The 143,671-nt window shown below is 47.1% G+C and overlaps 2 protein-coding genes and 1 long non-coding RNA gene across 5 annotated transcripts; 1 reads left to right on the forward strand and 2 right to left on the reverse strand.

Moving 5' to 3' along the window:
- Window positions 1-7,218: 7,218 nt before the first annotated feature.
- PAX3 (paired box 3) lies at window positions 7,219-105,766 on the reverse strand. 3 transcript variants are annotated; one of them, XM_025441994.3, is made up of 10 exons: window positions 105,607-105,766; window positions 104,091-104,326; window positions 102,605-102,734; window positions 101,385-101,519; window positions 39,359-39,564; window positions 27,338-27,503; window positions 26,280-26,494; window positions 8,420-8,666; window positions 7,959-7,989; window positions 7,219-7,777 (listed from the first exon to the last, which is right to left on the reverse strand). In XM_025441994.3, exons 1-10 carry the CDS (start codon window positions 105,689-105,691, stop codon window positions 7,681-7,683), a joined length of 1,548 nt encoding a protein of 515 aa, XP_025297779.1. In that variant the 5' UTR covers window positions 105,692-105,766; the 3' UTR covers window positions 7,219-7,680. The 3 variants fall into 3 exon arrangements, with proteins under 3 accessions (XP_025297779.1, XP_025297778.1, XP_025297777.1); XM_025441993.3 differs by having other exon boundaries at window positions 7,219-7,989; window positions 102,605-102,731; window positions 105,607-105,761; XM_025441992.3 differs by having other exon boundaries at window positions 7,219-7,989; window positions 105,607-105,761.
- Window positions 105,767-125,939: 20,173 nt separating this feature from the next.
- On the reverse strand, window positions 125,940-126,957 carry LOC125754492 (translation initiation factor IF-2). Its single transcript, XM_049106576.1, has one exon. The coding sequence runs from the start codon at window positions 126,903-126,905 to the stop codon at window positions 125,940-125,942; it is 966 nt and encodes a 321-aa protein (XP_048962533.1). The 5' UTR covers window positions 126,906-126,957.
- A 550-nt stretch (window positions 126,958-127,507) lies between these two features.
- Window positions 127,508-130,384, forward strand: LOC112656528 (uncharacterized). Its single transcript, XR_003134380.3, has 3 exons — window positions 127,508-127,767; window positions 128,111-128,343; window positions 129,331-130,384. It is a non-coding gene; the product is annotated as an uncharacterized LOC112656528 (long non-coding RNA).
- Window positions 130,385-143,671: the final 13,287 nt, after the last annotated feature.

Raw genomic sequence — 143,671 nt, forward strand, 5'->3', positions numbered from 1 at the left:
TGCATCCCTTAGGACCACGGCGAAAGCCTGCCTTTTATGTAGAGCTGGGAACAACAGGAAATGATTGCAAAACGTAGCACTTAAACCCAGCTGCCATTTGTGGACCCTCCCAGATCCTTCTCCATCCTTCCACCCAGCTCTCAGGGCATCAGGGTGCTCTGCAGGCCCACATGCTTGGCTCCTAAGCCTTCTGCCTTCTAAGGATTTGGTCCATGGGACCCTGCCAGTAGGAGCTGAGAGAGAGGTGAAAATAAAGACAGGATATTTTTCCCTCGGGTACCTCCTCTTGTAGTTGCCTCTGGATGTCCATATCCTTTCAAAAGCTATTACTCTTAGAGCCCACTGCTCTACATGACACACCTTCCAGGTTCCAGTAAGTTCTCCCCTTCCCACCCCATAGCAGCTCTCCTCCCCAGCTTCCTACATAGACTCTTATGATTGCCCTGCACCCCTCCAACTTTGTAGGTAGTCTCCTTATTAAGAATCCTTCTCTGGGGGCGCCAGGGAGGCTCAGTTGGGAGTCTAACTCTTGATTTCAGCTCAAGTCATGACTTCAGGGTCATGGGATGGAGCCCCATGTTGGGCTCCACGCTCAGTGTTGAGTCTGCTTGAGACTCTCCCTCTGCCCCTCCACCTGCTCATGCACCCTCTCAAATAAATAAATAAAATCCTTCTCTAAACTTCCAAATTCAAGTGTAGCATCTGTTTTCTGTTGACAGATACCAAACCACGATTGCCTGAGAGCAGAGCACCCCCAGACCCAAATGCCTCCGTGAGGGCTCTCAGCCTGCCACTGTGCTTTTGGGAACAGTTTACTTCCCTCCAGCAGCCTTCTACTCTTCCAAGCCCAGAGAGAAATAAATGGTTTCCTACAAGTAAATATCATAGGCAAACCTAAGACTCCAGCTGCAAAGATAACCTTTGATATCCTTCTACAAAGCCACTTCATTTCCTAGCCTCTGTACCTACACCTAAATGGTCTTTACTCTCCATCCCAGAGAGGACATTTGCTCTCCTTTACATAACCAAAAAGACCTGTGAGAGTGTGTTTGGGAAGGTGGGATGGGTACGGTTTGTCTGAAAGGAGAATTTAAACTTGGAGCTTAAAGATAAAAGAAGAAGAAAGGCATTTCTTCCCCTCTTCAGGCTTCAAGGTTGAGCACAGAGATCTTGGGGCCCATCCCCAGGTGAGCACCCAATTACCCACGTTTGGATGATTACTAATCATGAGTCATCCCAGTCAGCCTGAAATGAAAGGCAGGGCAGCTTCCAGACCGCCAACAACAAGCTCTTCACTGATGAAAACGCAGCGAGGCCACCAAGTAGGCATCACACCCCTACCGAGCTTTGGGGGTCTGTTTAGGAAGGTGATAATTGTAGATAGATGCTCCTTCTCCTCTGAGTTTCTTATCAGGCCTCTCAGGTGGATAGTCTCTCAATCCATTTTTAAGGAAAAACATAATTGCCCCACTTAACCTAATCTCATATCTTAGACCTCTGTAAACTAGGGATTCCCAGAAAGCTCTGCCTTTGGACCAGTCTTACTGAAGAATCTGGGAGGCCCAGCCCCTGACCGACCTCCCTGGCTTCTTCCGTCTGGCAGCCCCACACCTGCCATCAAACCTACACAGAACTGACTCACCCTTTGGCCCTGCACCTGCCAGGGAACTTCCTCTTTATCCTTAGATGTTTTGCTCCAGGGTCACTTCCTGTGAAAAGTGTCCCAATGCCAGGTGGAATGAGGCGCCCTCTCCTCATATTTCCATACTAACTTTTCCTTACATATCACTTTGTCTCCTAACACATTGTTTACTAATCCAGCTCACTCAGAGGTGGGGTCTTTTGGCAACTAGAACTGCCTTACCTTCCATTAAGGTCTCACTGCCCAGCACACAGGAGTAGCTCAATAAGGATCCAACTAATGAATTAATTAGGAAATAGAAACCACTGCCTACCTCCCTGACTCTACAAGTAGTAAGAAGAGCTGGCATTTGTGGGGATTCTGTTCAAAGCTTGGGAGCTCAGCTTCGTGGAGTGGGTGAGCCGAATGAGCAGGACCAAAAGAAGGGTATGTGTTTAGTCCCATGATTGAGACTCTCCTGAATGCCACAGGATCCCAAGAGCCTGGGGCACAAGATGTCAAGGCACCACTTGGGAAAAGCCCAAGCACTACCGATTTTGGTGTAGTAAGGCTTTGTAGACGTCCAGCCAGAGCTATGACGGTCTCATAGTGCAATGCCAGTCCAACAGCAATTTCACAGATCTCACCATTGTTCGGCATCACTGAGCTGCTGCCTCTTCACATCTTTCCTTCTGGTTTGAAAACTGGTGGAAGATAAGGCTAAGGGGACTCCATATATCAAAGTGACTTCTCGCAGCTGTGCTGTGATGAAGGACCCTGACCATGACTTCGAGCCCTAGAAAACAGGTCCAGTTGCCTGGTAAACTGTGGCCCAGGATTCAATCCAGCCAAAGGCTTCTCTCTACACTCTTGCTTCATCGATCCTTTCTGTGCCATCTCTCTGGATTCTGAGTCACAGATCTGGGTGGGTCCAGACACTAGAGTTTGTTTGTTGGTTTGTTGTTGTTGTTGTTTTGTTTTCCATAATTAGGTTACCGTACAGCTAGGGCTGGGAACCAGTACTCTCAGCAATCAACCAACTGGCTCTTTCACTGCCTTGTGCATCTGCATCAGTCAGAAAACCAGAAATATGGCTCTCAAGTGACTTTTTAGGTCTCCCTGCCTCCGCTCTTTCCCAAAGGCTTTGTACTAATCTAATCTCAAGACAATCTGTGTACCTTTGGTTTTACATTAGCCACTCAGCTAGCTGGTCCCATTACCCAGGGATCACTGCAACATCAAACTTGTTCGCTCTAATCCACACACGCTTGAGGTTGAGCTCCTTCTTCAAAAGGTGTTGTTGGGACAGTACAAGAGAGGCACTTTTCATTCACTCACTTATTTATTCATTTATTCATAAACAGAAACTGAGTGCTCATTATGGATCAGACACGGTGCTAGGTTCTTGGGAGAAAATGGTCTGTGATACCAAAGAATAGATCTATGAGAGAGAGACTAGCTTATATCACCAGCATTGGACAAGAAGCCTGATTCTGGGTCTGTTTTTTCTCTTCCTTTCACATATCATCCAACACAGATTCCAGACCCATGAGTGCTTGTCTAGGGCTGATGCTGGCCTCGTGGATTGCTTTGCATAAAAACTGCCACTTGCCATTTGCTCTACTCCTCAATGTTTGACACCAGTTCTCCTGATCCATAAATGATCAAACACCAAAATTCATTTACTCAGAATGATTGAGGCCCAAGCCTTCATCCCCAAATAGATTTCCTTTCTATAGACATCTTGGTTCTGGTTCCATGTGGTAATTATGTAGTTTGAGGATGGAGTCTTCCATGCCATGTCTGCACAAAAGACATCAATCAATCCATCTCCTCCCCCCATTTAAGACTCTTTTGAAATTCACATCCATGAGCCAGTGACCCTGTCCGTTGTGCTGGTTCCACTGCCAGCACTAATGAAGATTCCTCCTAACACAGAACGTTCCCCAAATATCCAAGTGTATGTGAAAATATCTTTCCAAGTGGGGCCAAAAAACATGTTTGTGTCCATCACAGATGTGGAATATGACACCTATTCTTAGGAAAATGGCTGCCGAGGATGGAATGACTCAGCAATGGACATTAGTAATTCCATTATTTAATAATTTTAAGTTCTAATGTTTAGTTTTCCCTTTTAAGTTCTCAAACTAAATTGTATAGCTATATGGGCAAAGGCGAACCCCTCTATGTAGAGTCAGATTCAGGCTCAGTTGAAAGTTCAAAGTCCTTAGATATAGCTTGTCCCAGGGAATGAGAGCAAGGACTCTGACAGGGGGAGTTTGGATTGTGGGAACCAAGTCCTCATTCCTCTGGACATTGATTAGATACAAACCAAAAGAGAATTTTTTTAAGTCAGGGAAAAATTGATTTATAGCGATTTTCAACATAGGAAATAAGAAATGAGCAATAGGGGCAGCCCGGGTGGCTCAGCGGTTTAGCGCCGCCTTCAGCCCAGGGCCTGGAGTCCCAGGATCGAGTCCCGCATCAGGCTCCCTGCAGGGAGCCTGCTTCTCCCTCTGCCTGTGTCTCTGCCTCTGTGTGTGTGTGTGTGTGTGTGTGTGTGTCTCCCATGAATAAATAAATAAAATCTTAAAAAAAAAATACTGAGCAAGAGACCTCAGAGATATGCAGAAATAAGGGCATAAAAAAGTATATCAAAGAGATATGAGCAGAGTACCTGGGGGACTCAGTCGGTGAAGCATCTGCCTTCGGCTCAGGTCATGGTCTCAGGGTCCTGGGATCAAAGCCTGTGTCGGGCTCCCTGCTCAGCGGGGAGCCTGCTTCTCCCTCTGCCTGTGCCCCTGCCCTGCTCATTCTCTCGCTCGCTCTCTCTCTCTCGCTCTCTCGCTCTCTCTCAAATAAACTTTTTTTAAAAATTCTTTAAAAAGGGAGAGAGATGAGCCATGTGTGCCAAATTCTAGGACTGAGAGAGGAGAGGATGACACGGAAGGTGGGTTCCTGTCGCGTAGTCTCACCTCCTGGAAGCATTGCTCTCTTGTCCTGGGTGCGAATTACTTTTCGTAATACCTGCTTTCAACCTGCCTTTGACATGAGGATGCGCTGCTATGACGGAGTGCGTGTTGCCGCCAGGATCTGGAACACCAAGACGGCCCGCCCGGCGGGGCAGAGGTCAAAGGCTGCTTCTACTGTTTCTGATGACTTATGATGTCGGCCGGACTAAGGACTAGCTCGGGACCTCGGTGCACTCATCTGTCACTTGGGGCTAAGGTTGCCCACCTCACAGGATTGGGGGAGGACAAGACAACAAAAATGTTTAGTAAAGATCACCTTCCTTTCGTCTTCTTAAAATATTTTTGGAATAGACAATTGTCAGGAAAAGAGCAACATATTTGACTGGAAGGACGAGCACGTGAGCTAAGAACATCTAACACATTTAAAGAATTCGGAAATTTCACCTACTGCCCTTCAAGTCCAGGGTTGTTTGGGTTTTTGTTTGTTTATTTATTCATGAGAGACAGAGAGACAGACAGAGAGAGAGAGAGGCAGAGACACAGGCCGAGGGAGCAGCAGGCCCCATGCAGGAAACCGACACGGGACTCGATCCCGGGACCCCAGGATCACACCCCAAGCTGAAGGTGGCGCTAAACCGCTGAGCCACCCAGGCTGCCCCAAGTCTGGGGGTTTAGGAAGACATGCCTTAGATCAGCACTGAGGAGCAGAAGGTTCTGCAATGACAGCCGGGCCCTGATCCACGTGGCCCCATATGCCCACTTGAGAGGCAGCTGGTGCACCTGCGGGGTCAAGTGTTTAGCTTTGTTCACTTCTAATTATTATAAATTTGAAGAGCCACGCGTGGCTAGCCGCTGACTGAATTGGACGGAGCTCCTTTAGATCTTTCTGGATCTTTGACCATAAGGTGGGTTTTCCGTCACTGGTCTGGACTTAAGGAGGCAGAAGGGGGAGTATGGGTGCATAGGCTCTGGAATCGGTCTGCCTGGACTCAAATCCCAGCTCTGCCGCCGGTTCATCTCACATAAGCATCTTATGCCTCAGTTTCCTCCTCTGTGAAATAGGAATGTCAATGACGCCTGCCTCACAGAAGATGTCGGGAGGAGTAAATGGGTTAACGCAAGTAAGAGCCTCAGAGGGTGTTGTGATTATTTGCTCGATAAAAACAGTCTTCACGCTTTCTTGCGACTGTGCATTTCCTCCCCCGGCGCGCCACGAGGCTGTCAGCATCGCCCAACGCCAGGACCAAGCACCACGCTTGGCACGTTCAGACTCTCGGTCAACGGTTTGCAAAGTATTGAAGGGAGAGAGGGAGCAGGGGAGGGACGCAGGAAAGGAAGGGGAGCAGAAGGAGGAGGAAAGAATGAATGAAATGGGCTGCGAGGTTTGCCATGAAGGGTGAAAAAAGCTTCTAAAATAAAATGAATGACACAATATGAAAGCTTTCAATAAAAATTCCGGTGGCGATGACCACTGGGGATGAAGACGGAGAAGGCACTCTGTCTGGAAGACACGATCCCGCCGTGATAGTGAAGGGATTTGCTAGCTCCGAGGACCAGAGAGAGGGAAACGTGGACGTAAGGGCCTTTCTAATACCACGTCTACAAATGTTAAAGCTTCCATCACTTAAAAAGTGTGCTTCGCCAAGCTTCTTCCAGAGAACACGAGAGTGGGATGTGTGACCCTATCTGATCCCAAAGGGCCCCGCTGGCCTCAAAGCACGTGTTCTGGTCACTTTTCAGATGCAAGTTTTTATTGGCGCTATATTCACCGCCAGTTCCCCCAAAAAAGCAGTGCTGGGCAAATTCTCATAACTGTTTATTCATTATAAATAGTAAATATTTACTGCACTTTTTACATGAAAGACATTTTTACAACACATCGTTGTTGGTTGAGGCTGCAACACAAAGATAGCACTTCTCTCGACCCATCACCCTCTACGACCAATGTATGAACTAACCTGAAACTACGTCTAGTCTCACTAACCCACTACGTCATCGCTCCTAACTCTAAAGGGAATGTATTTGTGCCTACCTCGTTCATGGTTCCAAGAATTGAAAGAAATAAATAACACTGCCTTCCACCTTCTCGTTCCTCTTAACACCTCGAAAAACAAATTTATTGACATTCTACAATGTCACCACACAAACGTATGTAAACCTCAGTTCCTATAATCTTTTAATATTGGGTATCCTTGTATAATTTAAACAGTACATGAGAGCCACGTGGACATTTCTGCTCTTGCCCTGCCTTTCATAGAAAAAGAGAAGAATGTAAACGTCGTCATCTTAAAAGTGTTATTCTGGAACACGGTCTCTAGTCCAAAGGAGCAAGCCGGGTGTTGGATGTCCATTAAATGGCGAACGTCACGCATCCTACTGCAATGAATCATGGGCTGCGAAAATAAAGCACCTGCAAAAATAGAGTTCTGATTCTGTTTCTACGGCCCTGGCCGTGGCCAAAGCGTCCGTGAGGTACACAGTATTGCACACCGATAAGCAGCTGTGGGAATGCTCGTCACTTCTTCTCCACCGCGCCCTCCCCCACCCGGCCAGGTTGGCTTCAAAATGAAAATGAACGGGGAGAAATTGTCCCATACCTGCCCCCCCCCCCCCCCCCCCCGGGGAAGGAGACGAGCTTCTCTTCCTGCCATCCCACATCCTGGTAGCAAGGCCGTCCGCCCGGGATGTTTATTGACAACCGGGTTACCAATGAGGACGAGATCACAAATAATTTATTTGGGAGGTCCTTTACATCTAGCCTAACTTCCTAAAAAAAAAAAAAAAAAAATGGTGCCATTTCTTTTTATATCAATTTCCAGTGTGTAAAAGTCAAGGACTCCTCCATTCCTGCTTCGGTACGTGAGCAGTTTTTCAATTGTCTAAGTGTCAGCATCGAGCGTCAACCGGGTTATATTTAGAGTGCTCTCCGCCTAGGTTTTAGTACATTCTGCGTGCCTGAGCCAGTCCGGATGAGCCTCACACACACAGACACGCGCGCACGCGCACGCACACACACAAATGGAATGTTTTAGCTCCTTGATCATCGGCACTAAAGAGTCGGGGGATTTGATGTGTAGCCACGTTCAATCATTGCCTTAAAATGTTGCATTTATCTTTTGACTGTTCCAGGCCTGCCTTCCTTCCGCTGCTTCTGTCCGACATGTTCAAAAGAATTTGAAACCAACTACTGGAGGAAAAAAAAAAATCAATCACTCTTCTCCGTCTCCTTGGAGAGACTGCCCCCCACCCCACCCCACCCCAAAAAAAAGGTGATTTGCTTTTTTTTCTGAGAAGATCCTTCACGTGGAGGCTGTGGAGACCGGAAACAGGGCCAGTTTGAGCTTCCAAGTGGACAGTTCACTTAGGCGATATCTGGCTTGAGATAATGAAAGGCACCTGTAAGGAAACACACGTAGCTTTTTAGGTCACGCTAGGACAACTCACAGCACGGGGCAAAATCAGCTACAGGCTGACAATGTCATATTTAATACCGTGGTATCAAAGGATCGAGACTAATATTTTTATTCCTGAGACAAGTTTGACACAAGTCTGTGTCCTTGGGATTATACCCCAGATGATCCTTGAGCTGACCTCATTAAGAACATGTGTTTCTAATGCCAGGGGTTGTTTCATTTTGGCCAACCCTCGTGTTTTACCTAGTGGCAATCAGGTTTCACATCTCAGCAATTAATAACCGCAAGATGTTGTTGACATCGGTCAAGAAAATAATTATGCAAGGGGGCCCCGGCCGGAACCGTCGGCCGCTTCGCCACGAGGCTGCCAGGGGCCGCCGGGCCCATCCCGCCCCCGAGGGACCGAGGCTCACTTTGTCCGTACTGCCCGTACTGGTAGCCCGGCACCGGGTCCATGCTGTAGCCCGTGCTGCTGTAGGTGGGTGGACAGTAGGACTGAGACGTCGGCAGGCTGTCCAAGCTCTTCATGTGGTCTAGTCTCTGGCTGCAGCTGGCCGACACCGTGGTGGCAGGTTCCAGGCCCCCGGTGAGAGGCGACAGAGCGTAGTCGGTCTGGGGCTGGTGCGGCACGCCGCCGTGGTTGGCCAGCAGTCCCATTACCTGGAGGGGACAGGCGGTGAGCTCGCGGGGCGCCTTTGCCGACCGGCTCTTACGGCCCAGCTGTCGGCAGGGGGCTGGGTGCCACGGGGGGGGATGCTGGGTGCCGGGTGCCAGGCCGGGGGGTGCCCAGGGGAACGGCGGGTTCGAGGCGCAGGGGGGACACGCGGAGAGCGAGCCTCGCCGCGCCTCCAGGGATAAAATCGGACTAGAATTTCTAAATAAATAAATAAATAAATAAATAAATAAATAGAATATCAAAGATGGGGGGAGGAAGGGGGAACAGAAGGAAGGAGGGAGGAATTATATCTGTTCATATCAAACACAGAATAATCATATGTACATCTGGAAGTTTCACATGTGACTTTAAACAGACAGTAGCTTATATATATTTTAAAATTCGATGGATTCAAATAAAATTTTGTGTATGTTTTAAGACACCTGCGTCTGTTCTTGTAGTATCCCCTCTTTTGTTTTTTTTTTTTTTAAGAGATTTTTATTTATTTATGAGAGACACAGAGAGAGAGGCAGAGACACAGGCCGAGGGAGAAGCAGGCTCCATGCAGGGACCCGATGCGGGACCCGATCCTGGGACTCCAGGATCACGCCCTGGGCTGAAGGCGGTGCTAAACCGCTGAGCCACCCAGGCTGCCCACGTAGTATTCCCTCTTAAGAAAGTTCCTCTCCTTATCTTGGCCATCCTTAGGTCATCAGAGATAATTAGTCTCTCCCTGATGCCCCAGAGGGCTTAACTCATCCCTCGCACTGTGCAGTCATGACTTTGGTCACCTATTTTGAATTATGAGAGTTTTGAGGGCAATAACCTACTCACCTTTATATTCCTAGCACCTAACATGGTACTTGACACATATTAGGGAGGGAGGGAAGGAAAGAAGGAAGGAAGGATGATGGATGGATGGACCTGGTAATTAACTCTCCACCAGGTAAGTAACTGCCTCCGTGACTTGTCTTCTCATTTCGTATCTAAACATTTAATATACAAGAAGGTGTTAAAAGGGAAGAAAAGCTCCAAATGCAAGCACGTTGTAAAAACTCTGTTCAGTTTTGTAAATAACCCTGAAGAACGAGAACTGTTAAAAGGAAAAACAAAAACAAAACCCCACCACCACCTTGTGATCACAGAACAAGGTTCAGATCGCACAGGGATGTGTTTTGCACACTCAAGCTCGCTGACCCTTGCAGCTCCTGGCCATGGAAGTAAGTGGCTAATTAATCTGGCAGCTGGAAAGGCCACCAGAGGGTGGGAGTGACTCTTCTCCACCCCGTCCCATCTAGCGGCAGGGGTCACGAAATAACTGCAGAAGAAATCAGGTACTGGGTGAAGAGCCTCCAACAAAGGGTGACCTGTTTCCCGAGTGTGTGGGTGCAGGAGCCCTTTGCCGCACATGAGGCCGTGATATCTCTGCCATAGCTGAGGAAGCCTGAAGCACACAGGGGTTGAAGTTGCAAGAACAAGAGGGGAGGTTAGCGGGAAGCCCCGAGCCCTGACTTCGGCCTCATGGTGTCCACCAAGGTCATCCAGGACACAGAACCCGGGATGTTAGGGGTGCCAGCAAGGTGGGACAGAGGGACTAGTCTTGCATCCCAGAGAAGATGGCTTAAATTAGATTCCAAAACCAACGATGCCACAATCCCCTTTGGGAGGTGTCTGGGTGATCCTCATAGCTAAACAAAATCTGCTTGAAATTCAGCTTTAAACTGATCTATTTTCAACAGCCCCAAGAGACAAAAGGGGCAGGTCTGCTCACCACCTTCTATGGAAGACCCTTTTTGCCTCTATTTTAAACCAACCACCAATTTCCCTCACCTTTCCCTGTATGTCTCCTTGTCTGCCTTCTCATCTGAGTTGTGGGTGTGAGCGTGTGGGAAGTGGGGGCCAGCATGCGGAAAGCAACATGGCAAGACCCACTTTTTTAAAGATGGTCCAGGGGACCTAAATTTTCTTGAGTTATATGGTGAAATAGCATTTTAAAAAGCTTTAAGAACGATTTGTATTCTAAAAAATAATCCTATGTGACAGAGAGTAGTTTTATTTCACTGGGGATTTGGGGAAAGTGAGAGTCACAAAATAAAGAGCCAGTAGATTCAGAATTCCAGGACAGTCACCAGAACGTGGGGCCCTCATGGGCTCTACCCAACACTGTTTATAGTAATTACTTCATTTTCTCATTTAAAAAACCTGAACATAACCCAGAATGCATTTAAGTTATTTTCTGAATGTTCTTCCACCTACATGGCTTTGTTTTTGTTTTTGGGGTTTTGGGTTTTGGGTTTTTGTTTTGTTTTTTGTTTTTTTTGCCTCTGAGTTTGTACAGGTGATTTATGGTACATATACTTGAAAGATTCACAAAAATGCTATTGATATACTAATTTATTATTAAGCATTTTATTGCAGCCCAAATTATTCAGGCATGTCTACTAGAAGAAAAGGATCTAAAATAGAGGTTGTTCAGTGTCAAGCATGTCATGCTCCCTTTCAACTCAAAGGTACCTCTTTGGTCTGATGAGCAAGAATGGATGGGGAAGATAAAAATATAACAAGTGTGACCACGTCCATGATAATGACACAGGGTGCAAATATTTTACTGTAAATAAACTGTGCTAAGTAAAAACAAACACTTAGGGGGAAAAAAGCAATTTTGTGATTATGTTAATCCAGAGAAGAAAAAAATGGCCAATGGACCGGGATAAAATAGAGTCATGTTTAAATCAATAGCATCCTTCATGAAAATACTTACTTGAAACTTAGTTAAAATTATATCACTTTAAGGGAAAATGGAAAACTCTAAACACAATCATAGTTGAAGAGTCAGAGCAAAATGTTATTCAAAAAATGCACACTCTCCCATGAGCTATATGTACATTTGTGTGATAAACTTTTTTTAAGCCTCTGCCATATATTTCTCGTTTGCATAACTTTGAAAGCAGTAATAATTCTGTCCACGGGAGGAAACCATGAAGATTGTAAAAGAGAAGAAATGACTCCTTCCTGTAAGCAAAATTCAGCTTATGATGTTCATGGAGCAACTTTCTGCAGTTATTGATTTAGAAAATACTTTAGGACAGGTCTTTACATCTAAGACCTAGAAGTACATCTCCCGGAGGATGGATAAGACACAGAGCAACATCCCAGGGCAACAGAAAGATAGTCCCTTAAGGTTCCAGGACACGGTGTCCTTAAGACGTTGGGAGCATGACCCAATGGAACAGAAGGAATCCATGCAGGGTCTTCCTTTCAGTATCACCCATGGCACATACTGGAAAGCCAGGGACAGTTTCTGCTGGAGCAAGAGCCCTTAGCTCAGCAGCCCTGCATTTGCCATGGCTAATGTGAAAAATTAAAAGGACCAACGATCAATTATCCTTGCTCCCCTTGACTTCCCTGATAGAGTCCAAGAGACAGACATTCTACCACAAGTTCTAATTTCCCCTGCGATGGTCACAATTTGTCATCGCGATTTCTTTCTTGAGAATTGTATAAGGAAGGGAAAGAGGCACTAATACTCTCCTACCTATGGCCCAAAATGGAAATTAACAAATAATTAGAAACTAATATGGTTTATTTCTATATTTCATGTGGATAAAACATGAGAAATAGACACATCTTTTTAAGAACTTCTAATTGAAAATTGAAAAGGAAATCTGTTGGAAAATAAAAATAGTGAACATATCAATACAAAATGCATTACTTTCCCCTAACATCATTTAAAACCTCAAACCTCTATGGAAGGGTCCCATTACACTTTTATGTACATTTCTTTAAAAGCTATTTTGTATTTCATGTGGTTGGAGGGAAGCTATGGAAATTTCTTTTTCGCTGTACAAACAAGTTGGTAAATGAACTTCTTTTTTTTTTTTTTTTTTTTTGGTAAATGAACTTCTTAAAACTCCCACAAATATGGTTATGGAATGTCTTCCAGTCATATTGTCTAAGAATATCGTCACCACTTCTTTTATATATATATATATATATATATATATATATATATATATATATGCTTTTCCTACAAGCCATATGTCATTCAAAAATCTAAGATAAAATCTTCATTTGCTGCAAAGTGGGGTGTCTCTCCTCCCACTCATAGACCACTAGTAAGCTGTTTCTACTAACAGGACTGGCATATTTGCCTGATTTTTTTTTAATTTGGGGTTAAGGGACGTATATTTATTATTTTTCAAAGAAAAATAAATAAACTCAGGGCTATTCATTTCTGTCTACGGAACACTGACCACACTCTTACTAAATGGCAGGTAAGTCCAGGAGATGCAATGACCAGAAAGAATTTTCCTATAATAACATTCCCTGTTCTGCCCACTGGGAAGGGATGTAGGAAGAGAATTTCGCATTGAGTACAACTCCTAGGTAACACGTCTGGGGAAAAAAACAACAACTATTAAGTATATTTGTAAATCGTTACCTCCAAAAACACTTCTGAGACAACCTTTCTAAACGGTTTTATGGATAACCTTTTTAAAAAATCCAAAGCCTTAGAATCGTGTGCCAACACTTACTCTGATCTCTCCGTCATTTGAATTATTAGAGACATTTTCAAAAGATTCTTGAAGGTCATTTCAAGTTTCAGAATTCCAAATAGGTTGTTTATATCTTGATTGGAAGATTATATGGTTCAGGAAAAATGAGCCTTTTTACCATTGCTTCATGCCATATTTCTCTTGAATTAATTTTCCTATCGTATGATTAAATATAAAAGATAAAAATCTGTAGGCCAAATGAAGACTTACGTTCAAAACGATGTATCTGGAAAATATTTGTCTTAGCCTAAGTGTTATGGTTTTGCTGTCAGTTGCAAGGGCTCAGAGCTAATCAGAAATCTCAAATGATTTAGCAAATTATGCTGTACATCCAGGCGCGTCTTTTTTCCTTAGTAGGGATCCTGGTTCGTGTCCTTACTTTCTTTTTGATTCTTAAGTAATCAGATATCCTTGTGATTTAACATTTAATGATACACGTTTCTGTATGTTTTAGAAAATATAGCTGTGAAATACAGCTACATATGATATAAAGAGGTTTGCTTTTTAAGTTTCTACCTTCCCCCTCCAAAACTGTGTTTACTGGCTATATATATTTTTAATTTGGATACAATTTATTTTCAAAACCAAGCCAAAATGCTCACATGTCTAAATGTGTTTTGCTAGCACAGATGCTACAGGAGTCCTCTGATGGTTAAATTTCACTGACTGTATCCTTGAGCCTTGAAATGCCTAAATGTGAACAACTGAGAACCAGAATGTTGCCTTCAGATTCAAATGCCTTAGGAATTATCCTGCAGTTGATTAGAATCTAAATAATTAGATTTTTGGCCCTGTCTGCTTAAAAGCTGTAAGAGGGAAGTTGCCTGAGGGCAGAAGTTTCTTTAAGGTAAGAATGGTGACCTTCTCACCCACACCCACAGTTACGGGGAGGGCATGCCCGCCCTTTCTTTACCCAACCAGATAGAAAAACCAGTGCTTGTAAAATATCCAGCTAAACACATCCTTCATTTTTATTTCAATCCTTGGCTTCTTAGCTTCTATTTTGCAAGGAGCTATGTTTAATATACATGATTAAAGAGTATGAGCGCCAGACAAGTGTGGCTCATATGCTGCATGTAATTCTAAGTTCTATTTGTAAAGAGCATAGTAAGTCTTGTCTCAGAAAAACTCTGAGTGACAGATGTGCTCTCCTCTGCAGCCCCATGACCCATCCCAGAATAACTTTTATGTCCTCAGTGCTTTAGAGCACCTACTTCTCAATAGAGCTAAGCTGTTAAATTGATAGCAATATTCTCCAGGCACTGCTGACTAAAATATAAATCCAGGCAAAACTCGACATAGGAACAGCTTGCAACAATGACGTGTACACCCACATACACACACGCGCATATATATATTGTTTACTTCCAGCCAATGATGATCGTGTCCATCTATTATCAATAAAATAAGGCCCATTCAGAAAAAGCCTATGCCACCTAAATGAAAAAGTATGCCAGTTAATACAGTTGGTATTTGACCATGTTAGACCCACCATGGGTCGTCATAAAATTCTCATATGTTTTAATTCATTTACGCATGCCTGCATTTAATATGCTTTGTGACCATGTCTACAATTAATATGATTTATGAGAAAAGAACATGTGCAATATTGGAGGTGGGGGGGGAGTGGATAGCATGGACTTTTTTTCTTCTATGAATGAAAAATATAACAAAACGGCTCAAGGAAAATTGTTGGCTGTTAGCCTATTAAGGTGGACCGACACAGCCCTGAGTTAACTTGAGGGAGTTAATGATATCCTCTTATCTGACCCTGACACATTTGCAGCATGTAATTTACAGAAGCTCTGTCCAGGGAATCTTGACAAATGCTCCTAACGATGTCAGGGCAATGTTCCATTCTAATGTAAAACAGATGTGGGTCAGATACCCTCATTCATCACTTAACATAGAGAGTCTCAAACTCTCTCTGGGAGGAATGGCATTACCTGCTGTTAACTCTTACCACCACCACCACCACCACCACCACCACCACCACCACCACCACTGCTGTCCTCCAAAAGGTAAGCCATCAAACCCGTCACCACTTCAAAAACCTGCCTGAACACATGACTGTGGAAAATCCGACATCTATCTTGGTTTAATTTCATGACTACCTCAGGACATGTTTGCTAAATACTAATTGACCCTTTGGGACCTAGGATTCCAAATCTAGGAAGGGAAAAGCTCTACACTTGGCCAGCCCACAGGACTTGAGGGAGACAGATTAAAACTTCATCTCTAATCGCCCATAAAGTAAACCTGCATTCAAGGAACTGCGGGGCAGATTCACACTCATGACCACTCATAAATGCAAATCTTGCTGCATCTTAACTGCCCAGCTCTAAGATACACACACACGTGTGCACACACACACACATACACACAAATATTATAAACTGGAAGTCTATGTTGGCTTCTAGAAAAAGGGATCTAAACTCTGCCCCTCTGAAACAAAGAATGTTGGGCAGCACTGTATTCTCTTTCCCCTGAAATTTTCCCTTGCACTCAATACCCTAACACAGAAGACAGACATTACAGCCTATTAAGGGAGGAAAACGGTGTGGCCCATCTCAACAAGGAAATCTCTTCTTTCCTCCAAACCCAGTGTGATGTAGGCAAATAGTTCTATGGCTGCCCAAAGTCAATGTCATAGGACTCCATCTACTAAATGCCTAAGATCACTGAAGAGAAGCTTCCCTACCCTTCTTTTCCTGTGAAAGAAAGTGTGTTCTCAGAAAGAGGAAAGAGTCAGCTGAAAAGACCAAGTGATACTAATTTAATGAGTAGATGTCAAGAGGGTTATCTCTATTAACCGTGGGAAAGCAGAGGACAGCCTTGCAGAAGCCTAAGAATGAATATACCTCTTAGGAAATACGTTCTGGCCTATTCCACAGGCTTTGTGGTGAGGCGGAATAAGCATCTGTACAAGATGCATGGAACCTTGTAGTAATTCTAGATATCGGACAACATCTGAGAGTACAGTCTCCCAAGAACAGCAGCTACTACCCCACTAACCTAAAAGCCTATGTATTTCAATTCCCTCCATTACCCCAGTTCCACGAGCGCTGAACAAATAGAGATGTTGTGCTGCTTTTCTATCTGAAAATTTACTTATGTCCTTGATCATAAATTGGCCAGTGGCTATGTCTCCTCTTGCATAGTCAACTGGATGTGTATGCTGGAACCATCTAGGGCCCACGGTGAAACCACTTACATAGTTCTTTGAGCTGCAGAAACGAACTCTGCTCCTCTAGGACTTAAAAATCCTCTAGGATTTATAAGGACAAAGTCCTTATAAATTTAGCGATTTATATTATTATTAAGGAGTCCTTATAATTTAGCAATTAAAAGAACATTCCCCGCTTGATAACTCAAAATTACTTGGTAAGATCGTCCCTTACTTTCTAAGACTTTTCCATTGCATCTGTTGTTTTAACTACCTTTACTCTTTCCTGAAAGAAATAGCATAGCCTCTATCAGATTTGCTTATCTTTGAGGAATCCAGGACCACAGGAGCTGGCTATAGATCTTTAAAAATGTGTTCAGGTCAATATTACATTTCAGTAAATCAAAATAAGAATAATAAAAGGAAACCATTAGCATAACCCGGTCTTTTCCCCCACTCCTGGCCCCATCCATGGTATAAAGGACCGTTGGCTCTTATTACTGCCATCCTGAGTTCTTATGTTATTGCAAACTGAATTTCTCAAACACAACCAAGTTCTGCACATTGTATTTCTAGGGACTATCATGTCTCAAACACATTACAATTACTGGCTCCTGAACGGACACCCGTTCAAGTCCTTAGTTCTTTAAAATGTCTGAGTAGAATACCTGAGAACACTCCAGTCCACCACGAAACTGCCTTTCTTTTCAGTTTCCACATTTGCCATCTTTGGCAGGACAAACACAAAGGTTTTGTTTTGTTCTGTGTCGTCTCCCAGAGGTTCCCAGCTATTTTGGAGTAAACAGTAGTGAGAGGCCTGCTGCAATCGCATGAGTGCTTGACCAAAAAGCGTTTGAATTTCCAAAGTACCGTGTTTCTCAGCCTCACTCTGTAGGACGATTCTTTTTTCAGACCTTCCCAGTCTGACAAGATGAAACAGAGGCTCAGATAGTCTAGGCAACCTGCCCGAAGACACCCAGCTGGCGAGTGACGCCTGAGCTTAGGAATCTGTGCTTTTGACCTGGAGGCCCCTTCTTTACATCAGGGTGTTCCATCCCCACAGCAGTCGAGTCACTATACAGGAGCTCCTTCCTCTCTCTACGTCTATCTGAACATTTTTAAGCAGTTTACAGCCTCTTCCTTAAAATTACTCTTTTGCCTGCTAAGTTATCATACAGATGGGGGTACGATGGTGGAAGGGGAAGATAACATCGGACATCACATACAAAGAAGAATCACGCGTAAAAAAAACAACAAAAAAAATCAAGGCAGACGTCTTAGACGTGGACTAATCGTGAGCGGGTCTCCACCCATGTTTTGTCTCACTCAGCACTTCCTAGGAAATGTTCCTCGAAACCTGATAGTTTAATATGCAGCCAAAGGGCTCCACAGTTAAACCAGAAAACGCTGAGTGAGACAAACATGTTTCCACACTGCGAGACTTGTCAGAGCCTTAGTAGGCTAATGTGCCCTGGGACTTTGAAAGGCGGCGGGGTTGGGGGGAGCCTGGGCGGGGGGCTCTGTTGGTGAAGCACCTGCCTTGGGCTCAGGTCATGATCCTGGGTCCTGGGATCGAGCCCATGCCAAGCTCCCTGCTCAGGGGGAAGCCTGCTTCTCCCTCTGCCTCCTCCTCCCCACTCGTGCTCGGTTTCTCTCTCTCAAATAAATAAATAAAATCTTAAGAAAAAAAAAAAAAGAAGAAAGAAAGAAAGAAAGAAAGAAAGAAAGAAAGAAAGAAAGAAAGAAAGAAAGAAAAGAAAGAAAGAAGAAGGGCTATAATTTGTAACATTTAGCAAACTGTTGATTCAGAATCCATTCTCCCCAAACCGCCATTTCAGGCAGCCCACTATGGGGTCCGAGGCTTTATGATGAGGCCCTGCTTTTTTCCTGGGTGTTCCAGGATGATCGGGACCCAGTCCCACGCCTCTAGAAGCTCCTGGTGAAGGGGGCCGTGGCGCATTGTCATATAATACAGCCTGGTTGTGTTGTGTGTTTTCACAAGGTACAAAGACACCAAGGTACATCAACGGAGGCTGAAAGAAAAAATTCTACCTGCAGGGTTGCCACTGACCTACAAATTTTCTGGTGGAGTCACACAGATAGAGGCTCAGCGTTGCAGATGGTTCGTCAATCAAAAGTTTAATTAGATCCTTCTAATGCAAGCTGCCCAAAATGAGACCTCAGCTTTTGGTGAGATGAGAAGATAAGTTATTTATTTTAAATAACGCCCGCTGCCTTCAGGGGTTCAGCGCTGGGAACGGGCTGCCATCCTGTCACAGGTAGGAAAGATTCCCTTCCGGGTGGAAATCCACCCTGTGAGTCTCCAAAATTCGTGGTCTCACAACTGCCCATCTTTTTTCGTTGACCAGCAGGAATGATGCAATCACTAACCTCCGGTACTCTAGTTCACTCAACTCTAGCTAAAATGTCAAGAGTAATTTTTAAGTATTATACCGTACATTCAAAAATACACACCTCTGATGAGACCCAGACTGTTTCGCAGAAACAGATTTCTTTAGAAAAAAAAGAAAACAAAAAATAGTACACAACTAATGAGTAAGTCCAGTCCTCTGTGTCTGCAATACAAAGCATACATTCAGCCCCTAATTGAATAAATATGCAAGTATTCAGATTTCTGTAGATATTGCCATTTTGCAAATGCAGTAATAAATTAAAAGCTTTACATCGCATTCCAACCACATATAAAGGGTTGATTCAGACCCTTGGCCTCACACTAGAATCCAGCACGGCTTGCCTATGCCTTACTGGCTACAAAGACAAACTTTTTATTCTAGTAGCTTAGTTGTAGGCCTAGCTATCGCACTCCATTGTGCCTCCCTGATGGCTAAAGGAATTCAAATGGGCCCCCAAACCAGAGGGTTGCTTCATCCGATGTGTCCAACGTACGGGGGAAAGCAGCTGACGGTGTTTCTCTTTGAATCAGTTCAGCAGACACACACACACTTAATTCGGCAAGAAAGGTTTGCTTGTGGCTCATTTCAGGGAGATGATGTAAGGCTCGGTCACTGATGCTGCTGCTCCCTGCCTTCTTTAAAAAAAAAAAAAAAAAAAAAAAAGGAATTTGGGCCAAGTAGTTGTTTCTTGCAAAACTCTCTCGCAATCCGTAACAAAGTCAAGAGGCCCTGCCAGAGGTGACATAAAGCAGGGCTCGCCGCCTCTTCTGTGAGGGGAGCAAGTGCCTGGGCTCCGGCCTGCCCTGTTCCCACAAACGGATTACAGCGACGTGCCCCCAAGGAGCAGAGCCCACTGGAAACACGTGTGGTCACCGGTGATCCTGGTGGAGCCCAGGTGGGCTCATTGACGGGCATAAGCAGCCTGGAGCCTTCGCAACCCCACGTGCCTCTGCATCCCTGCCTCGAGCTCCCAGGCTGCCCCAGAGATGAAACAGAAGGAGGCTGGGGGCGGGGGCAGCCTCTTTTGCATGGAATGTCTCTCCGGCCCAGCTTTGTTTGACACCCAACCAATCTCCTTAATCAAAATCACTCCCTTTTCCTCCACAGGTGAGTTTCTGGAGAGTGTAAAGGGAAGGAAGTGCCTCTGTTGGGAAGCGGGTTGGTGGCAGGCCACCTGCCAGTCTGGCTCTGCACGGGGCTAAGGGCATCGATTCTGCAACCTGTGGGTGAGATGGACCAAACCAACGGCCTGGCCTTGAGCAGATTCTGCACGTGTCCCCCAAGATGGCCAAAGAAACAGCCGGAATGGAAGCCGGCCCCGCCAGCAGGGTCAACCTTACCACCTTCCCGTGGATCAATGGTCTAAGAAAAGGTCAAGGAGTTACCAGGCCACGGTGCAAAAGATTTCTCCTTCCATGCATGCAGCAAAAAAACATCCATCACAACTGTTCCTAATGACGATACCTCATCCACGTAACAAGCTGATCCGCGGTAAAGCCCCTATTCCTTCGCTGGACAAAGAACCATCATCTTGCCCTGCAGCTAAGGAATCTGAGATAATTGTGAACACTGTGGTGCAAGAAATGACAAGCAAAATCAAAAGGATTCTTGAGTTCTGTGTACACATATTAACACTTAAATGCTTCTCCCTAATAAGTTTCGGGATTAACAAATGTTTGTCAAAAGACACTGGGCTAAGCAATTGAAATCTGATTTGAAATGGAACCACGATGGTCTAATACATATATGCATGAAATGAAGAAGCTCCCTAACAAGCGTGGCTGCCACCAAATATGCAATTTACATACATTACACACTAATAATCTCAATTTTAATATTATTCTTTAAAGGCAACGGGATGGGTGGTTGACTTAAAGGTTTGCTTTTGTAAAATGTGAATAAGAACAAAAGTTGATCCCAGTTGTCTTCTGCCATTAACCACAGCCTCGTCCGTATGACGGTCTATCTGCTCTTTCTTGGGTCTGTCCCATCCCCACAGAGCTGTGATCGTGCGACCACACTTGACGGACGCGTGGTCCACAGGCTCGATGAGGTGTGCAGACCTATGTATGCTCCATTTCGGAAGTGTTGAGCGGCAAGCAAACATCCAAGCATTTTTAAGCCTGGTACGCAGGACTTTATGGGAATTTTTTTCTTTCCTCAGTAGATTATCCATGAAATAGGACAGGTGTACCGGTTATTCAATTACATCTTATCCAAGACCTGGATGAAAATTTGAAATGAGGCCTCCGAGCATAGCTCTTACCATACGGGTTTATTAATAACAGTTAAACGTTCCTCAAAACAAAACTTTTTTTTGGTAATCTAAGCCTATTTTCTTATTTTGTCATTGGTTTCACTCATAAACCAGAAACAAAAATCTCTGCCCATCTGCTCTAAACATAAAATGTGTTCATAATAATCCAGATTTATACCAAATGTATTTTTAAGTATTGCTGAATTGAGAGAGTGCTCAAAATTTATGGCCTCTGAGGTTGCAAAGAGGACTTCCTCTTTTTAAGGAAGAAAATGCTTAAAATGAACGGAGGAAAGGCTCAGAAAGCTTCTTGGATATCAAATGGCTCCGTAGGAAAAAAAAAAATGTCAATGATATAAGAGTAAATGAATCAAAACCATATGGATCAAATTTTCCCTAAAATACACAGTTTGAAAAATTAAGGAGGAAAAGTGCTTGGCAAAATGTGTTTTAGGTTTTACCAAACCCAAAACATTTGAAGAATCATTTGCAATGGTTGATGAACCCTAAATGCAGCCAAGTTGGCCCATTTTTGTATACAACATAACGGAAAAAAGAGAGAGAGAGAAAGAAGAAAAAAAAAAAAGAAAAACTTTCTAGAAACCATGTAACCCCAATGATACTGTATTTCACTCAAGAAATCATTAGACGCTGTCACCAAAAACTATGGCGATTAGAGCCAAGGGACGGGGGTAGGGCACAGAATGATAAAAGTTTGTTAAATTAATTGGCCTTGTTTTTGGGGTTTGGCTCTGAACGTTGTGGAGGAGGGGGCGCAGTAAGGGTAGTGTTTCTTGCGGAGGGAAAGTTAATTGGAGGAACACGGGCCAGATGTTAATTAGTCTCATGTCTTAAGCATATGGTGGGGTTTCCCTGGCACTCTGTATCCCAGACCAGCATTCCTTCTCTCCTGCATGTCCAGCAAGGTGCTGGGAACACGCCGCCTCGGCCTGCAGGGGAAAGGCATGGCCTCCCCGTGTTCTCTCCGTATTGTCCCCGCACAAGACAACACAACCTCTCCCCCGAAGGCCGCTACTGCAGGGGAGAGCCCTCGCTGCAGTGACTCCAAAGCTTTTCTTCTCAGAGGCTGTTTGTCGTCCAGTGAGAGAATCCCCCCATCTCCTCAAGGGCTGTGCGGGTCACATGAAATGCAATTCAGAGACAGTGAGAAGTGGGGAGGTCACAGCCCAGCCCCTCGGTCACCCATCGCTGAGGCTCCCGCCTCAGGTTCCCCCGACACATCCCGTCGTTGGGGGGATGTGAGGCCAAACCTTCCATTGGTAAAGCCTCTGCACCAGGCCTGCAGGAAAATAAGGCCAAATGTCAGTGCCGGGGCCTATGGAAAACTTGCTAGGCCCTTGCGCTTCTTCAGCAAGTGAATTGTGTAATTTGTGTTTACACGAGAATTAGTAACAAGTGGAAAAGAGGGAGATTTGGCTTATTTAGACGATGGTGCTGCATTGGTCTCAGCTTTTCCCTGAGAAAAATGGCCACATTCTTCAGATAGGGACAGATTCTCTCAGAACAAGATACGCTCACCAGCGATGGAGGAGTGCGCAGTCCCTTTCCGCAACTTGAGGAAGGATATGGCCAAAGTTTCTAAAAGTGTTTGTCAATAAATACATACATACATACATACATAAAAGTGTTTGTCAGTATTCTGATCTTTTGTCAAAATACATGGTGGCCTGTTGCTACTCGAATCTGACCAGCTGGATTGGTGTGACCATCCTGAGTCACTGCCTCACACCTGTCCCTCACGAAGCTGAGGCCCTCCCTGAGAAAAGCTTGGAAGGTGTTGAAGACATACCACTTGGCTGAAGGCTCTGATTCCAAGTTTTAGAGGCGTCGTTGCTCGAGGGAGCAGATTGGAGGGAGAGGTTGGAGACTTCCAGAAGAGAACCAACTAAAAGACATGCACGCACAGAGAAACAGTTGTCATCCTGGTGTCTAGTAATTCCTCGACAAGAAACTAGAAAGCCCATTCCGCCACAGTCCACACACATTCTAACTCATGAGATCCAAGTCTGAATGGCCAACACCACTAGGGAAAAAGTCAAATGCAAGGCACAAATTATTATGAACATGTCGGACAGCCTCCACTGAAAAGATCTACAAAGATCTGACCAAAACGACTCAAAAACCTTTAGATTCAATTGTAATGATAGAAAGAAAGCAACGTGCAAAACTATATACACTATCATCTCAATTATACATATATTTTTAAAAGATGTAAGACCCCAGAGAGCCAGAAGGCAATATGTAAACATATTAACAGTGGTTGCCCAGGGGAATTTCTTTTTTCTACTCTGAAGACACTTAAAAAAATTTTTTTGCCCATTTTCAATTATCTGGGGGAAGTTAAAAGATTGATAGGAAAAGTGTGTAAAGCCAAAAAGCATGCAGAGGGCATATTAGCGAAAAGAGTCAATTAACCTGCACCCAAAAGTTCAAGAAACTCATCTCCACGAAATGATTTTAAGATATGATGAAAGCCCCCTGCCTTTATTTTTCATGAAACCCATTCCCTCTCTGCCCAACCCTGTGCTACCACGGGGGCCAGCCCAGACTGAGCCCAGCATCCCGGGCTCCAGCCCCCATTCTCTCTCTGGCACCTGATGGTCTCCACAGCAGGCCTCGAGCTCGCTGAGCCTCGGTTGACTTGTCCACCTATTAGATGTCCAGGGAGAAACAGAGGAAGTGGAGGAGGAAAGGAAGGAGAGAAATGGTAAGATTAGATCCATCGTGAATACCGTGTGAGCCAACCTAGTAATAAGCACTTCTGCATAATCAGCAGGAAGGCTGAAGGGCCTTTCTTTACTCTCTTCTTTAGTTACCAGGTAAACCAGACTGTTCGAAGTGGGCTCTTGCCTTCAAATTTTCTTTAAGATATTCCTAAAAAAGCCAGACAACCAAAAGTAGGGTTGATCCCCCCGCACACACACACACACAGTTTGCTTAAGTAGAGGCAATCCTGCAAAGCTATGGATCCCAAGGTTACAGAAATCTGAGTCCTCATTTCCCAATCTCCTACTCTGTTGTTTTTTCGATATGTTTGGCGTGATTCTCATCCACTCACTCTCATTCCCTGACTCTGCTTTGAAGAAATAAGGAGGAACGTCCTTATATTATCTGTCCCTTTTCTAGCTTGTTGGGGGTGCCCCAAGCACGAAGACAACACGGATCCCTAGTGGTGGCTTCAGGAGGAAAGGTATGGTGGAAATGCAAAACACCCGGGATGTGTACAAAGAAGCAAGGACTTAACGTGGTATGTAAGAGCATAATAAAGAAATATAGGAGGAGTTGCCTGTGAATTTTCCACTGCTTGCTCTTGGAATGATTTCCATCCTACTGCCAACGCTGGGATCATAAAATCAAAGGTTAACAGTCTCAAGACGAAGTGCTAGTGACTCCAGCTACATGATACTAATAGACTACAATATAATACACGTATTATAACACACAAGCTCATACACTTCCAAGAAACTAGGAGACCCACTTCTGGAAAACAGATCCGTGTCATTATTTCTGTTCTGATTGAACACGAAAGAAATGCCAAGGGAGTCCTGGGTCCACCTTGCAGAAGCAGACAGGGTTAGTTGACTTTTTATGAAAACTTTCAACCAAATCGTGTTCAAAAAAGCTCTGCTACAGCCCCCAAACTACTGATGTTAAAAACCGCAGAGATAACCACTTCTGATGTTCCTTCTAAACTGTGGAAGAAGCCGATGTGCTATAAATCTGGGCATTTTAAAGAGGAGTCTACTAATAAAAGTCCATGATTTTCATGCAAAATCACACTCACAAATGCCAGCACTTGGAAATTACATTTATTAAAGTCCTGTAGGAAGGCACATTCATTGTTTTCATGTTGTTATTTTTCGGCCGAGGTTTAAAGCCACCTCTTATTTCTTATCCCAGGATGTGCTATAGGAATCTATGAAACTTAATTACATTGACTGTTACAAAAAAGGATTTATGAACTTTTGCCTTTAGGCAGAAATGTTTATTTCATTGCTTTTGCTATTCATTCTTTTCAACTCCGACGGCTTTGAACTTTTCAGCTGCTCAGAGTTATCACCGTTGTGCAGAGCCCGGGAACTGCACTCCCAAGACGCAAACCACAAGTTGAAGAAAACGAAGAAGGCAAAGATATAGGAGTCGTTATTTTGGCCACCCTTTGTGCCATTAAAATCTCATTTTCTGCCTATTAGAATGCCCTCTTGGTGCTTAGGCGGCGGTGATAGTCGGTGATTAGTGTGTAATTGAGTATAATTGTCTTTTCACTTTTCATTTCTGTCATTCTGAGCTTCTCTCTGTTTTTCCAACCACCAAGAGGAAAAAGGGGGTTAAGAAAAGATAAAGCTGTTAAAACTCTCACTCTCGGTCCCGAAGAGATTCTCGATCGCAATTATAGATTGCAACCCCTTTGTGACACTTCTCCAAATTTAGTGGGCAACTCTCCTCGCCACCTGGGCCAAGAGCTCTCTAATAAAATCAAGCGATCTGTATTTAAACAACCGCTAATAATGTCAACCTCAGACAGATGCCACATGGAGGAAATTTATCCAACCCTCTGACACGCAATTATCAAGGCAATTTATTAATACGATCTCTCAAGAAAGGCTCATAGTCCAATGCAAATTAGAAAAACAATTACAACATTCAAATATCTATATATTCCCAAAGTAGCAGTAATTCTCCTAATTTGCGCATTTATAGCTCATTTATCCCAGAGTTCTGGAGTCATCAGCTGGTCTCTCTCCACCCAACTTGCTTGCTTCCTCTCCAATTGTGTTATAAAAGCTTTAGTGTTTTCGGACTAGGTGCTTTTGTTCACAACCCTATCAGCCGATCAAGTACCTTTTTTTTTTTAAAGAGAAAACAAACAAACGACAACAACGACAACAACACAATGCGTGTGAGCTGCTGACCCAAAGCCCAGAACGAGGGGTGGAGCTGACTAATGCCTTGACAACTACAGATAAACACAGAGCCTCCCTGATTACATTAAAAATCACTTGGATTTTAAGTCCAAGCTACAACTTTTGATACAGCCTGTAGGAAGGGTGGAGAGAAAGGAAACCAGAAAACTGAAATCATGTGGCTTGTATAAAGAATACATTATGGTTTAAATTTGGCAATTCATTATATGACCGCCTCGGGGAATTGACTGTTTGGTTCTGGTATACAGCAAATCGTCTGTCTGGAAACACGGGACTGACCTGAGGTGAAAGGCCATTGCCAATGGCGGGGTTCATGGGGTTGGAGGGCCCAGATGGAGGCACAAAGCTGTCTGTATAGCTGGAAAATCCATGCCTGGTGCTGGGGAGGCAGTAGGCAGAGCTGCTGTCTGGGTTGGAAGGAATGGTGCTTTGGTGGACGGTGCTCGGAGGAAGCGGCTGAGGTCTGTGAACAGTGCTGCTGGGATCCGACACGGCTGCAATGAAGAAGACGGTCAGCTCTGCGGCCCGGGCAGGCCAGCAGGAGGAGCGCACCTCCCCGCGCCACCGCCACCGGCAGCCCCGTCGCTCAGACCAAGCCCTCGTTTCCAACTGCACTCCTTAACACGCACGCACGCAGCCACGTGTCCGCACACGAGCACAAGTACATGACTCACCTACACACCTCCGTGGCATGCCCCCCCCCCCCCAGCCGACGAATGCAGAAGTCACAGTACCAGTGATGACGAACCTCTGTGGGCAGCGCAGGTTATTAGTAACGAGCGTAAGGATTAACCAGTGTCGGAATGGCAAGTCTCGCAATTCATATCAAATATGCTCTGAAAGCACCTACGTGTTAGTGTGGGATGCCCGCAGTGCTATCTTTCCTAATCAAAATAACTCGGCCTTATCACTGATCCCATCCATCCGCCTCTGTGTGCCATCAAATAGTGACCCTATCAAAGCTTACCTCGGCTCTATTACTACCGCAGTTAGTGACCATCGTGGAGCTGCACTCCACTGCGGACCAGAGCACAAATACAGAAGGAGAAATTTTAACAAAGGAAAAGCAAGTGGCACACTGATGGAGGAAAGTTGTTTTGCGTCAGAATACCGAAATACTACGACATGAGAACACTTGGATCAGAGAGATCCAAATACGTCGTAGAACCAAGCATGCTTCCGAGATGTGACAGGTACATTCAGGATACCCTGATGTCATGTCATTAACACCCAAGCAGCTGCAAGGTCGGCATGGAGGATGATTTCCCTGCCCCTGTAAAATAAGCAGCAGAGAAGGCAATGGGAGTTATATGCGGACCCCTCGACTCCCTCCGTACCTTGCGGAATAGCTGTGGGCTGGTAAGATGTCTCCGACAGCTGGTATGTTGGCAGGGTCGGCATGGCTGTGGGAGGGAATCCCCCCGGAATGAGATGGTTGAAAGCCATCAGTTGATTGGCGCCAGCTTGCTTCCTCCATCTCGCACGGCGGTTGCTAAACCAAACCTATGGATTTAATTTAAAATTTGAGGATTTCACTGATGAAATAATAGTACATTCTTAATGAATTTTTCATGCTAAAACAGATTAAAGGCCCCTTACTGACAGGGCAAATGGATGCAAGAGCCCTCCCCTCCTGTGTTGTATTGTCAGGGGAGAAAGGAGAGTTAAATGTCAGGGGTCAGGAAAGGGGCTTCCTGGACCTTCCAGGGCCCTGCAGAGCTCCCACAAACGCCGCAATGGCCATGGGCAGGGATGGCTGAGCAGGGCTGGAGACCACAAGAACGCCCCACTGTCACCGTCACCAACACCTGCCCACCTCCATCTCTAACACCACTGTAGGGAGGGGGTACGAGCCTCTCTGACCTGTACATGACCTATGTCCAAATTTGGTCTTGCCTATCACACTAAATTTGCATTTGTTATTTTTATCAGGCTGTCTTTGCATTGCTATGATCACTACAGGTAGAGCTTCTGTATCATCATATAAATTGAGCAAGAGGCTAAGTGGAACCATTTTAGCATCCCTTTCCAAGTTGAGACATGGTTCTAATCTTAATGGAAATAAGATCAGACCTCTTTGGCATAAGGTAAGTGTTTCGAGAAATGAAAGCATTTTATCTAAGAAGATCCCTTAAATAATCAGTTTATGATTTCTTTCAACAACAGCTTTAAGCACCTCTAATACTCTGTGCCAAGCGCTATGATAACTAGATACAATTTGGGGAAAAAAATTGGTATAATGTAATGAAAATCTTTCAAAGAGTTCAAAACCCATATATTTTGGCAAGTAGCTGGGGAGAAATGGTGATAATAGGAGTAAGACCCATAACTGGGCGTCTGAAACTTTAAGGAACAGCGATATGAGGTTTTTAATGGGTCCCATCATCTTGCCCAGCTTTTGCATCTGCAGCTTAAATGTGGAACTTTGAATCATTTGACAGAGTGCATTTATGAGGTTTCTCCCAAAACCACAGAGCATCTCTACCAATTAAAGAATATTCTAATTTCTATACTGAAAGTTTATCGAAAACTTCATTTGGATAAAGCACTGTGCCTGCAGTCAGAGGGAGAAAGGGATGAATGAAACGGTGGGAGAAGACGGGAATCCTCCGCTCCAGCAGCTTTCAGACCTACCCTCCCTTGGGAATCCACAGAGCCCTCACGGAAACCCAAATCACTGCTCACAAGACGTAGAGGCTCCATATTTGGAAATGCAGAGAAGCAGGGAAAGTTTGGAGTGGAGGCAGAGTTTGAACTCATTTTGGAGTACGGATACGATTTCAACAAAAGGTCACTCTAGATGGAGGTGATAATGCAGGAGACCAGCGTGTCTTAGGAAAGGTAGGACTGCGTTTCCTCACAGGATAGACTAACAATTACACAACTTAACTGTGATTTTTCTTACGTTGTGGACACTTAGAAAAGTGAGGAGGCAAAAAAAGAAAGAAAAGAAAAGTGAGGAGGCAGGAATTCCTCCCTTTTGGAGCAAGAAAGCCCAGTGTAACAAAGACATCACCAAGGCATCTTCTTAAACTCTTGCTGTTGCCCAAGCATCTGTCTGGAAAGGAATCTGCTCTTCTCCAGGCTTGTGGTAAGACACTGGTCAGGAAAGCTGCTTGAACTTCCTCAAAGTACTCACAGTTAATACTCCTTAAGTATCCAACAGGAAGCGAAGGTAAGTCAATATTTTCCCATGTTGATACATAATTGAATTAGAGTTTTACTTAACTTAATAAATTGCCACCTGGGATAATAGAGCCATGAACTAGCCAGCACTCGGCTTCGGGTCTGCATCAGTGTGTTGGCTCACTGCACATCTGAGCGTCTGTCACCATGATTCGCAGAAGGCCTTGGGACAAGCTGTTTAGGCTGAGGGTAAGAAATCTGGGCCGTTTCCATGCCTGAGTGTGCTGTACTACATACCACACACCGTGGTCGTATTGTATATTGAAAACCTTGAGAGGGCAGCCCGCGTGGCTCAGCGGTTTAGCACCACCTTCAGCCCAGGGCGTGATCCTGGAGACCTGGGATCGAGCCCCACGTTGGGCTCCCTGCATGGAGCCTGCTTCTCCCTCTGCCTGTGTCTCTGCCTCTCCCTCTGTGCATCTCTCATAAATGAATAAATAAAATCTTTTTAAAAAAAGGAAAAGAAAAGAAAAGAAAGGAAAGGAAAGAAAAGGAAAAGAAAGAAAAGAAAAAAGAAAAGAAAAGAAAGAAAGAAAAGAAAAGAAAAGAAAGAAAAGAAAAGAAAAGAAAAGAAAAGAAAAGAAAAGAAAAGAAAAGAAAGAAAAGAAAGAAAAGAAAAGAAAAGAAATTTGAGAAAGGGGCGCCTGCATGGCCCAGTGGTTGAGCATCTGCTCAACCATGACCTGGCTCAGGTCATGATCCTGGGGTCCTGGGATTGAGCCCTGCATTGGGCTCTCTACTCAGGGGGGAGTTTGCTTCTCCCTCTCCCTCTGCTACTTCCCCTGTTTGTGTTCTCTCTCTCTCTCTCTCTCTCTAATAAATGAATAAAACTTTTTAAAAATAAAAACTAAAAAAATTAAAACCTTGAGATTAATAAGTCACACCTGGCTCAGGGGAAACGGCCTCGGACACCTATCTCAACCAACGTATGTGCGGTGCACCACCAGCTCTAGGCTGGGAAGAGCACTGAATTTCCAAAGTTTCGATGCGATTTCACTCATTCAGACTTACGGTCCCTCCATTCCACTGGTGAGATCCTTTAGGAAGATCTCAGAGCTCCCACTTCTGTCGGTGAAAGGACACGCTGCCAATCTCTCTGTGCCAACTTCCTTCTGTAACCTTTAGATAAGTAAACCGAGTTTGATTTACCCAGTGGGTGGCCAAGCCTGATGGCTCTGTCGATCTCAACCTACTTTTGATCCAAGATCAGTCTAACTCCTCCATCACCCAATTTTTTTTACCTCAAAAATGTCTCTGCTCAGACAACAAATACCAAGAAACAACACAACTTTCTAAAGATATCTTCAGATTATTCAAAAGACCCAGGATGTAAGGTTTAGAGGTTTTCTTTTCATTTTTCCAAAATGATACAAATACAGAAGACACTGAGTAAACCCACCAGGAGTTATATTTAAAAGATCTTACATTTACAATACAATCTCTATTATGCCTACTATAAAAGTAGTAAAGAAGCAAATCTGTACTAAAAAATCTTCTACGGGAGGTTCAGAAGTTTCCCAAGGGGAGGAATTTAAATGATGTTTAAATTTAGGCTGAATAAATCCAGAAGGCTATTTATTCCTGAGAGAACCAGAGATTACTGAGGACTGAGGACTATCCTTCCCATCTCTGGACATTTAACCAGACTTTGTTTTATCATCTTGCCATTGTCAGCCTTCTGCATCTCCTCAGACCAGCTGTGTCTGCCAAAAGAAGCATTAAATACAGATAGATAGGGCTGGGGGGGCTCAGCGGTTGAGCGTCTTCGGCTCAGGGTGTGATCCTGGGGTTCCTGGATCGAGTCCCTCATTGGGCTCCCCACAGGGAGCCTGCTTCTCCCTCTGTCTGTGTCTCTGCCTCTCTCTCTGTGTCTCTCATGAATAAATAAAAAAAAAATCTTGAAAAAAAAAGATAGATGGATACACACATACATACATATACTAAGGTTGTAAATGGGAAAGTGGTCCTTGCCTCCTTTGTACTTTGAAACTCATAGAAGACATCTCTACTATTTTTTAATAGGAAGAAGTTGCCCTTGAAATAGCTTTCATTTTAAATACCCAACACTGACCAAGCACAGTGATCCTGGGATCCTCTATGGCCCCATCCTCTACCGAAAGGCATTCCCTTTAGTGCTCAGAGGTCTCAGAGGACTCTTTCAATATTGTCTCACTAATTCCAAAGCCAATGAATAATCTGCTAAGTGGGCTGCATGACTGTCTAACACCGAATTAGTTCATCTAAAATGGGTGGAAGGCATTTGTGATTCAGTTACAATCACCAGAAACCCCTCTTTGTTTTGCAAAGCGTAACAATGGCAACAGAAACAAACTGATTTTTGGCGTTCTAGAGCCGATCAGGCGTGTTCTGCCCATTTCTTAGCCAGAAGGGCAGAAAGGACACATCTCACAAAGTTGGCTATCACCTCTTAAATGTAACCCTATGACCTATAATTCGACATAATCTCACTCTCCCCACACATTACCCGGCCTTCGGCGTCACACCTACCTGGTACGGAAGTGGGGCAGGAGGCCTACGCCGGCCCATTACTACTATTAGCTACAGTTAAATGCTAATAATTGCCTGCATAACATCCCACAACATCAAAACACTCCCACAAGGCAAGTTTCTACTTCATTTGATGAACTGCAACCTGGTTTATCTTCATTGGCCCCTGGATCTTCCCCTACCTGTCTCTCTACAGAGCCCTTCCAGAAAGCCATAGTCATGCTTTTTGCAAACGATCTTCACACTCATTTCTGAAGTAATATAATATCCAGTGAGTGTTCTAAGCAAAATTTAAATTGAAAGATCCTCATCCCATCATAATAACCAGGGAGAAAAGATAACCACCAAAAAAAAAAAAGAGGATTTTCATAAAATTTTCTCTTCGTGGGTCAAACAAGTAACCAATTTGTTCAGACTCTCAACAGTGTTAGTTGGGGAAAACTTTGTACTTTATTTTTTCTTAAATATTTATTTATTTATTTATTTATTTGAGAGAGTGAGAGAGGATACATGCGCATGAATGCAGGGAAGGGGCAGAGGGAGAGAGAATCTCAGGTAGGCTCTGCGCTGAGCACAGAGCCCAACATGGGGCTCGATCTCACGATCCTGAGATCATGACCTGAGCCAAAACCAGGAGTTGGACCCTTAACTGACCAAGTCACCCTGGCGCCCCAAAAACTTCATGGTTTAAATGATATAATAATACTTTTTATTCACACAGATGAAATGCAGACTAAGCAAAAGTTGACTCCCAGGACCCCCACCTTGCTAACTCTGGGACCTTGAACCGTTTATGTATTGTCTGTGGGCCTCTGCTTTCTCATCTACTAAATGGGAGGGGGAAAACTACTTCACAAGATTGTTGTGACAATTAAATGAGACAATACAATCAAAGCCCTTGGAAGAGTACCTAATTGGTATTAAGTGTTCAATAAATGGTAGGTATTAAGTATGAATGTTGCCATCTCTGTCTTAGACACCCAAGAATTAAAGCCTTGTTTTGTTTTCCTAGCCTGTGGTCTACAGCCAAAGCCTTTGTGCCCATGAGCAGACAGGAGAATGCCCAAATAACACCTCAAATAATTGAAAGCCAGTTTGGCTTGAATGGAGACTTAGGTCAAATTTGCTTCCAAGTTTCATGGATTAGTGCTAATTGTCCCATGGTGTAAGCCTAATTTTGCCCATCAAGAAATTACTAGTTCACATTTTTGGTGTGGTCCCCAAAGGCAATCTAACCTACATTATTCCAGATGGGTTGTTTCAAATGCAATTTGAAAATGGGGAGAGAACATAATACTTAATGCTCAGAAAGAGAATTCACAGCAAGATTTAAAATGCCCTGAGTGGCTCAGTCCATTGAGCATCCGGCTCTTGATTTCGATTCCAGTCATGATCTCAGGGTCATGGGATTGAGCCCCGTGTTGGGCTCTCTGCTCACCAAGGAGTCTGCTCCTTTCTCCCTCTGCCCCTCCTCCTGCTCATGCTCTCTTGCTCTCTCTCACTCTTTCTCTCTCTCTCAAATAACTAAATAAATCTTTTAAAAAATAAAATGCTTGATTAAAGCATTGGATTAAAGCATTAGCACTAGATTCAGTGGTGTCTAATGTGAAAATGCCAAATACAGTGCTTCCCAAGTAGGTAAATTGAGGACCAACTGCTCATCCCTGGTCCTTCTCATTCACTCTCTTCCTCTTCTCTTGCCACATCACACTCTCCCAGCCCTCCCATCATTGCTGTTCTCCAGCTCTGACCACTGTATGAAGAGCAGATTGGGGAGAGAATGGGTAAGGGTGATGAGGAGAAGTGCCCTGCTCCCAAGAATGTCAGAGGATCATGGTCCCACAGAAAAGCATACTCAGCTGCATCTTCATTCATCCCAAGAGCAAACTCTCACAGAGAATTTCAGGATGATCATATTTATGAAATAATATTTCCATATTATTTTGGAATTCAGGCCAAATATTCCATGCCTATCTTAACTTCTGAACCATATAGATCTGTTGGATAGTGTTAAATCCCCACTGGATCAAAAACACAAGAAACAAGTGTTGGTGAGGATGTAGAGAAAAAGGAACCCTCATGCACTGTTTGTGGGAATGCAAACTGGGGCAGCCACTGTGGAAAACAGCACAGAGATTCCTCAAAAAATTAAAAATAGAGCTACATTATGATCCAATGATTCCACTACTGGATATTTATCCAAAGAGTATGAAAACACGAATTCCAAAAGGTATATGCACCCTCATGTTTATTGCAGCATTATTTACCACAGCAAAATTATAGAAGCAGCCCAAGTGTCCATCCATAGATGGATAGAGATGTGAAATATATACACAATGGAATATTACTGAGCCATAAAAGGAAAATGAAATCTTGCCATTTGCAAGAACATGCAGAGATCTAGAGAATGTAATGCTAAGTGAAATAAGTCAGCCAGAGAAAGACAAATGCCGTATGATTTCACTCATTGGTGGAATTTGAGAAATAAAACAAGGGGAAAAAAGAGACAAACCAAAAACCAGACTCTTAACTATAGAGAACTGATAGTTACCAGAGGGGAAGTGGGTGCAGGGATGGGTGAAATAGGTGATGGAGATTAAGAGTACACTTAGTGTGATGAGCACTGACTAATATATAGAATTTTTGAATCACTCTATTGTACACCTAGAACTAAGATATCATTGCATGTTAACTGTACTGGAATTACAATCAATCAACCAATCAATCAATCCCTATTGGGCTTTGGTGAGAATCTCCGATTACTGATGAAAATTCATGGAGCTAGTTATTTTTAGTTGGGGTATAAGAGAGGCGGCAGTGGCATTTGAGAATATGACAAAGCCAGCCCCCCCCCCACCACTGCCCAGTTAATGCTCGTGTACACACACACACACACACACACACAGGCAGAGGCACAACATTGTGTGAACAGATCTCAAGTCTCCTAGACTTCCAGAAGTCCATCCATGATTATCCTTGTCATCTGTGGACCCAGACTGAGATCATCTGATCTAACCTATCCCATATTTTAAAATTTAAAAGAGAAAAAAAATAAATCTGAAGCCAGCAGGATTACAGCAGAATTAAGTGACTTCCTTAGCAAAACACACTTGGCAAGATGAGACTTGGAATCAGAAAACCCACATTTTCTGATTCCTCCGTATACGCTGTTTCCTCAAACAGCTTTCTTTGCTGTCTTCCATTATCTTGGTGGTAAAAGAGTGATGCTTCCCTGCTTTGTGGAGTTCTTAGATGGAATATTTACTAAAACTTTTGCACATCATAAATATTTGCATTCTTTCCCACAAAACTTTAATGCTTGCCATTATTTGCATGATAATACACAGGAGGTGAACTAGGCAAATTCGGCTTTGGTGTACAATAATTCTTAGGTTGTGTACTCAGGTTTGGCTGTGATAAACACAACGGAGCTACTGTCTAAACAGATTTTTATGAAATACTGACAAAGGCCTAAGTTATTATAGCTTTAGTGTCATCTCGATCCAGAAGACTTTAGAGATATTTTACTCAGGAAAAAAAGAAAATAGAATATAGACTTGCTTGAGGGGTTTTTTTCATTTGGTGTTTGGTTTTCCCAGGTGCCCCAAATTAAACTAACTCACACTTTCTGGCTATCACTCAAACTGAGTTGACTTTGCTACTGCTTTCCCAGATCCTTCTAAAAACTAAAGGATTTTGTTCTGGCATTTTAATCAGTGATTAACTACTCCCTTCTTTTTCCTGCTGTGTTAAGTAAAAGATCCATATGCCGGGTGTTGTAGGGAATTTGTTAGGCCGTAGATCATAGCTGTGGTGCAAGACATGATGTGTCTCAAGGGAACTAATGAAGCCATAAGGAATGTAAAGAGTCACCGGGTTAAAGCCACATTAGGACAGCTGTTAGGTTAATGAGGGCCCTGCTTTGGAGAGGAGGTCACTGTATAGAAAAATATGAACCACTCTTTATTGGTTTGATCCCATGTCCTCTGCGAGTTAATGGGCCTTTCTTATTCTCCTTTGACATTCATTGGGCCAGATGTGAACGCTGGGCACCACACAAGCTGCACGGGTCTGAGATTTATTCTGTCCCCATCCTTGTTTTTGTCAAAGGCAGCAATGACCTACGACAACCCAAACACTTTCAGTTTTCCATCACTCTCTTTGTTTGATTTCTTTAAAAGTTGGTGTTTATTTTTTGACCCTGGGTGCAGAGCTGATCTTCTCTCTGTCTAAAGGACAGACTCGGGATGCAGGCTTGGCCAGCCAGGGAATAGAGGGACCAAATCCCGGGATGCAGCGGGCAGTCTATACCGGTTTGCTGGAAGAGTGGATCTGACTTCAGATTTAAACTAGGTAAACACAGAACTGTAATAAAAGCTATTAGATTTGATAAATCCAATGTCTGTAACCCTGCTATATATAAATCACAATACATACATGACATATTTTCTATATATAATATTTACATATTATGAGAATCTGTGGTTAGCGGTGGTCATTTCTGGAGAGGAGCGCCATATCCCGATGTAACAGGTAAACAGAGTCAATAGCTCCAGCTGTAAAACATCTGCACTATAGGCCTCCCCGTATCTGCGACTCTTCTCTTCATTCACCCTTCCACCCATCTCTTGCTTACGTAATCCATTACCTACACTCCACCTTCTGAATACCTTCTGCCACTGTCCTGTCCTTTCCATTCCCGTGTCCACCAGCCCATTCATGCCCACAGCCTCCACTGCCCATCCCGTTGACTCTGAGAGACCTCACCTGAAACCCAAGCCCTCCACAGGATGTCCTCAGCCTAGAGATCCAACCATATTCCTCCCACCACCCTACCTCTTCCTACCCTCCACCCAAATCCAATGATTCACTGTTCCTCTGACATGAGCAAAAATGAAAGATCATCAGGTATGTAACTCATGTGTGTCCAACCGTCCGCGCTTTCGCTCACATCATTTCCTCTTGCTAACGTACTCCTCCCACCCTCGCTGTCTGGAGAGCTTCTATTTAGCTTCCAGTATTCATCTTAAATCTGCCTTATTTGTGAGCCTCTCCTTATCCAGCCAAGATCTCATTCTTTCCCCTTCTCAACTCCCACTGCATTTTGTTTCTCTTACAGTACTTATCATATCTGATTATTATTATTATTATTATTTGTATTTACTTTATTAACCATATTAGACTGAAGCTCCTTGGGAGACTTGTCCTACTCCATCTTAGCATTCCTTCACTATCTTAGCAGGACGATTATACATGGCAAGTCAAGGTCAATAAGACAATGGCTCTCACTGGGCTCTGTAGCCTGGAAGAGGCCATTTCTGTAGAAGCCTAGAATAGGAGAGGTAATCAGCTGCATAGGAGAAAGTGCTGGTCAATCGAGGGACCATATCAACTGACTAGTTATTGCTGAGTCTCCAGCCTCAGTTTGACTTTGAAAGTCAAGTAGTTGGGAAGAACACATTTGCAGATAAGGTAACTTTGCTTAACAAGTTTTAGGACACCCTAAGATATTTTTAATACTTCAAAGACAGTATTTTATTATCTCTATTAGTGATGAAAATGTTATTCTACCAATCAATAGAAACATACCAAAGTAGCCTTTCCAGAGAGTTCAGAGTAATTCTGAAAGTTCAAAAGATAATGCGAACAATTCTTAAAATAATATAGCCTTTTGAAATGCTTCTAGACTGTGGCACCCATAGGAGGAATTGTACTTGATACACCTTTGCCCATCTTCATAATTTGAAAGACCATTAAGAGGAAGTATATGGAATCCAATTATTATATGGAATCCAGCATTGACTAGCTTCATGACTTTGGGTAGTTACTTCAATAGTCTGACAAACTGGTGATAATAATAATAATAATAATACAAACATACAGTTTAATGATGAAGAAATGGGTTAATTCATGGAAACACTTAGAAAAGTGCCTGGCACAAAGGGATCACTCAAAATTTGTTTGCTCTTGTCTATATACTGCCCCTAACGTCCAGATAGTACCCGGTATATAATAAGGATTCCTGAAATCCTTTTTTTAAAATTACTTCTGGGTGTACACCTGGCACACTTCTGGGTGATATATCTGATATAACCATATCCTCCTAATAATGATAACCAAAGGCCAACATAAGAATGCACATTTTCATAAATAACCAAAAAAAAAAAAAACTGCTCAGAATGCAAAAAAAACAAAAAGGTCACTTTGAAATCTCTCCATATAAAACACTTGTATCAAGCAACATGACAGAAAAGGAGTCAACCCCATTTATCACATGGATAAATTTAAGCGGACTTACCAGCCTATTAAGTGAGAAAAAAGTAAAATAAAGCTGTGACCAGTTAGCCGAGTAAAAACCCCGCTGTTTACACTCGACACACCTAACACAAAAGGGATTCAGTGCAGGGGGATGAGGTAAGTACAAATAAAAATTACAAAGAGGTCACGGTCCTGCCAGCGAGGCAAGGCAAAGAGAAGGCACGGGAGAGGGGAGGGGGAGCTTCGCGGCCGGGCTGCAGCTGCCCGTGAGGAGCCTTCCCTAACATGGCCCCAGGAGCCGTCCCTAACGTGGTCCCGGAGCCGTCCCTAAGGTGACCCTTGGAGCCGTCCCTAACGTGGCCCCAGGAGCCGTCCCTAACGTGGCCCCCGGAGCCGTCCCTAACATGGCCCCCGGAGCCGTCCCTAACGTGGTCCCCGGAGCCGTCTCTAATGTGGCCCCCGGAGCCGTCCCTAACGTGGTCCCGGAGCCGTCCCTAATGTGGCCCCAGGAGCCATCCCTAACGTGGCCCCTGGAGCCGTCCCTAACGTGGCCCCCGGAGCTGTCCCTAACGTGGCCCCAGGAGCCGTCCCTAACGTGGTCCTGGAGCCATCCCTAACGTGGTCCTGGAGCCGTCCCTAACGTGGCCCCCGGAGCCGTCCCTAACGTGGCCCCCGGAGCCGTCCCTAACGTGGTCCCCGGAGCCGTCTCTAATGTGGCCCCCGGAGCCGTCCCTAACGTGGTCCCGGAGCCGTCCCTAACGTGGCCCCCGGAGCCGTCCCTAACGTGGCCCCCGGAGCTGTCCCTAAGGTGACCCTTGGAGCCGTCCCTAACGTGGCCCCAGGAGCCGTCCCTAACATGGCCCCCGGAGCCGTCCCTAACGTGGTCCCCGGAGCCGTCTCTAATGTGGCCCCCGGAGCCGTCCCTAACGTGGTCCCGGAGCCGTCCCTAATGTGGCCCCCGGAGCCATCCCTAACGTGGCCCCTGGAGCCGTCCCTAACGTGGCCCCCGGAGCTGTCCCTAACGTGGCCCCAGGAGCCGTCCCTAACGTGGTCCTGGAGCCGTCCCGAAGGTGACCCTTGGAGCTGTCCCTAATGTGGTCCCAGAGCCATCCCTAACGTAGTCCTGGAGCCATCCCTAACGTGGTCCTGGAGCCATCCCTAACGTGGCCCCCGGAGCCGTCCCTAACGTGGCCCCCGGAGCCGTCCCTAACGTGGTCCCCGGAGCCGTCTCTAATGTGGCCCCCGGAGCCGTCCCTAACGTGGTCCCGGAGCCGTCCCTAACGTGGCCCCCGGAGCCGTCCCTAACGTGGCCCCCGGAGCTGTCCCTAAGGTGACCCTTGGAGCCGTCCCTAACGTGGCCCCCGGAGCTCTGCGGGCCGGGCGGGGCCGGTGCCTGGGGTCGGTACCTGGACTCGGGCCTCGGTGAGCTTGGCCCTCTGTGCCAGCTCCTCCCTCGTGTAGATGTCGGGGTAGTGGGTTCTCTCGAAAGCTCGCTCCAGCTCTTCAAGCTGCTCCGCGGTGAAGGTGGTTCGGCTCCGGCGCTGCTTTCTCTTGAGGGGCAAGTCTGGTTCCGAGTCGATGTCCGAGCCTTCGTCCGATTGGGGCGCGGAGGCTAAATGCACAGGAGGGAAAGCGGTAAGCCGGGCGTCGACACAGTCTGGCCGCGCTGAACCCCTCGTCCTGGAGCGTCCCCAGGGCCTCCTGCGGACGCCCAGCCCCTCCTGCAGGGTTACTTATCAAATGATAAGCAATCTCTTGCCCTACTTTGTCTCCGAGCCCCCCAGGCAGATACCACTGTCCTCGGCACCTGTCACTCCGGGCCCACTCTGAAATCTCCGAAAACAGGGACGGGCATTATTCCAGCCTATGGTCCCGGAGCTTCGCCCTGAACGGTGCTCCATTTGTGTTTGATGAAGGAATCAAATTAATGTGGTTCCAAATAAACCTTCACTACCTTTTACATGACGAAAGCTGTTAACAAAAGTAATCTAAAAAAAATTCCAAAACTGACTTAGAATCTAAAAAGTCCACAATGGGGGGGGCGATTGGGGGGTGGTACTCAGTCGGTTAAGCACCTGCCTTCGGCTCAGGTCATGATCTCAGGTCCTGGATTCAAGCCCCAAGGTGAGCTCCCTGCTCAGCGGGGAGCCTGCTTCTCCCTGGCCCTCTGCCTGCCGCTCTGCCTACCTGTGCGCTCTCTCTGTCTCTCTCTCTCTCTGTCAAATAAATAAACAAAATCTTTTTTTTCAAAAAGTCAATAATAGCAAATGGTTACAGGATTCCTACAAATTTATAGACTCTACTCCCATGAAAGAAATCATATTTAAATTTAGTCTCTTATCACTAGATACTGAGAAATATTTAAGGAGAGTTTAGATATTAGTAATGAAAACCTCAAGAATAGGCTCAAGGAAAAGCAGGCATCATCTAGCAAACTGTCCCTACGCCGAAGTTCAGAGGCCCTGGGTCTCTCTGCTGAATGGTGAGCAGCTGCCCAGGACTCTGCCCAACTTGAGGAACACAGTGCAAAATAAAAATGTTCGTCCCTGTGTTTAAAAATTATTACAAATTTTGGGATGGCCACAACAGAGCATAAAAACCAGAGGGCCCTCTGGGCGTGGGGCCACGGGTGGGTGACTGCATAGGTCACACGTCCCTGCAACCAGCCCTGCGGCAGGCCCTTCCCGCAAAGTTTGAAGCAAAGTTTGAAGTTGCCTGTGTTCGCAGGCATCAGGGGAGGAGATCTTCCACACTGAGCGTGCAGGTATCTCTACGAAAGGGAAGGAGAACTGGGAAATTAGGAATTTGCCCCGATGATATGGTTTGACGTTGGTGCGTTCTGGCTGTAACAGAGCACCTGTCAGCCTCTGCAGGGGTCTGAGGTTGGAGTCCAGCGGACACAGGGCTCTGGGAAGATAGCAGCCCTCTCCCCGAGGCCTTGCACATCCAGGCGCTCACAGATGGCCATCATGGGGCTCCCAGGCCATCTACTCAGCAGAACTCAGCAGCCCGAGAGGCCTTGCTCCTGAACACATCCAAACACGCTCTGAAAACTCCCCCCAAATAACTGGGGGATCCTCTGGGAAAGGGGCTGAGATTGCTGTTAGCAAACAAGGAAGGAAATCCAGAAACTTGTAGATTGGTAGTGTCACTGTCGAGGTAACTCCTTTGCACGCTCAGGCCGTATTGGACCTGGGGAGATCCATCCAGGTGGTGCCAGGAGCAAGGTCAACATGCAGTACTTCCTACACCACTCATTCTCTTTTACCTTAAGCTCAAACTCAACTCTGCCCTACAGAAATCCAAAATGTCATTCTACGTCAGGATATAAGCTACCCAAAGTGGCGTGCATCCAAATAACCAAATAAAATGACATATCATTTTAGGGATTTTTTAAAAATGTCTAATACTTTTATAATTTATTCACATTCAAATCGTAAAATTAAGAGAGTGAATTCATAATCTATATGACTGAGGAAAACAGGTGCTTGTAGGGACGCCTGGGTGGCTCAGGGGTTGAGCATCTGCCTTCAGTTCAGATAGTGACCCCAGGGTCCCGGGATCGAGTCCTGTATCGGGCTCCCTGCCTCTTCCTCTGCCTGTGTCTCTGCCTCTCCCTCTGCGTGTCTCTCATGAGTAAATAAATAAAATCTTTAAAAAGAAAAAAAAAGCAGGTGCTTGTACATAAAAGTAGAAGGGAACTATAATACATAGTGCATCTACTCTCTGTTAGCCATTATGCTTACTGATTCAATCATGTTGTGTCATTTGAGATAAAATGGTCTCATTTGATATAAATCTCATTTTAGGATTCTGAAAAAAATAAAATAGACCTGCTTTAAGTATGGGAATAGTTTAAAGGAGAACTAACATGCTAAGAAATGTGCCATTGATTGTACCATAAAATTCAAAAGCTCCCAATACAACTTACATGTGTATATGTTTGCTAAATGTGAGTCAAACTTTACAAAGCGATAATTGGTGCATCATTGCCGAGCAATGGATCTTGAACTTTTGGAGCATTGGAATCACCCAAAAAGCTTATTAAAATCCAGACTGCTGACCACCCCCTCCAGTTTCTGTTTGTGCGGGTGGTGGATGCCAACATTGTGGGTCCTAAGTGACCCTTTGAGAATTCCCTCAATAGAATATTTCAGATTATTATTTTCTCTCTTGAAATTCCCAAGTACATAAAATATTTCCGGCTGCCACTTATCCAAACAGTGTTTCCACATACATATTTTTGAATTATAAATAATATAGATTTCCCAAGAAACAGATTATTCTTTCCCCTAAGACAATAAATCACCACGCAATGGTTACCTTTCTTCACTTGCTCTGACTTTTCCGTCTTCTGTGAATTCAAGTGAAAAACCCAACAGCATTTAAAGACTGACCAAAAGATTCCCCTGCCTGTGAAAACCTTAAATCTTTGCTTCCACTCTCTCTTACTATGATCCCATTAGGATAATAGTATGTGGAAATTTTCATGTTTCCTCTGGGAGTCTCTAAGGTTATTAAATCCTCCCAAGTAAATATGATGTGCCATGCACTGTCAGGTCAATTAATCAAAACCATCTCTAGTTTCTGAAGAAAAAGGGGCTCCTTCAATTTACAAATACCAGTGAGAGTTAATTCCGAGGGTCAAGACCACCATGTTTCACCCTAACAATCAACATCCCCCAGAATATAAGCTTTGTGAGCTCAAGGCCTTTCTCTGCCTTGTTCACTGCTGGTTGCCTTGGAACATAGTAGGTGTTTGATAAACACACGTTGACAGAATGGAAACTAGTGGTAAAATTGCAGTTTTGAGCCAACACTGATTTCTCTGCCATTATTTTGCACCTTTAAATGGGAATTCTGCTCTTCTGAGTCTCCCAACATCTACTCGAAGTGAAATCTGGAAGTTTCGATCCTCAAAAATGATCTAGAAGATTTTGCAAGTATTTGCCTACCTGAATATTTCCGGGAAATAACTGTCCATTTTTTCTGAGGATTGTGATGTTTAAAAAAGGGAGAAGAACCACCAATAGCTAATGATTAAAAAGACTTAGAACATCTGGGAGTTCCGTAGGACAGCCTTCACCACTAAAAATCAAATTTTCTTTAACAGGCTAATAAGTCACTACTTGTATTTCTAGACTGTTTATTCAAAAGCAATCCAATGGTCGTATCTAACTAGGAAAACCTCTGCAAGACATCATTTCAAAAGACACTGACTTGCCTGATTTTTCTGCTGGAATGCTATCTGAACCAACTAATCCTTTTTGGCAATATGAAGCCACAGTTGTACAAGTTAATTCTAACTTTCCTCCATCTGTACACCCCAAAAGGATGTGGGCTTTAAAATATGTTAAGTCAGCAACCCAAGATTAATCTACCAGCTATGAAATACTAGCTATTTCTAAAGATGGAAATACTACTGGGTTTTTCTTATATCACTCAATAGATATAAAATGTATACTGAACATGACTGACAATAATGTCATGAACTTGAACCTTCAGTTTTTATCAAAGACAAATCTGATACTTAAAACCCATTTTGTTTATTTTTTTTTTAATTTTTATTTATTTATGATAGTCACAGAGAGAGAGAGAGAGAGAAGCGCAGAGACACAGGCAGAGGGAGAAGCAGGCTCCATGCACCGGGAGCCCGATGTGGGATTCGATCCCGGGTCTCCAGGATCGCGCCCTGGGCCAAAGGCAGGCGCCAAACCGCTGCGCCACCCAGGGATCCCTTAAAACCCATTTTAATAGCACAAAAGAAATCATTTTGTTGAAATATCTTTATTCAACTTTAGATACTAGATACAAAGTACCCAATCTGGCTAAATATTACACCAAAGTAAAAAAAAAAAGGCTTTTTTTTTTTTCAGACAGCCCCACGGAAAGATTGCAAGGCAGTTATCTAAATGAGGTAACAGATTGCAAGGATACAGCAATGAGATTAAATACACTCTCTTCGGTAAAATGATCTCTTTGGATTATTTCTGCTGCCTGACCCTAATATTGAGGGGACATTTTCAATTACATTTAAGTTGCTCAGTCATATTCTACACATGCCTTCACAAAGTTTGCTCTATTATTCATTAAATAGAGACATTGTTCCCCAATTTGAAAATTCGGAGTCGTGCTCCTAGGAAATCCATGTTAACATACATACACTACGTGTTCATTAACTGAATTTAAATTTAAAACATTTTTTAAAAAAGAAATCCATGTTAACATATAATACGTGGCTTTTTAAGTGGAGATTGAATTGCTTTAAATTGTGTAATTCTCAGATTTTATCCCAATCCATATTCTTGTCAGATTTTTTAACTCTATTTTCAAAACTCCTTCACCACCCATTCTCTGACTTACCCATTCATGTGATTCAATGACTCTAATGAACCTGTAGCAAACCTTAGCAAGAAGACAAGGATTTCTCTCTCTTCCTAATGTTACTACACAAAGACCCTGTGAAATAAATACACCATTGTACAGAAAAAGGAAACTGAGACTCAAAGACATTATTCAGATCACATGACCAGGGATGCTAGGATTTGACCCAGGTCTATGGGGCATCAGAGGACATACTTTCTCTCTTCTAGCCTGGTATGTTCTAAATAGGTGCTAAGTTCCTCTCTCTCTTTCTCCCTCTCCCTCTCTCTCTCTCTCTCTCTCTCTCTCTCTCTCTCACACACACACACACACACACACACACACACACACACACACAGAGTCCTTTTAAAGAGGAGTACCAGAAACAAATCCAAACAGGAATTCCGATGCAAATTATTTAGCTGCTTGCTACCTATTACTCTCCTCTGTCCCAGATTTTCAAAAACATCCTAGAATCAAATGAAATTTATGAAAGCACAACAGTTTGATTAATATTATACACCGAGGGGGATCCCTGGGTGGCGCAGCGGTTTAGCGCCTGCCTTTGGCCCAGGGCACGGTCCTGGAGACCCGGGATCAAATCCCACATTGGGCTCCTGGTGCATGGAGCCTGCTTCTCCCTCTGCCTATGTCTCTGCCTCTCTGTGTGTGTGTGTGTGTGTGACTATCATAAATAAATAAAAATTTTAAAAAATATTATACACCAAGTCAAATAATTTTCTAATTGAACTTAATTCAATCAACGAACATTTATTGCATTCTTTGCATATTTAAGTGTAACTGTTAAAATAAGGATAAAGCTCTAAGAAATGAATCAATTTGCCAAAATAATGAACTTAATTCAGAAAACAAAATAGTCAGTCTGACCATCTGCAGTCCCCTTTAAGAATCACCACCGACTCCTGGTCCTACAATTCCCAGGTCCATCTAGAACATATTATTGATCACAAGTGGTTGAACTGATCACTCATTTTCTATCTTTACTAAATCCTTCTCTCTCTCTCTCCCTTTTCTTTTTTTTTTTTTTTTTTTTTTTTTTTTTGCTATTAAAAACATGGTAGTGAAAGGATCTCACGTGCTGGAAAGTAACCTCAAACTATTTTTGGACAAAAGTGCAGGAATAAAAAACTTGAAATCTGTTGGGATAGTCACAAGCTATTCAGCAGACACCCTAGAGTGATCACAGGATGATATTGTCTCTCCTCAGGTGCCTCAATGTTTCAGCTCGGAGCTTTGTAAGAAAGTTCTTTTCTTCCTTTTCTATCTCCAGCTAATTGTAGGTCTTAGGAGCCAAAGTTTTTAGTTATCCCAATGATTTCACTTAACTCCCAAGATTAACCTTGGGAAAGTGATCAGCATCGATTTAAAAAAAAAAAAAAGAAGAAGAAGAAGAAGAAAAGAAAAAAAAGATCAAGCATAGGCCACAATCATACCCCGCAGGATTACAAATTCTTCCTTCGGAAACAAATCAAACTGGGAGGGGAACGCAGAAGTATTACCACCAGCGGACCAACCATGAAGTTTAATTAAAGAAGGAATTACAGAATTAGAGAGTATGTCTTTGTCCGTTAACCCCTTGTGACCTCTTCTGTAGCCCGAAGAAATATTTCATCCTAGTTAACGCTATTATACATGAGATCTTCCCTCAATTTTATAGGGATTTAGTCACGTGGAATTCTATAATTATTGGTTTCCAGACCGATATAATTCAGAGATGGGAGACAGGCAAAAAATGGAGAAACAAAATAATTCACAAGCATGAATTTGGCACACTGTCTTTCTTCTCAGCAAGACCTTTCATTTGAATAATTAAAGAATCAAAACATGACAACCATTTAAACTCTATGTTTGTCCCAGATAGAACACAATGCAATTTACAGACACAGAGGAGGTTTGGGGGGGTTGGGGATCTCTCTCTGCGGGCTCTGAGGCTGACGTCCTTAGTCATCGGTCATTTCCTCGAAGATGGCCCCAGACCAAATCGGATGAGGTCTTTCCATCTGTCATCTTTGCAAGCTAGACTTTTGTACTTAAAGCTGTGTCTCGCTGATTAAAAATAATAATAATAATAATAAATTAAAATGAACCTAGGAATCGTGCCTGAGAGCTCCCTGAGCTCATTTCCTCCCATGTCTGGCAGGGATATTCCACAGGGTCTTCCAACGGGTCAGCTCGAAGTCGGGTGCACCTGCTTGGCTGACCGCGGACTGTCTCCCGTGCTGGCGAGTCTCACCATGCAACGTGAAGGGGACGATGGGACAGCTCACTGTTTTCTGCTGTGAAGTGAGTGGCCCTTTTACACTGAGAGAGATGTGAATGACCTCTCTCGTGTTTACTCGGGTGAAAGCCAGGAGGAGGGAAGCAAGACCGATATTCCCTCACAGACCCAGAGTAAATGACAAATGACATTTTCCCTTTGTGATCTTTGGGATTTTTGTTGACTTATTTGGAGCCTTTTGTTGGATCCCAAGAAATGGCCTGTGGCTGAGGCCTATTCTCCCGATTTCCACGCTCCATCTGTGGAATCCATCAACGGGGCATTTACCCTCATTCAGGGCTCTGACACCTGCCTGGCAGGGAGCAGCAGACACAAAGAAAGCCGGGAGTGGATGAGAAAGGGGAGGTTGGTTTTTTTTTTCCAGAGGAGGGAGGAGAGAGGGGGAGGTTGAAATGGATGCACAGTAGGGGTTAATCCAAGCCAGTTGAGAGACTTCAGCACCTGGAAGCTTCTCTTCCACATTAATTCACAAGCTGAGAAGTAATCGGTGACATTATTTTTTTAAGTGTGTTTAAACTGTACACACGTCAAGGAAAGAAAAGAGATACAGGAAAGGAAAGAGATACACCTCGGAAAGCAATAAACGGAAGATTTAGGAGAGAATCCCAAGGTAGATCTAGAAAGCCTGCTTGACCTAACACACCATCCAGCATCAAAGTGAACTCCGCAGAACTCCTAAGTCAGGAGCTAGGAGCTGAGGAGCAGTAATTTTGTTAGTTGCTAAACCAGGGGAGATGGTTTATAACCTCATCAGTGGCCCATCTGGGGGGGGCGAGGGGGGCTTGTTTTGTTTCTGTTGCCTCTACAACTTCTCCAAATGTGCCAGCCTCGAATCTTTAACAAAGTCCAAAAAAGATAGAATAGAATAGAATAGAATAGAATAGAATAGAATAGAATAGAATAATAGGATAAGATGGGATGGTTAGGGATAGGATGGGATAGGATGAAAATAATAAAATAAAATAAAATAAAATAAAATAAAATAAAATAAATAAATAAATAAAATAAAATAAAATAAAATAAAATAAAATAAAATAAAGTAAAGTAAAATAAAATAAAATGTAGGACAATCTATGGTAAGAATTTCGTGGGCTTTCTGGCAGAAAGGTTCTTTTCAGAACACTAAGTCTAACTCGGAGCCTCCGCCATCGGGCACTCCTGCTCCTGCCCCGCAGCCCGCTTGGGGCTGGAGCACTGTAAGGCTATCCCCCTCCCCTCTGACCCAAGCCCTTCCCTCCGAAGCCGCCTTCTCCCAGCACGGGGTCATTAGAAGGAAAATAAGCTCCTGCCAGGTTGGTGCTAATCAAAATAGCACAAATAAACCCTGACACTCAACAACTCCCCGAGTGCCTGCTGCCCTGGGAGGAGAGTACAGATTGGTTCTGAACCCGCCGGGGGCGCGGGGCGGCAGCCACAGGCCCGCCTGCACCCCCCCACACACCACCACCCCCCCCTCCCCGCCCGGCCTCCAGCCCCGGGCGAGCGCACAACACGGACCGCTGGGTGTTCACCTAAGATAAGGGCGCCCGAGCCGGCACACCTGGCCAGGCAGCTCGCGAGCCAGGTGACCCCAGGGCTGGCGGTCCCGAGAACTTTGAATGTCAGGTGCAGGCTTGGACCTAGAAACCTCGCTCTGGATGCAGTCCCGTCCCAACAGCTGTCGCCACCTCACCCTTCGTCACCCAGAAGGTCCCCTTTGTAACAAGGAGGCTAGAGAGAGGGCCTTGCTTTGCCTGCGAGCGTCGCAGCCCTGCTCGTGGGCATTCTTACTAACAGGACGTTGAAGCACACAGCGTGCTTGCGCCCTTCTCTGCCCCGACCCGGCAGCAGCCCAACTGCTTGAAACCCCAGGCTTCCCGCGAGGAGGACGCGCTCCTTGCTCAGAGGCCCTGACGCTGCCCGCATGAACTCATGGCTCTTAAACCCTTTCTGCCGGGCCGCGTGTGCACAAGGGCTGCCTTTACGAAAGGAATCTGTCACCGAGAAGAGATGAAGTCGCCCTTCCCACCCCACCACCCCTGCGAAGGATTTTTATTCGCAATTTTTTTTTCTTTTTTTGATGATTGCCTTGAAAACTCCATGGTAACTGCCACCAGGGCGTTTCAAAGAGAAAACGAGAGGAAAGCCCCAAGAAAATGTGTTGCTATTCAATTAGGAGAGCTGATGAGTTAACTAATTAATCAGGGAACAGCTTTCGAAGAATAGTCTCCCGTGATAAGAATTTTCCCCCCTCAAGAGCTTCAAAGTCGGTCATAATTAAAATTAAGACCCAGCGCTCTCTCGGCAGGCGAGTCTCGGTGGCCCTCGAAGCAGGGAGCCGGGTTCTGGTCTCCCTGGGACCGGGCGGCACAGGGCAAGGGAAGGTGACTTGCAGGCCGAAGGGGGAACAGGTAAACAGTAGCCGCCGCCGAGAGAGGAAAGGAGCCAAGTGACTTTTATTTACAATCGCCAAGAGAGAGGCTATTACTGACCATATGTGCCACAATTGCCCTCTTATCACGGGCTGGCCATCATGTCCTTTGGGAGCTGTTAATGAACTGGGTAATTGAGCTGCTGACATGTGTTACCAAAACAAAACAATAGGAAGAAGAGACAAATGAACATTTTATTTGCCAATCAGAGTAGGTTCAGCTTTTCACAGAGCTGCCGCTAAGTAACTGGCTGAATGCATAAAACAGTGCATTGAAAGCAAGCAGATGCAAGCACAATAATAGTTAACTGACAGCTTATGGCCCATCTGTGCTTAACATTTTGTTAAAGAAATTACTTGACTTGCTAAAGAGACAAATCATACAGCTGCCCCGAGCGCGGCATTGTAAGAGATAAATCATTAGCTAAACTGTTTCATGCTTAAAATGACAATGCTTATTAACAGTTATGTGGGGACATTTTGTCAGCACAGCTTGACGCAGTTATTACTTGATAAAAATGTGGCAACTCGTAGATATTCAAGAGGACGGGGTTGGGGGGGATCACCGCGCACAATCTGAAAGAACGGTGGGCGTTTTGAGTCTCTGATGGTGAAATGTGCATTTCTAAGATGACACAAATGGAGGGAAAAAACAAAACAAGACAAAAACAACACACAAACCAACCTGTGAAACGGACCACAAGACCATGTGCCATGGGGCAATCACGGACCTTCCTGCCATTTGCACCTTATTGACCCAGGACGGCAAATGCTCCCATTCTGGGGTGAGAGCCATTGATGTCACCCATGATATCAGAACAAAAAAAAAAAAAAATAAGCAGCTTAAGGAGTAACGGCGTCTAGCCCCTTTACTTTCTCAAACATATTCACCTTCCTCCTTCGGAAAAGGATCTCTCTAAGAGGGAAAGAAAAATCATGCTGCAAAAGATTGGCTTTATGAGAGGACTGAGCTTATGTTTTCGTTACTTGAATTGAAACCACATTTTTTTGGGTCCAAGCGTGGTTCAGCCAGTGCCATGGAGAGCGACTTACCTCTGAAATCATTTCTGTGTAAACTGGTTAACGAGAGGCAAAACAGGGATCTCTCAAAGCCCGTTTTGTGATGATTCCTTTGACATTCTGGGCAAAATTAACTCAAGAGTAGCTATCGTGGTATAAAAAAAGGCTGCGATTCTGACTCACTGACAGCCTATGAGGGCCAACCCCTGCTTCCTTCCTCCTTTAGGTATATTTTCTTTCATCTCTCCCAAAAAAAAACCTATTTGGAGGCGGATTGTCATCCCCATCTTATGGATGAGAAAAAAAGGAGGTCTAGAGTAATGTAACCTACGTGGTCCATGAGAACTCGGAAAGGTTATCCAAATATAAGATCATATATATAGAATATGAGATCTAATTAACATCACCATTGGAGGAACAAAACTGATGTGGGTTGGAAGGAAAACTGAAGCCAATATCATCACATTTTTTTCCCTTCCTGGCCTACCGTGCCAGGACTCAGATGTCACAGTCAACCCTGTAAATCAGTTGTGAAAACATGACCATAAAAGGTGAGCCGTATTCTCGGCGGTGGTTGGTGGATGTGAAAATTATGTTATGCACAGTTACTAACAAAGTTTCTGGCAGTGAAATGTAAACCCTAGCTATACATACAGAGCTTTAAATAAGACACAATTAGACTTGTGACACGGTCGACAAAAACAAAGAACCACCCTGCCTTCATCTTTATTTCCCACAATTGGATATTTTTGCGATTATGAGCACCAGTCATGTTCAAGTCAACGAATAAACCCAAGCAGGATGTAGAAAAGAGGTAACAAGTGACACAAAGAGCCTTTCATGGGACAGGAAACAAAAGAATGCTTTTGCCACCCTTATTAAGACAAGACTACAAAAGACACACAAAACCTAAACAACTAAAATGTTATCCACAGCTACATTTTGCCAAGATTAGCATGACAGGAGATGTTTGGAAAAACAGAAGAAAGGCAGATTTTTTTTGTTTTTGTTTTTGTTTTGTTTTGTTTTGTTTTGTTTCGAAAGGCAGATTTAAGAAGAAAGTTAAATACCATACTTTTTTCGTGCCACAAACCTCCACCAAGAGATAAATGACTAAGCGACTGGAGATGCCAGGGCAAAGCATTTACAGAACTGCAGGCTCATCAGATCCCCGGAGGCCAGCCCCTGCGTTTCGTAGCTGAAGCCCAGGGAGCAAGGAGGGTTGCCCCAAATCACACATCCTTCAAAAAACAGCTATGGGCTGCCTCGGATGTGGCTGATACGGTCTCTTCGACACCAAGGTTGCAAATGTGAATAATGTATGGAGGGGGGGCCCGGGGGGCTCGGGGGTTGAGCGGCTGCCTTCAGCTCAGGGCATGACCCCAGGGTCCCGGGATTGAATCCCGAATCGGGCTCCCCGCAGGGAACCTCCTTCTCCCTCTGCCTGTGTCTCTGCCTCTCTCTCTGCATCTCTCATGAATAAATAAAATCTTGAAAAAAATAATGTATGGAGCTGAAACTCAGAAAGCAAAACTCAAATCACCAAGCTCCCACTGCAGTGCTCTCTCCACGGAGGCCACGCAGGAGTCTATATAGCAGATAATCCAGCCATGCCCTGCAGCAACAGGAAGATTAAATGGCCTCTCAAGGCTGAAAAACCTAGATACATTATTTACCAAATAACAGAGCCACAGATTCTGTGAGCCTGCGATCTTTACTATAGAGACCAAATTAATACATAGATGCTCTAGCTGACGCCCCCCATACGGCATTTCGAGATTGTTTCTTTGCTTTTTGTTTCCTATAGGGTTCCACAAGGAAGAAAGGGGGCAGCGCAGGAAGCTTGTTTTGAAAACCCAAATCTTATCTGGATCCATTATCGCTTGTTGGGAGGTAGGAAGGTATTAAGTGGACACAAGTGAAAGAGGAAACTTTTCCTGGAGGCCACAGAGAAGCCTCGGCTCCCTTCTCGCTGGCACAGGAATTAGTGGAGACATCTAGGTCACCATCAGAAATCATGCACGGAACGGCCACCGGGCAGGAAAGGCTTCGCCAGAGGCTGGGAGGAGAAGGATGAGGAAGAGACGGTGATCGCTCCCCTCGTCCCGCACAGGTATGAGGCTCAGGTGTCGGGGGTTGGCCAAGCGGTCAGGATGACTGCGGAGACCATACGAATGACTTACCACCCCCCTTAGATGGGGACAGCTGCTTTTGGAAATTTTGTTTTCTCTTCTTTGTCACCACTGAACTCAGAAGAGGTGATCGATTCCAGAGGTTTTGGCAAACGAACTGTAAGTCTTGGTGGAAGGCCTCCTGCTCTGGAGACAAGTCGATCTACTCCAGGTGCCCACTTGGCTGGCCACTTCCTCTCGGATTTAGGGAAAGTTGTTTAACCCTCCGAGCCAGCTTTTTTCCTTAATAAAATGTGGTTCAAAACACCTGCTTCCAAGACTGATTTATAGGAAAGGTGATAGGGGCACCTGGGAGCTCAGCGATTTAGCGCCTGCCTTTGGCTCAGATCGTGATCCCGGGGTCCTGGGGTCGAGTCCCGCATCAGGCTCCCCGCGGTGAGCCTGCTTCTCCCTCTGCCTGTGTCTCTGCCTCTCCCTGTGTCTCTCATGAATAAATAAATGTTTTAAAAAAATAAAAAGGAAAGGTGATAGATTGTAAAGCGCAGAAGGGTTCCCAATAAACGAGATGTCCTCGGCAAACGCAGCCCCCTCTGCCTCCTTCGCTTTTGTATCGTCCAAGCTCGCCGGGCATAAAGGAGTAGCAGGAGGAAAATGCTCTCTGTGTTTTAAGACTGAGAGAAAAGCAATCACCGGAACTTTCTAAGAATTCCCAAATTTGTGAGATGAGAGCATCGTCCAATGTCTCATCTGCTCCCTCTTTCGAAGATCCTGCCCATAATCAGCCAATGTGTATGTATTCACTTAAAAGGATATTCAGCTCTTGCACCATTTCTAATTATCTTAAAAATCCAAAGCGTTGGCCAGGGTACGCTAGTCATGGCCCAGGACACGTGCCTGCGCTGTGGGATCAACGATGAAGGCAGCTATGAAAGTGAATACATTCTGTGCTCCCAAGTACCTCGGGCCTACACAAGAAGGCTGGCTGAACAAAAACCAGGCAACTAGCCTGAAAGAAATGAAGTATACTTGGGCTCTCCTTTATGCCAACATTCATTTTGGTTTCCATGGGAAGGAACCTTGAATGTTGTCTGTTTGGGGGCAAATCCCCTTCTTCCCTCATGCCTCTTGATATGTGTCTAAATAGCAAAATGAAATACAGCTTTGAGCAATTCACTCTCTGATCATTTTGATTCGTGTCCACAGCTGATGCGAACAGGTCAGGCACCCAACCTCAGGAAGAAAAAAAAAGAAAAATGCCAAGCATTTCTTCAGTAGCCGGCTGCTTCATGAATTCCTGGACAACCGCCTTGCCTTTTCAGGAACAAGGTTTCAGAACTGAAGGGGAATGAATAAGGATGTGCTAGGAAGAAGAGAGTAATGGAGAGAAGAAAGAAGAGAAGAGGGTCAACTTTGCCATCCTAGCAAAGACGAGTCAGAATGCGCTAAGTGACTTCAGAGTCAGTGGGCTGACCCCGGGCACTCCTTTCCCAAAAGACTGATGACAAGTCCTTTTGAGTTGGGAAGGCCTGCTCGGAAGGACGGGAGTGGGAGAGCGAGGCTCTGAAAACATGTCCTGATCCTTGGCAGCTTTGAATAAATTACAGACCCTCTTGGATGCAGACCAAAGATAGTCCTACTCATGTTTTCCACCCACGCCAGCCAGTGATTTTTAACTGGGAATCACCCCATCAATACGTCAGGGCAACGCCAATATTTAATTCAATTCAAACTCAAGTCCTGCTCTTCTGCTACCCAACCGTTAAGTTTATTCCTAAGAAGAGTTTGTCGGACAAGATATAGTTCCTATTTTTGGTACATTTTTCTTTTCACATTATAAATGTGTATTATGTTATAAAATGAAATTTGGGTGGTGCCTAAAAATAAAACTAAAAAAACAATAATCCCAGAATCCAAAACAACACTTGATTTTAAATTATAGGTTAAATAAATGGTTGGTTGGATGGATGGATGGATGGATGGAGCAAAAGTGAAATACTTAGTTTCTTTTCATCCTTTTGTTCTGTGTATATTATTAACAAAATGTACGTTTTTAAAAACTCTTTCTTGAGGACACCTGGGTGGCTCAGTGGTTAAGCATCTGCCTTCAGCTCAGGGTGTGACCCCAGGGTCCTGGGATCAAGTCCCGCATCAGGCTCCCTACAGGGAGCCTGCTTCTCCCTCTGCCTGTGTCTCTGACTCTCTCTGTGTGTGTCTCATGAATAAATAAATAAAATCTTAAAAAAAAAAAAACTCTTTCTTGATCCACTACACCTTAAAAAGGTAAATAAAAAACTTAAAAACAAAATAAAAAAGTAAATAAAACTTTTCCCTCCTGCAAATAATTCCAATGAGTTTATCTTTGTTGTTTTAGTCACCACAATAGATTTGGTTGATAGTATGACTGACATGTGAAAATTTAATTTGAATTCTGAAATGATGTAGCACTGTTCCTGCCAGTTTGCTCATGTACACCTGTAGATACATTTGAATGTGCAAATATGAGTGTTTGCCCGTCTCCATACATGAGGATCACGATGAATGGCATGTATTCACATTGCGTTCCCATGATGCAGGCATGTAATTCATTCAAACGAGCACAGAGGCCGTTCCTTACATCTCGCTATAAATGAGCCAGTTGTATTCAGATCTTACCAAAGCCTGAAGCGTCAGAGCTGGTTGTCTTTACCGACCACTCCTGTCAATCCTCATCCCCATTTCTAACCAGGCTGTAGCTAAGTAACCAGGGCCTCTGCAATGCTTCCTTCTCCCTGAGAGAAGCCAGAGCAGGACCAGTGCGTGAATATCTGAGCATAAGACTGTGCGCAGAGAGAGACAGCGGCTAGAGAAGAAAACCAACAGAAGAAAATCAGCTGAAGCACAGCAAGACGATACCCCGGGTACATAATAATGTAAACTACAGGGGCAAAAATTAGGAATACGTCACTGTTTAAAATTTTTGTTTCCACTGCTTTCTGGTGATCATGTTGTTGTTGTTTTAGATTTTATTTATTTATTCATGAGAGACACAGGCAGAGAGAGAAGCAGGCTTCATGCAGGGAGCCTGACATGGGACTCGATCACGGGACTCCAGGATCATGCCCTGGGCCGAAGGCAGGCGCTGAACCGCTAAGCCACCCAGGGATTTCCCTGGTTTTACGTTAAACTTGAGGTTTGGCCTAGAATGTGAAAAGCTAGAAATCACTTTAAATCATCATCAGATATTTAACCTTACAGACTAAAAGCAAAACAAAACTGAGTTTCAAACAGATAGCATGACACCTCTATCAACACCTGGCTTGTTAGTAGCAGAGTTAAATCTCAAAATCTCAAAACTCAAAACCTGTGAATGCTAAAGTCTGGCTCTTTCCTCTCTATCACACTGGCAATTCATAATTTTCTGTGGATCTCTAGTTGAATTGACTTATATTTTTCAATCAGCTATAGTAGCTAGAGTCCCCCTACTGAAATCACTGAATCTAAAAGATGATTGAGGAGCACCTGGCTGGCCCAGTCGGTAGAGCACATGACTCTTGATCTCGGGGGTCTTGACTTCAAGCTCCATGTTGGATGTAGAGCTTACTTTAAATAAGTACATACAGTATACATAAATAAAAATACATAAAAATACATAAAGCATTTTTTTAAGAAAATTAAAATGAATAAAATGAAATGAGGCACTTTGACTCAAATAGGGCCTGGGGGAGAAAATAAGCATTAACCTCTCAAGCATTCCATATACACATAGCCAACATGATGCTGTTTTTGTACCTAAATTTTTTTAAGGATTTTATGTATGTATTTATGAGAGACACAGAAAGAGAGGCAGAGACAGAGGCAGAGGGAGAACAGGCTCCATGCAGGGAGACCAATGCGAGACTCGATCCCAGGACCCCAGGGTCACACCCTGAGCCGAAGTCAGACGCTCAAACGCTGAGCCACCAGGCGTCCCTGTGCCTAAATTTTAACATTCTTTACCTCATAGCTTTATTACAACTCTGTGAGTTGGACATTGTCATCCTTTCCTTAAAAATAAAGTTGACGCAAAGTGTTTAAAAGGACTTGCCCAAAGTCTCAGCAAGCCAACTAGGTGTTAGTCAACTAAGCGCCAAGAAGATAATCACCAGTCTTCCTCTTAAAATGCACAAAAATTATTTCTATCATCTATTAGAGTCATTCACAAGTTTCTTCACTCCAGTAACATGTATATTCAAATATTGTTCACTGATAACTATTGTTCTAAGAAATAACGATTTATGTATTTCTGAGTAAATCGGCTTTAAAACATAGAAAGTTATTAATTAATGTGAAGTTGAACATGTACACAAAAATCTGCTAAGGGTTCACTGAGAGGAATTTAAAGTTTTGTTTGGACCAGAACAAACCCGTGTTCCAGAACCCCAGGGGCTTGCCAAAATAGGCCAAGGAAGGATTGATCATATCTTACTTTCTTGCCCTCACTCATTGCTCCACCTGGAGTGCCTTTCTGCCCATCTTGACATGATGTCCACATAGGTCTCAAAACCCAGATCCACAAAACTTCACCTGAACCTCCCACTCATCAATACCCTTCCTTTCTCTGTACTTTGAGAGCACTTCATATTTTCCATATATTCAGCACTTGTCATTCTCAACTCAACTACTGACCAAACTTTAAGGTCAACTCTTTAGCAGCCACATAGTCCTAAGACTGACCTCTTCCTTGGATTTGTATGAATTTAGCTGTGGGTCCCAGCAGACTTTTTCATTCAAAGGGTCAAACAGTCATAGGTCAGGAAAGCAACTAGTAAGTCCATACAGACAAATCTAACAAATGCAAACCCTGCCAAAGAGCAGGTTCTGAGAAATCTTGGTTCTTTGCTTGCCAGTTGAGTAGTTCTGCAAGCAAAAAATTAGAGGCCATTCTATGAGCAGTGGCTTCATGTCTCAAAAGTCAATGGTTACTTTGACTGCTGTGATGCTGGGAAGCTTACAAATGAAGAGAAACAGACTGATGGTGCCGTGGCTTTATCACAAAATTAGGGAAGAATAACTGAAAGAGGCATGAGACCATTCTACTTCAATCTTTCCTCGGATTCCAGCTAGTCTGGGAGGCATCCACAGGCCATAGGTAAAGAGACCCTTTCTTGGCTTCAGCAGTTACCAATGAGAGAACAATATGTGAAAGTATTCAGTAAAATGTAATATTCACAAAACATATATGTTTTTATCATCATCACCGCCACATTGCCATTATTATTATAGTAGATAGTGCAGCACCAATTATACAAAACTTACAAGCCAATAGTAAATTAAAACTGCATTATATTAAGCCTTTCACTTTCCCTAGAAAATAAAAACACACATGTGTAAGAGGTTCTTCTCTGATCAATTAAAACACTTGCCCCTCTTTCCCCAAACGTCTCTGTTTTCTTTGAACACAGGAAGACACACAGTGTCTACATGTTCGTTTCCCAGAGAAAAGCTTTCCTTTTCACTATTTCTTCTTTAACCTTAGGCCTTAGAGAAGATTAACTCTCGCCTTCCAGAATCTTACATATCTCTCAACATAGATGTTCTTCTCCCCTTGCAAAGAAGTTTGAGTAAGTCCCCAGCCTGAAAATAGACAAATGTTTCATGGAGTCTATAGCCTCTATAGTTGGGGGGGGGGGGGGGGCGGGGAGGAGGGAATCCTCTAGAAAAAAAGAAGAAGAAGAAGAACACAAAACTCGCTTAATTTTGCATGTTTTACAAAATCACATGATATTGTTGGGGCCTTTGCAGGAATTTAAAAGGAGTGCTTATCAATGAAGGCTCTGAAGTTTGCTTCATTGTAAACCCACTTCTGCTCATGAACCTCTGGTCAAACCAGAGAGGCCCTAAATGCAGTGCATAACGTAGAGATATTCTCTTTCCAATCCACCCTTCCTCCCACCAAAGGTGTCAATCATCCCTCAACAACAGCAATGACAACCCATTCTACCACAAGCAGTAGAGACAGATGAGTCAACCAATACTCATGATTATAAACTACCTGGAGTCCTCAGAGGCACCTGGGTGGCTCAGTGAGTTAGGCACCTGCCTTCAGCTCAGGGTCGTGGCATTGAGCTCTGTGTTGGGCTCCCCGCTTAGCGGGGAGCCTGCTTCTCTCTCTCCTCTGCGCCTCCCTCTCACTCATGCATGTTCTCTCTCTCTCAAATAAATGAAACCTTTTTAAAAATAAACTAAAATACCTAGAGTCCTTCACAGGGGCATGGCATTTCTTCCTCAATTCTGCTGAAATCAACCCTTGAAGTAGGCACTTCCTCAGCCTATCAAGAAAGCTTATCCAATAAACCATAACCATGGAGACGTGCACATCATAGATAGTTCAGAGAATCTAATGGTGAATATGGAAAGCTGTTTTGCTTTGTTTTCTAACCTTAAGGAGGAAGTATCTTGGAACCTGAAGCACATCCTAGGTAGCGATCTCATGAATGTGGTGATACCCTCATGAAATCACTACCATGAGTGTGGCACCTTTATGTGTATGTTGCTGATACTTATGAGGCCTCAAAAGGAATGCATTGAAATAATTTGGAAAATTCTGTTTTAAATACTTTTCTGCAATAGATATGTATGACTTTTATTAATAATGGAAATAGTTCCAGTATTGAGAAGTATCCTCATAAAAGCTGGGGTATTTTTTACAAGAATCTGCAAATAACCTTGTGAGTCAATTCAACATTTTTTAGCCAGCGTGAAAAATCTTTTTATACCTAAAAGATGACACCACTAGTAGCCCCCTAAACTTGAAAATAAAATCAGAGTAAGAATCATAAATCCCACAAAAATGTTGTGCATGTAAGTCAACTTTGTAACATCTTGCCTAGGAAATATTTTGCACTGCGGAGACTTGGAAAGAAATATGGTGAAAAATGAGACTTGCACCAGACTTAGTCCAGTGCTCTAGAAATTGAAGAGGAAGAAATAGGACGATCACAAAATTACAAGGAAAAAATAATGCTTTTCCTTCAATTGTTTGGCTATTCCAGGCACCAGGATATTAGAGCTTCACTTAGCCAAATATTACCTTGCATTTCTTCTTTACTTGCATCTGAAGATGCAGTTTTATTCTCATCTGAGATTTCTTAAATTCTGAATATGATACAGGATTTCACATAACTTTACCCCAAATGACTTACTTGGGACTAGAATTCTTTACATTTCTTCCCACTTGTAAATTGATCAAATACTAATTTCTGCTCATTCAGAACACTTCTAACACATCACATGAGGAAGATTCACTCAACATGAAACTCAGAGCCCGACCTTGCTAAAACCCCACAAAAGTGGAAACGCATATTTGCACTGATAGACCACCTACCCCATCACTTCCATTGTCTTCTAGAAGATTCCATTTGGATAGCCAATTTGGGGTGAGCAAGGAAGATTGCCGACACCCTGTCACATGCTCTGCTGCATAACCAGAAGCTGTCAAAAGAAAGAGCTCGAATGATGGGCATCACCACAAACCCAGATATGGTGCTACGGAATAAAATCATTTCTTCCAATGGAAGACGTGAAGGTCTACACCAGGAATCAGCCAAACACAAACCACTGCCTGTATTTGCATGTCCTATAACCTAATGGTTTTGACATTTTTAAATGGTTGGGGGGAAAATCAAAAGAATAACATCAGCACAGGAACACTTAATTAAGTCTTGGTGTTCATAAGCAGAGCTTCTTAGAATATAGACACACCCATTCATGTATGTATTTTTTTATGATCACGTGCTACAAATGCAAGCTGACAGAGACCAAGGGTCTGCAAAACCAAAAGTATTCACTATATAGTCCTTTACAGAAAAAAAAAAAAAAACAAAAATCAGCTGGCCTATCCAACCACTGACACTGTACGGGCACTCATCATACACAGGTACCATGTCAAGCATCTCTACTTGCTCTCATTCATCTAGTCTTCAAATTAACACTATTCTCTCTCTCTCTCTCTCTCTCTCTCTCTCTCTCTTTTTACAGAAACAGTAACATAGTTTGGTATGGAGTGGAGGTGGCATAACACGTGTAGATATTCACGTTCATAAATTCTGTGCCAAACTTCATCCCCACACTCCCTGTCACCACTAAAGCCTGTCATCACTACCACCATCCAAAGGCAAGCGAAATACAGAGCTCAAACCCTCACTCTTCCATGACACGACACGTCCCAGTCCTCCTGCAGTGTGGATGGAGGGGCACCTTGTCCTAGCTCCTCCTGCTGTCACTCCCCCGTGTCCAGGCGTGGATGAAGCCACACCTGTAGGAGACTTTTTCCCACGACAGTCCAGGTCTCTGTGCCATTACTCGACCTTACATGGTAGGTGCCAGGGTATTTCATGGACTACTTACACCCAGGAACCACGCCATTGCTCGATTCACAAGGAGAGAACAAGGAAACGCTCTTGACTGGACACCAGTTTTCCAGGTGATCTGAAGTCTTGCTGCCACGGTTGCTTTAGTATAATGTTGAACCTTGCTTTGACTTCAGACTCCTGCGTTATCTTGCAACTCCATGCTGTGCACTCGACCTGGGCCACGAAACACTCACTGGCTACACCTGCAGAAATCCTGGGACCATACTTGTCGACTCACTCCCTCTGCCCTGATGCCCCATACACTACTCCCATCCTTTTTATCTAAATAGCCACCGCCAGGGCAGCAAATTTACCCATCAGGTAAACAGAGAAGCTTGGGGCAGCGCAAAAGAAAGAAGCGGTGTTCTAGTCCCAAGATTCCAGTCTCAACCCCGATGGCCTGTTGGGCAAGTTGCCTAAACTGCATTGCTCTCATATTCCCCACGTGTAAGGAATAGTAACAACCCACTGGTGATTGCGAGGAACAAATTTACAGGGGTACGATAGACTGTGCAAAATGCAGAGTACTACAGGAAGGTGAAACAAAGGCAAGCCGCAGTGGTGAAGTATCCAAGGTGTGTCTCGGCTGGCAGCAGCACGCTGACCTTCTCAAACCCTGAAGACATTTTGGGCTGTGACTCGAAGATCCAAAGCTTCACACTGACGAAGATCCTGTCGGTCTACACGAGCCAATGGAGATGATGCACCATCAGCAACAGCAATAAAACAAGCTATCAAAGCTGTAGCCAGAGGCCAGATCACAGGACATAACCTACAGCACGCATATGTTTAGACACATGCTTTCTTTTCTAGGGAGGGAAAAAAGAAGCCAACGTGTTTAAAAGCCTCATCACAAAAAAAAAAAAAAAAAAAAAAAGCCTCATCACAAAATGTTCCCCTCCTTCTACCTTCAGTTACAGAGCAAAGACTACTTGGTGCCCACTGTCTGGCCCATTCTGTACAAAGCCACACACGCAAAGAGGTGAACAGAACAGAGCTTGCAACCTAGCAAATTCCGCATTTTCAAATGGTGACATCCAGTCTCCAGGAAATGCCAATTGCCAATGTCTTGTTCTGTTTGGTTTAGACGGAGAGTTTCACTTCAAGTTTTCAGCCCGACATGTTAGATGGTCAACTAGATAACAGTTGGATTTCTAATCCCATTTTGTGTTCGGCGGATGTGTTATTTGTCGGGGAATGGGGGAGGGGGCTGTCACAGGCGGTCTCACCTTACGTGTACATTGCTTTTGTTGCTCTGAAATATGCTTGTCTGTGCTGACATGCTTCCTCCCGCTGTAAGCACCATCAACGCTTCATTTTTTAATTTTTTTAAAGATTTTATTTATTCATGAGACACACAGAGAGGCAGAGACACAGGCAGAGGGAGAAATGTGGGACTCTATCCCGGGACCCCGGGATCACGCCCTGAGCCGAAGGCAGATGCTCAACCACTGGGCCACCCTGGCGTCCCACCATCAACGCTTCAGGTATACAAGGTTACCCTACAGGTCTGAAATTCAGTGTCTCTTAGAAGCCCAGAAAGACTTTTGGCAATCTGGGTTTCCCAGAGTCTCTGAGTATTATTTTATCACAAAGGCATCTCTGAGGGGCACCCAGGTGGCTCAGCAGCTGAACGTCTGCCTTCCACTCAGATCATGACCCCAGGGTCCTGGGATCGAGTTCCACATCAGGCTCCCTGTGGGACTGTGTCTCTGCCTCTGTGTGTGTCTCTCATGAATAAATAAGTAAAATCTTTAAAAAACAAAAAAAAACAAAGGCATCTCTGAGAACCTCCTCTGGGTCTGCCCCTGAACTGATGGAGGCATCACTGCCGTGATTACTAAGATGCAAGGGAGTACAGTGGCTGGCTGAGAACACGCGGAGATCTCTTCGAGACTATTTTGTAGCATTTTCCTATCACCCTGTCGTAAAAGCCAGTCAACTATCTTAGTATCAACAAGCATTTGTCACAGAATCCCACGTGATTACGGAAGACATTCTGTTCTCAACTCAGCTGAGCATGTTGCAACATTAATAGAAAGAGAGACTTTGGTTCAAGAGCCAGACGGGTTGACAAATTTCGCAGGAGAAAGAGGGCACACGTAGTCTTCAGGAGTCACGGGATCTGATTTTTTTTTTTTTTTTTTTTTATGATAGTCACACACAGAGAGAGAGAGAGAGGCAGAGACACAGGCAGAGGGAGAAGCAGGCTCCATGCACCGGGAGCCCGACGTGGGATTCGATCCCGGGTCTCCAGGATCACGCCCTGGGCCAAAGGCAGGGGCCAAAGGCAGGCGCCAAACCGCTGCGCCACCCAGGGATCCCAGGATCCGATTTTAATACTGAGAAGGAGCAAGGTCCTGCTCTCGAGGCACCTGGTCGGAAAGGTCTGTCCCGCGTCAGCAGGATCCAGGTCTCCAGCAGGCGGGTCAAGGGGGGTCCGGGGCCGCGGTCGGTGACCACGTGCAAATCCTCCACCAGCATCTTGCTCGGACTCACCTGAGCTGCTCGCGGAACGTGGTGATTTTAAGCTGCACCCAGACCAGCAAAAACCAAGCTCCCCCGAATCGGACCCAGCAGGATTCCTCCCAGCGAGGAGCCCAGGAACGGGCAGTAGCGGCAGCAGCGCCTGTCGGGCCTTCGCCGGGCTTGGCCGAGCGCTTCCACCGCGCCTCGCGCCCTCAGAGCGCAGATGGAGCGCGTCGGTGAACACGGGCCAGAGGCAGTCACCCGCGGACAGGAAATCGTGGCTCTGGCCCCCCTGCGCGGGTCGCTTAACCTGCTCCGACCCCAGGGAACTCACGCGTCCGTTGGGGTGATGAGTGTCACCTTGCGGGCTGTCGTGGTGGCGCGACTCGTCCCCGGAGGGCCCCGGCGCCCACCCGAGCTCAGGCGCGAGAGAAAGTGGCCGTCGTGGGGCCGCCGTGAGGCCCACCTTGGGAATGCGCCGTCCCCCCAGGCTTGGGGACCGGTGTCAGGGCCCCGGCCTCCCTCCGGGCCACCTGCAGAGTGCGCCCTGCCAGGCCCCTCCCGTCCAGGGGGCACGCGGGCCCGGGCCCAGCCTCCAAGGCCCTTCCAGAGTTTCCCCAAAGGACGTTGGCTGCTCACAGAAAAGCCACTCTGCCCTCCAACCGCCCACGGACTGTGCTCACATCCCCTGGAAGATTCCTTGATCCCGCCTGCCCGACCTCCTGGCCCCGGGCTAAGGCCCGGCCCAGAGCCCCTGCGGTCCCTCCTTGATCCCTGGGCCCCCCCATGAAGGCACTTCCTGACCCCCATGCCCCTGCCCACTCCCACCGAGACAATCCCCTGGGCACAAAGACCCCCTAACCTCCTCCAGGCTCAGGCCCTGGGGGGAGACTCGGAAACTGCTCTTTGATTTCTCCACTTCGAGGAATTAGCTGTAGCCTGAGGTCTCAACTTCTCACAAACACAAAATAAAAATACTGTATGTGACTGTGATGTTGAGGGGGGCGGGTCTGTGGAAGTTGGGGTCCTCAAAATCGGAGAGGGGACACGAATGCGGGACCCCCAGTGGGATGCCCGACTAGGCGACTTGTTTCAGGGCCAGTAACCTGACCCCGCCGAGAGCAGCCCTGCAGCCCTGAGCGCTCCCTGCACGGGCTCCCACGCCCGCCGTCGGGCCGGACTCCCCCTGGGAGCACCCACGGGCCCCTCAGCGCCACACCCCGCCTCACCCACCTGGAGCCCCGCAGTGGCCAGAGAGTTGAGTTTAATAAGGCAAGTTGGAGACAGTAAATATAACTAGTAATAGTTACAACACACTGTATAATGCACTGGTAAAATCTGGAAAGTATTCACAGAATGAGCACTCCCAGGCCCAACAGGCCGCAGGCTATGGTGAGGAAAGCAGTACGAAATGGGGGGGGGGGCTTCCACATAGATGCACAGTTTAAACGGTCTACACTTCATTTAAACGTCTCCAAGTGCCTTCTCCCAACAGGGCCACAATAAATATTTGTTCAGTAAACGGCTCAGTGTGCTCGGAACCCTCAGAATTTCTCATGCTTCACCCTCTTTGTCCGACTCTTGGAGTTTGCCCATCATGGTAATTCAAGAACGGATTTTATTTTCCTTTGCTTTTAACTCATGCAGCCAAACATAAAGGGCCAATTAATAACACACTTTCATGTTTTAAAGCATTACTACAAGCCTAGAACAATTATTTTTCTGCACCAACAGCTACCAGAAAAATGAAAAACCCGCATAGCTTGTGAATTTTTAAGGCATTATTTGAGGCTTTATCACCCTAATTATGGAGACCCCTGTTCTCAGAGATCTCCCCTGAGTCACTGCCTGTTTTCCAGACATTGATGCAAAATCGTCCTTCATTTGGGGGTAGAAAAGGTCATCAAATGAGCTACCTGCCTCCATTCAGCTGTTGGAAGGGCCAGAGGAACACAGCCGAGGCCACTGATCCAGAAGTCCCCCTGCCCAGATTTTCCCAAGAAACAATGGGGAGTCGAGGAGACTTGGGGGATGGGGTGGGGGGGGACAGTTCGCATGTGAGCGCCCCACAGAGCCAGGTCCTGGGGGCTGGGAGGCTCCTGGCCCCCGCAGGAAACCGACCCTTGCCTCCAGCACTGTGGTCGGGCTCCCCCGTCCTGGACTGTGAGAACCCCGGAGGGTACAGAGGAGCCTTGTCACCCCAGACTTCAGACCCTTCTGGGTGAAAGGGGAGAAAAGGGGACAGCCTCAAGGAAGAGTATTCCAGGGACATCTTTCCATTCCAAAACTGGCTTGATTTTCTGGAGTGCTCTCAAGCACATTTATATATATTTTCTGTTAAATCAGATTAAGACTAATTCACATCCTCACCATCCAATTTTTTTTTTTTTTTTGGAGGAGGAGCTATAGTAGTGGAAGGAACAGTGTGTTTCTCTGCCTCTTACTATCTGCAACCTCAGAAGAGGGGCCCATCTAAGCCTCAAGTATCTCATCCGCGAAGTGGGCATATTTACGTTGCCTTGACGACTAAACTACACAATGCACGTCAAGCTTTATTTTAATGTTATCATTATTCTTACTCCACGGTAGTTATAAGTCAGGTCAGTTTTTATTCCATCATTAAATAATCTCTCCTAAACCGTACAGGGTGATTTAAAAGACAAAGTGAATACCTTGCCACAAATTTATTTAAATACAAAGCTTATATTCAGAACTCGAAGGATGGCCCTCCCCCCACCCTCCTTTTCACTGACCTAGAGGTCAACTTTGACCCCTTGTTTGATAATCACATTTTTCTGAAGATTCCTTGTTCCTTTCAAGAAGGACAGCTTGACCCCAGAATCTGGAAACCGACATGCTTCAATATACCTCTTTCCTCCCTCGTTGGCTTGCCGGCAAGAACCTTTAACCTTTAGACTTGATTCCTAAACCTTGCATATTGTTTGCAATGAGAGACTATTTGGGGCAGCTGGAGAATTTGTTTCGTTCGAAGTTGTTGTATCGGTTTGCTGACTACTATCTTTCTAAAGTGTGGATCTGAAATTCAATTCTTAAAAAAAAAAATTCTCCTTCTGGTAACGCTGAGATTTTTTTTTCCTGAGTCTTACTCTCTTGGGTCGAGTCTGGGATTGACTGCACGGCGCTGATTTAACACACACTATAAAAATCTCAACCCCTGAGGCATCCTGTGAAGTGAGCCGCTAAAATGACCTCGACGAGAAAACTGGAATCAGGCAACTTTTTCCCGCAGATTTGTACTGTTTATAGCTTCCTTTAAAAAATCAATCTCACATTCTGAACTTTCCTGAACTAAATTTATTCTATATTTTACCTTTTCCACAGCAGCTGAGATGTACTTTCCAAGCATGGTTTGTGGGAAAGGAAAAACTTGCTCCCACTGCTTCTAGCTGAACACACACGTGCACACGCATTTGCACACATGAACACACACGTAAACACTTGGGAGCAACCAACACAACTTATCCAACAAAATATCATTGTTGAATACACCCACTCCCTGCGTCCGGCTGCATTCTGGGATGGAAACTCAAATTTTTGGAATCCTGTTACATTAAAGACAGGAATCACATTGCTTCTGCCTGTTTTATATCTAGATCAGAAGGTAAGACTAAAAGATCACACAAAGCAAATGAGCACTTTGCAGGTAATACATGATATCTCAAATATGAAGACTAGGCATGGCGTGATAACAAGCAACATCTACTAAAAACATCAAAATAAAAGGGGTTTGATGACTACTACTCCAAACAGTGAAAATACGCTGGAAAATAATACTGATTGTGTTCAGAGGGAAAAAAATGCAAGTGACCACATTTTTAAAAAATATTTCAGGGGCACCTGGGTGCCTCAGTGGCTGAGCGTCTGCCTTCAGCTCAGGGCGTGACCCCAGGGTCCTGGGATCGAGTCCCACATCGGAGTCCTTGCAGGGAGCCTGATTCTCCCTCTGCCTGTGTCTATGCCCCTCTCTCTGTGTCTCTCGTGAATAAATACATAAAATTTTTTTTAAAAAATTATAAATATTTCAAAGTCAGAGCTGACACTACAGAATTCAGCACTTTTGTCTTTTTCTTTTTTGTTTTAATGGGGTGAGGGAATCAAATAACATTTGACTTAGCATCAGAAGTTTAGTACTTTGGAGTCATCATTCCCACAGATACTCAGTAGGAATTTATCTAAAAGTAAAATGCCACTCACGCTGGCCTCAGGAATGGGGTTCTCACCCTGATTCTGCTACTTACTACTGACTCAGTGGCCTTGTATCAGTCACCAAAGTTCTCTGAGCCTTACTCTCTTCATCTCTGAGGTGGGGAAAGCAATGCCCTTCTGCAGCCCACCACAACACTAAAGTGGCTAATAAAAACTACATGTAGGAGAACTAGAGAAAAATAAAACACTGTAATTATCATTGCTGGATTGCGATCATTTTACGGAGCTGGATTTCTATGTTTTTATTGAACTAGGAAATCACATAATTACTTTTCATTTACACGTGGCTATATTTCAACACCATAAGGTCTTAGTTGAGGAACAAAAAAAGTATTTCTAGTAACATAAAATTTAAGAGTCATACTTTTCTTAGAACCATTGAAGAAGCACATAGAGCCACCTACACTTTGTATAAATAATGAACTCCATCAAGTAGCCACAAACATGTCCAGTCTCAATGCAAAACTCCTAAAATTACTTAACTGATAAGCTTTAACCTTGGCTATTCATCTCCACATATAGTTTTTCAGGAGTCACCTGAATTAAGCAGATTTATCTAATCCAAAGTTTCCAAAATTAGACCGACAAACTGAACTCCTCTGGCAGGCCCAGGATGCACATAACAAGCTGCCAAGATGTCCAGGATGACTGGTTTTAACAACCTCCCTCGAAAAACCAGGAGTTTTACAGGCCATCTCTGCCAATTTGAGTTTTACAGGCCATCTCTGCCAACATGTGATGTTGAATCTTTAGTTATATTTGAGATTCAAGTGTTGGATCATTGGTAAGTGTGAAACGTTAATTCTATTCTAAATGTTAGAAAATGCGTAGGGAAACAACATGCTAAATTCCTGGCATATGTGTCAGTTTTTATAAAACATGATGACAGGGCATTCAAAGTTCATTGGAACTTTGCAATGAAATTCTAGACTGGGAAGAAAAGATATCAAGAAGATTATAACCTCTTTCTCATCGTCCCCTTCTGAAGCAAAGCACAGGATGGTTTTCTTTCTTCACTCAAAGCAAGAAAAAAAAGCAAAACTTCCTACCTTCTACTTCTCTCTCTGAGTTCCTGATATTTTTTAGCTTTTAATTCATGGGCCAGAACATTGACCTGGAAACCCTATAGTATTGCACATTTGCAAATGTTTTTGAAAGGACCCAGACTTAAAACCATATAAATTTAATAAATGATGAAAAAAAAAGCCAAGGGCAGATTGACCTGTTCTTCACGAACATACATCAAATGCCTTCCTTGTTCTCTGAGGCTGATTTTTAAGTGCTGCATGACAAATGCAGGAAACAGGTGAAACGTGTGGTGATTCAAAGTTCATCTCTGGTGTAGACAGCCTTTCCTCGACTTCTCTGACTTACATAGCCAAACGCTAAAACCGGGCACTTATATAGAGGAAGAATTGGTGATAGAACATCCCCAATTTGGGAGATAATTTTATTAATTTTACATGCAATAGAAGTAGATTCATTTTATTATCATTCTCTGATTTCCAAAACTCTTCGACACCGTGACAAAATAGCTTTCAATAAGCAAATTGTTCCCAGCAGGAAATGTATATGGGAAAGCAACAGAATAGTGAAGAATAATTTTGAAAAAGAAAAAATGGTTAGAGGAATCACATTACTGGATCTTAAGAATTACTACAAAACTATCATGATGAAGACATTGTGGCATTCGTAAAGGGATAGGCACATAAATCAATGGAACAAAATAAAGTACAGAAACAGACCCACACAAATATGGCCAGTTGATTTTGACAAAGGAACAAATGCAATTCAGTGAAGAAAGGCCAGCCGTCTCAACAAATGGTGTTGGAACAATTGGACATGCAGATGCAAAAAATAAATAAACAAACCTTGCCCTAAATATAAAACCACATGCAAGAATTTACTGAAAAAGGATCATAGGCCTAAATGTAAAATCTGTATTTTATATGAGAAAATCTTCATGACCCGAGGCTAGGGAAAAAGCTCTTAGATGTGTTACTAAAAAGCACAACCATAAAATTAAAAATTGACAAACTGAACTACACTGAAAGCAAAAATTTGTGCTGCAAAAGACACTGTTAGAAGAATTTTAAAAACAAGCTAGAGACAGAAAATATTAGCAAATCACATATTTGACAAAGGACCTCATCCTTTTTATTCTGTATCCGGAATATAAAAAAGAACTCTCAGAACTTAACAATTTAAGAGATGAAATAGCAATTTAAAAATGAGCTAAAGAGTGGAACACTCACCAGGGAGGATATATGGATGGCAAATAAGCACATGAAAGACATTCAGGATCATTAGCCGTTAGGAAAATGTTCATTAAAACCACGATTAGGGGATCCCTGGGTGGCGCAGCGGTTTGGCGCCTGCCTTTGGCCCTGGGCGCGATCCTGGAGACCCGGGATCGAATCCCACATCGGGCTCCCGGTGCATGGAGCCTGCTTCTCCCTCTGCCTGTGTCTCTGCCTCTCTCTCTCTGTGTGACTATCATAAATAAAAATTTTAAAAAAATAAATAAAAAATAAAAAATAAAACCACGATTAGGGGCACCTGGGTGGCTCAGTCGGTTAAGCGTCTGACCCTCAGTTTTGGCTCAGGTCATGATCTCAGGGTCATGGGACTGAGCCCCACACTGGACTCTGCACTGAGCATGCAGCCTGCTGAAGATTCTCTCTCCCTCTCCCTCGGCCCCACGCTCCCCACCCCCAACTCACACTCACGCTCAAAAAACAAACAAACAAACAAACCAAAAAACCATGATTAAGTTTCACTGCACATCCATTAGAATAGCTAAAATCTTAAAAAAATACCAAGGGCCGGCATGGACGCAGAGCACCTAGAGTGCCCACGTACTGCTGGTAGCTCGCAGAATGGCGCAGCCACTGTGCCAAACAATTTGGCAGTTTCTTATAAAGTGACTCACACGCTGCCCAGGCCATTCAATTCCACGCCTAGGCATTTACTCCAGAAAATTAAACGTGGGTTCACACAACACTTTTACACAGACGTTTGTAGCAGTTCTGTTCGTAATGAACCAAACCTGGAAGGAACTCAAATGTTCCTCAGGATCTATGATTGGATAAACAAACCCATCCACTCAGTAGAATATTATTCAGGATTAAAAAGGAATGAAATGTTGATACATGTAATGACTTAGATGAATCTCTAAGTAATTCTACTGAGTGAAAAAAGCTAATCTCAAAAAGTTACATACTGTATGGTTCCATTTATAGGAGGCTCTTTTTTTTTAAGATTTTATATTTATTCATGAGAGACCCAGAGAGAGAGAGGCAGAGACACAGAAAGAGGGAGAAGCGGGCTCCCTGCAGGGGACTCGATCCCAGGACCCCGGGATCACGACTTAAGCTAAAGGCAGACACTCAACCGCTGAGCCACCCAGGCATCCCTCGATTTATAGGATATTTTTTTAAAAACAAGACAACATTGATGGAAAACAGATCAGTGGTTTCCAGAGTTAAAGGTAAGAGGAGGGTGTGATTTGAAAGGGTTACCAGGGGGAGCTTGGGGGGGTGGTTAACACTATTCCCTCCCTGAATATGATGGCAGTTACATGAATTTAAATGTGTGTTAAAATTACAAAAAAAGAGGGATCCCTGGGTGGCGCAGCGGTTTAGCGCCTGCCTTTGGCCCAGGGCGCGATCCTGGAGACTCAGGATCGAATCCCACGTCAGGCTCCCGGTGCATGGAGCCTGCTTCTCCCTCTGCCTGTGTCTCTGCCTCTCTCTCTCTCTCTCTCTCTGTGACTATCATAAATAAATAAAAAATAAAAAAATAAAAAAAAATAAAATTACAAAAAAAGAACAAATACACGTACACATATGTTCCTAGCAGCATTACCCGTAATAGCCAAAAGGTAGAAACATTCCAAATGCCCACCAATGAATGAATGGGCGAACAAATGGCAGGATGTGCATACAATGGAATATTATTCAGCCATAAAGAGGAATGAAGTACGGATATAGCTACCGTATTGATGAACCTCTAAAACATTACACTAAGTGAAAAGAGTCAAGCACGGGAGGTCATATATCATATGATTCCATTTACATAAATTAATCAGAACAGCTAAGGCCGCAGAGACAGAACACAGATCGGTGTTTGCTAGAGGATATAGAGACCTATTCCTTTTACTTTTGCTTAAAGGGTACAGGGCTTCCTTTTGGAGTGACAAAAATGTTTTAAAATAGTGCTGGTGGTTGTACCGCACAATGAAGGTACTAAATGCCACTGAATTATTCAATGTTATTTGATTCAAATAGAAGAAATCCAAAAAAGTCTATTTTACTATATGACAATTTCAAAAAAAAATTTTTAAACACAAAAGGAAGGAAAGCATAAAATATTAATGAGTTTGTTACTCCATGCTCTGACTACCTCCTTGAACAACGTATAAAAGAAGGGTCAGAGTAAGGTTATGTTCTAGAAGACTTCCTGTTTCTGTGCATGAGGCTCCATTCTTCCTGAAAATGCTCCTGCAAAATGGTCACTTGTAATAGAGAATTATCTTGTCCATTAAAAAAAAAAAAAAAAAAACCAACTGTATAGAATTCATTTTCTTTTCTAACAACATTTAAGAACCAATGTTATGGGACTCCTGGAGGGCTCAGCAGTTGAACATCTGCCTTTGGCTCACAGCATGGTCCCGGGGTCCTGGGATCGAGTCCCACATCGGGCTCCCCGCAGGGACCCTGCTTCTTCTCCCTCTGCCTGCATCTCTGCCTCTCTCTGTATCTCTCATGAATAAATAAATAAATAAACCCTTTTTTAAAATAACCAATGTTAAAACTGATCTACCTATTGGAACAACACAGATGAACCTTCAAGGCCTTATGCTGAGTGAAGTAAGTCAGAGAAAGACAAACACTGTATGGTCTCACTTATTTTTTTTTTTTTTTATGGTCTCACTTTTATGTGGAATCTAAAAAAGCCAAACTCATAGAACCAGACAACAGAATGATGGTTACTAGGGGCTGAAGGGGGACAGGAAAAGAGAGAAATTGGTCAAAGAGCACGAACTTTCGATTAGAAGATGGCTAAGTTCTGGGATCTAATGCACAGAATGGTGATTACAGCTAACGATACTATATTAGATGCTTGGCTAAGTTGCCAAGAAAGCAGATTGTCAATGTTCTCCACCCCCCCCCCACAAAAAAAAAGCTATTAATTATGTGATGTGACCGGGTGTTAGCTAAGCAATGGTAGTAATCATTTTGCAATATAGAAGTGTATCAAATCATCACAATCTATGCTTTAACACAACGTTACTTGTCAATTCTATCTCAATAAAACCGGGTGGGGGAGGGACTGACTGAGCCTTTGGAAAATGTGGGTTTTTTGGTTTTGTTGTTTTTTTTTTTTTTTAACCGAAGAGACACAAAGAGAGGAGCTTATTTTGCCTTTTAAGACTGAGGAATTCTGGGGACAGGGCCCCTTTCAGCCGCTTGCCCATTCCCACCTCCACTATGTGTTTGGCTGCTCTGAGCATTTGCCAATGCTGTTCCCTTGGCCTGTAATGGCTTTTCTCTTTTGTGCTTTTTTGCTCAGGTCAACTCCTAGCCATCTTCTAAAATTCAGCTCCGAGGTCTCCTCCATGAAGCCTCCCAGGGCCTGCGGATGGCCAACGGTCACCTCCCGCGTTCCCACAGCGCACTGGCCTTGACAAGTGGTAAAACAGGTGTTTGGGGTGATCCGCCCCTGTGACCACCTCCCCCGGCCACCCTCCAGGTGGTCGGCCCCTGAAGAGAAGGGGGCCTCTCTTGTTCACCGTTATTCTCCCCAGTAACCCCCGCAGAGCAGACATTCACTAAGCCTGGTAGGTTCGCGCGGATTGTTGTATGTTCCCCATAAAACGATCTGAATGGGCAAGTGGACAAGTTCTGGTCTCTCCTCATTCACACAGGTTGCTGCCCTCGCTTTACAGTGAACTTTGATTCTCTGGGTTCTGTTTTCCCAGTTGTTCTATGTTTAAGCCTCGGGTGGATACCTAACATGTGGAGTAAGGGTTTTTTCCCCTCTCGCAGAATACCAGGAGTTAGGACCTTTGGCAAAACAGACTCCAAACAATTCCAGAAAAGGATGATGGCTTCTGGCTTCTTTAGCTTGTGCGCATTTGCATAAAATCTGACGTAACAGCTAGAAGTCTCAGTTAATGCCTGAGAATGACTCAAACTCCTAACCAACCAATCAGAAAAGTAAGCCACCCCCCTCCTGCTGCCAGAACCCCGCTCCCCCGGTGCCAGCGAGGGCATCTCTCCAAGGGCTTAAAAACAGGACCATCCCAATAGTGCTGGAAGTATCCAGTAGTTGACCTAGGTTTTGAGGGACTCTCTTTTTAAAATAGATTTACAAACACAGGAAACAACAGGTGTCAGCGAGGATGTGGAGAAAGAGGAAGCTCTTTCACCGTGGGTGGGAGTGCAGGCTGGCACAGCCACTCTGGAGAACAGGATGGAGGGTCCGCCAGAAGTTGAACATATTGCTGCCCTATGATCCAGCAATTGTACTACTAGGTAAAATTTACCCAAAGGATACCAAAAATACTGATTTTAAGCGATACCTGCCCCCCGATGTTTATAGCAGCATTATCAACAATAACCAAATTATGGAGAGAGCCCAAATGTCCATTGATCGATGAATGGATAAAGAAGATGCAGGATATATACATATACACACACACACATATGCGGTGTATGTACATATAGAGAAAGAATATCACTCAGCCATAAAAAAGAGTAAAATCTTGCCACTTGCGATGATGGGGATGGAGCTAGAGCGTATTGTGCTAAGCGAAATAAGTCTGAGAAAAGACAAGTACCATATGATTTCCCTCATATGTGGAACTTAAGAAACAAAATAGATGAACAGAGGAGGGGGAAAAAAGGAGAGAGACAAACCAGAGAACAGACTCCTCACTATAGAGAACTGAGGATTCCCGGAAGGGAGGTGGGCATGGGGGGCGGGGGCTGATTAGACGGGAGAGGGGCATCAAGGAGGGCACCTGTGATGAGTGCTGAGGGCTGTATGTACGTGGTGAATCCCTAGACCCCACACCCGAAACTGTTACGCTATATGTCGACTAAGTGGAATTTAAATAAAAACTAAAAAAAAATAATTATAAAATAAAATAGATTCACAAATACAACATCCAGGTACAAAGCATCCAGGTAAAAAGTGAATACTTGCTTAGAATGGGGGGGACATCGGGGGGAAAAAATCATGGTAACTTACTGGAGCTCCCTGTTGTGTGTATCTGTCCAGACGATTTCCAAGGAATGCTTACACAGAAACGATTCATGATCGGGGTGCCTGGGTGGCTCCGTCGGTCAAGCGTCTGTCTGTCTTTGCCTCAGGTCATGATCCCAGGGTCCTCGGATGGATGAGTACCACTGAGGCCTCCCTGCTCCACGGGGAGTCTGCTTCTCCCTCTCCCTCTGCTCCTCCCCCTGCTCCTGCCTTCTCTCTCTCCCTCTCTCTCTCTCTCTCTTTCTCTCCCTCCCTCAAATAAATAAATAAAATCTTTAAAAAAAATTGGTGACCACATCCCGGCTTCGTCTCCCCACCTAGAACACTTCACAATGCCCAGCAAACCCCCAGCACTCTCGAGGGTTCCAGGCGTAAGAGCCCTAAACCTTGAGCTCCTTAGCTTCCTGGGAATCTCACCTCCGAGCCACACCCCACAAATAAGATTAACAAAGATAAAACCTGAAGCCTACCGAGGGGCATGAAGCGTCCCTGTGTATTCTCTCCTACAATTAATTTTGAATCCCCTTCTGTAAGGCAAATACTGGTGCCCTTCCCAGGTCCCCTTGTCCCCTTTCCCAGTGCTCCCAGCCGGGATGCGCTTGGCACCCTCCTGGCAACAGCCCCAGGCCTCTGAACCTGCTGAAGGCCGGGCCTTCCCACAAGCCACAAGCCAGTGGCACAGGTGGCAGCTGGAGCCACAGGTCCTGGAGTCAAACCCGGACACCGAGCCCGGCTCTGCCTTTATCAGCTGCACCCCTCAGCCTCCAAACTTCTGCATCCTTAGCCACAAAGTAGGAATCGCATTCTTCGTTTTTTAAAAGAGTTTATTTATTTGAGAGTGAGAGCCATCGAAGGAGACACGTGCCGGGGGAGGCAGAGGGAGAAGCAGATGCCTGCAGAGCAGGGCGGCCCAGGTGGGGCTCGACCCCAGGACCCCGAGATCATGACCTGAGCGGAAGGTAGGTGCTCAACCGACGGAGCCACCGGGCGCCCCTGGGAAGTACATTCTTAGGGCTGCTGTGCTGCTCCCTGCCTGGGCCCTGAAGGGCTGACTGTGGACTCAAGCATCAGTTCTCGTTCGGGAGAACCCCTGAAACCAGAGGATGGCCAGGATCACACAGTGCACGGGATCCCCGCAATCTCTAGGAAGCAGCTCCAGATTGGGGACGGGGCCTGCCAGCGTCGCGGCCTAGGAAAGCACGCGGGCCCAGAGGGACCCTGTGGCTCTGCTGGAGCAGGTCCCGCCCTCGCCACCCGCCACCGGGCACCAGGCGGGACAAGTACTCGAGCCCCCCTGCCTGTCGGAGCCCGGCGCACCCAGAGGTGGCTCTGCGGGCTCGGGCGGGCGGGCAAGGCGACAGCGGGAGGAGAACGGGGGTGCAACTTGCTCTCCATCTTCACGGTCCCCAAGCCTTCGCTTCTCCACACAAAAACCGAGGGTGCGTGTGGGAACAGGAGTAGGAAAAGTTGGCGGAGCTTCGTGAATCACCCAGAAGTGGGAGAGAGCACGGGGACGGCACACGTTCTCAGTCTTCCCTCCAGAGCTGACTTTGATCTGAAAGTACATCAGGATTTGGGAATATTCTAGGATCCTGGACATCTCCTACAATTTCCAGATGCTGTGATTTTTAGTCACCCTGAAGTAGGACATCAAAGTGAGTCCTTTGAAGAAATCACTTCGAAATAAGAAATGCCTTCCTTCTAGAAGCAGAAAAGTTTCCATGGTTACTACTGATGAAAATGTCTTAGCTTACGTATTCGATTTTTATTGCCCTTATTTTACAAGGATCGTTTGCTTGGGCTTTTATTATTTTGGAGAGGGGGAGGCAATTCTGTGGTACTTTCCTCCCAAGACCCCTAAAGGAATTTGCAAATTCGTGTAGTCCATTTCTGGGATTTGAGCAGCTACAGCTCTGTTGGCTGTTTCTGTGGTAGAAACGCCCCTTTGCCCCTCAAACATTGTTCCCTTGTAGCATCAAACAGGGCAGGAGGGAGAATGGATAGGTTGACTCTACTAAAGAGCTGAAGTTACTCACAGATTAAAAAATTAACCATATAATTAATTTTTCTAATTTTGTATCCAAAACACCCCCAAATCAGGATTTTCTTAATTTTTTTTTTTTTAAGGAAAGCTTTCAAGCACCAATGTACAATCAGTGTGTTAAAAGGCAGAGTGATTGGGTACTTGTTTCAATAATGGACTTTTTACAAAGGCAGAAACTGTTATATTAATAGCTACATTCTGGAACGGTATGTCAGAAAGCTGTGCAACAGACCCTCAGATCTATTACTGTTCCTCTAAACAAAATCCATTATGCACGAGACAGGGACATCAAACAACAATCTGCAACAGCCCATGTTACAAATAATCTGAACAGAGGCCTCCTCGGGGCCTCTTTAGGAGCCGACCCCTGCCTTTGGTAATCCAGAGACACAGTTCGACTTATGTGCAGACATGGATTTGGGTGCTCGGGGGTTTTCCTCTCTCTTACCTACTCTCCCCTCGATGAGAACCCGGAAATCTTTTCTTAAAATTGGTTTGCTCACACTTTTCAAAGAAACGCTTGGTTAGTGAACGTTGTTTATTTTTTCCCCAATGACCAATAACAGCGGAATGCAAACTTCCCCTCCTCCGCACACTAATAGAAAGCGATCCAGCCGCCCATGGACCCCTGGCCCTTGGAGGGGACGTCTGCACCCCAGGATGGCTTTCCAGCCGCCTCCGCCCCAAGGGTGTGTCAACAGGCAGGCACAATGGGGCAGAGCTGGGACACAATCTCACCCGGAATCTCCTCTTCTCCACAAGGCCAGGGCAGAGCTAAATTAGCCAAATCCTTCATACACTGTAAGCACAGCTTTTGCTGGCTACTTTTTTTTTTTTTTTTTCCCTAAAAAAGAACTTTCCTAGATGGGTAAACATGTTTGTCTTTAAGCGTTGTTCAAGAAGAAATCCTGCATACTTCAGCCGGCTCCAGATGAAACGAGTTAAGTGATTCTCCAGCATGCTAATGTTTGAAAATGCCATATTTGTGCCATATTTGGATGTTTTACTAGGAACTCGACTTCAATGCAGCCCCCGCCCCCTTCCAGCCCCCTCCCACCACCCCCCCCTCCTCCTTTATGTATATATGTTGCATAATTACGGAGCAGTGAGTATTTATCACCTTTTCTGGGCAGTAAGCAGAAAGAAATATAATACCATTACTTCCAGTTACTGCCTTTCCCAAGATAATTAGGTAACACAGCAGAGGGAGCCTCCGTCCGCCTAACGCTGTCCAAGTTAAGTGATTGACATGGCTCTGTCTGGCTGCTCTATTAACTGTTTCATTTTGTTGCTATTTGCAGTTTGCTTGGCTAATACTCCGAACAAATACAGACTGTTTCTTTAGCCCTTTTTTTCTCTTTGACCTTCTCCTGCCCATTTTCTTTGACTCACTTCAAACTGCCTTGAAAAGGCCTGTTGAATACACACAGTCCATCAGAGGTCCAGGTTCATCCCTACCCTTGCTCTGAATGCCTTACTTCAAAGATGGGCCGCATTCTTTAATTGCCCTTTGAATTAATATCAAAGGGTCACAATGCGAGTGCCAAAAGAGAAAGGGGCTTTAATGAAGCGAAGAGCTGCCATTCATTTGCAGATAAGCACGTTTTTATGCCTGAATGGTCACCCCCAGCTAAAGGCTTGGGGACGGGGATGGGGAGGCTGTCCGGAGAGGTCTTTTCCTTAAGTAGTGATTAGTTCAAACAAACAAGATAAACAACAACAACAAAAAAGTCTACAAACACTGACAACATAAAATAAATAATAAGGCTAAATTCGTCAGCCGCACACTCCCCTCCCCTACTTCCTTAAAAAAAAGAGAAAGGAAAAGAAAAAACTGCATGTAATTAGCAAATCCATTCACCATTTTTAATCCCATATTTCAACACTGAGACTCCAAGGGCGGGGCTCAGCAACGTGCCTGAGATCAAGTATTTCCAGCTTGAAATTTTACGCCACAGGTAACACGGAGGGAAAATGTTATGACTTTAACATGTAGGAAAACCCATAACTTTCGAAAATAAATAAATAAATATATATATATGTATATGTAGTCCCAGAGCTCATGACATCATTACTTTGGATGTGACCATTTGTGTTTAAATTATTAATCCTTCCCTAACTCTTCCAGTACAGAGAATTTAGTTAGGGTCTAACATAGGAAAACACATCTATGTAGCTATCAATCTCCCAGAGGTGGAGGCCAAATTCCCCCCAGGGCCATCACCGTTTGGTGGCCGCTGTCCTCTGTCTCCTTGTGATACATAATCCTGTAGCTGCAACTACAGGAGATGCACCATGGGCCCTGGAGGTCAGCATAAGGTAAAATACAGCTCACATCATAAATGATGACAGAGCGAAACAGTAAGCCACCACCCTCTTTTAGGAGGGGTTGCTGATTAAGGAAAGACTGCAGTCCCAGTGAACTTAGCATCCTAGCGCAGGCTGGAAGGACATCCTTGGTGCCCCGCTACCAGGTGGACCACGACACCTGGACTCCCCTCTCTCCAGCCGATGGCTGATAAGCAGGGTTTCTGTTACTCTTGGTGATGGAACAGGGAAGATCTCTGTTGGAATGTTTCAAATGGTCTCCAAAGGTCAGGTACCAATTTTGGACTGGGCGCGTGTACCATTGCCCCCTCCAGGTCAGACGAAAGGAAGAAAGGGAGTGCTCCCTCATCTTGGAAGAAAGCAGAAGCATCGCCTCCTCCCCGGCCTTATTTTCCATGAGCTTGTCCATCTGGTTCAGAGTTGCCAGAACAGAGGGAGAAAAGGGCAGCAAATAAATGTCAGAGAGTCAGCCAATCTGCATAAATCTCCAACTCCTTCCAGAGCAACTCCTTCCTGGCCTGCTGGGCTTTCTAATCTTGTGACATGAGCCAACAGGCATCGGAACAATGTGGGAATCAAAAGCCTTATTTAGCCCAAATCCAAACCCCCGAGCAGCACTCTCTCCCAGACCCGCTCATCCACCAGATAGGCACCAAAGCAATGTGATCTCAGCAACGACGTCCCTGCCGGCACCGGGGGACAAAAGGAATTGTGTATTTTGGCCTGGCCACAGGAAGATCCACTTAATTCCTATTAACCTGTACTCTGAGGAAGCATCTAGGCAGCTCGAATCGGCTACCAAATCTTGTGTCAGTAAGTACAAAAGCAACAAGCAGGTCACAAGTAAACAACACTTTATGTTCCATCAGAACTTCGAACGTGTTCAAGGCCGCTGACCTATCACAACAAGCCTTCGAGGTAGTGAAGCCGATAGGATCACTGCCACTTGGGAAGGATCCAGCTCAGAGGGGCTGGGGAGTTCCCCTCCATCACACAGCCAGCTGAGCGACTGAACTGGGACAAGTCAGTCTTTTCACCGCCAAAGCCTTTCAGAAAAATCACAGTTGCATCTGGTGCCGAAGTAGATCTGGGCGGTCCAGTGTGCTCTGGGTTCTTCCAAAACCCACAAGTGGAAAAACCTCAAGACACTGCAAATTCAGCTTCATGGGCCACAGGAGAAATGTTTGGACCAGTATTTCAACGCTTCCCAGGGTGCTGCCACCAATACACATGCAGCCGTTGATTAGCTCCATCGCACAAGGCGATAGTAGTGATACCAATGGTAATGATTATCCTTTGCATTTGTCCAGGGTTTTCCACTTAAAAGTGTGTGCACACCTGCTATCTGATGTTATGGTATGACTTTTTTTTTTTTTTTTTGAGACGAGGAAATAAATGTTTTCACCCTAATTTCAAGTGCCTAGGAATCAAGCAATGTGAATCGCCCATAACGCCTTGGTGTCAGGTGAAGCAAAGCAACATGAAGTTCTCAACCCCCAGCCTGCTGCCTGAAGCCGCCCGAGGGACAGGTTTCTTATTTCCTACGTAACTCTCAAGAACACCGAGGGGCATCTGATACCCAAGCACAATTCATGTTCACCGAGGGGCATCTGATACCTAAGCACAATTCATGTTCCCAAGGAACGAATCACTCGGGGCGGCGTTCTCTCCTCCAGCCACTTGGCCGTGTACAGCCTGAAACAGTGCTCCTGAAATGCAGGCCCCTGGGCAGGACCCCTCTCGGAAGCCCATTATCCCACCAACTACGAAAAGGCAACAGGGACGGCATCCCCACGCCACTCGCAGCTGTCTTAGTAAAAGGCTTGCCTCGACTTAAATGAATGTCTTGTCCAGAGGCCAGCTGGACCTCCGGCCCAAAGGGTGTCACTTTGTCCCCATCACCGAGTCCCGGCGTGGCATGCAACCCTCCCACCACGCCACCTGGACCGCGGCTCTGATGACTGCTGGGCGCAGGCTCCGCTCCTTCTCCCCGTTAGGAATCAGAAGCCCACATGCAAGAAGCTCTCACCTCCGGCGAAGAAAAAGCGGAGCCGCCTGTCCTGAAATGTAGACTTAGAAAAGTCGTATTCCTGGACTTCTTAAAAAAAAAAAAGACACACACACACATTAACTGTACCTCTTCCGCTCTTGCTGCTGCTTCTCCCAAGAACCAGTGCGGAGTAAGTGTTATGTCAACTAAAGAGGCTTAAAGGGGAAGAAAATGTGATCTAAACAAACCCCTAGGAGCAGACATCCTGCTGTAGCCTTCAATGGGAAACATTTGTTATGAAGTAATAAGAATTTGCATAATTTTGGGGAAGACTATTTTCAAAGTCATTGCCTTTTTCACCTGCTTAGGCCTTTGCCGTGTATGGCTTTGGTTAAGTTTTGTTGATGGAGGCTCATGTTTAACCAACTGTTTTTAATTTACAAATTAAACTTGTCAGAAGTAGAAATCCTTCCCTTGGAACTCTTCCAATATGTCAAGAATTAATTCTAATGAAAACGGCATTGCCTAAATGCAGGATGGCCAGTCACTTATTTTATTTACACAAAGTCCTTCTCAGTTTCTTTGATAAAAGCAGCTAAATCTTTTTCCTCTTTCATGTTTTGTCAGCACTTGATTCCTTTTGTCCCTTGGCTATTTGCCTAGCTGTGGACAATAAGGCAGGAAGAATAGAAGCAGATTGTTGGAATGGCCCTCAATAAACCTAATTATGACATGTTGACTGCCCTCACCATGACACAGTCAAGGGACCCAGGCTTATTCAATTACCCTTGCCAGGTTTCTCTTTCAGACCTAAAGTTATCCTTTGACTGTTTGTATTTCTGAACAGTATTCATGTTCATTGTGAAAGAAAATCCCCTGGACTTTGAGGGGTTTTTAAGTTGATGCTGTTATTGTAGCTAATTTTTATTAACTGAATGATAACATGATAAAGAAATAGACTTTTGTTATGTAATAAGAACAAATCAGTGTGTGCTGAAAGTTACACCTCTCTTTCCTTTCTCTTCCAGCCAGGCTGGCAGGACATGTAACCTGGATTAATAAACAAAATAATTTCTTCAACCTGCGTGTCCCTTACAATAGGATACTGAGTCTAGCTCTACAGAATGGGACCGTTGCTTCAATGGGATTCCTCGTAACTTAAAAATAATAATGACATGATCAGGGGGTGGGGGATGTGCGTGTGTGCGTTCTGTTTTGTTTTGCTTTTTAAGCACCAAGGAGGTTCTCTGCCCTATTAACACCAGAGAACATAAGTTCATTGATACCTTTACGCCAACAGCTATTTCTGCAGCTGTTTGAGATAGACAGGATGGACAGTATTTAATTAAAACTCCGGCTGCTGGTTGGAGGAGCCCTTTCCTCCTCGAACAGATTGTTCAGAGATCACGCCAGTGGGTCCCGCAAAGCCAGTGTATAAAAGCTGTGTGTCAAGTGAACAAAAGAGTGGAAAAATGAAAGAATGCCAAAAATCAGCTCCTGATCCATCCTAGCTTTTAAGTCAACTAGGTCTGATAGAATTAATATTCGATTGTATTTAGAGCCGTACAAAGCTTAGCAGGAACAATTGTTTTGGAAGTTACAGCATCCCTGGGTAATTTCTTTTTCTTCTTTTTTTTTTCTTTTCTTTTCTTTTTTTTTTTTCTTTCTGTTGAGAAACTCATTGGTTTTTTTTTTTTTTTTTTTTTTTTTTTTTAGGTAATTTGGTAGCCCTCAGGACTATAAGAGAATTAAAATTCAACCACAAAATGACAAAGTAGGTGCTACAATTTCTGAAATTTGTTTGTCGACTCATTCCCTCTGTTAGAAGATTCCCATCATTCAAATAAAAACAAGGAAGCCAAAATTGTGATCTGCCTTGTGAGTGAATTTGGAGTTTGGCGTTTATCTGCTTTCTAGGGAAATGACTTTTTTTTTTTACTCCTCATGTGAGAAATCAACTTCACAACAGGCTTGAAAAGTGAAATACACGGAATCCTTAGCGTTTGAAGAATGTTCAGCACTCTCTAGAATGTGTTCTGCTCTGCTGGCCCCTCTCCTTGCACACAGCAACACTTTCACTTTCTCCAGATCCTAAAGGCATCCTTTTTATCTCAAACATCCAAAACGAAGTGTACAGCAAAGTCTTAGAGCATCATTAATATAAACAACTTCAGTGCAATGTATCTCTACCTTACGTTTTATAAAATGTCATTCCACAGTTGGGCTTTAGCGTGTGATCTCATTTCTTTCATGCACATAAATCTGTATTCACACTGACTTTAAAAATCCCTCTGGACAATTGCAAAAAAAAAATTCTAATAGCACTCTACTTACAAAATTTTAAAAAACCACCGCCTTAAATAGCAAAGTGGCAAACAGTACATGTATCAATCAGCAAATGTAACCTCCTGTGTAAAAGAAGTCTAAAAAATAAGGCTGCCCTCGCTACTTTATAGTGGAAATGTTGTTAAAATACCCGAGATGTCTCAATATTTTAACCTGAAGCATATGTATTTCCGCCTTCCCCACAATACTTTAATGTTTTTATATAGTTAAATAGAATGGCAACTCTTCTTCGAACCTCCACTAGCACTTCCTTAAGAAAACATGAAAAAAAGTAAGTCGAAGAAATCAAATACTCAGATCAAGTACTGCTCGCCACCCCAAACTTGGCAAAGCATTACAAATGTCTGCCCTTCTAAAAGTTATATGGTTATCTTACTATTCGAACTACATTAAACAAACGTTAGCTCTCACCAAATCTACTCCTTCAGACCTGTCGGAGCACAAATTCGGGCAGCGGTGTAAGTCAGAGGTTCGCTCACGGATACAGAAAGGAGAGTCGACAACTCGAATTGTTTTGATTTGTATGGAGTTACTCGGCAAAAATTCTAATGTTGGCTAAAAGTAGCAAAGATCAGATTTCTTCTTTAATCTACAGGTCAAGTAGTGACTTTCTCTCTTATCAAATAAAAATTTTAATTTGCAATTCAGGGTTCAAAATCGCAGTACATTTGATCTGAGTACAGGATAATCACTAAGAAAAATAGAAACAACCCCTTTCATATGGTAAACAGTAGTACTTATTATTCTGAATGTATAAAGGGGCATATATAGTTCCTCTTCCCGATGTTCTGGTTTTATAACGTTCAGCTTCTATTTCAAAAGATTAGTAGATATTTTGTAGCAATATTCGCTCACATGTGTTTCCACAAATCTATTTGTTTAAGATAAAGAAGGCTACAACAAACCTTGAGCCATAGATTATCAGATACATGAGAAAAATTATGCATGCAAAGATTAGTTTGGATATTTCATGTGCTCTAGAAATTCTTCAAAAAAATAAGTTTTCACAATGCATTTGACATTGTTGATTTTGTCATTGGGTCTTTGCTGTTAAGGTCCCCTGCATTTGAATGATTCATCGTCTATTTTCAGAATATAAACCTAAAAAGTCAATACGTAAATGTTGACTTTAGAAATGATTTTCTTCCGCCAAAATAGAAGAGTGAAAAAGTGAAGAGGAAAAGATTATTAAAATCTCTACTTGATAGGCTGTGACATCTTTCCTTGAATTGTTTTCAGCATAACAAAAATATTTCTTACATTCAAGTTTCTGAAATGCTTAATTGCAAAGTCCTTGCAAAAGCAAGGACTAAGCAAAACCTAAATGTTTTTAGGTTTGAAATTATCTACCGTTTTAATCTTTGAGTTTTCCCTCAAAACTCAGCTTTTCATGGAAAAAATTAATTGATTCAAATCCAATTTTTTCCCTGTGTCTATGCATGTCTTTTGACCCAAGGCAAAAAAAAATTCTTATTTATCTGATTCAGTTTTTGACAACTACTAATGAGGGAGTTAATTTACATTTACAACACCACAGCAGAAACAGATGAAGTGAATGGACCATCACCCGATTCTCTCTCCTCAAGCCTGGTTTCTGGCGTGGACTTGGTCAGCTACCAGAAATCTCATGTGGCCCTCTCTGGTCACACAGAAAAATATCCAGACACAGATGACTTGAAAGAGGGAATGTTACTGTCCTGCTTCAGCAAATCTAACCTAGGGGGAAACTCTCAAAACCATACCCCCAGGGGTCTCCAACTCTTCTGGAAGCCACAGTTTTGACAGGAGGTGTAAGAAACCGTGCACTGCCCTGCGTGCATGGGAAGAGGTGGCCTGGCCACCTGTTCCGCAGCACAGCAAGCTTCTAGTCCTCCTCACTGTTCCAGCACCTTCCAAAGACGAGACAGGTAGGACTTCCTCACCTGCTAAGACATCGAGAGGTCACAGGCCCCTCCATCCCTGCCCTGACTCCCCGGCTGCCTGGGGCTCCCGAGGGTCTGCCGAGAACGGGACCTGGCCGTACGTCCCGCCAGAGCCGGGAGACACCAGAGCCTTCGCCTCACCAGGGCTTCTGCTTCCCGCAGGAAGGGGGAGTGAGGAAAAGCAACCGGGTCATGGGCATGGTTTTGGAGACCTACGAGAGACATCTAAAATTTGCCTCATCTAACTTTTACAGCTGAGGAATCCAAGCCCCCCCACCCCCAAAATTAGGGCTCTTGCCCACCTGCCTGTATCCCACGAGTGGACAGATGTTCCTCATCTTCTTATAAGGAATCTGTGCAGGATCCCTCTAAGGGGCTCCCTGCAAGGACCAGGGATATTGTGTAGTATAAGGGCCACACAGGTCAATTCTTAGCAGCTCTGGGTTGCTACACCCAGACTTTGGCTCCATAAGTAAACAGGATAAGGCATGAGAAATAAGGAAGCCTCCTGACAACCCTAAAGTCCAAGACACAGTAGAGGAGAAATTATTATTATTATTATTATTATTATTATTATTATTATTACTATTATTATTTTGCTCTCATACACATCCATGCCAGGCCTTGTCCACACACAGGGACTGTCTCTCCTCGCTTCTAGCTTTCCTACCTGAAACCGAACAAAGACGAGGATAGATGCAGTTTTGTGGGACTTGAAGCCTTCATAATCTAGGGAGCCCCTCTTAGAAGCAAACACCAGCATATCTTGATTTTGTGACATTTGCAGAAACCTAATAGCATGAAGATGGGTGGGGCCCACACAGGTGAGGATCCCTGGAGCTCCAGCTTCATCCCCTCTGCAGTACGCTCACCTCGACAAGGCTCCTCTTTCATCCTCCACTTGAGGGGACCTGGGGGAAATGTAAACTGTTTCTACATGCTTGCCTCTGCTGTCGTTACCTCATACTTATAAAACATCGATCAAGTCTAAATGCCAATTTTGGGGGCTCAGCAGGAATTCAAGATCATTTCATAGTTCACAAACATGACAGGCTTTCTGAACCCCATATATCACAGATGGAATAAATCCCAGCTGTTCCCTGGGGCGTTCACGGCCTACAACCTCCGAAGCAAGGGGCTCTCCGAGACCCCAGCACTGAAAGTCTAGGAGTCTCTGGCCTTCTAGAAGCCTCCTGGAAGTGCTTCTGTGCACTTTCCAAAAGCTTTCCCAGCCAGCAGATCCATCCTGGCTGCCCCTTGGGAGCTAGTCCCTTTGATGGGGGGAGGGGAGGACACGACTCATTTCTGCTGACCTCTGACATCAGTCCAGGTGCAGCTAAAAGTGTGAGAGAGCTTGGGGCGCCTGGATGGCTCAGTCAATTGAGCATCTGACTCTTGGTTTTGGCTCAGGTCATGATCTCATGGGCAGTAGGATGGAGCCCTGCATCAGGCTCTGTGCTTGGCAGGGAGTCTGCTTGAAGATTTTCTCTCTCTCCCTCCCCTGTCCCAGCCCCACTACTTCCCTCTGAAAGGAATAAATAAATCTTAAAATAAATAAACAAAAAGTGTGAGAGCTCAGATCAGATGTCTGCTCCTTAGAAAAGGTTTTGAGCTCTGACGTAAGACGGGCCCCACAATACCCTCCCTGTCTACAGCTCTAGGCCAGACCAGACCTTTCATGTTCTTCTGGCCCTGCTCCTTGCCAGGAAGCCCAAAGGACACAAGTCAAGGCCCTTCCCTGGCACCCATGAAGTATGGAAAATCCACTTGTGATGGAGAATGCTCTCGGCCCCACCTGGACCTGCCTCCTCCTGGACAGCTCACCAGTGGATACCATGCCCTGGCAGGTCAGACTCACCGGCAAGGAGCTCCCTCACTTCAGAACCAGTCTTGCCATTCACCATGAAGCTAGGCTCCACAGGGGTGTCTTTTGAGGGGCAGCAGAAATCCATCCCTTTCCTCCCTGCCCCCAAAAGGTTTCCTTCCTACGGGGGCATGTGGAATTCCACCATCAGGGATTCATTCCTCCGTGTTAGGTTATCAGCTCCCAGGGTCCTTCTGGGAACTGCAAACACCCCAGGGAGAGGTAACCAGTCGAGTCTCCAAGCAAACCAGGAAGAGGTTGGTGGAAGGATTCGTCACACGTGTGTGTGGAGTAGGGGTGCACAAGAGGAAGACAGGCTAGATGACGGCAGGACAGTGGTGGGGGACACAGGGAAGGAGAAGGAACAACATCTGAGACAGACCTCCCTCTTTTACCCAAGGTCAGCCCAGAGAGGCCTTTGTAAAAGAAAATGGGGGGGAAACACTTTCAAAGGATTTGAAAGGCAGAGTGGGGCGGGGGCGGGGGGGGGGGGCGGTGCGGGGCTGGGAGGTTTTTAAGCATCCCTGTAAAAAGCCCAAACTTGTTCTGGTAACATCAGTTCCTACAAACTCTGGTTTGAGTGACAGTTTTATTTTTCCTAAAGCTTTTCCAAAAGGATTTTCCAAGTACCAGGAATTTCAATGTGAAAGATAGTCATTGTCTTTTCTAATGAATTTAATTTGTGTTTTCAATAAAAAAAAAATAATAATCATAATAAGAAGGATTCATTTCATGGGAAGAATTGTTAGTTTAAACTAGTAACATTCAATTATAGTAATTCAATAAAATGATAAAGCCAGACAGCAAACAAAATTCAGACCAAATTTGGTTTTCTACGTCATTTGTATTTTGTAATAAGGAAATCGTTCCTCTCCTTATCTGCCCAAGGTATACGCTCATACTCCAGTAGGAAAATCAAAGCCTGGGGAGCACCTGGGTGGCTCAGTGGTTGAGCATCTGCCTCCGGCTCAGGACGTGACCCCGGGGTCCCGGGATCGAGTCCCACATCAGGCTCCCTGCATGGAGCCTGCTTCTCCCTCTGCCTGTATCTCTGCCTCTCTCTCTCTCTGTCTCTTGTGAATAAATTTTTTAAAAATTTCCCTAAGAAAAGGACAGACCACACGGCCCAGAGTGCGCCAGGCCACGAGTACCTGCTTGGACCAGCACCCCACTCCGCTGACCACTTCTTGAGCCTCTGAGGAAAACCAGGTGAGGGGGCCTTCCTAGCCCACTGGCTTCCCACCCAGGAATGTCCCAAGACACCCGCTGACACCTTCCCCAGGCAAGAAGACCTTGAAGAGGCAAGGCCCCAGTAGGTCGCTGAGAAGCTTCCAGAACCTGAATCCCACGGAGGCCACTGGCCTTTGCAGCCGGGCCTCCACGCTGGAGCCCGGGCCCGGGAGAGCCTGGCCTCACAGTTGCCACCCGCCACCGGTGCTGAGATCCCGCCCTTCCCCTCGCCAGCTCCTTTGCAGACAATTCAGCAAGTATTCAGAGCCTGGCAGGCCCAGCAACCACAGGCAGGCAGGCGCTGGCTCCCAGGAGGAACTGGTAGACGGGGCCTCCCCTGCACCCCCCATCCCCCCCCCCACAGCAGCCAGGCCGCCTGCCACCTGGACGGAGCCCCCAAACCGTACCCCTCTCTTGTGCTGCTGTCCCCCCCGGGGCTATGAGGACACCCCATTCATCAGTGGGACGTCCGGAGACAGACTCCTAGCCCCTGCCCTCAATGCTCTGAGGGGCCTCAGAAGCTCCAGGGCTTTCCACCCAGAAGCCAGGATTGCGGACACTGAGACCCTATTCGTCAGGAAATCATGAGCCCGAAAGTGCAAGCACTTCCTCCAGGGGATCCCTGGGTCCCTTTCCATTTGGAGAAGGTGGCAAGTCTCCAGATCAGCAGAGGGAGCGGCTCTCACTCCGGTCCCTGCTCGCCCACCCGAGCCAGCCACCCCCGCCACGCCCCGGAGAATGTTCTCCCTCGACCCGGGCGCGTGAGAACAACGTGGGGATGCGTGGGCCTCTCCAGTGCGGTGACTCGGCCTGTGTCACCGACAACCTGACCAACCCATCAACATCTCTGCCAGATGAAGCCCCCTGAGGCCCTCCCTCCTGTGTGGAGGGCCGCACGCGTTTGCAGGTACTAATCAGACGCACAAACTCTGGGCCTGATTCAAACCAAAGTAAGTACAGAGCTGGGGGGGCGGGGGGGGCTGCTTTTGATTCTTCTCGGCTCTTTGCAGATGCTCTTAACACCGGGCCTGTTTACACGTTCAAACTGACTCCCTCCGAGTTCCCTGAGCAGTTCCCTGAGGGGCAGCGGGGAGAGCGCCCAGAGTGTCCATCTAGCTGCCTTCTCTCCAACTGCAGACAAAAGTTCTAGAGTGAGGAGAGGGTACCTTCCTGCCCCGGCCTAGCTCCACCGTGCTGGAGCCCGGCTGACCAGGAACGGTCAAGAGAAAAGATTGGTTTTGTTTTTCTGATCTTTTTTAAAACCAAACCAAGATACTGCTTTTCAAAAATGAATCCTTAGCTCCTAGCTCAGGCTCCTGTTTCTGAAAGACCCATTCCTAAAAAAGGAATGACCTGAAACAGTTACTTCATCATATGTATTGGCGTTCACATCTTCAGTTTTCCCAGGAGGGTTTGGAGAGGGTTGTTTTTCTCATACGCCTGAAACACAGTTCTTTCTGGCTCATTTCACAGACTCGGACTTCCAGCTTAGGTAAGCCAGGTACTCAGCAGCATCAAGAACTGAATTCCTGGGCATCAGATTTAAGGGAAAATAGGCTGAAATGATTTGAGGGAGGCAAGGTATGTGCAAAAACATAAAAAGTCCTTTGTGCATAGAAAGGAATGGATACATGCCCCTTAAAAGTTCGTAAAATTAAAAATCAGCCTTTACCAAATTCAAGAAACCCCAAGAACACGGGGCCAGCACTTCTCAAAAATTAGAAATATAAGACCCTGTTTTATTATTCATGACCTGCTCTCTTACTAGTTCAGCCCTGATTTGGTGACCCTGACCAATTCTCTTTTGCAAACTCAACAATCAGAGTAAGTCACCTCTAAATTGTTATAAAATCATCCATAATTTTTCCAGCACAGAACAAAAAATAGCCAAGAATGCTGATCATAAATATGTTCATACATGATGGGAGGCAGAGAGTGAAATGAACAGGAGACAAGGGAGAAAAAAAGAAGAATCAAAAAATTAAAGGAAAAAAAAAGCTTTCCTTGGATTTAGAGAATATTCCATTTGGAACAACAACAGATTAATTTCCAGAGGGTAGTCACTGTTGGAAGAACAAATCCCTAAGCACAACTTTGCTCCAAGAAACGTCCAGGGGTAGAGAAAAGTGTCTCATTTTTCCCGTGCACGTGGCCACAGCAAACAGGCCCCTGCTCCCTGCCTACCAGGCATTCCCCGACCTATGCTCAGTGCAGTCCTAAAATGCCACCGAAGCTATCAAAATTACAAATGCCTCCCCTTTGTCCCTAGCGTGGACGAGTTATTTTACAAATAAGCTCACACACATGCCAAATGGTGCCGTTCGACTGGAAACTCTCCGATGCTAAATAAATCATCATTCACCAGCGCAATGGAATACTATACAGCTGTGCAAACAGGCCCTGACACGGACTTGCTGCGATCTCGGCTCAGGGGGGCGGGAGAGGGGGTGTGAGGAAGGGGAAGCAAGGCCCAGGATGGCCTCTGTAGTGGGCTACCATGTGCACAAAGGGAGGAGAGAATCTTTTTTAAAGAGGGAAGGAGATGGAATTGCTTATTTATGCCCAGACCCTCTGGGAAGGCGACCACGATACTGAAGGACACGGATGGGAAGAAAACCTGTTACTCTATTTTCCTCTGTATCCTTAGAATGATGTAAGTGAATCTGTTACCCCGTCAAAATAAATAGGGTGATTTAAAAATGAAATCTGACAAAGCATATGTTTCATGTGACTGTTTGCATCAACAGGAGTGCAATGCCCGGAATCAAAGACTGTTTCCCTTTTGAGGCTGAGGGTTGGCCCCCATAATCCAGGAGTCCTCCTGCATCTAAAAGCCTTAGTGGGGTGGGGGTGGGGGGTGAAGGGGGGAAGCACACGATTCAGAAGGAAGGCCTGGTGGCTCGCCAGCAAATTTTTAGCAGTTCACTGGGGGCCGCCAACCAAGGCACCCAGGCTGCCTGCCGGGACGCCTAAGCCCCAACAGCTGCATAAACTTGCTGTGCCCCAGCCTGACCTATTTCGGAGACAGGTCAGACCAGTGCATGCAGGGATAAGAAAACAACCTTGCTTCTCTGCAGTGGCTGCACCAGCGAGCTGCTCCAGCGGGGACACGCGGGGCAGGGGCTCTCGGCACCCCCCTCCGCCCAAAGCCTCACAAGCCAGGCTACTTTGTTTTCAGCTCTCGCGTTGCACCCACATAACACACAAGTCCCGAGCTCTGGGAAATGGATGGGGGGGAATCAAATAGAAAGGTCCTTGAAATGTATCCTCCAGCTTAACGCACGTTCCTTGGGAACATTTCTTTAATATTTCTGAACTCATGTTTGAGAGGAGGGAAGGAGAATCATGCACAAAGAGGAATGTATACAATCTCACATGCGGTGCAGAGCTAAGAAGATATTTAAGAACAATGGAGTTAGAAGAGGGGGCAGAAGGAGAAATGGTGCAAAAGCGATTCTGTAAAACCAGGCACTGCCACAGAATTCCAGGAGTGGGGATGCATGCATGCATGAGACTCATTTTCAAAAAGCAACTAGTTGTCAGTCTCCGATGGAGCGAAAAGAACGTGTACCCCAAAAAAAAATCAAAACAAAACAGAAACAAAGAAAGAAACGTTCAGTTTGGAGGACTCTGAAAAAGCCAAATTAATCTAAGCGAGAAAATCTGCAGAACTTGGAGAAAAAAAAAAAACAATTTAGAAATATCTTTTGACAACCCAGTGAATGGGTTTCGAATTTTGTTATTTTTCCTATCTAGTATGTCAACAAAATCTATTATGCTAAATAGTTGCTTACCAACTCAACTTTTTTGACTCAGTGAAAGTGGAGTGAGTGTGTGTGTGTGTGTGTGTGTGTGTGTATTGCTTCATTGTTGCTCCTAAGCCCCGAATTAAGCTTTTTATCTGCCTTTGGGCAGAGCCCATCTGCCAGCAGGCTGGTCACTTTCTGCATGTTCGGAGAATTTTTCTCCCCCAAGATTTTGAGTTTTCCTATGATACATGCGATTTGCACATAACTTGCATCTCCTCCTTCTCTTCTTATATCCCCCTGGATGTTGGTATGATGTGCCTGCCCCATCTTATAGACGTCAGAACTGAACTTTGAGGGGTCACACCTGAAATGTGCGTGGTCTCAATTGCTCTAAAGCTGCAAGAACAGGCCACTTTTTGCCTTGGGTCCTGGGCTCTTGCAGTGCAAGCTAAGGCAGGGAAAGGGATGTGGGGGTGTGTTTAAGTCAGAACAGACAAGAAACACTCAAATGCTTTAGTGAACCTCATCGGGAAAACGGCCAAGTAGGGATTCAGAAAGAAGGAACCTGTTGCTTTTCTTATAATAAAATGAATTGGACCAATTAATTTTCTTTAGTTCAGGTTAAGCTCAACCATGGTAATTGAGACACACACACACACACACACACACTCACCCCCACTGGCCAAGATTTTCTTAATCGTGATAATATATTTGAATATGGGGAGAATTTTAAAATATGTTTGAAAATAGACTCCATAAGTCTACCATTATTTAAAAATAAAATGCCTTTTTATAAAGATAGGCCCTATAAGGGAAATAAGGAAGATATCAGCATCTCCATACCATGCCCAGGTGGTTGTTTGGGTAAGTTATGCCTATATTGGCATTTGTATGTCTATGTACCTGTAAAATCACCAGTCTACAAATGTAGGCTATTAAAAATGCAAATTTGTATGTCACCATATAAGAATTCACTAGGAAAATCCGCAGCAATTAAAAAATTAAACCAATTCCATGTTGCAACATAAATTGCACAGCACTTAACTTTCTTTTTGTAACTATTCTACCCTAACTTATTTATCATTTCCATCTAATGACATAAAAGCAGGGACATTTAATTCAGTGGTTATTTCCGGAAATATGCCTACCGGCCGATGTCAAAAATTCTAAAAATTTACACTTAAGCCTCCATAAAATGATACTGTTTGAACTCATGATAGATATGACCCCGGACATTTTTAATGCTAAAAATCAGTGGTATTTCCTCTCCCTCAGTTCCACGTTGGTCAGCCAAGAAGAGTCTCCCATCCTTGTCACAGAGCATTTTGAATGGATTCAAATGGATTCTATTTTTAAATGGAATCAATTGATTGGCTCCTAGAACTGAGATTTTGTTACTATACTGTTGTAGCTGCATTAAATCTGCCCAAAGAAAATTACATACAGTTGTGAAATTCCTTAATGGGTTGAAGGAGACAAATATCCAGCTATTCGGTTATTGCCTGTCATGAGTCCTAATTTGTTTTACTGAGGAAGATTGACTTCCCAATCACGGCAGTAAGGAGGGCACAAAAACTCAGACTACTTTGATCAAGTCGCTTCACCCCAAAGAGAAGACGTTCTTTGTTATTGTTGTTTGCTTAAAATCCTGCAGCAAACATCCAAATGCTACAAACTTTGCTGCATGCAATGTGCAAGGTAAAATTCTTTGTCAGGATTTTCCTTCCTAAGAGAAATGTGCATCAAATCAAATTCTAAATTTTACTTCCCCCCTTATTAACATATGCTCTCTTCTTTAAAGAGAAGTGGCCACTTCCATAGCAGAAGTTGTTTGCTAGTTTTTTCTTAGTTCTTATCAAGAAGGAAAGAAAACAGACATTGAAGGTAAGAATTCATAAAACCTTTCCTCAAGCATTCTCAGCAACTATGTTCCATGGTTTTCATATCTCCTTTTGACAGTGGTGAAGTTTCTAACTCATCTCCCTTGAACAGATGTTCTGTAATGTTAATGGGCATTTTGATAATGGTGCATGTTCCTTACAGTTACAAACTGGAAATTGCATTTATTCTCGTTATTTGAGAGCATAATCCTAACACAGATCATTTGAGAGAAAGCTTTCTTAGGAGACAGATGTCCTGATTCCAGCAAAAAAGTTCAACGCTGCTGGGGCTCCGTGTTTGGCCCAACACTGCAAGACAGAGCTGACAGCTGAATGTGACATTCTCTACCAGAGACCAGCAGCAATGGGGCAAGAAAATCTTTCCCAACAGAGCAGAAGATGGTCCTCTGTTCCTACCTTGGTGTGCATCTTCCAAGAGAAGGGCAACTTCTGAAATTCCCTTTCATTTTCTGGGATCACAGTTTCTCAGATAAAGGCAGCCAGTTCTTTTTGTTGTTTGTTTGTTTTTACTATAATATCAAAATCGTGTTTATTTTCCCCAACTTTATTGAGATGGCATTGACATAAGCCAGGCCCTGAATCAGTAATTCTGCCTTGGTACTGACATCAGGTCCAATTTGGAGCTCAATCCTGCTGCCCTCCCCAGCAGTACATGGACACGTAGCCTGATACCCAAGGAGAAAAGTTACTTTAACTCCATACATGTACAAAATATACATGTACATGTGGAATATGCAACAAAGAACTCTCTAATGCTGCATCTGGACCCAGGACAGGGTAACCATAACAGATCCGAGCTGACTCACACTTCCAGCTTAATCCATTTCAGGCAGTTCTCTACACTCTAATGATTGGGACTCTATCAAAGAACATTTGAGCGTAGGTAAAATATTAATTAATTGGGAGATTATAATAAAATGCATTAGAAAATATCCACTGGAGGGTCTATACATCAAGACCTATCTTGTTCAAGAATGAACCAGAAAGAATAAAAACAAAATGAAATAAAGATAAATAGCCCCATGCACAATTATTTAGCTCCGCAATAGCCACAGAGAAGGGGATTCAGAAACACAGATCTAGGATGCACATTTGAATATCCAAAGCCTGGATCTGGCATAAATTTCACAACCTCACAGTGATTTGTTGGCATTTGCAAATTAAGCGCAGAGATGGTATTTCCAAAAAAGCCCTTGCAGGAATTTTAGCTCTCACAATAAAAGAAAAATCTATCCAAATATATTGAATTCTTGCTCTAGAAAAAGAAAGTCTAATAGTTCATCTAAAAATCATGAGCTGAAAAGTCATAAAATCATTCAGGGAAAGATTTTTCCTAGCCCTCAACAGCAGTACTGAATAATAATTGGGAGGCTGTGCTGTTACCTCAAATTCTGGTGACTCTAGAAAGTGTAATCCACTGGACAAATGAGCTTTTATTTTGTGCAACTGGATATAGTTTACTGCCAGCATAATTCATAGTGACGAACTTATAAATAAACTCTAACGATGTACAAACTATACACACAAATACGTATCTACTCCTACGTTGCGGGCGGGGGGAGGGGGTAAAAAATATACGTGAGACTCGTGTAACCATCTATAAACACACAAATATAGAAACACATGTAGAGAAATGCACTCAGTATAACTCCCAGTTTCCCGTGTATTTAATTATTCCCCACCCAACTTTACATAAAAAAAAAAAATCTGACATCTTTCCTTTACATCATTGCAGCTTAGAAGACAACTTTGGTGAAAGTTCCACACTTAGAAATTTAGGGACAGGCGGATAGTAGCTTCCATGCCTCCAGCCACCCTTCAAAAATGAGAATCTATTTGATGATAAATTCACCATCTTAGCCTAAGCTCTAAACAAGAAATCACCATAGGATAATTAAAAACACCCCACGAATCTCTTCTCTACAAACCTACGACATGTAACTGGTTTGGGTTCCAATTTCTTAAAGAGAATTTGGTCAATCCTCCTTAGAGGTTTCAGAGGAAAAGGAGGATTTTCCAAGACAGATAAATTGAAATGATCCCGCTTTGATCTCTGTGGTTCAGAATCCCTCACAATAGAAGATGGCCAGTGAGGGGCCGCGATCCCAGCCTTTTAATGCGTAACAATGCTATCAACAAACAGCTACTTAATCAATATTTGGCCAGAGCTGCTGAAAACTTCCTTTTCAGATTTTAATTCCTAGTTGTAAAACAACCCCAGAGCAGCCGGTGAGATAAGGCATTAAACTGACTGCTTAATTGTCTGTTAGTGTCGTGTTAGTTATATATGTACGTTCTTAATGGTTCTTTAATCTTTATTTACCCGCATAAATAAGTTACCTGTCTAGAACCCCAGAACGGACCCTTCCCTGTCCCCAGTCCCCAGGCTCACTCGTTGTGGCTGCTGCTGCTGCTGCGACTTTTAATTTTCGTTGGCAATTTACTTGCTAGGTACGACTTCAACTTTTAACCTCTCGGTTAGAAAGGATTTTTTTTTTTTTTTTTTTTTGTCTTCCAAATATATTTATGCATGGATAGTGCGACTGGGTTCGGTGGCAACGCTCCTCCTCACCTGATTGATCTCGGCAAATCCCACTCCTGAACCGCGGCGCACTTGCTGGTTCCGCCTCACCGCCCCGGTGGGTTTTATTGCGAAGCCCTGGGGACTCTTAAATGACCCTTCAGTAATTATTACGCACTTGAAGCCCCGACGTCCCCCGTTCCGGTGCTATCAACAATCAAATCAAGCCCCAAAATAAACATACGATTTCAAGCATTAATTAGAAAATCTGCATGTTTTCAATAAGGCTAGAGAGTAAGCATACAGCAGCCAACCAAACAAGACCAACAAGCAAAAAAGAAAAACCCACAAGACCTGAATTCTGCTGGTTTTTTCTTTTCTTTCTCTCTTTCTTTCTCTCTTTCTTTCTCTCTTTCTCTTTCTTTCTTTTTCTTTCCTTCCTTCCTTCTTTCTTTCTTTCTTTCTTTCTCTCTCTTTCTCCCTTTCTTTCTCTTTCGTTCTTTCTTTTTCTTTCTTTCTTTCTTCTTTCTTTCTTTCTTCTTCTTTCTTTCTTTCTCCTTCCTTCCTTCCTTCCTTCCTTCCTTCCTTCCTTTCTTTCTTTCTTTCTTTCTTTCTTTCTTTCTTTCTTTCTTTCTTTCTTTTTCTTTCTTTCTTTCTTTTTCTTTCTTTCATCATCCCAACAAGAAAATTGCTACTTTTACATCCCTGAAAAGAACGCAGCGTGGGGTTTTAATTTAATGCGAGTCCTGATATTTCCAGGACACTTTTAAATGGGTGCCAGTTCCCTGTTGGGCATCGTAAGGGCTTCAGAAAATATAAAATTCACTCAAGAGACTAGAGGCGACATCGGGGTCAGATTTGGCATCCTGGCAAAGGGACTTGGAGAGTGGGCTGTCCGCGTTAATAAGGGTTCCGAGGCCACAAACCTAAGAGCTTGTACCCCGCGATTCCGGGCTGCGGGAGAACGCCTCCCGGGCCTGCCCGGCCTCCCCGCGCCCCCACCCACCCCTGCACCCCGCCCTGCGCCTCCCCGCGCCCCCCGCGCCCCTGCGCCCCAACATCCTTCCCCGCTAAGTCGGCCTTCCGCTCCTCTCGCCTTCAGCAGCCCCGCTAATGATAAAGTGCTCTTTTCATGATTCCATTGGAAATGAAATAGTTCAAACTTTTCTGCGCTTCCAACTGCTTTCTCTCCTGTAAAGCCGACGGCGTCCCACTCATTGCGGAAAAGCTCACAAGTTTACAAACAACGGGACTGGAGCAAAACTTTTGTCACTTTTACTTTCTCAAAAAAAAAAAAAAAAAGACCCGCTTTTCATAAATGTCAAATGGGAAGGGAGAGATAGGAACGGAGGGTGCGCCCCAATCCACCTACGCTGGGGGCCTCGCAGCCTCATCTCCGAAATGGTTGCAAACCTCCCACGCTCACTGGAGATTTCTAAAGGGGGGGAAGCCAAGTCCTATGAAAGTGTATCTCCAGCCCCAATCAAAACAGCAACTGGGCAATCTGGCCTCTCTCCCCCTGCGCTCCCGAGCTGCCACTTCAAAGCCGCGGCAACAAGTCAGTAATTGTAACGTTGCATCTAAATATTTAAGCGAGAGTCTTGCCGTCGCGTGTCCCATTTACAGTCCTCATCTGTCCTCTAATTCCATTACGGCACAAAGCAAAAATGTTTCCCAAAACTCACAAACAGGAAAAGCGTCACCCTGCTGGAGGAGGAGGGGGGGGAGGAGGAGGAGGAGGAGGAGGAGGAGGAGGAGGAGGAGGAGGAGGAGGAGGAGGAGGAGGAAGAGATGAAGGAGCAGTTTCTATTGATTAGTCACTGCTTTTGTGTTAAGGGCTTTCTTTAAAATAAGAAAAAAATGGGGGGAGGTTGCAGAAATTTCACTAATGTGAGCCTCAGGCAAGAGAGAAAAAAAAAAGGAGAAGACGGGGGGGAGGCGGGCTGCGTCTAGATGAAAGTGAGAAGGACATAAAGGAGGCAATTGAGTCGGCTGCAGCCCGGCGAGCTAAGCTTCGAGCCGGCCGGAGCGCAGGGGAGGGGGCGGCGCGGCGCTTTGGCGCAGGGCGCAGGGGTGGGGGCCGACCCATTGTGGCGGCGCCCGCGGGCCCGCTCGGCCGCGCCGGGGGAGGAACAGAGGCGCCCATTGAGTGGCCGCCGCGGAGGCTGCGCCCGCAGCCCCCGATGCTGCGACCGGGGCTGGGCTCCTCCGACTGCGCCCGTTCCGATCTCGGTGCTGGCCCCGGAGGGCCGGGAGCAGGCAGGGGGGAGGCGGGGGGGGGGGGGTGCGGGGTGCCGTCCCGGGCCTCCCAGCCTTCTCCTTCCGCGCGGGGGCGAAGGCGCCGGGAGCACGCCCCGGGAGGGGTGCGCGGCGTCCAGGGCGCGCCGGGGCGCGGGGCGCGCGCGCAGCGAGTCTGCACCCCAGCAGCTCTCGGGTCGGGCGAGGGAAAGTGTCCAAGGGAGGAGAGGTCGCCCAGGAGAAGGCCGAGCACTGCACAGAAAGACCAGGGCAGTTCTGACCTCCAGGGCGCCTGCCTTCCTGTGTCCGAGTCTGGCACGTAGAAAGACGCCCCCCTCTCCACCCCCTCGCTGGAACCTCCAGAGAGCGCGGTCACCCTTGCTCCAGGCACCCCAAGATCCTTTCTCAGCCAGCCTCCTCTCCCTCCCGGCTCAGGTCGCTTTATCAACATTCATGTTCTATGTTACAAGCGGGACAGCCAGTGACTTTTGGTGCCCAAACAACAGAGGTAATGCTTGGAAGTTTCTGGACTTCCCATTGCTACACTTCACTCTCTCCCTTCGCGCTGCCCCTCTTGCCCTCCCGGGCTTCTCTGGAAAGGGAGCTAGGGCCGCTGAAGAGAGGGACCCCGCATCTTCTCTGACAACCCCAAATTAAATTAGGCTTCCGCCTCTGCGGAGTGTGTGTGTTTTGAACGGTACAGCCCCCGCTGGGGAGAATACTCTGATTTTAAAAATGGTAGCAATTGCCCTTGAATGGCAGCCGGCCCAGCTAGACGGCCCAAAAGACTAGAAACATTTTGTAGGTGAAATAGCCACTTTTTCCACGCTGGAGAGTCCATAAAACTTCCTGGCGCAGCAGCTATTGGAGCTCATTGAATAATTCATCCCTCATTGCAAGCCCATAATGTCTATTCTCGGCCCTTTGTGGAGCTGTTTTCTCTTCTTTTCTCCTTGAATTATAAAAAGGTTGCCTTCCTTTGTTCACATCAAGCTGCTGCGAGCTGGAGCTTTGTCTGGGCCGAGCTAAAGTGTGAGTTTCAATGGACTCTCCAGGCTTTGTCTCCCAAGTTCATCTCCAAGTGTAGATTGTGTAGAGAAGGCCTTCTTTGTAAAAGCTGGAAAAGTTGTACAAATGTTTGACCAGCTCATTTGGGGCGTTTTGTCTCCTGGGCCTCGGCTGCCTGTGCTTCGAGGGAGCGGCGGGTCTGCCGCCGGCGCCTCCAGCAACAAGTAGCAAAGCCTGCTTCCTGAGCCTCTCCGGGAGCTCTGGGCTTCTTGCCCCTCGGCCCACAGGGGCCCGTTGGGTTTGGGATTGGCTGGTTTCTCTCCTTCCTCCCTCCCCAGTACCTCTGTGCTGCCTCGAGGCCTGCAATATAGCTGGGGTGTCCTCTCAGAGACTGGAGCAGAAAAGCACCCCTCCCAAAGGAGGGGCTTACGCTAAGAATCCCGTGAGTCCCCTGCCTGTAAGGAAAGCAACCGCATCTGTCCCTCCTGCCCAACCTGTCGTGGTTTGGGGTGTCTTTTCCTGATTGCCCGCGTAAGCCAGAGCATCCAGGCTTCTGTCTATCCCTGAAATCAGCTGTTGGGGTTTCTCACATCTAAATCGAAGTGTCTCTTCAAGGTTCTGCCCAGATTTTGCCCTGGTTTGTAAAGCTGCTGCCCTGCGCCGGGGTTGGGCCCTGAGAGCAGGAAAGGGACCAGCCCCCCCCCCCCCCGCCCCCCCGGCGGTCCTACTCCAGAGGCCACGTGCTGAGGGCTGGGACCCAGCTGGCCGCAGGGAGTGTCCGAGCCCACCTGGACTGCCGCCTACCCTTCCAGGTCAAGTCAAAGCTCAACTCAACCCACCAGAGTCCTGCCCGGCCCAGAAGCGGCAACTCCAGCGGCAGCCGGGACGCCAGGCGCCTCCGGCCCTCTGCCACTTTGTGGAGGCGCAGCCATCCCGGGCCGAAAGTGCTGAGCAGGGAACTGCTGCAAGGACCCCTCTCCTGTTCAGCTTCTACTTGGTTCACTTTCCTTTTTGGGGGGGAGGGGAGGAAACCTTTAGATTCCCAGGACCCTCTGCTGCAGGTATACGGGAAGTAGGCTGTACTGATGGCTCCTGAGCAGAGCCTTTCTCTTTGGCGATGACAGGTCGCAGGCGGCCAGGAGCAGGTGGCCTGCACCTTAGGTGGAGGCAGTGTGCCAACACCAGGGGCGCAAGAATCCACATCTTGGGCGGGTTATACTCCCTGACACACACAGACATCGAGCCCTAATCATTTGAAAACCAATGTAAGGACCAGCTTACATATACGTATCTATGATGTATTATGTATGTACTCCTAAGGCGGCTGGCACGCCCCCAAAGACTTGCGAGTCCATGTCTCCTCTCCCCTCCTCCAAGGATGGGAAACCCCCTGGGGATCTGGACCTTTCCTGAGAGCGCAAAGGTCCTGCGGCCTCCGGAGGCTCACCCGCCGTCCCCTGGCCCCCAAGCCCGCCCCAGCCGCCGCCGAGGGCAAGAGGGTAGCCCCGCACCAAACCGCAGTTCTGGGTCCTAGACCCCGGCGGGGAGAGCGGTGCAGAAGAAAGACTTAGCACGCAGGAAGAGAAAGAAAGGAGCTCTTTTGTGTTCGGTCCGGGGGCGCCTGCGGCCTCCCCCGGGTGCGGTGGATGCGGGCGAGCAGGCCCGTGACCCGGGCGCCCCGACGTGAGAGCGCGCAGGGCCCTGGCTCGCCCGCCCCGGCCGCCGCTTACCTCGCTCGCTCAGGATGCCGTCGATGCTGTGTTTGGCCTTCTTCTCGCTCTCCTCCGCCTCCTTCCTCTCCAGGTCGGCCTCCTCCTCTTCGCCTTTCCCGAATTTACTCCTCAGGATGCGGCTGATGGAGCTCACTGGAGGTGGGAGGAGGGGGGAGCGCGCAGCCTGAGCCTCCCGCCCCGAGCGCCCAGCGGGGCCCGGGCCCGCCCCGCACCTCGCGCCTGCAGCCTGGGGCTCCTGGTCCTTCCACCGCGCTCACCCCGGCTCCAGCCCCCCGCCCCCGCCAGCTCCCGGGGGACCGAGCCCGCACCTCCGAGGTAGAGCCGGGAGCCGCCGCCTCGGTCCCTCGCGTCCCGGCGGGAAGCATCTCCCCTTTCCGCCCCACAGACCGGGCGCCAAGTCTCCAGGCGAAGAGAATTGCCCGCCAGCCCACCCGGAGCCCCTACCACCGCCTGGGGATTGGGCCTCCGCGGTTCGCGCCAAGGGAGGAAGAACCGCAGCGGACCCATCCCTTGCAATTCAACTTTTTTTTTTTTTTCCGGGCTCTATATAGGGTTTAAATTTCAACTGCAGAATCGTTTCCTATTGTAAAAAAAAAAAAAAAATCAAAAGAAAATGCACTCTCCCCCATTTATTTTTTCCAGATCCCAGTCTGGTAAACAAATCCATACTCTGAAATATCTCGTTCTCGCAGGGGGGAAAGGGAGTTTCCTTTTAATTAAAAACAAACTCTCCCGCGCGCCCCCGCCTCGCCCCTGCGCCCGCTGCCGGGGCGCCGGAGGGTCCCTGCGACTCTCGGAAGAAGCGGCCGCAGCGAGGCCTCCCCTCCCCGGCTGCCCGGCGAAGCCTGGGCTGGCGCAGCCCCATCTCCCTTCGGTTGGGGTTACCCAAACATTTGTTTCTCTTTAAAAGGGAGCATCAATATTAATAAACGCTTGGCCTCCGCCTCGCGTTTCCTGCCTTTGCCTCCTCGACAGAAATCCTCTTCGGGGAGCCCTTGGCGGTCTCAACCCCGGGCCCAGCAGCTCAGCCCCTCTCCTGAAACACCGAGACCGCGGCTGGCTCGGGAGTGTTTCAGGGCCCTTGGAGCGGCTGCCTCCAGATCGCCCAGATGGATCTTTGGGGTGATTATGACTCGGATGGCCCCCCTGCGTGCGCCCCGAGGAGGGGGGGACAGCGACTGGCCTCCGCGCCTCCAACACGTTAATGGGCCTGGTACCTGAGGGCACAGTGTTTCGATCACAGACAGCGTCCTTAAGTAATTTGTCTCGAATTTCCCAGCTGAACATGCCCGGGTTCTCTCTTTTGTATTCCTCAATTTTCTTCTCCACGTCAGGCGTTGTCACCTGCTTTAAAAGAACAGGCAGGCAGGCGTTGGTACCCAGTACTCAGGGCCAAATGTGGAGGCCCTATGGCCTCCAAGCCCTGTGAGATGCACCGTCCTGCACCCCCTGGGGAAGTCCCCCTTGTTAGCAAAAGGACCCCAGCTCCGTGAGGCAGTTCAGTTTCAGGAAGGGGTAGAAGAGAGATGGCCCCACCTCTGGAGACCCTCTTCCCCCCTAGGCAAGCTTGGACAATCAGGATACATTAACAAGACTTATAATATCTTGTGGGGGTGGGGGTGGGGGAGGTGCTTTCTGATCCCTGAAAATAAGGAAAGTCAACTCGTTACACAGAAACAACGGGAAAATGAAACTAAAAAGGGGGAATGTTTGAAAGAGAAGAGAAAAAAAAATCAGGTTAGATCTGTAACTTGTATCTCTCCCCCAAAAAGCACAACGTTGGAGCTAAATTGAAGAGCAGAATGAAATGCAAAAGCTGATGGTATAGGTTTAAAAAAATTAATCAGAGTATAACAAATATGGATAATTTGAGAGACTGGTTCTTTTTTTTTTTTTTTTTCTTTCTTTCTTTCAATGAAAGTAATTTCCAGAGACTCTTGGAGAAGGTGCAAAAGGAGCTGAGGGTGGGGGGTGGAGCAGGGTGTTTGGAAGTCTTCAGTTTACCAGAACCTTCTTTCTGATTTTGCCCTGTGGCAACTAGAAAATTATATTGGATTTTCCCCACATCCAGAAGAAAAGGCAGACCCTATGTAATCCCCTCCCACTGAGCCTTAGCCAGTGTGACTCTTTCATTTTTTAAAAAGGAACCAAAATAATTTGAAGATAGTACCAAACTGCTTTTTAAATGCCAGGTCAGCTGTTCATCACAAAGAAAACAAATCACCCTAGCTTTTAACTCCCTGAAGACAATTCGGACTGAAGGGGGTTGGGGACAGAAGGTGGGAGAGAAACCATTAGAAAACCAAAAGTGGCTCCTTAAAGGAGGTTTGGCGAGGGCGAGTGAAGTGGGTGGGAGCTGGGAAAACTCTTGCGGAAGAAACCAGCAACAGGTGGGCACATGCAGCTGCATGCTTAGGTGTCTGCCTATTAAAATGATTTCATGAGTATTCTAGGGTTCTAGAACAGTTTTTAAAATGCTATATTTCCTTTGCAAGAAGGCTGGAGTCTTCCCTTAGCGTTTAGCCCAGGCGGCAAGCGAGTCCTCCCACCTCCACCATACACACACACCCCACACACCCCTTCTCAGTCCTGAAAAATAACTCCTTGGAAAACCCCCCAAGACAGTCCCTGCCCCCTGCCCCATCTTCCCTGAGCCGGAGACCACAGGGCCGGAGGCCTATAGGGCCAGACCCGTGCGCTCACCTTGGGCTTGCTGCCGCCGATGGCACCGGGGCGGATGGAGCCCGTCTCCTGGTACCTGCACAGGATCTTAGAGACGCAGCCGTGGGACACCCGCAACTGGCGGGAGATGACACAGGGCCGGATTCCGTGGTGGGCCATCTCCACTATCTTGTGGCGGATGTGGTTGGGTAGCGGCCTGCCGTTGATAAACACCCCTCCGAGCTGATTGACTCGGCCCTGGCCGAGGGGAGTGGACACTGGGAGCAGAAGGCGAAAGGAGAGGCAGAGGAAAGTCATCGCGAGAGAACAGAGAGCCCCGGAAAGATGAGCCCCCCTAACTTCACACTCTGCTGGACAATCGGCCCGCTGCAGCCCCAGCGCTGCAACTGTGCGGCCTCCGGCTGCCCGCCCCAGACCCTGTTCCAACCACATCTGTTCAAGTTATTAAGCAATTCGGGAGCACTTAACTTGCCCCAGAGAAACTGCCTTCCTTTTGGGCCCACTGAGAGTGGCAATGTTGGAAGGGGGGAGACCCTGAGGCCAGAATCTTGAGGTTTGCTCAAGAAACAGTGCCCTGGCCGAGAGAAAAGTCTACCCAGACGCTGGCCTTCTGGAACTCCGCTCACACCAAACCCTGTTCAACTGGATCTGCTCCCTCTCTGAGGAGCTTGGGGGAGCTGACAGTCCTTGGGGTTTCTGGCTAAGAGTGCAGCAGCCAAAGGTCAAAGAGGGTCCGGAAAAGAGTCTCCGGTGGCAGCGTGTCACCTGTTACACCTTGGGACAGAGATGACAGCAAGGTCTGCGCACAGACCCTTCCCCTCTAGTCACCTTCAGGGTATGACATTCTACTCTAGACCCTGCCTGAAGGCCGGCCCCGCCGGATCAGCATCCCGCTCGGTTGCTCCAACCTCACAAACTATCCAGAAGGGCTCGGACTTGTAAGTCTTCCTGCCTTAGGAGTCCCTTCTGGGTGTAGGAAAGGCAGTTAACCCAAAAGTGTTATGGAAACTTCCAGATGCCACTAGAGATGAATGGAACTCTAATTAATGAATCAATTAATACTAAAGATTCCAAGCACGGTGCCCCGCACGCACGCACGGCTGCCTGCCCCTACACTTTGCACCGGCAAGAAACTCCTTACGGAGCTAACAAAAGCTTAGCAAATATGGACGCAGCTGGACGATTTTGAGACGCCTTGGGAGGCGGAGAGAATGCGGAGAAGTTGCTTTGGGGGGGGGGGCAGAAGGCGGTTGACCCCCTCCCCAGCGCGGCATTTCCAAAACTGCAAAGGAAAGCGGCGGCCTGCAGCAGGCCCGGCCGCCGAGCTCCGCCAGGGTTTGCAGAAACCACTGCGCTCGCTGCGTGCAAGGGGGAGTCGAGTGGGGATCTCGGCCCGACCGTTCCCTCCGGGGCTGGGCTCCCAGGGCCTGCGGAGAAGCCGGGGGAGCCCCCGGGGGTGGGGTGGGGTGGGGTGGGGGCCCGGCTCCCGGCTCCCGGCTCCGGCTCCCCGGCTGGGCGCGCGCAGGCCCTCCCTTACCTTCCAGGGGGAAGCCGCTGCGCGGGTAGTTCTGCCCCGGGCCCGGCCGCATCATCCTGGGCACGGCTCCGGCCAGCGTGGTCATCCTGGGGCGGCTGCGCTCGGGAATTGTATCCAGGTGAAGGCGAAGCCGAGGGGCAAGCGCGGCGCTGGCGACCCCCGGGGACTCCGCGCCCCAGGGAGGCCGAGGACAGCGGCGGGGACGCGGGCGGGGACGGCCGCCACTAGCCCGGAGGCGGAGGCGCGCGGGGGGCGCGGGGGGCGCGGGAGGCGCGCGGGCGGGGGCCCCGGAGGCCAGGACCGCCAGCCCGGGCGCAGGGGCCGGGTCGGGGCGCGTGTGCGCGGGCGGCCCCGGGGCTGGGGCTGGGGCGCGGGGCGCGGGGCGCGGGGCGCGGGGAGCCGGGGGCGGGGCACGCGCGGCCGGCCCGAGTCTCCTCCCGTCGTGACACCGAGTGCGAGTGCGGGGATCCGGGCTCGGGAGCATTTATTAGTCCTTTCACCCAAAGCTTGGTCAGGAGCCCTGAGCTGCGATTGGCCGACGGGGAGACCGTCCCGGGTGGCGGAGACACGCGCTGATTGGGCGACAGCGGCCACTTTCTCTTCCCATCCCCGGCGATGCCAGGGCCTCGGCCGGCCCGGAGAGCGACCCACGCTGCGCCCCTTCCCCGGAGGAGAAGGCAGGCCCGTGGAGACCGGCAGAGGCGGCCCGAGGGGGACGGCAGCCGCGCCAGAAGGCTCCCTACTTCTCCCCCTCACCCCACGGGCGCCTCTCTCGCCCCGACTTTCTCTTTCTTTGTCTCTGCCTGTCTCTGTGTATCTCTGTGGCCTTGACTCTATCCTTCTCACCCCACGTCCTTATCTATGTCTCTATTTTTCACCTGTGACTTCTCTCTCTCTGCTTTTGCTTGGTTGACTGCCACTGGAGGGGGTGCCATTCAGTAGGAAGGCATGGGGACCCCCCCCCACGTGTGTAGCCTTCCTGCCCCTGGTCCTGCCCCTTGGGCCTAGGTTCATTAGAGGGGTCCTCCTGGTGGGGTTCCTCCCAGGAGGAGACCAGGGTGTGCTGATAAGGTCTTTTGTCCGCTCAGCCTGGAAAGCCCGAGTGGTGTGAAGCTTAGGCAGCCTTGGGGAGGCCCCAGGATTCACTAGTTGAAGTCTGGGGAGGGGAGGGAGAAGAAAACTGTCTCTTCTTGACGGAAAAATCCACTCTGGGAAGCCCCAACTCTAAACCTCGAGGTATAGATCCCCAATGTGGCGTGTGTCTATATGTTAAAGTTTTGCCCGGCTGCAGCGTTTGTTCTCAGGAATTTATTATGGTATTCAGACTAAACTGCTGGAAAAATAAAAGGAGCGAAGTCTTGGCTAGGAGCTGAAGTGTCCCCAGCAGGATATGACGCCAGGAGTGTTGTAAAGACTGTCTGTCCTTAGAGAAGGTACCATTGTGCATAGCCTTTTATTTATAACTTGGTAAGTGCCAGCGAACTCGCCTCCTTTACACCCCCGAGTGCCAGCCCCGCGCTCTGCACTGCGCTTTATGCGCTCGAGTCTATTCAGGGACTGTCACTCTGGGGCTGCGAGGTATTCAGGGCCTTAATCAATCAAAAGGATGAGAATCGGGCAGGTTTTTCCCTTTGAAATAAAGGAAACAATGACTTCTGGGCTTCAAGTTCCCCCTTTTCCTTTTACAATTTTTGAATTTTTCCTGGGCCAGAGTTCTCCACCACCCCCCTCTCTCAGTTTCCCATCCCCCAACTCCTTTTGACAGTTTCTACGTGAACTCGGCCCCCAACCCCACTTCCCCACCCCCTAATTAAGGCAAACACCGAAGGGAAGATGGGGGGGGCGGGTGGAGGGGAGCGTATAGCTGCTCGACCCTCTGGGAGTTGGCCCTTTAAAAATCCACTCGCAAGTGGGAAAAGCAGGCAGCTTTCAGCTGGGCTTCAACATTAAAAGGTTGGCCTGACCTCCAGAGCAGCCGGGCCGGGGCTCTGGAAACACGGAAAAAGTCTGGAGGTGTCCTCACCCACCCAAGGGGGGAGGGCCCACGTGCATTCATAGTACAAAAGGAGAGACGCTCCTTAGAACGAAGCCCTACTTAACCCGATTTTATATAAAATGATTCAATTTGTCAAAGGGAAAACTTTCTCATTTTCTTTCCGCAAACTTGGTGGTCACCAAAGCCTGTGTCTGGGTTTCCTAAGCCCCTTCTCCGGGATTGCCTCTCGGAGCCAGGATTTTTTCAAGTTTTCCGTCTTCAGAAGGTTGAGTGGAGCAGACAGGGAATTTTCTAGGGTTAGAGGTAGTTGGGAGGAGAGGTACCCAGGGTGTATTTTAAGAGGGCAAATGCAGCCTCAACTCGCCCGCGGAAAGAGCCCAGGAATATCCAGGACTGAGTCTCATTTGTTTCTGAGCCCAGGGCTCGGTCTCCAAACCCTGCGGGCGGTGTTCACTCTCCCCGGAGAGCCGGGGATTCGTGACCGCTTGCTGCAGACTCGCTCCCCGTTCCCCGCGTGGCGCGTCCAGCCCCCGTGCTCCGCAGGGCTGGGGAGATCCTGAGATGGAAGGGCTGCGGCTTGAACTGGATCTGGATTACCCATGGGGCCATCCACAGACCGACCACCGCTTGCTCTAAAAATGTACAAATAGAGACCCCGAGGGTGTGTGTGTGTGTGTGTGTGTGTGTGTGTATGCGTGTTGGGGGCCTGCGGCTCCAGGATCTGTCCTTCTCAGCCTCTACCGGGCCAGAGGGCTCTGAGGTTCTTCTGTAGCCAGAGATCAGCTCTGCCCCTCTCCAGCCGGGCGGCGGTCAGGGGACCTCAGAGACCCGGGGCAGGGTGACAGGGCACCCTCGGTCTCAGGGCAACTGGGCCAGGAGGGCTGCCGGGGTACTTAGGATCCAAAGACCTCGGGAGTCCAAGTTCCTGCACTTGGTATTCCTGAAGTCCGACCGGGAAAGGCCAGACGTTGGCTGAGGTTCTGGGGCCTCCGGGCCCACTCACAGCTGAACCAGGCCCAGAGCCCGAGGCTGGACAAAGTCGAAAGCAACAGGTCGCACGGGGGGCGCGGGGTGGTTCCCGGTTGTCAGGATTACTTTTGCAAAGAATGAACCCCGGCCCTACACTTCAGCCACTCCTTCCCCATCTCCGGAGCCCGTGCCTCCCCTTCCTTCTCCGGAAGCAGAAGCTACCCCCGCCCCAGGCCCCAAGCAGGAAGGGAGTCTCCACCCAGGCCCCTGCCCGGGTCCCAGCCGGTGAGCCAGTCTCCCTGCCGAGTCTGGGTGCGACACTGGTGCTAATTAACGAAGGAGTGGCCCCACAGTGGGGCTTGCAAGGTAAGCGCAGCGCCCGCAGCCCTGGACGCAGGTCTGGGAAGCAGCACCATTTCCCAGGCTGACAGATCACCCAGAGAGCAGCAGGGGAGTCTCTAGCACGGTTTTGAGGAAGAAGAGAAAGGAACCTTGTGTCCAGTTGACGCTATCAGTGCATGTGCAGAACGACCGAAGCCTTGAGGGGAATAATAAGATAATTGGGGGCGGGGAGGAAGGGGGGATAACCTGCCGATGCCTCCTCAGCAAGAGTTTGCGAAGAACTGCAGGTGAAATAGCTGGCTGCCTGTCCAGGCCCGGGGCGCCTGTCCCGTCCACTTGAGGGTTCCTGGCTCCTTGCTTGGGCTGGATGGACCGTCCAGTGGCCGCAGGACGCCCCTTAGCGTGCATCTCCCCGACTTGCCGACTCAGGCTTGATGAGCCTCTCAGGGTCCTTGGACTTCCCGTGGCCTCTAACAGGTGACCTCATTTCTAGCCAGACTACAGACCTTAAGAGAAAATTATGATCTATGTAAAAGAATGTCCCCGACTCGCGGGTCCATCCAGGACTTTTTTTTGCCCCAACTGGAGGGCCTGGCGTAGTAGCCCCTTGGAGGCACGCCGGCCGGCCCGCGGGGTCCCAGGCATCTCTCAGGACGCAGTCTGTGGTTTGAGCAAACACCCCAAGCCCTCGATTGAAGGAAATGAAAGGACCGAGTGGTTGAGGCGCTTGGTGGCCCGATGCGCTGATAGGGGATCGGTGAGCGTCGCTTAGAGCCCGGCCAGCGCTGCGCCAGGCCCGGCGACCTCCGTGAGGCCCCCCGCAGTGGTTTGTCAAAAGCTTTGGCGCCGCTATTCTCCCCACTGGAAAATCAGTCGGGATGAGGTCGGATTTAGGGACTGGATGGGGATCTGGGCGCCACACTGAAATGGGGTGTGGGCCAGCCACAGAGATTTTGCCCCTGTGGTGCCCCCATGATGGCCCTGCAGATGGGGGGGGCTGAGAACGTGCGAGCAGGTTCTCAAGAAAGATCATATGGTTTGTGGGAAGCAGGAAAACGAGGAAAGGAAAAAGAAGAGAGGGGAAGAAGAGAGATGTAAAAGAAAAAAAATATTTATAAAAGGCAGCGAGGGAGGGAGAGAATGAATCTCACGGCAAATGGGCTCCTACAGACATTTGGCTCTACAAAAATTATTTTATGTAAATAAGGAAGACAAGATGCCAGAACCTAATTCTCCAGGGGGAAAAAGCATCTTGTAAAAAAAATTAGAATAAGTCCTCTCTAATCTTCAAAAATGCTCTGCCCAACTCAGTGAGAATCCACAGGGGGTGGAGGGATTTGAAGTCTAGAAGAGAGATGCAACAACTGGCAGGGTGTGTGCCTTTAGCAGGGATGTCCTGTGTTCCCCTGGGGTTGAGGCCTGAGGGGTCCTGGCGGGGCATTGTCCTATTGGGGGCACTGTAGGCCTTGGGGAAGAGGCGGGGGATCTGAGGTTGGGGCAGCAGGAGCGCTAGAGAGTATTGATAGGAGTGCTGGGGAGACGGGAGGGGTTGGATTTCTTTGAGGTTTGAAGCAAAAAGCAAGGCAAATGACCACACCAGGAACTCCTGCCCCAGGGTGTTTGGGGGCTGCGTCGGGAGGAAACCCTAACTGGGTTCTGCTCCGGGAGGTGGGGTGGGGGATGGGACGGGGGCGGGGGGGACAAGGAGGTGGGGGTGGGGAGAGGAGTAGACAAGGTGGGGGGAAGCCAACAGGCCTATGGTTGGGATCCAGCCAGGTCTCTGCCCAAGCCAGAGCCCTGAGCCGCCGCTGCTTCCCAGCCTGAATATCCTCAACTCCCGCAGGAAATTTTTCCCCGAGGTGGATTTCAGAGGAGGGATGCAAGGAGCAAGAAAAGGGACCTTGGAGGAGAACATCCAGACGCAGGTCTCTAGTTACGCCTGGACTCACGTGATGGTAAGGGCCCGGGGAGCCCAGGTGGCAGACCTGTGAGTAAACCCAGGACCCGCAATCCGCAGGGATTAAAAACGAGAGACTGCATAGCCGACTCCGTGTAGCAAGCGCAGCAGGTGGGGGGAGGTGGAAGAGCCCAGGCGCCCACTGGGACAGGAGGGATGTGGGACGTGGCAGGGAGTGGCGGCCCCTGGGAGCTCATCGTGCACAGGAGAGAGGAGGGGACACCTGCTGTCCTGGGATGCATCCTTTCTGGACCTCACCAGCCTTTCTGAGGGGGGAGGAGGAGGGGAGGAGGAGGAGGAGGGGAGGAGGGGGGGGGAGGGGAAGAGGAGGAGGGGAGGGAAAAGACGGGAAGAGACGGGAAGAGAAGGGAAGGGAAGAGAAAGGAAGGGAAGGGAAGGGAAGGGAAGGGAAGGGAAGGGAAGGGAAGGGAAGGGAAGGGAAGGGAAGGGAAGGGAAGGGAAGGGAAGGGAAGGGAAGGGAAGGGAAGGGAAGGGAAGAAGAGGAGAGGAGAGGAGAGGAGAGGAGAGGAGAGGAGAGAGAGAAGAGAAGAGAAGAGAAGAGAAGAGAAGAGAAGAGAAGAGAAGAGAAGAGAAGAGAGAAGAGAAGAGAAGAGAAGAGAAGAGAAGAGAAGAGAAATCACCACAAGCCAAACCGGATGCCTCAACCCTTCCAATTTCTACACATTCCATGACATTCCTTCCCAGACCTAAATGTTCTCTCCATCTCCCTTCCCCCCAGGAAAGCAGCTATTTCGTGTTTTAAATTAGCGGGTGTTTTTTTTTTTTTTTTCCTTTCTTTCTGGAGATGGATCTTTAAAGTAGTCTTGGGCTTTGGGGTGAGGAGTGAAAGAATAATTTTGATTTAGAACCTTGGAGTTGGGAGCAACCTGGAGGGGGAAACTCTGAAAAGCTGAAAACTGACCATCCAGGATGCCAAAAGCAATGGAAAGGAGCCTGGTGGACAGGGTGGTTTATCCGGAGGGAGCGGCCGAGGGAAGTGCAGCCCGGCACTGACCGGCTGCCAGGAGCCCTGTCCCCCTCGGTGGTGGCCTGGTGCGCTGGTCACTCTCTCAATCTTGCTTCTTTCCTCTGGAAAACTGCGAGAGAGGTATCCCCCCACCCCTAGACCCCCAACAGCCCAGCCCCAGCCAAGAGTTAAGACAAGTAGCCCCAAGAGGAATGCGCTTCGGAGAGCCTTTTCCTTCTTCCCATTTCTAAACGAAATCTAATACTATCTGGCTGCAAATATATATATCACTGGCCCAGAGACTGAAAGATTAACATTTGGATACGTGGGAAATGTAATCTGCATGGCTAATTGATTCCTAGCGTATCAGTTTAAAGGATAAAGATCGATATCTACATGATGGATATTGTATTAATAGGGGCATAAAGAAAGGCCGAGGAGTCGTTACCGAAACCTTTGAAGCCTCTTCCTGGCTCTCGGGTCCTCCACGCGCCCCCCTGGGTGGGGAGCATCTGCGGCGCCGCTCCCGGGAAAGGCGGCCCTTGCCTTTTCCCCCTTCCCGGGCCCTACGAAGCAGGTGGACAGCAGGACGGGAGGGAGAGTGGTATTTTCGCAAAACTCACCGCTCCCTGCTGCGAAACACACACGTGACCTTCACACGGGGACGTGCAGGTCACGCGCGTCGGCACAGGCGCTGGGACACGGCTCGCACCGGCGCTCGGGCCAGGTTCCCGGGGTTTCCTCGGAGCTGTAGCCCCTCCGTCCATCCCACGCGCCCTCCTGGCGGCCCCCACGGAGGCGGGGCCCGGCGATCCGACCTCCCGGAGGGGGGGGGGGGCTGGGCGTGGGGAAGGGGAGTGGAGGGGGATGGGAGGCGGCCGCCCTCCAGAGGCGCAGCGGGGCGCGTGGGGGCGCAGAGTGCCCTCCGCAGCCAGCCGCGCCCTCGGAGGGATCGCGAGCCCGCCCGGAGCTGCGGTGCTTTCCCGGCGGGGTCGGCGAGGGCGTGTGAGCCCCAGGGAGCGAGGCGAGGGGAACGGAACCGGGGATTCTTGGAGCCGGAACCAGGCAGCCCCCACCGGCGGTTGCCAATTAGTCCTGGGTCCCCGCAGCCCCCCGCCGTCGAGCCCGCGCGGCCGAAAGCACTTTGCAAATGCAATTAAATCACCCTTCGCGCCCTTCTCTCCATTAATTAAGAGGGACGTTTGGACAAAACGGGCGTAATCTTTATTAATTACGCAGCCCTCGGAGCGCCGTGGGCATCAATCACGCCCAAAGCGAAAGTGCTGGGGGCGCCTAATCCCTCCCCAGAGCGCTTCCGAGACGGAGCCGGGAAGCTGGCGTCTCCTCCCTCGCGTCCACCTTTCTTGCTGCCGCAGCTCGGGACCCTCGCGCGGTGGCCCCTCCCCAGACCCAGAGCCCGCTGCGTGGGGTGTCCCTCCCTGAACCCAGAGCCCGCATCGTGGGGTGTCCCTCCCCAGACCCAGAGCCCGCTGCGCGGAGTGGTCCCTCCCCACACCCAGAGCCCGCTGCGTGGGGTGTCCCTCCCTGAACCCAGAGCCCGCTGCGTGGGGTGTCCCTCCCTGAACCCAGAGCCCGCATCGTGGGGTGTCCCTCCCCAGACCCAGAGCCCGCTGCGCGGAGTGGTCCCTCCCCACACCCAGAGCCCGCTGCGTGGGGTGTCCCTCCCTGAACCCAGAGCCCGCTGCGTGGGGTGTCCCTCCCTGAACCCAGAGCCCGCTGCGCGGGGTGGTCCCTCCCTGAATCCAGAGCTCGCTGCGCAAGGTGGCCCCTCCCTAGACCCAGAGCCCGCTGCGTGGGGTGTCCCTCCCCACACCCAGAGCCCGCTGCGTGGGGTGTCCCTCCCCACACCCAGAGCCCGCTGGGCGGAGTGGTCCCTCCCCACACCCAGAGCCCGCTGCGTGGGGTGTCCCTCCCTGAACCCAGAGCCCGCTGCGCGGGGTGGTCCCTCCCTGAATCCAGAGCTCCCTGCGCAAGGTGGCCCCTCCCTGAACCTAGAGCCCGCTGCGTGGGGCCCCGCGGCTCCGGAGCCTCCACCCTCCCGAGGGTCCCCCAGTCCGGTCCCTGCACGCACTGGGGCCCACACACCCCGGGGCTCGGTCTCCCCACTTCTTGGCCAGGCCCACGCACTTCTCCACCTTCCTCCCTCCGTCGCTCGGAGGAGCCCAAGTCCTCACTGAGCAGCGGTCCTGGGACACTCAGTTTACCCCTGGGTTGAGGCGATAGAGGTGGGGGACAGAAATCCCAATCCAGTGACCCCAGGACGAGGATGGAGGGTGCCCCGAGGGTGGAATGGGGAGGATCTTAGAAGCGGTGCAGGTGGCCCACCAGTCCTGGGTACCGAGGGTGCCAGAAGACCCTTGCCTTGCACAGGTGGAGTGGGAGGGCGGTATCAAAACTCCAGTTCTGGGCAGAGAGCCCCAGGGAAGCTGGAACCTCCAGACCACGCATGGGAGAGCTAGCTGGAGATGGGCTCCACAAATTCAGGTTCCTTCCCCGCAGCCCCGCTGACCTCAGAGGGCAGGGACCCTGTGCTCACTCCGGACAGGGCCCTAGGAAGGGGTGTCTTAGGCAACCGCCCCTCCCAGTGCGGCCGGGGTTTGAATCTGGACCATCCAAGCTGAGATTCTCCCAAAGGAGACCCTTAAGGAGATTCTGCTGGATTAAAAAAGAAGAAGAAGAAGAAGAAGAAGAAGAAGTGGGACACAAATCTAACAGGACAGTGATCTCTGAGGACCTCTGTGCTCTGACAGCTCAGACCCCGCGGGTCACTGGGTCCGTTCCTAGTTGCCTTTCTGGGTTTTGCCCCCCAATTATAAATGCTGTCAAGCCTGGCATCGGAGGTCAGGCCCTCAGTCAATTCCCACCCGCAGAGGACAGGCCTGTCCACCCTGACATCCCTGGGTGCCCTTGGCCCAAGGAAGGCTCCTCTGGAAGTGGAAAGTCGCATGAGCCCTGAGACCTACCGGCTATCTCACTGTGTTGGGCTGTTCCGGCCCAACCAAGAGGTTTGGGAGATAGGGGCCGGCTTGTACCACCCTTCCGGCTTTCTCTGAGCCTTCCCCACCGTGTCCTTCTTGCCCAGGCTGGGTGCACTCTGGTGTCCGACATTTTCCCATTCAATCATCTGTTAACCCCTGGGAAAATTCGCATTAAATGCTGAGGCTCCTTTGCTCACCAGTCACCTCCGGGGCCTGAGACGCCTGCAAAGCGTGCCCTTGAAGCCTTTCCCTGGGAAAGTTTCGATTATTTTATTCTACCCCGTATCTCCAAGTGAATGGTCGGCTGAGCCTGTCTTATTCTGTGTCCTCAGCAGATCACAGAGCTGGCACATAAGGACTTTCATTCATTCCACACATACTTATTAAGCTTCTGCTATGTGCTGTTCCAAGATCTCGGGCTACACTAGTCATGGAAACGGACCAAAGTCCTCCTCTTGGTAGAGCTCGGTCCAGAAAATAACTAAAAAGAATATAAATGCCGCTGGTCAGGAGTTGGGTGGCAAGGATGAGGCTCAGCTCTGAAGAAGTCGAAGGACCTGGGAGAGGAGTTGGGGGAGGAGCAGGCCTGGACCGCTGGTGGGGTGGGGGGCGTTGCTATTCCAGCCACAGAAGTCTGGGCGGCTCCCCTGACGTATCTTACTGAAGAGAAGGGAGGATGGGAAGGAGCGTTTGGTGGAGAAGGCCAAAGGGATGGAGCGAAGGAGCCACATACATTCACTACAGGAGTGAGTAACAACTGTCGTTGGACATTCTGAAATCCTGACCAACTGGGGCAGGCCCTGGCCAACCAAACCTGCAGATATGTTCTGCCCAGAAAGAGGCAGTTTTGGGGTCTTCTTGGGGGCTCAGTGTCCCTCTGGATGTTCCCCCACTCCTCTTTCTGAAGACATTTCCTTCGGGGTACAAAGTAGTGACAGGGGACAGGATCTTCTCAGGAACAGGTGGAGGCTTCCTAGGGACCCGCCCTCTCTCCTCTAGCAATTAGGCAGATGTCACTGTTGGAGGTCAGGGGATTGGGACTGGTGGTTCTTGAAGAGATAAATGGGAAAGAAAACAGGGACATTCAGGAAAGAGGCATCTCCAGACCTGAGCTCCTTATCTCCAAAGCCGGCTAAGAAGGTTCTCAGAAAGCCCAGGCTGCCCTGTCACAGTGGGGTCATAAGAGTCACCCCGGAATAGAAATAGTACTTTCAGGTCCCTCAGAATAAGGTCTCATTTCCCTGGGGCAAGGGCAGGGGTTACACTCCACCCCTCTGATTGGTGAGGAAGCCCCAATTTCAGGAGAGTAAACAGTGTGCTTTCGTGGGGGGTGGATGACCCAGGAAGGCAGGAGCCAGACCCTGGGGCATTCAGGAGCAGAGTGGCAGGTCACCCTGGGAGGGAGAAATGAAAGAAGCTTTTGGAGCTCAAAAAGAGGGAAGTGCCACCAGAATGGAAGGTTTGGGACCGGAAAGAAAAGGAAAGGAAAAGAAAAGAAAACTAAAACTGCTGGATAGAGAAAAGATTGCTTCAAAACTGAAAAGGGGACAGGAGGGAGGGAGAGGGAGAGGGAGAGAGGGAGGGAGGGAGTGAAAGAGAATAAATACAGAAGAAATAGTATGGCTAAAATATTTCTGAAAAAATGAATCCTAATTGATGTCAGTCAAGGTGGGTTCATACTAGACAACAATGAGTGACTTTCTGATTTGAAGGACACATTTACACCGGAAGTGATCCGAATCCCCATTCCACTGTTCTGGAATCTGTGGGCATGGAGGACACAGCAGGATATAGGGGATTGAGAGAAAGAAAAGGACAGTAGGAAGGAAAATACAAGAGTTGTAACCCTTCTATGTGCCAGACATGTCACATATACCGCTACTTTAATATTGACCTAAGAATAATTCTATGTGCTTTGCTCCCAAGGTTTTCAAATTCATTTATATTAAAAAAAAATAAATGACGTAGAGGTTGGGATTTGTCAGCTTATGCATTGACCAAGTGCAAGGTGAGGGAAGAAAGGATGGATCTAAAAATAAAATCAACCCTCAACACAGACCTTTTAAAAGTATCAGCTGGGGTGGGGGTTGGGGGAGGAGATCAGGGAAAGGAGCCCCACCATCCTTTGTCTGCTACCTCGGGTTGCTTTGCCCTCTCTCCACCTCCTGCCCGGGATTCGGATCACGCTTTCCCTGAGGACGTGCTCGGTGTCCAAGGGGTTGGCAGCATGAGCGCTTAGAAGGCTTCCTGTACCTTGAGCCAGCTGCTTGGGTTCCCAACCTCGAATAAGCTATTTTCTGGAGAATTACAAATATACAGGGGAAGACCCAAGTCCATTATGTAGTGACGACAGTCCTCGATGTTCCTGGCACATTATCATCACACAAATATATAATAGTAATATCATATAATTAGGTTACTATTTCACGGTTATTTTTTTATTTCATGGTTATTATGTTACTCTGCTAAGATGGTGCTCTTGTCCGTTTTGTAATGTCAGATATGTTATTTTATGACACTAGCATATATTTATTGGGTACTTTGAAGGTGCTGGCATTATGCAAAGCACTTTACAGTTTTACAATTTACTTACTTCTCCAGACAGTCAGATTATATCTACCTGAAATGAGGGAAAGGGGGCCCAGAGAGGTTAATTAATTTGCCTTAGACACACAGTCAGGAAGCCTCAGAGCTAAGATTTAAATCGAGCCCATTCTGTTACCAGTCCTGTTCAGTTAGAAAACCCTGGGTTTCTGGGTTGCCTGGCTGGTTCAGTGAGTAGAGAATGTGACTCTTGGTTTCCCGATTTGTCTTGATTTCTTGATTTTGAGTTCAAACTCCACGTTGGGGGGTAGAGTTTACTTTAAAAAAATAAAATTTTAGAAAATAAATTAAAAAAAAAGAAAGCCCTAGGTGTTCACTACTCTGATTAGACTCCAAAGGGATGAGATCTGGGAGCTGCCTAAAGTCTTCACCTCTCCGTTTATTTGCTTTGTTCCGGTTGTAAATAATTTTCAACTAAAGTTACCTATAATGTTTCTGGGAGACACTGATCTATCTTATCTCAATTGAAAAGATTTTGGAAATTTACTCTACCGCAGCCCCCCTTTAAAACACACTCAGTGATATAATCCCACTTAAAAAAATTTTTTTTTTATTTATTCACAGAAGGAGACACAGAAGGAGAGAGAGGCAGAGGGAGCCTGACGGGGGACTGGATTCCGGGTCTCCAGGATCATGCCCCGGGCGGAAGGTGGTGCTAAACTGCTAAGCCACCAGGGCTGCCCTATAATCCCACTTAAAAAAAAATTAAATTAAATTTTCCAACATATAACACCCAGTGCTCGTCCCATCACGTGCCCTCCTCAGTGCCCAGCACCCAGTCACCCAATCCCCTCTCCCCTTCTGCAGCCCTTTGTTTCCCAGAGCTAGGGGTCTCTCACCAGTTGTCTTCCTCTCTAATTTTTCCCCACTCAGTTTCCCTCTCTTGCCTTATTGTCTCCTTCACTATTATATTCCACGTATGACTGAAACCATATATAATCCCACTTTTAAATTTTTGCTTGTGTGGTTTTTTTAATTTTTTAAAATTTTTGCTTAAACAACTTTTTTTTTTTTTTTATTCCCAGGGACAATGTTCATCATGATGATGTATTATGTTAGCCTCTGTTCCATGCGGAGGACACCCCGAGCCAGGTTACGCGGTGGCCCCCCCAAGGCTTGTGGGAAGAATCCGCGTCTTGGAGGCTCCGCGAGGCCCGGCTCTGTACCTGGCACGTGTGTCGCTGGGGCTTCTTGCGGCCTCGTGGGCGCTGGCCCAGGGGTGAACCCTGCCTTCTGCGGGCAGGTCCAGGTGGTGCTGAGAGGTGGGGAGCAGCGCCTGCCGCACCTGCCGGGAGGAACCCAGGGGCGGGGCCCGGGCGCCCTCGCGGTCCTTCCGAGGACAAGGGCACGGGCAGTCCCGACGCCCTTCAGGTCCTTGAAGGCGGCTGCTCCCCTGCGCTGGGAGCCCGGGAGGGAGGAGGGGCCGCCCGCCCCCGCGGGATGCCACAGCCACGCGCCGCATCTCTTTTCTCCTTTACCTCTGTACTTGGGCTTTTCTGCTATTTTTTTTTTTAAGATTTTATTTATTTATTCATGAGAGACACACAGAGAGAGAGGCAGAGACACAGGCAGAGGGAGAAGCAGGCTCCACGCAGGGAGCCCGACGCGGGACTCGATCCCGGGTCTCCAGGATCAGGCCCTGGGCTGAAGGCGGCGCTAACCCGCTGAGCCACCCGGGCTGCCCTTTTCTGCTATTTTTAAGAATAGTTGAGAACTCAGAGCTTTTTTTAATTAATGTTTTATTTATGTATTCGTGAGAGACCCAGAGAGAGGCAGAGACCCAGGCAGAGGGAGAAGCAGGCTCCCTGCGGCGGGGGGTGGGGGTGGGGGTGGGAGGGGAGGGCGATGCGGGACTGGATCCGGGACCCCGGGGTCACGCCCTGGGCCACCCAGGTGCCCCCAGAGCTCAGATCTTTGAGCAGGGCGCTGGGAGGGTCCTGGGGGACCCAGGGACTGCAAATACGCCATCGGATACTAAATAACAGACCCCTCGGGCCCTGCCCTGGGGGCGAAGCGGTCACGACATCCCGGGCGTTCGGGGCCAAGACCGGTTCCAAACACGAAGGCGCTGCGCGGAGCCGCGGGGCGCGGGCGGGCTGATGGGTGCGGTGCCAGCTGCCCCGCCGCCCGCGCCTCGGGCCCAGGCCTCCAGCCGTCGGGGCGAGGGCCCCCCTGCGGCCCCGGAGCCGCCCCAGCCGCTTCCCGGCCTCGCTCCGAGGGAGCCTCCCGGCCAACCGGGCGCAGCCAATCCCTTTACACCCGGGGCCAGGAGCGTGGAATTCGTTGGCGCGCCCAGGGGCTGCTCCGGGGCCGGCGGCTCTCCCCGCGAGGACACCCCCTGGCGCCCGCAAGGCTCCCAAAGTTCGACCTCGACGCTTCCCGGGTTACCCGCACAGTCCCTCCCCAAATCCCCACATTGTCCCTGAATTTCGAGGACTCGGGGGACCTGGAACCTCTTTTGAAGGGAAGAGGGAAGGGGGCCCCCATCAGTGGGGGGGAGCGCAGAGGGGCAGCCAGTCACCCTCCGCCCTCCTTAGGAAGGATCACAGCACTGCAAACGGGGATGCAAATATTTGACTTTCCTGGGAACACAAAGTCAACAAGGGTGTGCGTGTGCGTGTGCGTGTGTGTTGGGGAGGGAGGGGACCCACCGGGGTCTGCGGCCACAGCCCCGACTACAGAGCTATCCAAACTTGTTATCTAAACAGGACCACTTGCAAAATCTAAGCTTTGCTCCACCATCTCCCCGTTCCTCAGAAACCGGGTGGGGTTTTAGTTCATTAAAGTGAGATTACGCAGAAGGTCGTATTTCAATAAAAACCCGGTGAAGTACAATGGCTTTCCAATCTCGCTGCAAAGTATTGTCACCTGGGGTGCCTTTTAAAAGCAGGGATGCGCCTCCCCTCCCTGCCAATTAAATATATGTGTCTGGGGGGAGGGGGCTAGTCCGGTGCTTGCCCCCCCCCCTTTTTTTTCAGCTCCAGGTAATTCTAACCTGCAGTCCCTGCAGTCAGGATTGACAACTACTGCTAAGGTTCCCACCAGGCGGTAAGTCTGCTGTGCAGGAGTTTAATAAGAAATGGGCTCTAGGGACAAATCATTTGCCTTGCAGGGATTGGTCCCAAAACATTCTTCCTAAGGAGTAACTGTCTGTTTCTCACTAGGAGTTAATCCTTCCCCTAAACTACACGGCAGCTACAATTGTTCTCTACCACCTAAGTTTGACTAGAAGATATTTTTATTTATTTAAAAGGTTTTTAAAGAAATTTATTTTTTCATGAGAGACACAGAGACAAGCAGAGAAGCAGGCTGCCTATGATGAGCCCCATGCAGGGCTCGATCCCAGGACCCCGGGATCACAGCCTGAGCCAAAGGAAGATGCTCAACAGCCAAGCCACTCAGGCATCCCCGTAAGATATTTTTAAATCACACACAGTAGACACATAAATGTGCTGTTTCTATCCGACGCAGATAACTGTCATTACGGTAAGAGATAGCCGAGCAGCCCAGATATTGCCATGGTTTTTTAAAATGGTAACTGTGAAAATGATAGTGTTCTGTTCTTGCAATGATTAAACATTTTCTCTGTTCTTTGTTGGTGAATCTTTTGCATATCTTTCCTATCCTCTTTCTTCTCACTTCAACATTACCCCACTCCACCCCATGGAGATGAGGTATTTCTAAACCAAAGATAATCCAATTTTACATGCAAAGACATTTTTTTTTCTAAAGGAAGTGTGCACATTCTTCTTGAGCTCCTAGGAATATTCTTGGAAATTGGATATTGAACACTTACTTTCCTGAATGTGTTTTGTAATCAGGAATGGTGGTAAATTCATTATAGAAACAAACTTGCACATTCTAGTTTTGCATAAAAAAACAGATGCTCCAAGTTTGTTTGATGGAGAGACACATGCTTACGGTATACACACCAAGCTTTTCTTAAATGGACAGTCAAAAGGTATCAACCAAAAGATGGATAAGATCTCTCTCATACATTGTTCACTCATAAGACTTCAAATTAAGATTTGGTTGCACTCGTTTGTAACATTTATTTCAGAAAAGTTACTGTAGTAAATATTAGATATTCCCCAAATTACACTGTGAGGTATACACAGTGTTTCAAAGGGAAATACGTAAATGCATGCTTGACAGGTATCCAGTTCATTGCCTAAGACATGAATTTAATCAACTTTGGATCATAGCAGAAATTTAAAACACAAATGTTAGCTAATGGGAAATAAGTGATTAAGGAGGATGAGCTGGATCACAGAAGGACGGGTTTACTCAGTTACTAAGATTATAAATTTAGCAAGTTGATGAAGGATAAGTTATTTAAAATGGCAAAGATTGAAGAATTAAAATGGAAAAGGAACAAATGTGGGAAATCCCACTGCAATGTAAACTTATCCCACCAATGCAAGTGTTACTAGCTTTGGAGGGGGTGGTGCAGTCGTGCTCACAAAAAAAGGAAGCCGGGGCGCCTGGGTGACTCAGTCGGTTAAGTGTCTGCCTTCAGCTCCGCTCCTGGTCCCAGGGTCCTGGGATCCAGCCCACTGTTGGGCTCCCTGCTCAGCAGGGAGCCTGCTCCCCCCTCTCCCTCTGGCTGCTCCCCCTGCTTGTGCTTTCTTGTACACGCAGTCTCTCTCAAATGAATGAATCAATGAATGAATGAATGAAAAAAATTTTTAAAGAAAGCCAAAAGCAGTCATACCTCGAAATCTCACAATGCAGAAAAGGATTGGAAATTGTGGCCAAATGTCCTTCAGTCTCTCCAGTGCCTTCTGTCACTGAACATAATATACTTAAGATTTTCCTGGGATGACCTAATTTTTCTCAAAAATCAAACTTATTTTCCAGTATATTTTTATATTTTTCTGAAAATCCTTCTGAAGTCAGGAAAAGCAACTGTTTACCTAGGTCCTCCAGGGCCTTGGGAGTTACTAAGTGGTAGTATGAGTAAGGGGAGCCAAGTTGCTTCACCCTGCAGTCCAGGGTTTCCCATTCAAGCAACTCTACAAACTAGTTATCTGCCACTTACCATATGCCAAGGGCTGACCAAGGTTTTGTGGGTAAAGTGTGTGACCAGACTAGGTTCCTGCTCTTATTTTTGCCTTCTGGTTGCTGGAGATTGAGATATAGCATGTAGCAATGAAATAAGACCACTGCAGACAGAAGAAAGTAAGAAGAAAATAAAACTTTGGTAGATAGTCCTTTGGGATGGAGTGGTCTGGGCAGACCTCTCTAAGGAGGTGATATTAGACCCTTGGAAGTCTGAATGAAAACAAGGCCACAGATCCACAGGGGACTTGAGTTTCCAAAGCATTTTCACTTACATGCCCTCTTGTGTGTACAAGACCTTAAGCCAACCCCATAAAGTAAAGCAGAGCTGATACTTGGTGTTCTCATCCCCTAGCAGAGGAGCCTAAGCTCAAAGAGGTAATAAAATTAATTGCCAAGGTCCTTCCAAAAAAGAAGAGAGCCCGTATTGACTCACATCTCCTGGGTGCCATTACTAGTCTGTAGACCCCACGTCAATGCCCTTTCTAGATATGGACACCGTTCACCACATTGTATTGCATTCAGAGGCTGAACATTTAATCTATCGCCTGCAAGATGAGTTTCTTTCTCTCACTTGAAATTTAGACTCTATAGAATCATGATAATAACTCTAACCTGCAATTCCAGGACCTAAGCAGAACCTAGACCATGGAAACTATGAGTTCTTGAGCAGGTGTGCAAACCAAATTAGGACTGGCTTTTTACAGAGACTTTACTGGCAGTTAGCACTTAAGAGCTGGAGATGTGTCCAGAATTGGGTCAAGCTCTTGCAAGAAGATGAGAATTTCCAGGAGAAGGGAGAAAAGCACTCCCCTGTCACCACGAGGCCTCCCTACAACTCATGGGCCATTTCATCAATTACTTTGTAAACTCCTGTTTCGTCCAGGGTGCTGGTGTACCAGGACTCCCCACATGAGGTAGGAATGATTAAAGCACATCTGCAAAATGGGAGATACTCAAATAACAGAAAACCACTGGAAATAGAACAAATGTTTTCCATTACTCTATCCTGTCACTTAATTCCTGATAAGGAAGTCAGAAATTAGCAGTAATGCAAAGTCAGCCAAGAAATAAAAACAAAAAACAACCCTCTCACCATGTTTAGGTACTAAAATACTAATGTTTTAAAGTATTCTAACTCAAATTTCTCATTACAGGAAATTTTCATGTGCAATTTATGGGAGGAGCAAAAGGTGGCTTGTATTGTGACTGAGGCCATTCAGGTATCTCTCTCATTTATGAGGAATAATTCAGTTTAGGCCCTTGGTATTCCTTCCTCTGTAGAACATAAATAAACTCTGTAAGAAGCAAGCTGGTCCCCCAAGTAACTTTAGACAGACTTCCAGGTTGCCAATTTGAGGGAATGAAATAACAAACATGTGTGTGCACACATGTACACATTGTTACATACACAAAGCGAAGGTCTGTTACTAGCACACACACATACGTGTAGGTACACTTGTGCAACTAAAGAGTTGTGAATACAAACAATCTCAGCACTGGAAGTAAATAAAAAGTAAAAGATAAAAATGAATATAGAAGTAACACAAGTTACTTGTTGGAGGTATAAACGAACCAAAACTAGTCTCTGAAATGGGACTCTTAACTATTAGGAACATAAAACCCTTAGGAACCTGAAACATTCAGCAGAAACTGAGAACAAAATCTGACAACAGAGTATAGTGGAAGTTATTTTAATGGATGGGTGTACTGCTCCTCCCACCAAAATACAACAGATCTCCCTTGGTCTTTACGGGTCCTGTTAAACCCTTAAGAGATCATTCCATAAAATACCCAGCCTAGCAATGACATTCCTCCCATGTGTGAGTTATTTCTCCCAGCCCCATTCAAAATGTGAAATTGGGATTTGGATGGGGGATGTGTATTTCAAGAAAAGTGTCATACACATAACTCGGACTGTAAAAATAGGTTTTTCTATAAATGCCTCTTGTTTTTTATTAAGACAATGCAGACATAAAACACACCATATGGCAATTCCTAAATTGCAGCCATAGCACTTATCAATGACCAATAAGTTACTTCCCTCTATAATAGATACAAATGCTCCATTCAAGTTCAGTTAATAGAATAGTGTGAGGATACCATGCAGACAGCTTGCATAAATACATGAGGAACAACAGCATACCCCTCAACAGCTTAGGGATTTTTAGACATGAAAACTCTGTCTTATTCCAAATGTCAAAAGATGGAATAAAGAATGTTTTCATATAAAATACATTGGGAACAGTGGGGGTTTTTTTCTTTAAAAAGGCATCTAATAGTCCACCCTTTCATCTTTTTAGTTACAAAATCAGGTAGATATGTATCCTTTTTCCTCTGATGTGACGGATGCGAACATCTCAGTGATTTCCCACAATACCAAACGGTTAGATTCAAAATGATATTTTCCTGATAAGTGTGATGTACATTCGTAATCAAAGGAAGAAAGACTTGTCAGTTAAGACCTCACTTTCACCTTTGGGAGCTATTTCCTATTTTATCAGTTAATTGAAAGCCAGTAGTTGTTTCACAGTATAAGATCTTGAATCAATTACCAACACTCCTTTATTTCCTGCTCCTAATTTTGAAATGGACTTGGACGGGAGGTATGGGGGAAATATGTTTATCAGAGTCTCCCGGAAATTTCAATGCCCTAAACTTCCAGATTTATATGTCCTAACATAAATTATTTAAAAAAAAAAAAAGGAACTAAAAAAAGGAAAAAGGCGGAGGAGCCTACAGCTTAGATCCTGCGTGAACAGCTTTCGAGATCTTCCAGGTGGGGGCAACAGTAAGTCAGTTTTGAGAGACGAGAGCCGGCTCCGGAGACTCCCCGAGTCCAGTTGCAGATGAAATGAGTTCCCGGCAGGAGCTCCCCGAGTCCCCCGCGGAGCGCAGGAGCCGGGCGGCCGGTCCGCGGCGGGGGGGGGGGGCGGGGGGGGCGGGGGCGCACGTGCGCAGCGCACCTGCCGGGCGGGGGCGGGGGCGGGGGCTGCGGTCGGCGCCCACCCCCCACCCCCGCGGTGCACGGAGCGCCGCGGCCCGCTGGCCCCCGGGAAGGCCCGGCTCCCGGCGACGTGTCCGCCAGCTCCGGCCCTTCACGGCCGCCCGCGCGCGCTCCGCTCCCCTCCTCTCGCCGGGGCGGCCGCCGGGGTCCCGCTCCTGCCGCTTCTCTCCGCGCATCCTCGGAGTCCGGGGGCCGCTCGCGCGCTCCGGCGGGGACGGGGACGAAGGCGGAGGCTGCACGGGCCGGGGCAAGGCGCGTGCCCGCCCCCCCCCCCCCGCTCCCCGCCCCTACCCGGGCCCGCGCGGCGGCGGCGGCGGAGGGGCGCACGCGGAGGGCGAGGCGGGGGACCAGGCGGTGGCGACGGCGGCGGCGGCGGGAGGAGCGCCCCTCCCCTCCCCTCCCCTCCCTTCCCCTCCCCTGCGGCGGCCCCGCTACGTGTCGCTCCTCCTTGCGCCGCCCGCCGCCGCCCGCGCCCTCGGGCCGCCCCCGCCGCCCCCCGCCGAGCCCGCGGCCGCGCCCTCGGGCCGGTACTTGAGCCAGCAGATGACCCAGGTGACGACGACCGAGAAGAGCGCCAGGATGCTGGCCACCGACAGGCAGATGGGCCCCACGGGCGACGGCGACGGCGACGGCGACCCGGGCCCCGGGGCAGCTCCAGGGGGCGCCGCGCCTCCGGGAGGGCCGCCCCCGCCGCCCCCGCCCCCGTAGTGGTTGACGAAGATGAGGCCGGTGAAGAGCAGCACCACCATGGAGAGGAAGGAGAAGACGACGCACACGCAGCCGGCGGTGAGCGCGGCGCGCTTGCAGTCCTGGCAGCTGTCGTAGGCGCCCGGGGCGCGCAGGCGGGCGCGGGGCGGGCGGGCGGCGTCCTCCGCGGGCGGGGCGGGGGCGGGGGCCGGGGCCGAGGCCGGGGCGGCGGGCGGGAGGCGGTCCTGGGGCAGCGGGTCGTGCGCGGCGCGCAGGGCCAGCGGGAAGGCGTCGGCGAGCTTGGTGTTGACGGGCAGGCCGTGCACGCGGCTGTCGGGCAGCGGGGTGCGGTGGCGGCACACGGGGCAGGCGATGGCGCCGGGCGGGCCGAGCCAGGGCGGCGGGCGCGGGGGGCGCTCAGGCGCGGCGGCGGCGGCGGCGGCGGCGGCGGGGGGCGCGGGGGCCGCGGGGGGCGCGGGGGCGGCGCGGAGCTGCAGCTGGCGCAGGCACTCCTGGCAGAAGGTGTGCAGGCAGGCCAGCAGCTTGGGCGCGCGCCGGTCCGCGTCGAAGTAGTTGTAGCAGATCTTGCACTCGTAGTCCTCGAGCGGCGGGAGGACCCCCGCGGCCGCGGCCTCCCCGGCGCCTGCCGCGCCCCCGCGCCTGCCGGTCGGGCTCCGGTGGCCGCCGCTGTCGCTCGCCGGCGCGGCCATGGCCGGGCGCGCCCCTCATCGGGGGCGGGGGGAGGCGCCCTCGTGCCCCGCGGCGGCCGCCTGGGCTGCGGGCGGCGGGAGGCGCCTCCGCGTCCCCCTCGGGCTGCTGTCGCCTGGCGGGGGAGGCGGCGCCGGCGGGGCCGGGCGGGGGCGCAGCGGCGACCGCCTCCCCCCGCCCCCCGGCGCCGCCCGGCCGCGCCTCTCGAGCCGCGCCGAGCCGCTGTCCTGGCCCCGCTGGATGGCGCCTTCCGTGGCGCTTGGAATTGGAAGTGGAGGGAGGCTGGGGGGGGGGGTGCGGGGACGAAATTTGGGGTGCGGCCGCTTAGAGATGCGGCGCCGTGCACCCCGTCCCCTCCCCTCCCCGGCGAACGGGGGCGGGGCAGCCTGGCCCTGCGCGCCCCCGCCCCTGCGCCCCGCCGTGCTCCCGGGGCCCGGTCGCCCCGTGCTGACTCCCCTGGGCCTGGGGCCGAGCCCGGCCGAGCCCCCCTCCCCGCCCCCGCCCCCGCCCCCGCCCGCCGAGCTCACCGGTGATGCACTGCGGGACCCGCGCGGGGAGGGGCGGCGGCTGCGCGGGGTCCGGTCCTGGTCCTCGGTGATCGCATCGCTCCGTCCGAGAGCGAGCGCCGGCCGTGGCCCAGCCGGTTACACGTTCCACTCGCGCTCGCAAAGCCCAGGCGGCCCTGCAGCCCTGGCAGGCTGGGAGCCGAGGGCGGGCATCCTCATTCCACCCATTGGAGGAAATTTTGGAGCTGATCAGAATCCGTCTGTGCCCCTTGAGATCCCGCTGGCTGAGATTTATGCTCGCGGCCAGGCCCTGCTGATCCTCTGGCGCTGACCACAGGGGAGGAGGCAGCTCTCGTCGGTGCGCAGGCGTTTCCAGAGGCAGCAGGGGGGAAGCGTTGTTGTCAAACAGATTCAGGGAATTTCAAAGTCCAGCTCAACTAACCCCTGGCACCATCCAGCTACTTCCACTTAAACGTTTAACATGCAAATGTAGAGAGCCCAAAATTCCGTGAGTGAGTGACAGGGCACAGGTATTCCTGATTTATTAAAACTGATGGAAGCGCCCCCCCCCTCCCCCCACTGGACAGGTTAGCAAGAGGCAGGACTTCTCCAAGGAGCACCTAGTAGGATGTGGGGGGGACCATCCGAAAGGGCTGTTCAGATACTCTTAACCAGAAAGTTCTGTTTCCCCGTTTCTCCAGGTTGGACATCCTCCCCATGAAGAGAGAACCGCAGCAAGGGAGAGGAAGAGGATGGTTCTCTGGGTTCCCATGAAGTAGGAGCATTTCCACTTTTTCTCCAGGTTCTCTGCAGAAGGCAGTGAGACACTCCAGAGAATGTTTGTGGAAAGGGCGAATGAGCACGGAAGCAGCTGGAGGGAGAGGACAGAGGGAAACCAAAAAGCCACTAGAGCAGGAATTGTCCTAAACAACTTGTAAGTTTCTATGACATTTGAAAGTACGTTTACTTTTTACTGTTGGTGAAGAGTGAGTGCGATACATGTCTTTAAGTGTGAGGGATCTTAGGAAAACTCATTAGAGACTCCTTTACCTTTCCATTTCCTAGCTTCAAATTTTATGAATATGATTTGCTTCTTAAAGCATGTTTCTTACAGCATGTCATTTTGTGATGAGAGCTGTGATGAGTAGAGGGCAGGGTGATGGGCCATCAGGACAAAGCCCTCCCCTGGCCTTGGAATATTACAAAATTATCCAAGCCAACTCTCAGTGAAGGAACTGGCTGCCTGTTCTCTTTCCCTCCTTGAGCTGTATGGTTGTGAAGAGCCCAGGATCATGCATTTTATGTGCAGTTTTAAACTGGGTTTTTCTACTTAAGCCTTTTAAAAATATTTAAGTTTTTAAAAAGATTTTACACGTGGAGCGCCTGGGTGGTTCAGTTGGTTAAACATCTGCCTTTGGCTCAGGTCATGATCTCATGGTCCTGGGAGTGAGCCCCATGTCGGGCTTTCTGCACAGTGGAGAGTCTACTTCTCCCTCTTCCTCTCTCTCTCTGCTCTCTCTCCCTTTCTCACTGTCCCTCAAATAAATAAAATCGTTAAAAATAATAAAAGATTTTACTTGTGTATTTGGGAGAGAGAAAGAGAGCGAGCACAAGTGGGGGGCAGGGAGAGAGGCAGAGGGAGAAGCAGACACCCCACAGAGTGGGGAGTTGGACCGGGCTCAATCCCTGGACCCTGGGATCATGTCCTGGCCTGGACTCTGGGCTCAATTCCTGGACTATGGGATCATGACCTGAGCCACCAAGGTACCCCTCTTCTATCTACTTAAACCTTGATCATCCCTTACTGACAAGAGGCATAATGCTGATGTAGAAAACATTTAAAAACAGGGCATGAGGAAAAAAGAAGCACAGAACTAGGAGAGCTAGTGTGTGTTTATGTCTTGTCCTTCCCACCCACCAGGTTCCTAGGACATACCAAAGAGGGGATGGAAAACAAGTTCTGAAAGTCCACATGTCTGCATTTGGGCAAAACAATGGAAGATTTTGAATTTTCACTCTGTTATGCATTCTCAGCATCAGATAGCAGGATGGAGAAACGGAGCATGGGGCGATGGGAGAGTTTCTTAGCCTCAGCACTATTGACATTTTGAGCTGGATAATTCTCTGTCGTGGTGCAAATCTGTGCGTTGTCAGACGTTTAGTGGCATCCCTGGCCTCTACCCACTTGATGTCAGTAGCCACTCTTTCTCAGTGGTGACATGGGGGTAAGCTGACCCCTGGGAGTAGTTTGAGGATCACAGGTCTCTACCAAAGTCACAGATTTGGTTATGGGGAAACCAAAAGCAAAAACATTTTCCAGCTTTCAACTAGCGCAAGCAAACATTGCCTTGGGAGTCAAAAGGAATTATTTAGAAGCTACCAGCATTTCTCCTACGGCTTATGGTCCCTGAGTTCCCCTAGCACCCTCTTTGAGAGGTCTAGGTACAGCTCTTGTCCACAATACATTCTGCTGATGGGATCATAAATGAGTACCAGGATTTAGTTAGCAATGCTGGAATTTACTCTCTGCGTTTGGATGGCTTTTTAAAGGGACCCAGCATCTCCAATCATTTATATCCTGGGGCCAATCACCCGTTTTTAGGACTCATAAAGGCATCACAGCGGGACTTCTATCAGTGCAACGAGGAGCCACGACATGCTTGAAGGGTGTAAGTTTGTGTGCCGCAGGCCACGGGCTTCTGCCCTAATGAGCTGTAAGGCCCACTGCTCACAGTGTCGCCTGCAGCCGTGAGTAGTGAAGCTCGGTCATTCTTGTAGGAATTAGGCTTTCACTGTGGTAAAAAACTGTGTCAAAAGGGATCTTAGGTCAGGAACAAGGGACTCGATATTCACATCAGAGTTTGAACTGGCTTTGCTCATGAGCTCTGCTCCAGCCTTGATTATGTTAGACACTCACTATTGGCTGCATGGCTTTCTTTTTGAAGACCTGAATAAATGAAAGATACCAATGGTAACTTATATGTATTTTCTGCGTCAACGATCTAAAGAGAGAATGTTTTAGCTTTAGGATTAACCATCCTGCGTCCAAATGCTAGGTGTCCTCCTTCCTCCCCCCGTGTAGCATTAGATTTGCTAGTTAGCCTCTCTGTGCCTCGGTTTCCCAAACTTTAGACTAGGGGTGAGTAGTTCCATAAGTCTGTTGTGAAGCTTGAGTGTGTTCTACACATAACACACCGAGTTCCCAGCCCGTTAACACTCGTTATTGTTTCTCTCAGAGGTTTCTATTTTTGATCTCAGCAGTCCTCACAAATGTCCCCATGAGAGAGGCCTAGAAGGTATGTGTAAGCAGCCTACAGTGACGAGCCAATAGCGACAAAGTGGTTCTAACCCACGTCTTCCATTATTCAGAGACAGATCCAGTTAGCATCTCAGTCAGAAAGACAAGGGGGAGGAGCCCTGACCTAGGAATCTCACCACGTATTATTGATCTGTTAGTCACAATAAATAAAGTCCTGTATAAAATATGAGGACAAAGTGAAATCTCATTGGTAATATTGGAAGGCTAGATGTATAGGCAGATAATGCCACTCAGAAGCAAGTAGTACATGAGTCAATCAAAAAGTTGACATTTTGGGGCAGCCCGGGTAGCTCAGTGGTTTGGTGCCGCCTTCAGCCCAGGGCGTGATCCTGGAGGCCCCGGGATAGAGCCCCACGTCGGGCTCCTTGCATGGAGCCTGCTTCTCCCTCTGCCTGTGTCTCTGCCTCTCTTTCTCTCTCTCTCGCTCTGTCTCATGAATAAATAAATAAAATATATATATTTTTAAAGTTGACATTTTAAAATAGAAACGGGTTTGATTCGGTTGGACGTTTACTGCGGTCCTGTTCTGGCAGGCATCGATGCCATGTGACGAGGTACCTGGCCTCCAGAAACCAAGACTTTAACAGAGGATGTTAAACATGCGTGCAGAACTCAGAGGCAGAATGAGGCAAGTTTGTGGTCCAGGGACAAGGTCTGGTGGGAATAAAAAGGAGAGATGTTATTTCTGCCTCTAGGGAAATACGAAGGTTCCACAGACTCATGGTCCATGAATTGTAGATGGTTTAGAAGCTGCAGAGAGAAAGACATTCAAGGCAGCAGGGAAAGCAGACGTGCTGAGGGCAGGTGGCCTACTTCAGAGAGAGCGTGCAGTGTAGACCCTGTCCAGGGAGCCGGGGATGCTGTACTAGCAGGGCTGGGCTTAATTCTGTAGACAGCGGGCTGGCCGACCTCAGCACAGGGCAGGAGTGCCTGTGGGAGTTTGAGCCTGGGAGCGGTGGCTAGGCTGGAACTGGAACTCTCAAGAGGGACCCCTGTCAATTAAGAGGTTGCTTTAGGAGCTAGATCTCGTTGCTCTGTACTGTAGAGATACGACTTCTACAAGAACTAACGTGTTCCATTTACGGTGATAAGTCTTCTGTTGTGTAGAGGCAGTATGGTCTAACCTACTGTATGCTTGCTAGCTGTGTAGTCCCGGAGAAGTTACTTAACCAGATTCTGTTCCTCTGTTTTCTGTCCTGGGAAATGGGAGAGTAGTATCTACTTCGTAGGGTTGTTGCAGGGTCACGATGAGTTAATATTTGTTGAGCTTCACAAAAACATTGCCTAGTGCATGGCAAGTGCCACAAACGTGTTACAGAAAGAAGCTACCTAAACAGGCCCAAATTGCCGCAACTCAAAAGATGCTTTTTCTGGGGTGCCTGGGCAGCTCGGTGGATTTAGCATTGGACTTCAGCCCCTCCTCAGACTCTAAACTTGGTGCAGAGTCTGCTTATGCCTCTCCCTCCCCATCTTGCCCTCCCCCACTCGCTCCTGGGCACAGGGGTGTTGTACGTGCCCTCTCCCTAAAATATATGAATAAGGGGTGCCTGGGGGGCTCAGCGGTTGAGCGTCTGGAATCTGCCTGTGTCCTTGCCTCTCTCTGGGTCTCTCATGAATGGACAGATAAAACCTTAAAAGAAAGGAAGGAAGGAAGGAAAGGAAGGAAAGGAAGGAAAGGAAAGGAAGGAAGGAAAGAAAGAAAGGAAAAGAAACTTCAATTTAAAAAAGTTGAGAAAATCCGGATTGCTTATGCTAGACTGTTGGCATAAAACCTCCAAAAAGCAGAGCTGGTTTTAGTGATGGCTGTGACCTTTCATTGCATTTCCCTGTTTCTGCTCCCTTCTCCCTCAGTCAACCACCTAGGCCTTTCTTGACCTTCATAGGCCTAGAGGGTCTGCTGCCTTCTGCATTCAACCTTTCCTGAAACATTTATAATTCCCACAAGCAGAGATGCATATAGTTGGATGAGTTCTTTTAAAAAAGATATTTATTTATTTTAGGGAGAAAGAGAGACAGAGAGCAAGTGCCTACATGAAGGGGGAGGGGCAGAAGGAGAGGGAGAGAGAATTCAAGCAGGCTCCCCACTGAGCGTGGAGCCCAGTGCAGGGCTCGATCCCACAACCCCGAGATCATGATACTCAACTGACTTAGCTACCAGGCACCCTATAGCTGGTTGGGTTCTTGAGTGTCACAGAGTCTATCACTGGCACCTCACTGATGACTTAACTGAGACTCAAAGAATTAAAGTCATTTTCCAAGTCTCATGGCTAGTAGTCCTTGGAATGGGGCTGGACAGCTGCTGGACTTTTGCTTAAGTTTAAAAAGGACTATAGACAACAGTCAGGCTCCCGGAGGAGCCTGCTTCTGCCTCTCCCCCTGCGTCCCTCTCTCTCTCTTGTGAATAAATAAAATCTTTAAAGAAAATAAGCAAATAAATAAAAAAAAATCTTAAAAAAAAAACTTAAAGGAAAAAAATTTTAAAAACTTAAAGGATTCTCTTTTTAGGGAAATTGTCATTTCTTTTTTGGTAAATAAAAAACAATTCAGAATAAAAACTCTCAGTCGTGCAAAGTTAACATCAATAGTGATTAAGTCAAGTTGATCCCAAGGCCACTGACAGTTCTTGGGATTGAGACATCTCTGCTCACTGTGCATTTGTATCACCTCAAGTAAAATCTAGTAAGCAAGGTGTGCAAAACCTTCCAAGGAAGCATTTGGTTTAGTATTTACCACATTAGAGTATCTTAATACTTTTTACAATGTGCAGATAATAGTAATTTTTAAAAATGTATAGAAATGTTCAACTACTTGGAAGAAAATTCAGGAAAGAGAATTTTATTATTTTTTCAAATATCTGTGTTTGCTTGTTTTAAAATAATCTCTATACCCAATGTGGGGTTTGAACCTACAGCCCCAAAATTGGAGTCCCACGCTCCACCAATGGAGCCAGCCAGGTGCCAGGGAAAGAGAGTTCTAAAATCACCTAGAACCCAGTACTTCAGCATAGCTATTACCATCACTGAGTTTATTCAGTTAGGTTTATGTTTTACATACTTGTGATAGTAATAACCATGTTTTGCTTTATACCTATTTGATTTATTCATTCGAACGACTATGGTGTCTCCCTTGTACCAGATTGTGTTTTTAGGTTGATAAGGTAGATCACACAGTGAACGAAACAGACAAAATGCTTGCCCTCATGAAGCTTATGTTCTTGTGTGTACGTGTCTGGTGGAGAGACACAGTCAACAAATAAATTAATAGGTAACATGATAGGAAGTGGAAACGACTATGGAATAAAATACATCAGGTGTCAAGGGGGGGGTGGATTACTATTTTAAATAAAGAGGGCAGGAAGTCCCATCTAATAAAGTGATGTTTGAGCAAAGACATTAAGAAAGTGAGGGACAGAACCATGTGGTACTCCAAGAGCGCCCAGGCAAAGCGAAGAGCACGTTCAGAGGCCCTGAGGTGAGAGCTTACCTGATGTGTTCCAGGAACAGCAGCCCACGGCAGGAGCCGAGTGAGGTAGGCGAGGGGACGGGCGATGAGGCCACTGAAGGTGTCAGAGATGATCATGTAGGGTCTTGCACGCCATGTTAGTGATTCTTGGTTTTTAGTTAGAATGAAATGAGAAGCTATTGAAGGTTTTTTTAAATATGATTTTATTTATTTATTCATGAGAGATACAGAGAGAGAGAGAAGCAGACTCCATGCAGGGAGCCTGATGTGGGACTCGATCCCAGGACTTCAGGATTATGCTGTGGGTGGAAGGCAGGCGCTAAAACCGCTGAGCCACCCAGGGATACCCTATTGAAGGGTTTTGAACAGAGAAGTGCAGGATCTGCTTTGGGTTTCAAGGGACTCACCATAGCTGCTGTGCCAAGAAGAGATCAGAGGGCAAGTTTAGAAACGAGGAACCGGGGTGGGTGGCTCTGGTTAACCAAGTAGAGGAAGGCGCCCGGAGTCCCTGGGACGCCCGGATTCGGATTCTGTGCGCGAACACGAGGCTGGCGGCCCTGCTGATGTGCGGAGGGAGGGATTGAGGCCGTTCCTGAGGATGTTCCCAGGCTTTGGTCCTGAGTCCAAAAACCACCGTTTTCATGTCTCAGTTGTTAACCAATATGCAATACGCGTTTTTCCATGACATTGCTACTTTTTATAATCGGGACGTCCTTTGTCTCCTTGCCCGAGTAGCCTAACAGTGACGCTTGATGCTGACCACCTGATCCAAAATCGCTACCTCCTCCCACTTCCTGTCCTTACCTGCCGTATTTCATTCTGTAACTGCATAATTCTGAGGGCCCAGTGCAATCTGAAAACGTGGAACGCTTGTTAAAAAATTATTAAGAACTTCAAGAAGCCTTGGGCACCTGGGTGGCTCAGTCGGTGAAGCCCCCGACTCTTGGTTTCCGCTCAGGTCGTGATCTCGTGGTCATGGGATCGAGCCCCACGTCGGGCTCAGCGCTCAGTACAGAGCCTGCTTCAGATTCTTTCTTTCCCACCTCTCCACCCCTCCCTGCTCGGCTCCCTTTCTCTCTCTCAGATAAATAAATAAAATCTTTAAAAAAAGGATTTCAAGAAGCTTGCTGGCAGAGCATTAAAGCTCCGAGTGTAGGGCTGTGTCACAAGCCAGTCCTGCATACACACGTCATATATTCCACTAGCTGTTTTGTTTACTCTCTGTACCCCTCCCTTGTATTCACAGGAGTCTATGCAGGATAGGGTTTTTGTGTTTTGTTCCCGGCCCCATCCACAATGGCTGGGATTGTACCTAGCATATAGTAGATGCTCAATAAATATTTTTAATGAACAAATGATTTTATTTTTTTAACGATTTTATTTATTTATTTGAGAGAGAGAGATCATGAGAGACAGCAAACGTGCACAGGGGGAGGGGCATCAGGAGAGGGGGAAGCAGGTTCCCACTGAGCAGGGTGCCCCACCCAGGGCTCAGTCCCAGGACCCTGGGGTCATGACCTGAGCCGAAGGCAGATACCTGACCACCCAGGCACCCCAGGAATATGTGGTTTTAAAATGGCTAATTAACATTTTTTCCAACAACCCTACCATAATTTTCCTTTTTTAATTTTCTTTTTGGGTGTGGCACCCAGCATGGGGCTTGAGCTCACAACCCTGAGATCAAGACCTGAGCTGAGATCAAGAGTCAGATGCTTAACCCACTGAACTACCCAGACACCCCTCTGTTATAATTTTCTTATGCTTTCTTTCATCAGTGGATATTTGGGGAGAATATTTTGCTGCTGTAGATCACGTGGCAATTAAAATCATCATATAGCTTTTGCTATATTTTGGATTAATTCTCTAAGACTAATTCTCAGAAGTGGGATTTTTGTAGACCATTTTCCTTGAAAAATGCAATTTCCAAAATGTAGTGGCTGGATGACTTCACATTGTATTAAGCATTAATTATCCTTTGGCAATTTGAGTTGTTATTTAGAAACACATTTTTATCACCCAAGGAAATGCTTTCATTTTGTTAATATATATGTTCATGCAAGAGGAGTTTTTTCAAAAAGAATAACTTTTTTCTTTTCAAGAGCTTCATGATAAGTATATAAGATCATTTCTTTTCCTATTGCTTGTGTTAATTTTGTTCAGCGAGATATGAGTGAAGAAAGAATAATCAGGTAGATTTTGTAGTTGACATAATAAATCTATTTCTTTGAGTATTTTCTAGTTTCGTTGGATTTTTGGTGCTTTTTAAAAAAGATTTTTAACTTATTTATTCATGAGAGACACAGAGAGAGAGAGAGAGAGGCAGAGACACAGGCAGAGGGAGAAGCAGGCTCCCTGCGGGGAGCCCGATGTGGGACTCGATCCTGGGACCCCAGGGTCACGCCCTGAGCTGAAGGCAGATGCTCCACCACTGAGCCATCCGGGCGTCCCGCAGTTTTGGTGTTTTAATATTTTATCACTGCTATGTGTTTCTGTGTTTAAACTGTAGTTTATGCAAGAAAATGCATGTCTCCCCATCGACTCCCCAAGGACTATTAGTTACTTTTAAGAGTTTTAGCATTCTGTGAATGTAATTATTAGAGCTGCTCACCAAAAAAGAATAGCCAGAGGCTTCAGGGGTTTACAGTCCCTGTATTTGCCGTTGCTCATGTAAACCAATGACGTGTTTGACATCCCAGAGCTCCCAGCAGCTGGCGGACTGTGCTTAGCTTTTGTGTCAACGGACGGTCACCACGGCTGCTGAGTGTCTACACACCAAAGTGAAGCAGAATTGGTTCTAAACAAGCTGGAAAATAGGTCAGAGCGGCATGGACTCTTGTGTCTTAAAATGGTTTTTTTGCTTTTATTTAAGAAATTGGAAAAGATGCTTTTCCGTTCTTACATGTGTAGACCTTCACAGCAATATCTTGCCATTTCTTTGTTTTTCTTCTCCCGTTTTCCAATAAGGGTGCTAATTTAGGCCGTGAAGCTCCAAATCACTTATCCAAGACCACCGGGTAAATGCAACTAGAATCAAAACTATGTTTCCCTGAAGGCTTTGGCCGGCAGGAGTCCGTTTCCTTGACTCTTCCAGTTGGTGGAGGATGCCTGCATTCCTTGCCTCATGGCTGCATCACTCCCAGCTCACATTTCCTCTGACTCTGGCTCTGACCCTCCTGCCTTCCTCTTCTAAGGATCCTGTGATTGCACCGTGCCCTCCTTCATAATCCAGGATACCCTCCCTGTCTGCAAATCTGTAACTCGTCACATCTGCAAAGTCCCCTTTGCACATATGTAAAGTAAAATATCCATAGGTTCTTGGGATTCACATGTGGATGTCATTAGGGGTCATTATTTTCTTGACCACATAAGCTCTGCAGCCCCCAGTAAGGCTGCTCATAACCAGTGACTGGTCCCCAGGTTGCATCTCCCCCAGGTCCTACTCTGTTGCAAAAGAGCTGAGAGAAGCACTATTCCCAGCCCATTATAGTCCACCAGTGGGCTGCAGTAGACCCAGGAGAAAACTTGGCCATAAAATAGAATAATGTAAAAGCAGATTTTTTTTTTGTCATAGGAGCACCAGCGCCTGTATTTCCATCCCTGAGAACTTTCTTTCTCAACCAAAGGCTTCTTGGCTGCCTGGAGTATTAAGAAATGAATGCCCCCCATAGTAGCCCTCAACCAAGGACTTATGAGAGCTGGTGTATTCATACCCCAGCTCCCTCATCCCTCCTCAGGCATGTGAATTCTGAGACGTGTGTTTTCTCCTTGCTGTCATTGTTTCCCCAGCAGAATGAAGCTCCCGACGCTCACAGTGGGAGCTGGCTTGACAGGGCACCCTCCAGTGGCTGTCTTCCCTTTCCTGCTTCCTTACTCTCTTATTGGCATTCCTTTGGGATCACCTCTTAGCTCCTGGTTCACTTCTGGCAGGACTCCAATTGAGATGTGGGGAGAAGCTTTGAAAAGAAGGGGGAGCCGTACAGAGATGTCCAGACGTGTTTGCAAAAGCTTTTCCTATTGAGCCCCTCTTGAACTAAAAACTGGAGTGGGAGTGATAGTAACCTGGATGTAGTTTAGGGGATTCCAGGACATGAATGTTTGTCTCTCACATCTAGAGCATATCCTCTAGAGAGATTCCAAGCCCCTAGGAGAAGCTGCACCCTGAAGGCCCAGAGGATATTTTAGCAGTGGGGTCGGGGCGGTTCCACGTGGGCAGAGTTCGATACAGCTCATTGAGCCACCCGGTTCCAAGTGAGTGTGCTGCTGCTCCAGTGCTCTCCGGGAGCACACACAAAGCTTCCTGAGTCTGAGTGCAGAGCTGGTGTGTCTGAGACAGTCCAGAGGGAGATCGTGCTTGGAAGAGGAAAGAGGCGGATGAGCCCAAGAGTGGAAGTGCCAGCAACAGAGCATTAGGTGCACTGGGGACCAGGGTGGGGGGATGGCCACCTGAGCAGAGGCTCCTACCCACACCCTGCCTCTGCCCTCTTTGGCCCCTGATGCCATCCAGAGTAAACAGAGAGAGAAGCCCACAGTCCTGACTGAACCGTTACCCCAAAAAAGGTGATTTGTAAGCTGGAAAAGAAGGGACCAGGTTTTTGGCAAAGCTAAGTTTGTTCTTTGGCTGTTATTCAAGAAAAATGGAAGGGGAGGCTTATAAATCAGGAGCTTATAATATTGCACCTGCCACTGGAGAAGGTCTTTCATTTCCCATTATTTATTTTAACGGTGGTCCACTGTTCCCATGGCACCCTGAAAATAACTCCAGGAAAACATAGGTGAACTGGATAATATGGGCTAATGTGAAGGTATTAAACTAAAACCAGTGGGTTTTTCAGTGTGTACGTGCACATGCACATGCACACACACACACTCCCCCCGAGCTGCTGTACCTTGGTGGCTCTGCAGAGGTGGCAGGGGGATACCACCTCGGGAGAGAGGGAGGCCTGGTGAGGAGCTTAGGTAAGGCTGGCTGGGCAGGGGCCTGTGGGGAGACGACATGCAGGAGACTGAGGTGTTGGCCAGGTGTGTCCCGGCCCCTTCCCTGGGGCCAGGGAGCCCAGGCAGGTGAGGTGGAACCTCCAGACTTGCCATTAGGTGATATGAGGGGGTTACTGTTGATTTTGTTTGCAATAATAACAGCAGTGGGATTATGAGAAAAGTTCTTATCTTCTCTGTCTACCGAAGGATTGGAGGAGAAAGAGTGTGACATCTTGGGTTTGCTTTAATATACCCCAGTGAAAATGTATCAATAAATACACTTAAAAGTGGAGAGGGGCACCTGGGAGGCTTGGCTGATTCAGCTCCAGCTCTTGATTTCATGTCAGGTCATGAGCTCGGGATCCTGGGATAGAGGCCAGGGTCAGGCTCTATGCTCAAGACGGAGTCTCCTTGTCCCTCTCCTTCTGCTCCTCCTCTGTCTCTCTCTCTCTCTCTCTCTCTCTCTTTTTTCTCTCTATCAAAAATAAATAAATAAATCTTTAAAAAAATAAAAGTGGGAGAATAGAAGAAATAAGATTGTCACAATGTATAAAAATTGTCAAAGCCGGATGATAGGAATTGAGGTGTTCGTTTATACTACTTTCTTTTGTGATACTTGGAAATGTTCCTATCAGTTCTTAATATTAGAAACAGACTGGGGGGCGCCTGGGTGGCTCAGCGGTTTAGCGCCTGCCTTTGGCCCAGGGCGTGATCCTGGAGTCCTAGGATCAAGTCCCGCATCGGGCTCCCCGCAGGGAGCCTGCTTCTCCCTCTGCCTGTGTCTCTCATGAATAAATAAATAAAATCTTTAAAAAGAAAGAAAGAAAGAAACAGACTGGAAATTGGGAGCATTCTCATAAAAATAGCCCAGTATTGCTCACATTTTTGGAGGTCTCACTAGCACTTTGGTTTGAAGGGACTAGAGAAAATCATCTTGAATTCAGCTCTTTCATTATTTTTTCTTAACTCTTTCCTCAGCCTCCCTTAAGAAATCAAAGAAGAGCCAAGGGTGTGTGTGGGGGAGCAGGAACCCAGGAATCAAATCAAGCTTTTCAGAGCTCACGGCCCAGTGCAGGCCCTGTGGGTTCTTGTCTCCTGTCTGTTCCCCGCCCACCCCACCCCCCACCCCCCACGTTGCTCAGGCACCACCGGAGCTCAGAGCCTTACCCTTCTCATTGCAGAGATCTCTGAGTCATGGCTCCAAAACCCAGAATGAGTGGATCAAGGGAGATGAAGAGGATGTGTAGGAAGTTATCAATGAACATTCTAGGAGCAGAAGGGATAAACCAGAGCCTCCTGTGCAGTGACTGTATGTGGTCTGTGAAGCTCCTTGTTACTCAGATCTTTTCAAAGATGCAGCTCTTGGAGGTGGGGCCTCTCCTCATCTGGGAAAGTCTAGGAGGCTCAAATTGCCCCACCTTCATCCCTGGGATCTATTCAAGAGCTCATGCTGTATGTGCCCACCAGCTGCAGCCTCAGTTCTAGAACAGCTTCTTCACGCTCCAGTAATTTGGTATCCTTTGCATGACAAAGGCAGAATTAACTGGACATGCATGCAACTGACATTTCTCCAAAGGGTTTTTCTGCAGCCTGGCCCTTTTGATCAAGTCTATATGTGTCGATAGAGAAAAAGAATTTTTCCTCCTCTTCTAAGTCTGCTGTTTGATTAGATGCTATAAAAATAATTAGGTGGGAAATATGTTTTTAAGTTAGAAAAGCTCCTCCTTGAACTACGAATCTTCTCTTTGAGAGGCAAAAATCAAGTGCAGTATTTCTAATGAAAAGATAAGCAGCTGCTTGGAGGCCACAGATGAGAAAATGAAGCTGCAGTTGTATTGTGTTTCTGACTAGTGTTTGTGCTTATGCTTCTGTTGCCGCAGTGAATCCCAAAACTCTCGAGGCTGCCCAAATGGGGGAAAATGTAAGACACTGGGGTTCTAGCCTAACACCAGTGATTGTCTTGACCTCTAGAGAGAATAAAGGCCAAAGATGATGTAAGTCCATACACATAATATCTACCTGTACCTTCGACTGGAAGGAGAGAGACTGTGGGTGCTCATGGACCACGGGTGTTGAGGAGATGGCCCAGCTTCTGAGATGCTAGTCTCTTGGATGCTTTGCAAAGTCCTGAGTAATGACAAAGTCCTGAGTAATGAAAGGCTTCCCAGACCCTGGATGGCCAAGCAGCTCCTTGATGGGTTTATTCTCCAGCCACAACATATCAAAGGAAAGGGTATTTCAAATAAAAACGTGGAATTTGAGAAACAAATCAGAGGATCATAGGGGAAGGGAGGGAACAATCAAGACGAAATCAGAGAAGGAGACCAACCATGAGAGACTCTTAATGGTAGGAGACAAACAGGGTTGCTGGAGGCCGTGGGGGGTGAGGAGATGGGGTCACTGGGGGACGGGCATGAAGGAGGGCACGTGATGGGATGAGCACCCCGGTGTTCTATGCAGCTGATGAATCACTGACCTGTGCCTCTGACACTAATAATGCACTATATGTTAATTAATTGAATTTAAATGAGATTAAAAGAAAAATTTCAGACCCATTGTGAAACTCTCATCGTTTAGCTCTTTTGTTCTACACACCTATATAGTCCATTTATAATCTCTGAAGTATTTTGGCTCCAGGAAAAATTTTTAAAAAGAACTTCTACATGTGGTTAGAACAAAGGTAAACAGAAGCAGCACTAACGCATCTAGTGCTGCATCTGACTCCAGGTCAATGACCTCGAGTCGTCGTGAGTAGTTGTAGGACACTCACTCTTCTTTTGTGTTTGTGCGGCAAAAAAAGTATGTCACACAGAATTTACCTTCTTAACCATTTCTAAGTGCCCAGCTCAGGAGTTTTAAGAATATTCAGGTTGTTGTGAAATAGATCTACAGAATTTTTCATCTTATAAAATTGAAACTCTGTACCCATTAGACAGCTCTCCCTTGGCTTCGTCTCCCTAGCCTCTGGTAAGCACCATTCTACTTGCAGTTTCATGAATAAATAAAATCTTTTTAAAAAGTGCCATTGGGGTTTTTGATAGAGATTGCCCTGACAGTCACTGTTCTTTAATAAATGTAGCAGGGAAAGCTACTGCAGCAGCAGGCAGGAGCTTGCTAGCTAGAAGCAGGTGTTATTTTCTCAACCTCTTTGTAAAATAAAACTATCACAGCAGAAAATTATGCCAGTAAATGCATTTGTCTTAGTTTGTCTTTTTCTCAGATCTCTACAGATTAAATGGTCCTTAGGAGAAAGGGAAGAGAGAATCTGTTGCTTCCTTTGAACATAATATTTTTTTTTAAGATTTACTTATTTATAATTGAGTGGGGTAGGGAGGGACAGAGGGAGAAGGAGAAAGAATCTCAAGCAGACTGCACTGAGCACAGATGTGCAGGGCTCCATCTCACAACCCTGAGATCACGACCTGAGCTGAAACCAAGAGTAGAGCACTTAACCAACTGAGCCACCCAGGCGCCCCAGGAGCATTGTCATCTTAATAATAACAATGATAGGGTACCCCGGATGGCTCAGCGGTTTAGGGCCACCTTCGGCCCAAGACATGATCCTGGAGACCCGGGATCGAGTCCTATGTCGGGCTCCCTGCATAGAGCTTGCTTTGCCCTCTGTGTGTGTCTCTCCCTCTCTCTCTCTCTCTCTCTCTCTCTCTGTCTCTCATGAATAAATAAATCTTAAAAAAAAATAACAATGATAAAAGTGATTGCCATGGTATCATGTAATTTGTTTATCTTTTATATTGTATAAAGCATTTACAGTCCATTATGTCATTTTATTTTAGTCCAAAGCAGCATGTCCCAAAGTTATGGTCCCTGGAATCTTGGTTCCTCAAAAAAAGGTTTTGTAATCAAATAATTTAGGAAGCATTGCCAACTATGTTCTTTTATACTCTGCACTTAGAGATTCATTGCTAAAGGCTCTGAGAAGTTCTGCTGCAGACAGATAAAGAAATCAGCTCAGTTTTGTGTAAACAGGTGTTTACCAAACTGTTATGGCTACTATTTTTTTTTTAAAGATTTTATTTATTTATTCATAAGAGACACACAGAGAGAGAAGCAGAGACACAGGCAGAGGGAAAAGCAGGCTTCCTGCCATGAGCCCAATGCGGAACTTGACCCCAGGACCATGATCTCAGCTGAAGGCAGGCGCTCAACCACTGAGCCACCCAGGTGCCCCCATTTTTTTTTTTTTTTTTTTTAGTAAACTTTGTTAATGTCCCATGCATCTAAGGTATGACCAGAGCAGAGACTTTATTTTATTTTTCTTTTTAAAGATTTTATTTTTATTTATTTATCTATGAGAGAGACGGTGGGGGGTGGGCAGAGACATAGGCAGAGGGAGAAGCAGGCTCCATCCAGGGAGCCCCACGTGGGGCGCAATCCTAGAGTCCCACGGACTGCTTTTCGGCCCTGGATCAAAAGCAGGTGCTAAACTGCTGAGCCACCCAGGGATCCCCTAGAGCAGAGACTTTAAATGACCAGTTTTTAAATGCTT

Source organism: Canis lupus, chromosome 37 (assembly GCF_003254725.2).
Source record: "Canis lupus dingo isolate Sandy chromosome 37, ASM325472v2, whole genome shotgun sequence".
NCBI classification, from domain to species: Eukaryota; Metazoa; Chordata; class Mammalia; order Carnivora; family Canidae; genus Canis; species Canis lupus.

Bases quoted from the DNA above. Each gene is read 5' to 3' on its own strand.
- PAX3 (XM_025441994.3), bottom strand. From the start codon at position 105,691: ATGACCACGCTGGCCGGAGCCGTGCCCAGGATGATGCGGCCGGGCCCG. The intron at 8,667-26,279 runs GTCAGTCCCGTG...TGTCCCCTCCAG, and splicing joins GCAATGGCCTTTCACCTCAG to GTAATGGGACTGCTGGCCAA. The intron at 7,990-8,419 runs GTGAGCCTCGGT...GTTTCCTTACAG, and splicing joins GTACGGGCAGTACGGACAAA to GTGCCTTTCATTATCTCAAG.
- LOC125754492 (XM_049106576.1), bottom strand. From the start codon at position 126,905: ATGGCCGCGCCGGCGAGCGACAGCGGCGGCCACCGGAGCCCGACCGGC.